The sequence below is a fragment of the Geotrypetes seraphini genome, chromosome 14 (genome assembly GCF_902459505.1).
Source record: "Geotrypetes seraphini chromosome 14, aGeoSer1.1, whole genome shotgun sequence".
NCBI classification, from domain to species: domain Eukaryota; kingdom Metazoa; phylum Chordata; class Amphibia; order Gymnophiona; family Dermophiidae; genus Geotrypetes; species Geotrypetes seraphini.
The window spans coordinates 62116593-62250079 of NC_047097.1; the positions used below are offsets into that span (position 1 = coordinate 62116593).

Below are 133487 nucleotides of genomic sequence, written 5' to 3' on the forward strand. Positions count from 1 at the left end.
GGTTATGATTTTTTTGGAGTCTCTGCAGAAGAGACAACTCACGATCTCCAGGGCTGGAGGGATCTCAGTACAGCTTGGAGAAAGGAGGGTTATATAAAGGCTAAAGGGAGTAGCTCTGCCTTCAGTGAGTTGGAGAATTTAAAAGAGGTAGTTAGTGCTGAGCAAGCAGGTTTTTTTCCTTTTTCTTTTTGGAGGTCAGAGAAGGCTGCAGTGCAAGTAATAAATTCTGGAGTGGAATGCACAGGAACACTGGCTGGAAGGGGTCAGAGCAATGCTACAGAAGGTGTTTGAGTCTGTTATGCAAGCCACCCTGGGACACACTTACGCAGCAGGTGTCCTCACCTTCAAAGCCAGTCTCCAACTGCCAAATAGATTTTCACGCTCAGAGCTCATTCAGCTCTCTAGTCCATACATGGAATCCTGACTCACACATGCTCAACTCACACACTCAAGCAGCAACCCTACTTGTTCGCCTCAGCTGGTCTCCAACAGCAAACTGTCCTTGGGCTATTTTAAAGCCCAGGGGACTTGAAAAATTCAGCCACAGCTGTGATTTCCTCCTGCACTTTCTCCTCTCATGCTTCTGAGCAGAAGAGCTGCTGCAACACCCTTAGTATGCACTGTGCAGGTGCTGGTTATTTTGGCTCCGTTAAAGTTCTCCCCTTTCCCACTCTCCCCCGTTCCTTCTGCTCCCTCTCCTCCCCCCCCTCCACACTTGGTCTCACTCTCGTTATCGCTTACCAACCCTACCTTCTGTCTTACCATTACCACTGCTAAATCTCAGTTATAGAGTTCCCCTCGCCCCCCTCTTCATTACCTGTAATTTTTGTTAAAATTCTGTAATTTTGTAATTTTGTTAAAATTTTGTAAATCCGTGTATCACCGCGGACCTTAATTAATGAATGTGAACCGCTTAGAACTTTTTGGGTATGGCGGTATACAAGAATAAAATTATTATTATTATTATTATTAAATAAGTTTGGTGCAATAATAGAAGGAGGCATAGCCCCTGATGAAACTGAGTGTGAAATGGTGGGGCAGCCGTCGGGCACAAAAGATAAGTGCTTTCCTTCCTCTAGCACCTTATGTACTAATGCACTTTATATTTATAGAAAATTGATATTATAAATATTTAAATAAATATTCACAGCACAGGTCACTTTACCAAGACCAATGATGAATTTACCACCCCAGTAAGGGCATGAAAAATCATTCAAATAATGCCTTGGTTATTTGAGGTCTGGTAACTCAATACAACTTGATATGAATTTGTTCTCTGGTTCATATTTTTTTGAACAAATTTTTTTTGAAAAAATTTTTTGAAAATTTTTTTTTATTTTTCTTCAATTCTAGTTGAGTTAAAAAGATAACCTTCCTAGATTTAAATAAGAGTCTGAAAGTAGAATTTGATAAACTAAGAGGGGTTTTGAATGATCTTTAAATTGGTGGAGTAGAGAAGTAGACTGATAGTTAAAACAGCAGCATGAGATTAAGGACCCCTAGTTCAAATCCCATTATAGCTCCAACTTAACCTTCCTTCCCCTCAGATACAAGCTTAGATGATATGCCCACCAAGGACAGGAAAATGCCTGTTGTACTTGAAAATAACTCCCTCTGAACTGCTTTTGAAAAAAGAAATGAGTTTAATCCACCCTTCCTTCCCTTCCCCTTTACAATGACTTTTCACTTACTCCAAACTTCTGCTCTCTCAGACACCCTTTCACCCCAACTCAGCCTCCTTAGAATATGATTAAACAATTGAATATATAGAGCCATTAATTCCACAGGTCTCACACTATACTGTCTACACAGGCAGCCCCTCAATTTATATACTTTAGCAAAATGAATAATAGTTATGTTCATTTCTAAATAAACATACTCATGTTTGCATTTTAGAGTATCTTAAGTTGTAATATATTCATCATACCATAATTTGATTTCCAAAGTTTCCATTCACTGTCCAGACTTTCCAAAGCTAGAGCATTATAGACTAGAACAGATGCCAGAATGAGCAGGAATTTCTCTGAACACATCCTAGAGACAAAACAAACAAAAAAAAAATAAGTCAGCTGAACAGAGGTAAGTAAATTGTAAACAATTAGGGGGAAATTCTCCACGACACATTGAAGGTTAGCCAGCGGTAGGGTATTGACTACTAACTTCATTCCTTTCCTCCTCGATGTTCCAAGTGGGCACCAGTTCTTCTGTCTACTCTGGGTGAGTGCCAAAGAGGTTGCTCTCTCTTCTCTGTTTCCTAAATGGCACCAGCTATGATCTCGCTCCTTCAGAAGATTTCTGCTATATTAAGAACATAAGAATTGCCGCTGCTGGGTCACACCAGTGGTCCATCGTGCCCAGCAGTCCGCTCACACGGTGGCCCTTAGGTCAAAGACCAGTGCCCTATTTAAGTTAGCCTTACCTGTGTATGTTCTGGTTCAGCAGGAACTTGTCTAACCTTGTCTTGAATCCCTGGAGGGTGTTTTCCCCTATAACAGCACCGAGTCTTTAAGGCTGACTGATTTAAGGGCAAACTATAAAGTCCTCCAAACCACTAGGTAACCTGCTACCATCATCTCTATCACCAGACACAAGAGCAAACTTCTAAAAAAATAATGATTGGCCTATAACCTATCAGGTACAAGAACTTTGAGGATTTCATCAAGTTAAGGGACATCCCTTCCTTTCCTTAAAAAAAATGTCTTCCAAAACACAAACTACAAAAGGAGAGAACCACGTCCGCTCCTTGGAAACCGACTTGCGGAGTCCCGCAGGGATCTCCCCTATCCCCTATTCTCTTCAACATCTACATGTCTTCCCTGAAACTCCTCCATCTATCTTCCCTTGAAACAATCTATACATATGCTGATGACATCCTTGTCCTTCTCGAGACAGACTCGAACCTTACCAACCTCTCTGTGAACATAACAGCCTGCATAACGAAACTCCAATCCTGGTCCCTCTCAGTTCAAATGAAACTGAACGAGGCCAAAATGAAATTTCTCTGGCTCGGTCCAAAATTAGAACAGCTCCCACCCTCTTCACACTGCCCTCTGGCACCACACTGCAGCTTGAGTTCTCAAGCAAAGTTCTAGGCATCATCATTGACTCTTCTCTTTCCTTGAACAACCACCTCAACTCCCTGGTAAAATCATGCTTTTCCAGCTTCCACATGCTGAGGAAAGTGAGATCCTGCTTCCGCCAACAACATTTTGCCATCCTTGTTCAATCCATCAACCTTTCCAGACTAGATTATTGCAATTCCATCTACCTAAGTCTAACTAAAAAAAGTCTTCAAAGACTTCAACTAATTCAAAACACTGCAGCCAAGTTGATCTTCGCAAAACGCAAATTTGACCATGTGTCCCCACTTTTGTCCAAACTCCACTGGCTCCCAATAATTTCCAGGGTTCATTTTAAATGCGCCTGCCTAGCTTTTAAAATCCTACACGGCATCCTCCCTCCCCTAATCCCACTATCTTGGAACTCCTTGAGTCCTGATAACACCAGGCCCACCCAAAAACTTAAACTATCCTTCCCCTCACTAAAAGGTATCCTCTATGCGGGAAAATTGGGAAAATCTCTCTTCTTCAGAATCACAGGGCTTTGGAATAATCTTACTACCCCACTACGGAATCAGGTCTCCTTCCAACTATTCCATAAGCACCTGAAAACTGGGCTTTTCACAAAAATGTAATGCTCTCCTCCCCCCTGTACTCAACCACCAAACCCAATGTGTTTTACCTTCTTTTATTAAGCTCTTGTAAACCGTGCCGAGCTCTATAATCATGGAAAGGATGTGGTATATAAACTTAAGGTTTAGTTTAGTTTAGTTTAGAGAGAACAACTCTGGAACTCCGAGTAACGTGTTATTGGTTGCTGTCATATTCTGAACTTGATAGTCCGCTGGCCTGACCCTGGTCTTAAAGATGTAATAGTCCAAAACCAGGACCTGGATCATAGGAACACTACATATGAAGATATCTACAAGGCTGATTTCCTTATTTCATTTGTTTGTATAATTAATCCATATTTGCTAAAAAATAAATCCTACCTGAATATTTTGCAGTCTGTAACAATTTGGTGTGTCTCTGGATCAGTCTATCTCCGTGGAAGCAGAAATTCTTGTTTAAATAGGCAGTTTTGAAATAGAGCATAAGGGCAGAACTGGTCCTATGACCATGACATATTAGATTTCTGTTAGCTGGGGCTTGATTTCTGACATCCTGTTTATCAATTAAGATAAGCTTGTCTATCATGGTGTCTAAAAAGACAGTTATAAAATAATCAGCTAACATTTTGATCATGAGTTACTGGAACCATGTAGAATCCATCAAGGGGTCAGGGATAGTAATTACAAAAATGAGCATGTGTTAATTACAAAGCTTTTTCGCTGTTCAGAGTCCCAGCATGTACTCACATAGGCCAGGATTCTCAAAAAAACACGTTAAAAAGCGACAATCTGTTAATGTGAGACATTCTCAAAAAAAGCGAGACATTCTCAAAAAATCACGTATGCTAATGAGGTCAGTGGACAGCAGCAAAGATTCGCTAAATTTGCATGTGCCCATCGCTGGTGAAGGGGCCTAAGGCTCTGACTGGCCTGGACACCTAAGTATCCGGGCCAATCGAAGCCTTAGGCCTCTTCACGGTGTATCCGGGGAGGGGCCTGAGGCTCTGATTGGCCCAGGTTGTATAAGGCAGGCCAGCTGGGAGGAGGGTCCACCCTCCATGCATCTATGTGGAAGTAAGGGGGAGGGAGCGTCGGAGGCATGGGAGGGGGCATCACAGGTGGGGGAGATCACTTGGCAGCTGAGAGAGTGGGCATCTTTCCTGCTGTGGGGAGGGGGCTGTCACCGCCATTCCAGGGGGGTGTTCTCTGCCGCTGCAGGAGAGGGGTGTTATGATGCAGCGGGAGAGAGAATGGGCATCTCTCCCATTGCATCACAACACAGGCTCTCTATCTATCTCTGACACTGACCGGCACCCCTGGACCAGTCGCTTCTTTTTGTCGCAAAAAGCCGATGCTGCTTTTAGAAAATGGCTCAGCATTTTTTTAAGCATCCAACGGAGGCCTCATTTCAATGATGAAGAACCCATTTGCAGAGGGAAGCTTGTCGGAGATTACTAGAAAGCTCGCTATTGACAGAGATAATCTGTTTTGATAATCCACTGCTAAAATGTGAATAGGCTAAAGCTTCGGTAAACAGTTTAGTGACAGCGTTAAAGTTTTGAGTTTCAAGTTTTTATTCGAATTTAATGAATCGCTTATTTCATTTACTAATCGATGTACAATATAATAAAAATATATATATATACAAATAAATATTTGGTGCTGACATACAAAGTGACATTGACAGTATAGGGTAAAACTAACGTGAGTCGTGAGGGAAAAAGGGGGGAAAAGTTACAATGCTGATCAAGTAAGAAAAAAAAACATTAATGGAATGAACAAAAGGGAGGGTAAATTTGGTGCCAAATTGGCTTCATATATTATTAGATGGAAAAAAAAAGATTATTGAATGGAAAGTAAAAGTTCAAATGCATCATTAAAAAGGTAAGTTTTTAAGGTTTTTTTAAACGATGCTAAGTCTTTTAGTTCTCTAATATATTGAGGTAAAAGGTTCCATAGTTGAGGGGCCATAACCGAAAACATGTCGTGCCTTCTGGTGCCTATGATTTTCAGAGAGGGAATTGAAAGAAGATTATGGGAAGTCGAACGGAGAGATCGTGGGGAATTATATGGTATTAACATCCTGGTTACGAATTGAGAATCTTCCCCTGAGTCTTTCTGCTAGACAGTTGTCCTTTCCTGGAATACATATTGCTGTGAAGTTGGATTGAAGGTCAATAACCAATGACCATATCTTTACCGCTTCCTTGTATAAGATGATGGATCCTGTCCCTCCTTGTTTGTTCAGATAAAACATAGTGACTTGAATATCTGTTCTGATTTGAATGATTTGGTGTTAGAGCTTGTGTCGGAAAACTCAAAGTGCTAAGAAGACCACTCAAATTTCTAGAAAATGTATACTTTTGTGCCAGAGGAGAGACTTCCAGATGCCTTGAGTGAAATGCTGATCTAAGTGGGCACCCCAACCTACTTTGGATGCATCTGTTGTTAGTATTAGAGATGGGGGTAACTGGATGAAAGGGTATTCACTGTAAAAGATTGGTTGGCTGTTATTTAATTTAATTTAATTCTTATATACAGCTAATAACCGTGAAGTTTTTAAGCGGTTTACAAAAATGATGCATTAAAGATACAATAAATAAAAACTAAATAAATAAGATAGGTACTTGGAAATTCCCTAACTGTCCCAAAGGCTCACAATCTAACTAAAGTACCTGAAGAAACAGTATGAAAAATAAAAATAAAAAGACAGAGGTAGAGATAGAGATAGAAATGAAATATTCCAACAAGTAATGAAAAAATAATTTAAAGATAGAATTAAAATAATAATTAAAGTAAACAAAATAGAGATAAAAATAAGCATAGAGAGAAACAGAAACACACTCCAAAAAAGCATCAAGATATTTGACTTGTAATTATTATGATCATTTAACACCAGATCTTAAATGCCTTTCCGGAATACATCATATCCCTATCCCTCTCCATACCCATCTCCATCTCCACCCCAATTCACTTCAACCACCATTCCCATTCTGGTCTTTAACTGCCTTCAACCCCAGTTCCGAAGGCTATCATCTGGGTCCCGAGTTTCCTCCAAGAACGGGCGACATCTCTGGCAAGGTAATCTCCACCGCTGCCGCACATGATGCAAGATCCTCAGAGGTAGACCCTTCGGAATGGGGGAGGAGTGAAGATGGTGTCGGGTACCCTGCTGGAACGGGCTCCCGAACCGACCGTTGGTCTGAGCGTCGGACTGCAGCTCTACTCTGTCGGCTCTCCCCTGCTGGAATGGGGGAGGGGTATAGATGATGCTAGGTGCCCTGCTGGAAAGGGCTCCCGATCTGGCCACTAGTGAAACCGGCAGTTATCACCACCACACCATCCGTATTATCTGAGATTTCAACTGAACTAGCATAGATAGGGGCTGAGTGTATTAATTCCATCTGGCCTTCAGGAACCATTGAAGGGCTCTCAAATGCAATCATGCATATCAAACTACATGAACTGCAGCCGCCATATGGCCTAAGAGGTGCAAAAAAGTTCTTGCCGGTATTCTTTGATAAGGATGGAGTTGCAAAATGATGAGCAAAATTGATGAATGCAGTGCTTGGGGAGGAATATCAATGAACTTCGAGTATCGAAAAGGGCCCCAATGAATTCTATTTGCTGAATAGGATGAAACTTGGACTTCTGTGGATGAATCAGGAATCCAAAGCTGTGAATAAGAGTTATTGTCTGCTGCAATGCTTGGAAGATTCTGTCTGGGCTTGAAGCGGAAATCAGTCAGTCATCTAGATATGGGAAGATGCTGATTCCCCGTTGTCTCAAGTGGGCTATTGCTATGATTAAACACTAGGTAAAAACCTTAGGTGCTGAGGAGAGACCAAAGGGTCATCTGAAAATTTAATTTGTAACCTCGAAGAATTATGCATAACACCCATGAATCTGATATTATGGACTTCCAAGTCTTGTAAAAGTGTTGTAACCTTCCTCCTACTGGCAAGTGTGGAGATGGGGGAGTGTCAAAAAGATAGAGTAGGTTTCTGCTGCTGCCCCTTGGATTGATGTTGATGTTTCTTGTCTCTAGGTGCTCATGTAGCAGATTGCTGTCTGTATGGTTGCGATGGTTTTTGAGAGGAATAATGTTTAGGATAATTATAAGTTTTCTTGCTGGTGTGGTAAAGCTTCTTGGTTGAGAAGTATGGAAGTTTCTTATATGTGAAACGTAATTGTTCAATGTCGTTGTTCTCTAGGGCGTCCATCACCTTATCATGAACATCATTACATAATACTGAAGTTTTAAGTCAGGCCATGTGTCTGGTGGAGATTATTATAGCCATCCCTCTTGCTGCTGTATCATAGGCGTCATACCCTGCCCTTATCATATTTTTTGAGAAATCTAAATTCCGTAGGAGCTGCTTGAATGACAGTGTGGACAGTGTAGGCAAGGAATCGATGTTCGACTTCAGACGTTCTAACAAAGTGTACACATATTGGGTGTAATTTATTTGGTGCAACACTATCCTGGATTGCAGCATCGCATTTTGATAATTATATTTCCCCAATATGTCCATGAATTGCATATCTTTTGGAAGTAGTGCAGATGAAAATTCCCATGAACTTTTGACTTTTCTCTAGCCGATTTTATGAATGTAGATTGATGTGGTAACCGGGGTCTTCAATGACCCATTATTACATCTTGCACTTGATTCTTAGCCTCTAGACTTTTCATGTTTGGATGGGATGTATATGGTGTGGACTAAATAGTTTTATGCTGGTCTAATAGCACTTCATGAATTGGTAAGGTAATGATCTCCTTTGGAAAGTCTAAATATTTAAGAACTTTGAGATTATCAGCCTTGGGGTCAGGCTTAGCTGTGATTGTTATACTGAGAGCCTGCGCCACGGTACCCAGGAATTTCAAATAAGAAATGTCTTTCGGTTAAGAAGAAAGCTGTGGTTCCAGTGGAGAGGGGTCTGAAGGCAGACCTGGAGTGTTTCTGGCAGATGTTGGTTCTCATATAAGTGAATGAAATGGGGTTGATTCTCGTGAAGAGAGTAGCGCTGCCTAAATGGAGGAAGTACACTTCTCCCTCCGTGTTCATGGTTTCAGCAATCACGGCTTTGATTATTCACGTTTTTTAGCTTGCTGGCTCCTCCCCCCAAATTACATCAGCTTGCATAGAGAAATCGCTGATTCCAAGCATTTACAGAGAAAATCACTGATTCCCAGCACTTTCTTCACCGTGTTTTGCCTCTCTTTCAGGAACAGGCCAGGTCTCCCACCATATTCACGATGGTTTTTAATAGAAAACAGCGAATAACATGAAAAAGTTATTCGCAGTTTTTCAGTATTTTTGGTTCTGTTAATCCCCTATCACAGCGAATATGGAGGGAGAAGTGTAATAGATATCGACCATAAACATCCTCTTGTGCACAGTATTGTAGAGATTGAATGAGGTGGAGAAGAAGGATGCTGTTATTGAAGTGGCATGCCCCTAGTCATAGTAGAAGCTTCTGGAAGAGATATTCCTGGTTATTGTAGAAAAAATTGTTTAAGGAGAGTCGGGAATGTCTTGAGAAGTCAATGTAATCAAGACCAGATTTTGCAGAGTTTGGCTGAGTGGCTCCTCTGATAATACTGGCAGGAGTAGAGAGTCTTGTGATGGTAAGGCAGCATAGTAGCCTGTATGTTTATGCCACTTGCTTGATGGAGGAGTAAGAGGCTTGAGCAGAAGAAGGCGCCTCAGAAGAATAGGAGTAGTGGAGATGATGTAGAACTGTGCTTTCTGCAATGCAAAGGAGTAGCAGTATGATAAACTTTATCCTGTTCCAAATGCTTTGGGGAGTGCTTAGATGAAGTTAGGTTCCACCCTGGGGAGCGATGGGAGACATCATCCTGGTGTCGATGTCGATTAGGCACCAGATCCTGTTGTAGAGGTTGTGTCAGCTCCGTTGCAGTGGGATCTTGGTGCGACGTTGCTGGGTGCATCGACATCGGCTGTCAATGTTGAAATGCCCAACATCGAGGGAAAAACCTGCTCCGCGTCTCTATACTTTTTAGCAGTAGAGGGTAGGGAGAGAGTTGAGTCAATATGAAGGGCCACCTTCTGATACAGCGGAAGAGCGTTTGAGAGAATGCTTTGGAGAGGAAGAAAAGTCTGCTTGATTGTGTCCAAGCTGATCTTGCTTTCTAAGGAAGTCCTTTAGTTTTTAAATGACAGTTCGGAGTGTGGGGCAACACAGGGGGAAGACACCGGACCAGCTGGAAGCAGCATCTCTTCAGAAGTAGTGGCACAAGCAAATCTCCAGGAGGTGGAGAAAGTGAGACATGCTGGGCTTCTTACCATTTAGCACACACTAATCATTAGCGCACTTTAGTTAAAGGAGTCCATAGATATCTGGTAATCAAGTTTCAAGTTTAATTACATTTGATGGATCGCTTATTACAATATCTAAGCGATGTACAAATTAAAAACCAACAGATTTTGGTAATACATTTAATATGGTGGGACAAGACACTAGACAGAGGATTTGGACATACATGAATGAGTAGGTAAGAGGGGAAAAAGTTACAATTATAATATTTGTTGAAATTACATAAAAGGGAAGCACATTAGGTAAAAATGGAATGGATATAGAAAAAATTTAGTTGATTATTATAAGAATGCAAGAAATTGGAATATGTTTATCATAAATCAAATGCATCTTGAAATAAATATGTTTTTAAAATTTTTTTAAAAGAAGTGATATCTTTTTCAAGTTTAATAAAATTTGGAAGGGCGTTCCACAAGGAAGGTGCCACCACTGAGAACATATCATTTTGTCTTGTGCCGATAACCCTCAAAGACGGGATTGAAAGCAGGTTCAATGAAGACGATCGTAGAGAACGAGAACAATTATATGGGACAATCATTTTTGATATGAATTGAGGCTCATTAAAGATTAATGTTTTATAAACCAAAAATATAACTTTAAAGGTGATTCGATGAGAGATAGGGAGCCAGTGTGATTTAATAAAAAATGGGGTTACATGATCATATTTTTTTGCTTTATGAATCAGTTTGATTGCGGTGTTTTGGATTATTTGAAGCCGTCTCTTTTCTTTTTGGGTTATGTTGATCAAAAGAGAATGAATGAAGTTAACATAACCTCTCACCCCCACCCCAATCTCACAATGCTATATCTCTATTATATATTGCAGGAGAACTCGTTTACAGCACCTGTTAACTTACAACAGAGTTTTTTCTTTAAGGGCCAAACTAGTGTTTTTAAACTGCCGTTGATAATCAGCGCTGAATCTAACTGGCTCTTACTTATCTATATAATGGTGGTCTGCAGAGAATTGGTGGGGGATATATTATCTCTCTTTCACTGAAATGCCTGCACCAAGAGATTTATGTACAGTGCAAATTTGAGGAAGCAATCTGATAAAGGGAGACAGTTATCAACAGGGCATCATAAAGGATAAGGTAGTCTTGCCGTTAGAAGAACTGATAAGCTAGCCAAATAACCTTCCATTGACCTATGTACCAAACACATTAAAACAAGACACAACTGTGTCTTAATTCACTGAGTCTAATAACTGTTCCCTCTAAGCTGAGCGGAAGTCTTCCAAGTGCATTGTTACCAGTAAGGGGGGGTGTTTCAATAATGTATTTTCAATTGTAGGGACGGGCACTGAATAATTTATATACAAATACGAGAAAGCGATATGATAAAGGGAGAAAAAGTTATCGACAGGGCATCTTAAATGATCAGGTAGTCTTTCTGTTAGAAGAGAAACATTTTATACTGAAAGGCAGCCAAATGACTAGTTATTACCTTACATTAACTGCCAATATTGGTTGTACAAGACTGAACTTTAAACAAGTGATTTGGAACCATATAGGTCTTTATTTAACAAGGAGATTTTTATGACCGATGATGGCGTCGAATAAGGAATTGGGCTAGAAGTCCTTCTGAACTCAGTATCCTGGAGCACTTGAGGTCTTCTCCTTCTCTTAATCTAGTAGGTGTGATTAACCAGTTCATTTGATGTGTTTATTATATTAAATACCTACATGGTGAAAATGTGCATGAGTCAAGTCTCATTTGAAAGGAAGATCTGGAATGAGAGGACATAGGATGAAGTTAAGAGGTGATTGCTCAGGAGTAATCTAAGGAAATACTTTTTTACAGAAAGGGCAGTAGATGGGTGGAACAGTCTCCCAGAAGAAGTAGTAGAGACTGTGTCTGAATTCAAGAAGGCGTGGGATAGGCACGTGGGATCTCTTAGAGGAAGAGATAATGGTTACTGTGGATGGGCAGACTAGATGGGCCATTTGGCCTTTATCTGCCATCGTGTTTCTATGTATTCAGGTTTTTGGCAGACAACGTACTTGTTTCTCACTGGCATAATTTGGGGATTAGCGTGCAAGAAGCAGAGGTTAGTTCTGATCTTAAAGGCATGACAAGTGTTTTTGGTATATTATTCTGCTTTTGTGTGTGGGTGTGGGTGTCTATTTCTTTTGAGGATTTGAGTAGACAGTATCATCTCAGACCCACTCATTATTATCAGGGGTTGCAGTTTTCAGCATTATTTGAGCGGTTCATGGATTCTTGACTTGGTGAGTAGAGAGGATACAGGTATTATCGGGCAGAATAAGAAGGCCTCAGCTGTATATAGGAAGGTTATGTTTAAGGAGAATGATGGGTGTACAACTCTGGAAAAGGTTTGGGATCATGATTTGGAGGAAGGTTTGGCAGGGGATGTATGGACAAGTTTCTGGACTAGAGTCCGAGGGCTCACTTTGTCTGCCTCTGTAACTCAAGTCTTTGTTATATGATGCGCATCGGTCTCTATGGACTCCTTACAAGGTGTCGATGTTGTCAAAAGATGGGTCCAGTATGTGATGGACTTGCAAATTGGAGGTGGGGGGCCTTTAAACACATGCTTAACACTGTTTGATGCTGCCAATTCTCATTCCAATAGCTGAGCACGTTGTCCCTTGGTAAAGTTTTCTCTCCACAGGACATTGAATGTCGATACAAATCCTCATCAAACCCTGAATTCCTCCAAATTATATAAGTTGGCAGGATAAGACAACATTGCATTGGCATTCGATTGACCTATGTCTGTAGGATTCACTGTGCGTACAGTACTAACTTTCAATTCTATGGCAAGAGGTAAGAGAAAGGGAATGGGACTTGGTATACCAGAGGACATAATTTGAGGTTGAGGGGTGGTAGATTCAGGGGCAATGTTAGGAAATTCTACTTTACGGAGAGGGTGGTGGATGCCTGGAATGCACCACCGAGAGAGGTGGTGGAGAGTAAAACTGTGACTGAGTTCAAAGAAGCGTGGGATGAACACAGAAGATTTAGAATCAGAAAATAATATTAAAGATTGAACTAGGCCAGTTACTGGGCAGACTTGTACGGTCTGTGTCTGTGTATGGCTGTTTGGAGGAGGATGGGCTGGGGAGGGCTTCAATGGCTGGGAGGGTGTAGATGGGCTGGAGTAAGTCTTAACAGAGATTTCGGCAGTTGGAACCCAAGCACAGTACCGGGTAAAGCTTTGGATTCTCGCCCAGAAATAGCTAAGAAGAAAAAAAAAAAAATTTAAATTGAATCAGGTTGGGCAGACTGGATGGACCATTCGGGTCTTTATCTGCCGTCATCTACTATGTTACTATGTTACCTTTCTGTGGTTGCAACGGAGGGTTAAGTGACTTGCCCAGAGTCACGAGGAGCTGAAGCGGGAATTGAACCCAATTCCCAGGCCACTACACTAACCACAAGGTCAGAGTTTTGTATTTATTGTAACACTATGCTCTGTTCAGATGTTATAGAAGGTAGGAGAATATGAGGACTGCGAAAAAGCTGGCAATCTCTCTGTCACAGAGCTTTGCTGTATCATTGACTGACCCATAGAAAAAGTGATCTGTGACTCAAATCTAAGCAATCTAAAGCTGTACAAGGCTATGAAATAATTAGTTGAACAATGAAAATTAGTAATACGCATCCCCTCCCCCTTTTACTAAACTGAGATAGCGGTTTTTAGCGCAGGGAGCCACACTGAATGCTCCGTGCTGCTCCTGACGCTCTTAGAGTTCCTAGAAGCGTCGGGAGCAGCGCACAGCATTCAGCGCAGCTCCCTGCGTTAAAAAACGTTATCGCAGTTTAGTAAAATGGGGGGGGGGATTAGTATTAATTAGAAGAGCAAAATACGGTATGCTAGAGAATGACATGGGGACAAAATTTTCCCCATCCCCGCAGAAACTCATTTTCTTTTAGTTTCCCTGCCCCATTCCTGCAAGCTCTGTCCTCATCTGAACAAACCTCAAACACTTTAAAATCATAAGTGTTCGAAGCTTCTGCAGTTAAGGCAGAGCTTACAGGAATGGAAGAGGGACAGCGACAAAACACATGGGGACGGGACGGGGAAGTTGAGTGGAAAAATTTATCCCATGTCATTCTCTACACCACCACTCTAGAAATCAAAATGTAGTAAAAATGAGCCAAGTAAAGAACAATCAAGCCATTTTGACATCACTGATGAGGTTGGCTCTTAGGCATTGGTAGAATGAGGCATTATGACATCATAATGCCAGCTCTGGTTATCATAGGCTTAAACTTTTCACATTATTTATTTACTCAATTTTCTATACTGTTCTCCCAAGTAGAGAATGACACGGGGACAAATTTTTCCTCATCCCCGCGGGAACTCATTTTGCCATCCCCATGAGTTCTTTTCCTGACCCTGCCCCATTCCTGCAAGCTCCGTCCTCCTCTGCATAAGCCTCAAACACGTTAAAATCCTACGTAGCAACATTCTAGAGCTCAGATTGTGATGTCATGTCTCATTCAACCAATACCTAAGCTCCGTCCTCCTTTTCACAAGCCTCAAACACGTTAAAATCCTACATAGCAACATTCTAGAGCTCAGATTGTGATGTCATAATGCCTCATTCCACCAATGCCTAAGCTCCGTCCTCATCTGCACAAGTCTCAAACACTTTAAAATCATAAGTGTCCGAGGCTTGTGTGGTTAAGGCAGAGCTTACAGGAATGGGGCAGGAACAGGGTCAAAACTCACGGAGAAGGGACGGGGAAATTGAGTTCCTGCGGGGACGAGGACAAGTTTGTCCCCGTGCCATTCTCTAAGGTATGCTAACAGATTTAGCATGTGCTAATAAATTAGTGTGCATTAAATGCCATGCCACCCATAAGTATACAATGGCATTTATCATGCATTAATCGTTAGCAACCCGTAAATGATTTATGTGTGTTGAAAAATAGAGTGGGATGCACTTTTTTTTTAAAAAATAAAAATGACTAAGTCGTATATTTTGCAGAACACCATACCTCTGCTAGCTCCTTTACTAGGTGAATCTCCACAGTGACTATCAGCTTGACAATTCTCCCAAAGAGAAGGCCACCACATTTGACATTATTGTTCAATGTGCATTGCCATGCAGGTCAAGTTCCTGTTTCTTCTGTTGACTAGCTGAGGATGCTATAAGTCCCTCCTTTCTGTCCCCTTCTCTTCGGCTGCCAACTCCATACTCTGTCCCTTCTGCCTTGCTGCGCCGTAGGCTTGGAACAGGCTGCCCGAATCCCTACTGCGGGCTCTGTCTCGGGCAGTGTTCAAGGCCCCTCGTAAAAGCCCACTTCTACGAGACTGCTTCAGCTCCTCTCACCTTGGGTTCTGCATCCCCTACCCTATATGTCATGTCTGTCTGTCCAAGTTAGATTGTAAGCTCTTCCGAGCAGGGACCTTCTATAAATGTCAAAATGTACAGCGCTGCGTATGCCTTTCTGCGCTATAAGTGATAACTAGTAGTAGTATGTTCACGGTCCCTGGGAGGGAATTGCAGCCATTTCACAATCGTGACACTGGAGGGCACTGCAGGCAATCAAGTTTACCCTGATGGAGGCTTCAATTGTCCTTGGCATTATCACCAACCACTGTGTCTGTGCCCACAAAGTAGATGCGTTTCCTGCTGCTTATGCCTGTATTTTGTTAACAAAATTACCTTCTTATGTTCTCGCCCTGATTATATAAGAAAGCATGCAATGAGTATGAAAACAGGTTAGAATTTTACCTACCTAGGGGGGATACTGCAGTTAAAATATAATTTTGAAAATTAAAGGAAAGCTTTAAGTTTAATACAGGTTTGGTTTATAAGGCAAATGAAGTACCTTGGTTTGCGAGCATAATTCGTTCCAGAAGCATGCTTGTAATCCAAAGCACTCGTATATCAAAGCAAATTTCCCCATAGGAAATAATGGAAACTCAGACGATTCGTTCCACAACCCAAAAACTGTAATACAAAATACTATACGTACTTGTATTGCAAGACCTCGCTCATTTAGAACAGTCACTACACTCCTGCAGCGTCAGAGAGAGAAGAACCATCGGCTCAGCTGTGATGCTGTGACACATGTACACTGAATGTACTCGTATTGCAAGACTTTGCTTGTTTAGAACAGTCACTACACTCCCGCAGCGTCAGAGAGAGAAGAACCATCGGCTCAGTTGTGATGTGTGTATACGGAATGTACTTGTATTGCAAGACATTGCTTGTATATCAAGTTAAAATTTAATCAAATGTTTTGCTTGTCTTGCAAAACACTTGCAAACCAAGTTACTTGCAATCCAAGGTTTTACTGTATTTAAAAGTTGCATGAGTGAAGTAAGAATGTTAGTGTGCATTAGAGGGAGAGGGAGAGTTAGGTACAGGAAGATACAGGACCCGTGTTACTTCTGTAGAGTTTAGAGAGGGTTCTTTTGATGAAAACTGCTTTTAAATTTAATAGATACAGTGACTATGAGAGTTAAGAATAAGAAGACACTTACAGCCTCTTTTATAAAACCGCACGGCAACAGCCCCGAAGCCCTTTAAATCTCTGTGGGCCGTTAGCGCAGGGAAGCCGCTAACGTGGCTTTGTAAAAGAGGCCCTTAGATGTTGTCAGGAGAAATTGTAAATCAATTGCTCTGTTTTAAAGAAGTGTTTTTGGATGATAGAAATCTTAAGGAGAGTTGGGGAAAAAAGGTAAACAAAGTAAATTTATATTGGAAAGCTATCCGGAGTAAATTTCAGTGGAAGTTTGAGCAGGTTTGGTAGAGTTTATTAAATATTTGTCTCTACTTTAAATATTTCTATTTGGTAAAGGAATAAGAGTATTAGAATAAGGGCAAAAGTGAGAAATAAAGAGTTCTAGTCATTTAACAGATAGAAAAGAATATTTATTGAATTTTAATTGAATTGAGATGGTGTTTTTAAAAGATATTGTTAGTTTAAAGCTAAGCAGCAAGCCTGGTTGGCCCGGAACTTCCTCTTCAATGTTAGAATTGACGTCGGGTGGGGAAGGCTGCTCGGCCCAGTGCTCCTGTGTCCTCTTTATGGTGTTGGGAAGCAGGGAGAGAAGAACTTGGCGGCAGTGGCTTGGGGGCCTGTACCTCGATGGCAGCGGCGGTGGCTTGGTGGAGGGCAGGGAGAAAGAAAGACAAAGAAAGAAAGGAGAGGGTAGTGAGACAGAAAGAAAGGGGGCATGGAGAGAGAAAGACAGAAAGAAAGGGGGCATGGAGAGAGAAAGACAGAAAGAAAGGGGGCATGGAGAGAGAAAGACAGAAAGAAAGGGGGCATGGAGAGAGAAAGACAGAAAGAAAGGGGGGGACAGAAAGAAAGGGGGCATCGAGAGAGAAAGACAGAAAGAAAGGGGGCATGGAGAAAGAAAGAAAGAAAGAAAGAAAGGGGAGAGCTGCCAAAGGGGCCTGCCTTCATTCTGAACTGCTCTGACTCTAACTCTGCCCAGTCCCACCCATAACTCCCACCAACTCCGCCCATACCTCTTTCCAGCCCCACCCACAACTCTGTCCAGCAGCAGCAGTAGCCTCTCCTTCCAGTGGCAGCAGGAGAGGCCTTTCTGAAATGTCATTTCTTGCTGCCACGGGACCAACGGCAGCAGGAGATGATGTTCTACAAAGGCCTCTCATGCAGTTTCAGAGGGGAAATTACGGACCGGATTTTATATATGTAAAATTCGGACCCCAAGGCCCATCCAGTTCTACGCCCACACCATGCCCTAGCCTCACCCCTAGTCCCGCCCCCTCAGCCTGCTCATCTCAGTCAGGAAGGCATCCGTGCATGTGCGGATGTGACATGATGATGGCGTACGTGCGTGCACATGACATCACCGTGTTGTATGCGCAGATGTCCCTCCTGACACGATTTGCTTTTCAAAACCCAAAGTGCCTAATTTTGAAAAGACATCCGGATGCCCGGACATGCCCTCTAAAATGAAGACATGTCCAGATAAATCCGGATGTCTGGTAACCCTCTATAAATGGCACTTCGGGATGAGCTCTCTTTATAGACTAGTGTTGGATGCCAAATTCCACACCAAACTCTGAGCTTGAGGACTTACGCCAAATGAAACCAGGCGTCAATCCTGGCATGCGAGTTATGCGCAGACAAATCATGGGCTGTATCCGTAGAAGTTTTGTCAGCCGTAAGCCCAAGGTCATAATGCCGTTGTACAGATCCATGGTGAGACCCCCATCTGGAATACTGTGTACAATTTTGGAGGCTGCATTATCAAAAAGATGTGCGGAGAGTTGAGTCGGTTCAGCGAATGGCCACCAGGATGGTCTCAGGACTCAAGAATCTCCCGTATGAGGAATGACTGGGTAAGTTGCAGCAGTACTCACTCGAGGAACGTAGAGAGAGGGGAGACATGATCGAGATGTTCAAATATGTCACGGGCCGTATCGAGGTGGAAGAGGATCTCTTTATCCTTAAAGGACCCACGGCAACAAGAGGGCATCCGTTGAAAATCAGAAATTTCATGGCGACACCAGAAAATATTTCTTCACCGAAGGGGTGGTTGATCGCTGGAATAATCTTCCACAACAGGTAATTGAGGCCAGCAGCATGCCAGATTTTAAGAAAAGATGGGATTGGCATGTGGGATCTCTTCATGGAGGTAGTTAGGGGGTGGGCCATTAGGGTGGACAGACTGGATGGGCCGTGGCCCTTTTCTGCCGTCATGTTCTATGTTTCTATTTGGCATGTGGGATCTCTTCATGGAGGTAGTTAGGGGGTGGGCCATTAGGGTGGGCAGACTGGATGGGCCGTGGCCCTTTTCTGCCGTCACGTTCTATGTTTCTATTTGGCATGTGGGATCTCTTCATGGAGGTAGTTAGGGGGTGGGCCATTAGGGTGGGCAGACTGGATGAGCCGTGGCCCTTTTCTGCCGTCATGTTCTATGTTTCTATGTTTAGATCCACGATATTCTACAGGGAAAGGGATTGGGACTTGTAGACTGCCTTTTTGTAGTTTTACAACCACACCCAAAGCAGTATAGTAGGGTTTTGGTGGCCTCGCACTTTCTACCACAAGCCCACCCACCAGATATCTGGGTGCAGCTCTGCTAGGTTTTCCCATATCAGATTCTGCTATTCTAGAGACAGGCATGTGCTGTTTCATTCAGATCTTTGTGGGGTGGGAGGGGGTTCGGCACCACTGGGGAGTGTGGTGGGGTCATAACCTAATCCCTCCAGTGGTCATCTGGTCAGTTTGTGCACCTATTTGGCACTTAGATGTCTAGCCCAGAACGTTTAAGTTCCAACCAGGATAACCAGGTAGGGTTACCAGATTTTTCATCTGGTAAAAGAGGACGCTTGGCCCCACCCTGTTACGCCCCCGGGCCTGCCCCGTTATGCCCACAGCTCTGCCCTGCACCACTCCACCCCATCCCGCCCCCCCCCCAAACCCAGCCCCACACAAACCTTGTCTCTTCAGGCCGGGGCTGGAGTGCATCTGCTCAGCTTTTCAAACCCAGACAAAGTGCCGTGTTTTGAAAAGCTGTCCAGCCTTTATAATTCATTGAGGCAGAAATGACCGTACCTCTTATTAATGAAGAAAATGCAAAATGGCCTCCTGTCACTGGTAAGCTTACTTCCTAGAGTGTTGTGTACCCCAAGAGAGTCCAGTTAGCATAGCATTGCTTAAGACAATAAAAAGAATTCATGTTCAACGGTAAAGAAAGGGGTGCCCTTAGCCACTGTGTATGCTGTTCTGGATGGAAGAAAACAAACTATGCCCTTCACTTTGCTAAAAACCTGAAAGCTTGGCTTGAGCAGTGATTCAGCAATATTGTGTTTTCTGTAACGCTTATCTTATCAAGTAAAGCAATTAATCCACTCATAGGAACTCTATGAGCATTGGGAGCAGCGCAGGCCATTCAGAGCTACAAACTGCTAGTGTCGTTTCGTAGAAGAGGGGGCAAGTTTGAAAAACCACAGTTTGCCTATTAAATTTTGCATTGTCTTCAAGGTCGTGGTTCTGATTTTTAAAGTTATTCACGATAACATACTACTATAACGCGACACAATTGATGAAGCTTTACCAGCCTCCTAGATCAGTGGTTCTCAACCCTGTCCTGGAGGGCCAGTCGGGTTTTTGGGCTAGCCCTAATGAATATGCATGAGAGAGATTTGCATATAATGCTATCCCTGAAATCCGACTGGCCTGGTGGTCCTCCAGGACAGGGTTGGGAATCACTGCCCTAGATCATTAAGATTAGAGGGAATGTTTTGATTATCAACAGATGAATTAGCAAAAATGCATTATGCTAATATGAGAGCAACTATAATATCAGTTGCAGGTACATTATTATGGAGTAAGTTCACAGGACAGTCGAGGCTGCTTTCTGATATTCCAAAATTTAAGAAACTGCTGAAAACAACTTTGTGAGGGCATTCTCGTGATTGATTTATGATTCTGATTGTAAATCTGTGGTTACCTATTTACCTCTGTGTTAGCAGGGGTAAGGAACTCTAGTCCTCGAGAGCCGTATTCCAGTCGGGTTTTCAGGATTTCCCCAATGAATATGCATTGAAAGCAGTGCATGCAAATAGATCTCATGCATATTCACTGGGGAAATCCTGAAAACCCGACTGGAATACAGCTCTCGAGGACCGGAGTTCCCTACCCCTGTGTTAGGGAATCAACACCACTCTGATTCACCAAATGCAACTCATCCAAAACACCGCTGTCAGACTAATCTTCAACCTGAGAAAATATGGCTTGATTACAGACTTCATCAGGCAACTGCATTGGCTACCTATCCCATCACAAACAACTTTCAAAACTGCATGCATCATTCACCGTATACTTTACGGAAACTCCGCGGCTCTTCTCATCCACCTCTTCTCCAAGGCATGGTCTACTTCCCGCAGAACCCTCAACAGAATACTTCTAAATCTCCCTTCCACAAAAAAAATCTGCAATACAAACGTTTTTTCCACTCAATGCTCATCTTTCTAGGCGTAAAAACTTGGAATGACCTTACTGAAATGACCAGGACAGAACCTAACTACACCAGATTCCGGAAGAAACTGGAAACTCATCTATTTGACACTTAATCACTTGTATCCTCTCCTCCCCCCTCCACCCTTCTCCCTCCCCTCCTCTCCTCTTCTCCCACCTCTCCTCCCCCTTCTCTTTCCTCACCCCCCTTTTTAAGTCGCCTTAATCCTACCTAGGTATGAGCGATGCAAAAATAGAAGATTAGATTAGATTAGTGTGTAATTACATGCTGATTTGTTTTTATGTAAACGCGTTAGATTTTATGTTTATATTTATTTTTTCTATAATCATTATATAAATACAGATTACAGTCTCAGACTTAATCCTTTTATATTTAAATGGTATACTTAAATTATATATATATATATTTTTTTCTTAAAGCACATTTTTTTTCATCTGGCTTTCTCAAATTGAATAATTAAGAGGTCCTTTTATCAAGCTGCGCTAGCGGGGTTAGCGCGTCGGACATTCCCTCACACGCTAACCCCCGCGGCTGGCTAAAAAACTAATGCCTGCTCAATGCAGGCATTACCGGCTAGCGCAGCAGGCGGTTTAATGCGCGGTATTATGCGCATTAAACCCCTACCGCAGCTTGATAAAAGGACCCCTTAATTATTCAATTTGAGAAAGCCAAATGAAAAAAAAAAAGTGCTTTTAGAAAAAAAAAATATATATATCTATATAATTTAAGCGGGTTAGAAATTTTTTAAAGAAATATTAGGGATTCTTAATTTTCACATATTCTCCACAGCTCTCCATATGTGTCCCATTCCCCCCTATATGGATCTGCTCCAGTTGTTCAGTTTGTTCTCCACACCAAATAATTTTGACGCCCTGTTTTCTTTTTTCCCCTCTTACATCTAGTTACGGTAACTTTCACCTGATTTTGTTTGCGTTCTTCCCAACACCCCTCCCCCACATATATTCTTTTGTCCTTGTTTTCTGTAAGCTCACCATTTCCTGAAATTCTCTCTTTGCCTTTCAAAATCTGAGTGCGGCTGTGTCCTTGCCATTCTCTGTTCTTACATTCCTGTTTTCATTTGATAATCTGTTAGATAAGATTGATAACCCTGGTATTTGAGTTTGCCTTTGTCTTTTTTTATTTTTTTTTTTTGCTTGACCTTCATCATGAACGCACCATTCTCAAAAACTCCACCATGCAGAGTTCACTACCAGCAGATAGAATCTGAATCCAAAGCTGATGAGGGTTGGTCCCAGGCTCAAAGCATTCGAAGCGGGTGTCAGGTCAAAAGTGCGCCGGGACAAAGGCACGAGCAGACAATTGAGCGCAGTGCGGAGGCGCGCGCTGAAGAAAATGACTGTTTTTAGGGCTCCAAAGGGGGTGTGTGTGGGGGGGAATCCCCCCCACTTTACTTAATACACATCGCGCCGCGTTGTGGGGGCGTTGTGGGGGGTTTGGGGGGTTGTAACCCCCCCCCCCCAATTTTACTGAAAACTTCACTTTTTCCCTGTTTTTAGGGAAAAAGTTAAGTTTACAGTAAAATGTGGGGGGTTACAACCCCCCAAACCCCCCACAACGCCGGCACGATTTGTATTAAGTAAACTGGGGGTGCTCCCCAACAAAACCCCCTGTCGGAGACCCTAAAAACAGTAATTTTCTTCGGCGCGCGCCTCCGTCTTGCGCTCAGTTGTCGGCGCGCGCCTTTGTCTTCCGCGTTGTTGTCTATGAACCTTCGAAGCGCCTGGCCTAGACAACCATTTTGCAGAGACCAGGGATATTGAGGGTGAGATAGAGAGGTAAACCAGCATGAAAACCTCAGTGACTATATATATAGGTCTTTGCTGCTCCATTTTCATATCCCCACCATAAATGGACAATGGTAGGATTACGGTGGATTCCATTTAAATGTGGGAGGTAAAAAGACTTCTGCTGCAGAACATAAAAATAACCATACCGGGTCAGAACAATGGCCCGTCTAGCCCAGTATCCCATCTTCACTTTGGCCAAACCAAATCACAAGTACCTGACAAAAACCCAAATGGCAGCAACATTCCCTGCTGCCAATCCAGGGCAAGCAGTGGCTTCCCCCATGTCTGTCTCAATAACAGACTATAGATTTTTCCTCCAGGAAATTGTCCAAACCTTTCTTCAAACCAGCTGTGTTAACCATTCTTACCACATCCTTTGGCAAAGCGTTCCAGAGCTTAATTATTCTCTGAGTGAAAAAATATTTCCTCCTATTGGTTTTAAAAATATTTCCCTGTATCTTCATCAAGTGTCCCACTCAGGATTTTATAGGCTTCAATCATATCTCCCCTCAGCTATCTCTTTTCCAAGCTGAAGAGCCCAAGCCTCTTTAGTCTTTCCTCATACAAAAGGAGTTCCATCCCCTTTATCTTGGTCATTTTTCTTTGAATCTTTTCTAGTTTTGCAAATCTTTTTTGAGATAAGGTGACCAGAATTGAACACAGTACTCAAGGTGAGATCATGCCATGGGGTGATACAGAGGCATTATAACATTCTTAGTCATGTTTAGCATCCTTTTTTTTAATAATTCCTTGCATGTTTGTTATTTCTGTAATGTATACCATCTGGAGCATGTGATTTATTACTCTTTAACTTGTCAGTTTGGCTTTGTACTTCTTCCAGGTTCACCATGATTTTTTTCAGTTCCTCCATTTCATCACCCTTGAAAACCATTTCCAGTTCAGGTATATCTCTTACAACTTCTTCCATAAAGACAGAAGCAAAGAATTTGTTCAATCTCTCCGCTATGGCCTTATCCACCCTGAGTGCCCCTTTTGCTCCTTGATCATCCAGTGGTCCCACAGATTCCCTCACAGGATTTCTTCTACTGATGTACCTACAAAAAATTGTTACTATGAGTTTTTGCCTCTGTGGCGCTGTGGTTGGAGCTACAGCCTCAGCACCCTAGGGTTGTGGGTTCAAACCCCGCACTACTCATTATGACCCTGAGCAAGTCACTCGGTCCTCCATAGCCCCAGGTACATTAGATAGATTGTGAGCCCACCGGGACAGATAGGGAAAATACTTAAGTACCTGGTTGTAAAAGTTTCAAGTTTATTAAAATTTTGATATAAACGCAATGTCAAATATTTTAAATGCGTATGACAATAAAAGTTTTTGGGGGACAAAATAAAACAATTTATACAAATAAACATACAATTGATGCACATAATTAATTAGTGATACATAGGGAAAGAGGGGTGAACTACAATTTTTAAAGAAAGTAGAAGAACATTTAAGGAAAAAACAACATCGGGAGGGTAATTGAAAAGTTTTACAAGTAAGGCTAGGCCTAAAAAGTGAAAGGGAGAGGTTGTGGCCTATATAGAAACATAGAAGATGACGGCAGAAAATGGCTACAGCCCATCAAGTCTGCCCACTCTGCTTACCCACCCCCTGTCTATGCCCTAATGACCCAATTTTCTTATCTTGACCCTCGTAGGGATCCCACTGGGTATCCCATTTATTCTTAAAGTCTGGCACGCTGTCTGCCTCGATCACCTGCACTGGAAGCTTGTTCCAATGATCAACCACTCTCTCTGTGAAGAAATACTTTCTGGTGTCGCCATGAAATTTTCCGCCCCTGAGTTTGAGTGGGTGCCCTCTTGTGGCTGAGGGTCCCTTGAGAAAGAAAATATCATCTTCCACTTCGACACGTCCCGTGAGGTACTTAAATGTTTCGATCATGTCTTCCCCTCTCCCTACGTTCCTCGAGAGTGTAGAGCTGCAATTTGTTCAGTCTCTCTTCATACGAGAGACCCTTAAGCCCCGAGATCATCCCGGTGGCCGTCCGCTGAACCGATTCAATTCTGCGCACATCTTTACTGTAATGTGGCCTCAAGAATTGCACACAGTACTCCAGATGAGGTCTCACCATGGCCCTGTACAACGGCATTATGACTTCAGGCTTTCAGCTGACGAAACTTCTATTGATACAATCCAATATCTGCCTTGCCTTAGATGAAGCCTTCTCCACTTGATTGGCAGTTTTCATGTCTGCACTGATGATTACTCCTAAATCTCGTTCTGCTGAAGTCCTAGTTAAAGTTTCTCCGTTCAAGAAGTACGTCCTGCATGGATTTCCGCTTCCAAGGTGCATGACCTTACATTTCTTAGCATTGAAGCCTAGCTGCCAGGTTGAGGACCAACTTTCCAATGTAAGCAGGTCCTGCGCCATATAATTCTGTAAACTGCATTCACTTACTATATTACATAGTTTGGCGTCATCGGCGAATAGTGTTATTTTACCTTGAAGCCCTTGAGTCAGATCCCCTATGAATATGTTGAAAAGGAGTGGACCCAGGACCGAGCCCTGCGGCACTCCACTGGTCACCTCCGATGTTTTAGAGAGGGTACCATTAACCACCACCCTCTGAAGTCTGCCACTCAGCCAATCATTGACCCATGCAGTTAGTGTATCTCCTAACCCCATCAATTCCATCTTGCTTAGCAGCCTGCGGTGTGGGACACTGTCAAAAGCTTTCCTGAAGTCCAGGTACACGACGTCCAAAGACTCTCCCAAGTCCAACTTTCTTGTTACCCAGTCAAAGAAGCTGATGAGATTGGATTGGCAGGACCTACCCTTGGTGAATCCATGCTGACTGGGATCCCGAAGATTCCCTTAAGAACATAAGATCGTGTCCAATTTGCTTTTAATTAGTGTTTCCATGAGTTTGCACACTATATAACCTTGATAGGTGGTATATAAAAACCAAATAAACTTAAACTTTATCGATGCTTTGTATCTAACTTGCCAGTGCATATTATCTTCTTATTTTCTTCATTTGGATCTTTAACGTTTGAACTTTGTGAAGAAATGCTTTTATGCATTGAGACAATCCCATGCTGTCCATTCCTTCCTTGATAACTCATCCCAGATTACTCTCCTTGAGAATCATATTTCTCAGCTAGACTACTGTAATGTTGTCAATGCTGGCATCTCTCAGGCCCTTCTACATAGTTTACAAACAATTCAAAATATGGCTATCAAGGACCTATTAATATCTTGCGTTTCAAAATCTATTAGTAGGAGGTATATATCAAACCAATACTAGGAGCTGGTCTCCCTTTGCCACCTCTCAATTATCTCCTATTAAATGTTAATCTTCAGACCCTCAGAAATGCCACCAGATGTTCAACATCCTTTCATAACACCTGGCTTTATGCATGCATTCTTCACCGGGTCACTTATAAACTTTTAACGTTGTTTACATACTTAGATTTAAATAGAATGTGTTTAAACTTTCAACCTTCAACCTTCAATTTTACAAATTGATATGCTGTGACTACAATGTTCATACTCATGTTTCACCCTTAGAGGGTTTCCTCAGGGCTACAATCCCTAAAACAAAAAGACCAATCTTAATGAGAGTAAAACATACTCCTATTGAAAGTCCAACCAATTCTAATTCATATGTATTCTTACCTTAACTAGAGTTTATTTTACGCGACGGCCACCCAGTAACTGTTATCAAGATGGCCGTGGCGTTCTACTACTCACACTAAATACTCCCCAAACCAGACGTCAGTGACGCCGCAGGGTGGAGCTTGCAACTGCAGGCAGCGTCATCAGCAGATGACGTCACGAAACCGGCACTGACCGCCAGCCAGGAGTATTAACCGCTGAACTTCAAAGAATAAATGATGAGTGGTTTATCACTCCCATATTTTTTTAAACGGAAACGGGGAAGTTTTCCCCAGGGAGACATCACAGGAGAGACAACCACTCCAATTCCAGGTTGAGCCCAAAAGGAATAATTGTGTTTAGGCGGTAAATCCACCTCTGCTCTAAATAATTTAGTCTAGCCTCCATATTCCCCTCCGCCCACTGTATTTTCAGGCTATCAATAACCCTCCACTTGATCTGGTCTAATGTATGATTTTTGGAAATCCAATGTTGTATAAGTGGGGCTGACAAGGTTTCTGTGGATTTGTGTTCATTCAGTCTTAACTGGACTGGACATTTTGTACGACCTACAAGGGGACAGGAGCAAACTATGATATAGATTACCCAATCTGTTTTACAGTTGGTGTCATTCCAAGTCTGGATAATTCACCCAGTTTGGGAGTCTGACCAAGATCCTCCTTCAATGGTTTTATCACACCATTGACAGTGTGAACGTTTAATATGAACACCCTGTTTTTGGATGGAAACCCCTCGTTGGTTCAGCATCTGGCCTATCGTCTTCCCTTTAGTATAAGCTGTCATAGGGAACGCATCTAACCCTCTCAGGGTCCTTAAAATTGGCTAATGTTGCCTAATATACCCTACCATAGCCTTTGCTGCCTCTGAGTAAGGTAGGACACACACTAATCTGTCTTCCCCCTCACCCGGGTGATCATCTCTACGATTGTCTTGTATTAATAGGTCCTGACTTCTTTCCCAGGTTCAAAGCTGGACCTAAGACGCACCTGTTTTCCGTAGCTTATAAAATGCAGCGGTCAGCATCGACAGCTAGATTAGCCCAGGATATTCAGTGCTGGACCACGTCAGGGCACCGGCACTGAATATTAGGTGCTGAGATCCAACCACTGCGTCACACACTCCTCCTCGGAAGCCATGGTGAGGGCACAATTTGCAAATAGCCTCAGCTGTAGTGCTAAGGGGCCTCCAGCTCACTCAGAAATGAATGCGCCCATTCTCTGTTCTAAAGACAGAGATTCTATTGATCACCCTAAAGGCAGACCCTGCCATCAGAGACACTGCATTAATGCTTCAAAACTGGAAAACAGTATAGGGCCCCTAGTTTTGCATGGCCCTCTGAGTAGAGAATGACACGACAAATTTTTCCCCGTCCCCACAGGAACTCAATTTCTCCATCCCGTCCCACGAATTTTGTGGCTGTCCCTGTCCAAGCCCCCCTCCTGAAAGCTCTGCCTTAATATTACATTAGTGATTTCTATTCCGCCATTACCTTACGGTTCAAGGCGGATTACAAAAGGAATTATCTGGCCATTTCCAGAGGAATTGAAGAGTAGAGCGAGTTGCTTCAGAGAATTGGGATGAGTCTTATGGTGTTAGTTTGTTTTCAAGTCTGGGGTCGTTATCAGTAAATTGGAGAGTTGGTAGTCTAGTTTTGCTGCTTGTGTGGCTAGAAGACCATCGTACAGTTTTTTTTTCGTTTGACGTCTCTGATTGGGGGATGCGTGAACGGTTTGTGGGTTCTCCTATGTCTGGTTGAGGTAGTTTGGATTAGGCGATTGTTTAGGTAGGCTGGGCTGTCTCCGTTTATGGTTTTAAATAGTAGGCAGTAGAATTTGAATTGTACTCTTGCTTGTATTGGGAGCCAGTGTGATTCGAGGTATGCCGCCGTGATATGGTCGTGTTTCCTCAGTGAAGTCTTAGCGCTGTGTTTTGAACTGTTTGTAGTTGTTTTATCATGGTTGCGAGGCAGGGGAGATAGAGTATGTTGCAGTAGTCTAGAAGACCTAGGACCAGGGACTGGACTGAGAGCTGGAATTGTGTTCTGTCAAAGAATTTTCGAACTTCAAGTTTCAAGTTTCAAGTTTATTAACTTTTTAATATACCGACCATCACAAAGTATCTGGCCGGTTTACAATAAGATTTATAAAAATTTTAAATATAAAATGTAGTGAGTGAACATTAAAGACATAGTTTGACTAACATGAACGTGCGGATAGGAGGGAAAGGGAGGGGGAAAGTTACATATTTTAGAGAAGAAAGGGAGAAGTGGGGATGGGAAAAAACATATTGGGTAGGATCGCTTTTTTAAAGCGGTTGGTTGCATGAATTGGAATCAGAAGAGTTTAAGAATAAAGAAAATGGGAAGAAAATGGGAAGAAAAGAGAAGAAAAAAAAAAAAATAAAAAACTAAGAAGAGCCAAATGCATCTTGCCTTAAGTTTCTCATGACCGCGAATGATTTTTGTATTGTTTTGTTGATTTGTGGTTGCATGGTACAGCATCTGTCTATCGTCATTCCTAGAAGTTTTAGAATGGGTTGTATGGAGTATGTGATTGAGTTTATTACTAGATTTGTTATGGTTGGGGTTTTATTATTTTCGAGGAGAATGAATTTTGTCTTGTCTGGGTTCAGTTTCAGTTTGTGATTTTTCATCCATGTTGCTACTGTTTCTAGTATCCTGTGTAGTGTGTCTGTCATGGAGGACGTTGGTTGGTCAAAAATTAGGAGAATGGTGATGTCGTCTGCATAGGAGATTAAGCCTAATTTGTCCAGGCAGGTGCCAAGGGATGCAATGTAAGGATTGAAGAGAGTTGGGGATAGTGGAGATCCTTGGGTACGCCGCAGGGGTTGAACCATGGTTCTGATTTTTCTTTGTTCAACTTTACTCTGTATGTTCTGGATTGTAGGAATCCTTGAAACCACACAAGCCTCAAACAATCCTTGAAACCACATAAGCCTCAAACACTTATGATTTTAAAGTGTTTGAGACTTGTGCAGATGAGGACAGAGCTTTCAGGAATGGGGCATGGACAGGAAAAGAACTCACCGGGACGGGAAAATGAGCTCCCACGGGGATGGGGGAAAATTTATCCTCGTGTCATTCTCTACCACTGAGTCATTGAAAAGTCTTTCATTGCATTATTGCTAAATATTCTACACTGCATCAAATATTGACATCAGTGTTGTAATTGGTGCTCAGACTCTTGTGAAATCAGTACTTTGGGAAGTTGCCAGGAGATTGTAAGAGCAGGAGAAAGAAAATGTTTACAATGGTTAAACAAGTAATTGCTGTGAGGTGTATAAAAAGCTGAACTGGCAGGGATGAGGAACAGATCTACAACGCAAAAAAGACCAAGAGTAAGTCAGTATGAAGACCACCATCTTTCTGCTTATTCTGGGGTGTTTCCTTCTCTCTGGTGAGTAAAACATGCATCAATAATAATAATAACTTCTGAATCTTTCACACAGTGTCATTGGTCTTGATGTTTGCAATATTTTGCTTTCCATCATGTAATGGTGTTCCACTTCTCTCTTAAATAGACAATTTTAATAAACCATTCTAAGAAGTTTAGATCCACATAATTTTAAATTTTTAAATAATTCAGTTAACTCAAATGAAAATATTAACATATCAAAGACATGCAGCAGGCCAATATTAGCAAGCTCAGATCTATAGAATGACACGGGGACAAATTTTTCCCAACCTCTCGGGAACTCATTTTCCTGTCCCATCCCCGCAAATTTTTTTTTTTGTCCTGTCTCTGCCCCATTCCTGCAAGCCCCATCTTCATCTGCACAAGCCTCAAACACTTTAAAATCATAAGTGTTCGAGGCTTGCGCGGTTAAGGCAGAACTTACTGGAATGGGACAGGGATAGCAACAGCGACAAAACTCACGGGGTCAGGGAAAAATTTGTCCCCGTGTCATTCTCTACTCAGATCGCTCCTGACATAAGGTTATGTTTTACTAGCTACATCAGGAAAGCTCATTCTGTAAAGAAGATAAATTATAATAAACATCTAAAAATACAAGTAGAATTTTCAAACAGTAATCAGATGGTCCATTATTCACAAAAGAATGGAAAATGCATGTCACAGAGATCTTCACGTGCATCTTAGTACCTTTTATATTATTTTATGTTATTTACTATTTTAATATCATGTTTATTCATACATTGTAATTCGCTTAGAAATAATTTTAATTAAGCGATTAATCAAATATTAATAAAACTTAAACTTAAACTTTCAAAATGGCACTGGCGTCTGATATCACCAGACTATAAATGAAACAGAACCAATCAGGGGCTGCTAAATAAGAGATACCCAATCCAGCTCTTCTTCCAGCCCCTGTGGTGAAACTATCTAATTCAAATATCCAGTGTTGTTCCTTATAATTAAGAATCCATTGGTACATTATTGGACTCAGTTTAATCATCTGATTTTGGATATATGCTGGTGTATAATTGACTGTATTAATGCAGATGGGAGGGTGGCATTCCTGAACGAATTCTTAAGTAAAAGGAACATGGCTATGTAAACCGTATAGGTAATATAAGGTATATAAATTTGTATATAAATTATGAGTGACTCTAATAATACTTACATATCTGATGGTCCTTAGAAAAACTTACCTGCCCGCCCTAGCAATTCAAAAGGCAAGGGCATAGAGAAAGTGGAGAGGGACAGATTCTTCAGACTTTCGAAGACTATAAGAACGAGAGGGCATTTGGAAAAATTAAAAGGGGACAGATTCAAAACCAATGCTAGGAAGTTCTTCTTCACCCAGTGGGTGATGGACACCTGGAAGATGGACACCTGGATAGGACACCTGTCCTATCACGCGCTTCAAGAGGGCGTGATAGGACAGAGTACGGTATTAGGGTTCAAGAAGGGATTGGACAATTTTCTGAAGGAAAAGGGGATAGAAGGATATAGATAGAGGATTACTATACAGGTCCTGGACCTGATGGGCCGCCGCATGAGTGGACTGCTGGGCATGATGGACCTCTGGTCTGACCCAGCAGAGGCATTACTTATGTTCTTATCAAGTTTCAAGTTTAATAAATTCTTTGATTAGATCGCAAAATCTCATTTCAATTACATCAGATAAAAATCAAATAAAATAATAAAATCCACATTTATCACATATACTGATAATTGACATTAAAACATTAGGGAAAAGGGCAGCTTAAATTACAATATTAAAAAAATAAAACCAAAAATAAAATCGGGTATAGGTTTAGTACACACAGGATGGGAGAAAAATACCCACATATTTCAGTGAACCTCCTCGTCCTACCGTAAAGTATATTAAGGCTGATCTATTAAAAAGCGTCTTTAAAAAACCAGCTCTTTAGAAGACTTTTAAATTTGTTCAATAGTTTATCTTCTCTTAGATTAAGTGGAAGTAAATTCCAGATTTGGGGGGCCGAAACAGAAAAAATCATGTCTCTCCTAGAGTATATAACTTTTAAAGAAGGGACCGCTAATAGGGCTTTGTCTTCTGATCTTAAAGATTTTAGTGGGGAGTATGGTATTAAATATCTTTCCAGAAATGTCGGGGCTTTATTTATGAGTATTTTATGTTCTTAACTATTTTGATATTTGATATTATTGGTTATTCTATTTAGACTCAGCACTCCCAAGATGCCTGCAAATATACCACTGTTATATAAGGCAGTTCTTTACGCTGGCACACACCAAGTTTATAGAATAGCGTAGTGCCTCTGTGTGATTGGTGCCTATAATTGGCAGTTAAGTGGGTAGGTGCCAGGCACTATTTTATAAACAGTGCATCTAAATTGCTTAGTGCACAACTGTTGGGGGGGGGGGAAGTTACATGTGGGCAGAGCACAGGTATCAAGTGACACACGCAATGCACAGATTGGCTATTGGCTACGTGCATTGTATTGTGCCCTTAAGTGTGCCCACGTACACCTGTTGCAATCTTTGGCATGTCAATGTGGCTTTGTGCTAATATTCTATAATGGCTTGTACCAGGGGATCCTCCAATCCAGTCCTCGAGCTCCACAACCCAGCCTGGCTTTCAGGTTTTCTACAATGAATATGTATGAAATTTAATTGCATGCAATAGAAGCCGTGAAGGCAAATAGATCTCATACCTATTCACTGTGGAAATCCTGAAAACTGGGCTGGGTTGTGGGCCTAGAGCACTGGATTGGATGATCCCTGGCTTAGGGGCATTCTTAAGCCAATTTAGAACTGGCACCTAAAATAACACCAGTTTATGAAATTGCCGCCTTACTAAATTGTAGGATACATCCCTCTAATGCATTCTCTCTTCTTTCTAATGCATTCTCTCTTCTTTCCAGTGGAAGGTCTGGTATGCTATCATAAAAGCTGCAGCGGAAATACTTGTTCCACTCAGCAAATCACCTGTCCAATATCAAAAAACCAGTGCTACCGTGACAATGTTTATAGCCGTAAGTATCCATAAGTAGCCTTACAATAAGTAAGGTGTTATTGGTAACTGGGTAAAAAAGAGAGTAGGACCAAGGGTCCAGTGATGTAGTGAATGGGGTTAAACATAGTAGATGATGGCAGCTAAAAACCCGAATGGTCCATCCAGTCTGCCCAACCTGATTCCATTTAAATTTTTTTTTTCTTCTTAGCTATTTCTGGGCAAGAATCCAAAGCTCTGCCCAGTTCTGTGCTTAGGTTCCAACTACTGAAGTCTCCGTCAAAGCTCACTCCAGTCCATCTACACCAGGGGTCTCAAAGTCCCTCCTTGAGGGCTGCAATCCAGTCGGGTTTTCAGGATTTCCCCAATGAAGATGCATGAGATCTATGTGCATGCACTGCTTTCAATTCATATTCATTGGGGAAATCCTGAAAACCCGATTGGATTGCGGCCCTCAAGGAGGGACTTTGAGATCCCTGATCTACACCCTCTCAGCCATTGATGCCCTCCCCAGCCCATCCTCCACCAAACGGCCATATACAGACACAGACCGTGCAGGTCTGCCCAGTACTGGCCTTAGTTCTTCAATATTTACTATTATTTTCTGATTCTAGATCCTCTTTGTTCATCCCACGCTTTTTTGAACTCTGTCACCATTTTCCTCTCCACCACTTTCCTCGGGAACACATTCCAGGCATCCACCACCCTCTCCCTAAAGAAGAATTTCCTTACCTTACTTCTGAGTCTCCCACCCCTCAACCTCATATTATGCCTTCTGGTTTTACCATTTTCCTTTCCTTGGAAAAGATTTTGTTCTGCGTTAATACCTTTCAAGTACTTGGATGGTGCTTGGAGCGGTGAACCAGGAAGTGATGTCAGAAGGGAGCCGGGGCCAGCGTGAGCAGCAGGTGAAAGCAGCTGCTTGCACGGTGAACATTTAAAGAGGTGCGCAGGGAGGCGGAGAGGTGCCGGCACCCTCTCCAAGACGGCGCCCAGGGCAGTCGGTTCCCTACTGCCCCACCTTACTACACCACAGAAAGGATCTCTTTTTCTAAAGTGTGCTAAGTAGTTAACATGTGAATGAACTGTATTATAAATTTAAAAAAAGGGAAGGAGGAGAAAAAAGACTTTGTTAGTAAGAGGCATAGTGGCAGAATTCAACATTTACGTTTCTGTTGTAATAACATTGATTGAAACCAGAAATGCACATTAAGCAAGTCAACTAACTTCCAATTGGATAAGATAAGTCTCGGAGCAATGACGAGAAGTAATGTAATGTAATTTATTTCTTATATACCGCTACATCCGTTAAGTTCTAAGTGGTTTACAGAAAATATACATTAAAATTAAAAAAATATGAAAATAATAAAGGTACTTAAAAAAATTCCCTTTCTGTCCCGAAGGCTCACAATCTAACTAAAGTACCTGGAGATTAATAGATTAATTAAAATAAAGATAGAAGAGGAAATAGAAATAAACATTTTAACAAGACAGCATTGAATTAAATTTTTTGGTAGATAGAAGAGAGAAGATCAAAGAGTAAATGCATAAGGGGAAACCGTTAAACAATAGAATTCTGGCGAGATTTAAAATGACAGAAATGTTATAAAACGAAGAAAAAAGGCATAACAATAAGTAAGATTAAAGGTAATTCATAAACAAGTAGGGAAAGAAAATAAAATAACACTGTCTTTTAAAAAAGAGCTTCTTCATGTATATCTTCTTCAAGTGTATCAAATAATGTATTTTGAGATGCAGGAATATTAATAGAGGGAGCCTCTGATTTCAACACGATTACACTATGGGATAAGTCGGACTGAAACTTAAAAATTAGTTGGATAAATAGACCAAACATCTGTCCCCCCCCCCCCCCCAATTTTTCTGAATTAATTGGCAAATTCCAAGCCCTTTCAAATAAAAAAAAACAAAACAAAACTGAGAGGTAGCTGTAGTGTGCTTTGACTCATTAACTCTCCTTTATTTTTTGCAGCTACAAACCCTCAAGGATGTATCGATGCTTCCAACTGCCGGATGTTACAGATGTTGGCACCCAACACCATATGCTGTTCCTATAACCTCTGCAACTAGATCTGCAATGCACAGAAACCAGCAAGACTGATACGGGGTATTCTTCTGTTTGTGCAACTGAAGGATTCATTAAAAAAAACCCTAATAACACAAAGCTAACTTAAATGTCAGCAATTCATTGTGCAATATAATACAACTGGGTAATTGAATATTGTTCCAAAGGAAATGTAGCACAAACAGCAAAAAAGGAACAATAATAGTTATTAATACAGTTTCAAAAATGGCGTTTAGAATCCAAAAGCAGAGTAAAATAACTCAGCATAGGGAAAAACCCCTTTTATAAACTTTCATAGAATCAATCATTGCACCATCTTGTTAGAATAAATGATTTTTAAATAACTTCATAGATTCATAAGTAATTCTTAAATCTCCATAATGTGAAAATAAAGTCCAAAGTTTTGTGAAAAGCTCATATAAGTAAACAGACTTATATGTCTCTGCAGCGGTGACCCAGCGGGGTTCTGACGCGTTTCGCCGTCCTGGCTTCCTCAGAGAACCCGCTAATGCTGTGTGTGACAGACTTGTCAGTTGGGTACACACTTCATAAGTACAGGGTGCTCAGCAGAGCATTCATGTCATAGAACAGGAGGAAGTTTCTTTTCCCTTTTGAATTAAGTACCCAACTGACAAGTCTGTGAGTGTTTGGTTAAAAGTTCTCACTGTCCGCCTAAACTCATTGACGCCATGTTTGTAACAGCTCTTATGCATATTCTTAAAAACTGGAAATCACCCTCACTACTCGACTACACCTTTTGGTGGAATTCTCTGAGCATGTATCACAAATTTGAATCTTATGCATAGGAGAAAAACATGATCTCTCGACTCTCCACGAACATGGTGCGGAAAAAATCACCTTGGTCATTCTTAGATTCATATGTTCATTCTACTCCATAATATAAACGACTGGGGAGATATAAGAAGGAAGTTCCTAAAGGTCAATGATATCCTGACACTGGTAAAGGAACCAATTAAGCTACTTTAAATGCTTTTAACCTAGAGTAGTGCTCAGACTCCAAAGATGGATTGTTAAGAACTCAATATGGGGACAAGCCCCTGTAGAGATTCTTATGGTATCTATCATTGCACCATTTTGTGGTTAAAGGTAGTTTAAAGTATTGTTAAAGCCTTGTTCATGATTGAATTAGTCCATAAAGAAGCGTAATGTCCAATAGTAAATAAACTTCAAATTGATAATCTCAAAAATAGACTTAGCTTGAAAAATATCAACAGCAAGTGTTCAGCTGGGTCCTGACGCGTTTCGCCGCTATGGCTTCCTCAGAGAACCCGCTAAATAGCTGGAAAAGTTCAATGCTGTGAATATCCTAAACATACAAAACACAGTGCATGAGGTTATAAAGCTGAAAATCCAAGTAAATAATCAATACCTATAAAACACTCACAGCACTACCGGCTGAGTACCTGATTCAAAAAGTAGTCTACTCCATAGACACTTCTGCCTCTCTTTCTACTTATCTATCTCTTGCTTTCTCTTTGTCCCTCCCTCTATCTCCCTTTCTCTTTTTCACTCTCCTCGCTTTTCTGCTTTTCATATATCTTCTACTAGCAGTTGCACATATCTTGAATTTTTTTTATTAATCCGGTTATATGTTACTGACTATAGACATGGTCAGATTTTGTGTGTTTACACTGCTTTCTGTATATTTCTTGAAATATTCAATAAAAATCATTGAACAAAAGAACAAAAAAAAAAAAAAAAAGTTCTCTTTGTAAAATGTTACTATGTATCTTTCTTGTTGTTTCTTATTAAAGGAGGATTTATTTTTTAAGGTCACACACAGCATTAGTGGGTTCTCTGAGGAAGCCAGGACGGCGAAACGCGTCAGAACCCCGCTGGGTCACCGCTACAGAGACATTGAAACTAAGTCTGTTTACTTATATGAGCTTTTCACAAAACTTTGGACTTTGGACTTTATTTTCACATTATGGAGATTTAAGAATTACTTATGAATCTATGAAGTTATTTAAAAATCATTTATTCTAACAAGATGATGCAATGATTGATTCTATGAAAGTTTATAAAAGGGGTTTTTCCCTATGCTGAGTTATTTTACTCTGCTTTTGGATTCTAAACGCCATTTTTGAAACTGTATTAATAACTATTATTGTTCCTTTTTTGCTGTTTGTGCAGCAATTCATTGTGACCATCGCACATCTTTGGAATTGAACATAGATTGGTCAGTAACAACTTTCATACCCAGAGCTGTTCTTTAACTATTCACAGCCTCAATATCACATTTCAATGCACAAAACACTGTTTTTGATTTATAACAATTTTTATTGAAAGAATCAAATAATCAATACAATAAGATAATACAAAAATACATTCAATACAATAAGAATCACAATAATAATATTTCATACAAATTTATATCATTCCTTCAAATTAAATTTTCACATGAACTAATCCAATCTTATCTACACCCCCCCTTTAATTCCATCCCCGGTTCATAGACAACGGCGCGAAAGACAAAGGCGCGCAACAGACAATTGAGCGCAGCGCGGAGGCGCGCGCTTCTCAAAATTACTGTTTTTAGGGGCTCCGACGGGGGGTTTTGTTGGGGAACCCCCCGCTTTACTTAATAGACATCGCGCCGGCGTTATGGGGGGGTTTGGGGGGTTGTAACCCTCCACATTTTACTGTAAACTTAACTTTTTCCCTAAAAACAGGGAAAAAGTGAAGTTTTCAGTAAAATGTGGGGGGTTACAACCCTCCAAACCCCCCACAATGCCCCCACAATGCGGCGCGATGTCTATTAAGTAAAGTGGAGGGTTCCCCCCCACGCCCCCCCCCCCCGTCAGAGCCCTAAAAACAATAATTTTGAGTGGCGCGCGCCTCCGCGCTGCGCTCAATTGTCTGGGCACGCCTTTGTCCCGGCGCGCTTTTGACCTGACACCCCATCCCCTACCCCCCTACCTTCCCCTCAAATGAAATCCCTCACCCCGGATGAAAGTTGACAAAAATAAAGAAATAAAATAAATAACTGGAATGTAATTTAAAAACCTAATTTTCATTGTAAATCATTAAGAACCAAACTTCTTATTCTTGGTGAAAGATTCTGAATATAAGACGAGTTTTTCTAGGCGAACGTCTAACCTCCCAACTCTCAAATAAAAATAAATGATCCAATTGATTCCTCCAATGCCAGAAACTTGAAGATTCTTTCTGTAGCCAAAATTGCATAATATATTTATGCCCAATCATACATGCTTTCTGAAATAAAAGACATTTCCTTTGGCCCAAAACCCCACAATATGCTTAAGGCATTAGTAAAATTCCATCCTAAATGATTTGTGCAGCTCAGAGCACAATGAGAATCTGGAATACAGAGTTTAGGAAAGGATCATGGACTGAAGCTGAGGGGCACCAGGCCCAGGACAAATATCAGGAAATTCTGCTTCACACAACGAGTGGTGGACCCTTAGAATGCACTCCCGGAGGAGGTTGTGATGGAGACCACCATTCCGGGATTCAAGGGCAAGTTGGATGCACACCTTCTCGCAAATCGCATTGAGGGATACGAGTAAACAAGGTTTCTCAACAGGGAACACCTGGCTTGGCCTCCGCGAGTGCGGGTCGCCGGACTGGATGGACCTAGGGTCTGATCCGGCGAAGCCATTTCTTAAGTTCTTATATTTTGCTTACAGATTAGCCTCGGAAACTAAATATCAGAACAAAAGGTTATGCAAATTGTGGGCTAGATTCTAAAAATGGTGCCCAAGCGCCTACATCAGTGTATCACAAACTGTGTGCCACGGCACAGTAGTGTGCCACAAAGAGATTCCAGGTGTGCCACCAGGGATTCAAAAATAGATGACGTGTATGTGAGTCTGTCACTGCCGGCTCCTCTCCGGCCCCCGGCATACCTCTGTAAATGTTCACCAGCACGAGAGCTCAGGGCAGCGTCTGGAGGGCCTCCGAGCATGTGCAGACGTGATGATGTCACACGCGCGTGTGATGTCATTGCGTTGACATCCACAGCATGCTCTTAGGCGCTCTAGACGTGTCCCCGAGCTCAGGGAAGAAGAGATGAAGTTTGTGTGGGGCAGGGCTAGGGGTGGAACACGGGGCTTGGGAAGAAGGGGGCGGGGCCTTTTTTGTGCCACGAAAAACATTTGATCCATTAGTGTGCCGGAGCTAAATAAAAAAGTGATGCACACACTTGACTACATCATATAGTAGTGATGCCAACAGCACAGTGCAGCATCTCAACAATATATGTTTTACCAAGTTGGGCAATCGATTTCCCTATAATAATGTTATCAAATGTATACATAGGAACATAAGAATAGCCTTACTGGGTTAGACCAATGGTCAATCAAGCCCAGTAGCCTGTTCTCACAGTGGCCAATCCACCTGCCTGTTTTACTGGGGGAATAAGGAAGGAAACTATTGCAACGATCCATCTCAAAGAATGAGATTTTCCACCACAATGAATGAGTTGATAGGCCAATTAATGAGGTTTTTCTTGTGAGCCCCAGCAATATATGATACCAGCTCTGGCAGATGTACCTTCAAAACAGTGTTACATTCTAATCTATAAATACAATTCTTTTTTTCTAACTTTGATGTTTGGTTGCTTTATTTTTCTCATTGTGTTGGTCCAGTCTTTGGTTTCTCCTCTCTGTCTTTTATTATTTTATTTATTAATTAAAAAAATTATATACCGCATACAACTATGCGATTTCTATATCACATACATAAAATCTTGTTTCCCTACGATTATCACATATAACATAGACATGTCTATACAACATCATTAATCGTCCTTATTATGAACTTATCTTATGAGGATTTTCTTGTCCATTTGGCATCTCTTCACTCTCCATGTCCAGTCCTTTTCTTTCAAATCCATCTCCCCTCTGTGCACCTATCCATCTTGCCTCTATCCTCCTACCATCTTGAACATCTCCCCTCTCGGTGTTTCTATTCTTGCCCTGTTCAGCACCTCCCCTCTTTGTCTAATCTGTATACAGCATCACCCAACTATGTCCCTATTCTCATCAGCCCTGTGTTCTTATCCCTTCATCTCAGCTTCTTCCCTCACTCTTTCCTTCCTCCTGCAAACTTCCCTGCACTCCTACCCCCAGGGCAGCATCTCCAAATCTCTCTTCCTTCCTACCTATTCCTGTACCCCAGAGCTAGCATCTCGCTATCTGTCTTCCTGCTTCCCAAGAGTCTAGCTTATGTCCCCTCTCTTCCCTCCTCCCCTTCCCCGGTGAGTCCAACATCTCTACCTCTTCCTCTCTTGCTTGCAGGTCCTGGCGTCTCTTCCCTTCCCCTTTAGTTGCACCTTCCCTACACCCTAGGGTGGCACTAAATATACATATTCTTAAAACATTGTGGCCAAATGATTCATCACCGCTATAGACCATGTGTATTGTATTTCATCTAGCAACTTCTCTATCCTTATCGGTTCTTTAAAAAGCGCATTTTAATCCTTTCCTGGAAGTACACTTACCCCCTCTTTAACAAAGGCATGCTAAGCGTTTTAGCGTGGATTTAGCACTGAATCAATGCGTGCACTAACCGCTAACGCGTCCATAGGATAACATGCATGCGTTAGCGTTTAGAGCGTACTAAAAAGCTTAGCGCACCTTTGTAAAAGGCAATTGGGTTTTCAGGATTACGACAATGAATATACACCAAATGAATTTGCATACTATATGCAGATCTATCGCATGGATATTCATTGTGGTAAGCCTGAAAGCCTGACTGGCTAGGTATGCCTACAGGAGAAGACTAAGATGCTCTGTCTTGAGCTCTAATGCAGGAAAACTCTCCCAGAAAAATTGTGAAGCATTCAGTTCAAGTACTGTAATCCTTATCAAAGGGCATTAGCCATGTGTGTGGCGCAGTTTCCTTCCCTGAGGTTGTGGGTTCAAATCCCACACTGTTCCTTGTGATCCTGGGCAAGTCACTTAATCCCCCCATTAACCCAGATTGTGAGCCCACTGGGACAGACAGGGAAAAATGCTTGAGTACCTGAATTTAAACCACTTAGGCTATAAGTGATACATAAATGTACATTTTTTCAGTTTTATAAGTACTTTTTTTGAATATATCATCCACATTAGAGCCCACATGTGTCCTAGCTCCCTTTGGCCCTGCCTTTTGGGAAGGCATGTGATGGTTTTTTTTTTAATTAAACTGGTGGAAATAACTTTAGAGTAACTGAACATGAGACAGATATGATTATCTGTCCTGGATGGAAAGCACTATCAGAGGAAAACATTCAGTAACAACAGCCTCTTATCTAAAGATAGAGATTATGATGACAGAAAAGGATCTCGGAAAAGATCATTACAATCTCAAAATGACTCACTTGTGTATGGGGGGTTTCGTTCATGGATCCTAAAAAGCCTTCAAATTACTTAACATAACATCGTGCTTCTTTTTTTTTTTTTTTTAGTTCAATAAATTTTTATTCAGTATTTTAAAAAATACAAGGAGCAATTCAAATACATAAAAGTAGTATAACATTTTGTATTAATATACAGTTATTTATAAAGGCCCATATTATTAAGAAAAGCTCAGAGTATTGGATTTGTTTGTGGTGATGTATGACAATAGAAAGTGAAATAGGACAAAGTAAAAATTGAAAGAGAGAGGAAAAAAGAAGAGAAAGAAAAAAAAAATAATAATAAATTTTAAAGAGAGGAGAAGACAGGAGTGTCTACATCGTGCTTCTTAACCGCGTAGCCATAAGTTCAACGTGGTTTACAAAAGATTATAAACAATATCTTGAAGAACAGGAAAAGTTGTTTGACCAAGTAGTTATTGTTTTTCTTTCATATCATTTAATTAACTTATTCTTGTTTTTCTTTGATATTGTTCTATAAAAGTGGTACATTCCCCACAATGCTTGTACTATCACCAATTTGATTTTGATTTAAAAAAAATATAACAAAACACTTGTCTCATATAAAGCAGATAAAAATTCATCACCTTGTTGCCAGTGTACCAGTTTTTACCATAACTGTTCAAACGTAAAGCATTCTATGCCAAAATGAATTCACTTATCTTATGTAGAGCACAAAGATGCTTCTTCTTATGCTGCCAGCACATTGGCAGCTGAACCATTCACCCGACCTGGCTCCCTCAGATTATTTCCTGTTCCAAGTTTTGAAGAAATCTCTCCATGGACAGCGGTTTTCAAGTGATGAAGACATCAAGGAAGCTGTGGCTTCCTGGTTTGAAGGACAAACAGAAGACTTATTTTCCAAGGGGTTAAAGTCATTGCAGGAAAAGTAGATGAAGCGTGTGGAGCTATCAGGGGACTAGATTGAAAAATAAAACTAACATTTTTTTTTTTTAACTCTTTTCTTTCCTACTAAGGTAGATAAATTTTTGGTTCATAGACAACCCCGCGAAAGACAAAGGCGCGCGCCGACAACTGAGCGCAAGACAGAGGCGCGCGCCGAAGAAAATTACAGTTTTTAGGGGCTCCGATGGGGGGGTTTTGTTGGGGAGCCCCCCCAGTTAACTTAATAGAGATCGCGCCGGCGTTGTGGGGGGTTGGGGGGGTTGTAACCCTCCACATTTTACTGTAAACTTAACTTTTTCCCTAAAAACAGGGAAAAAGTGAAGTTTTCAGTAAAATGTGGGGGGTTACAACCCCCCACACCCCCCACAACGCCCCCACAACGCGGCGCGATCTCTATTAAGTAAAATGGGGGGATCCCCCCACGCCCCCCCCCGTCAGAGCCGTAAAAACAGTACTTTTCTGCGGTGTTCGCCTCCGCGCTGCGCTCAATTGTCTGCGCGCGCCTTTGTCCCGGCACGCTTTTGACCTGCTAAGAAATTTTTGGATACCCCTCATACCCTTACAGAATTGATTTTCAAACCAGACTCAAATTCCAGGACCACCTTCTGAGTGAGCAGAAATCTTCCCCTGACCGTATTTATATGCGATGACATTAGATGTTTCTAATAAGGTAACAATTGACCTTCCCTCTCTCAAGTGATAAGTTTGCTAGTTCAACAGCACTTTCATGCCAAAAGGAGGCATCTGAGTTTTAAAGGTATCTCAGAGTGAACAATCCAATAAACTTAGCTGCCCCAAAATCATGGCAACTAAGGCCCCCTTTTATTAAACAGCCCTAGGAGTTTTTAGCGCCGGGAGCTGCGCTGAATGCCTCGCGCTGCTCCTGCCGCTCATAGGAACTTATGAGCGTCGGGAGCAGCCCAGCACCTGGTGCTAAAAATTGCTAGAGAAGTTTAATAAAAGGGGGTATAAGACTATTTTGCCTCAGAACTGCCTACATATCTGTACAATTATTCAGACTTTCCAGCCGCTGATTATTGGAACGATCAAATTAGCTGCAAACCACGATAGACACATTTGTCATCTTATCATGAGCATATGATAATCCTTTATCAATCTGGTAAGGCAATGGAACAGGAAACCAGATTGTATTTAGCTCTGCCTATATAACCGACAACACTGCCCATCGAGTAAACTGCAAAAGAGATCATCGAAAAGATCAGGTAAGAATATACTAGAAGTCTTTGTACAGTCATAGGCAAATCTCACTTGAATTGTTGTACTAGAAACTGCCAGTTTTATGAATTTTACCACATGTATCGTCACGTTATTTTGAAAAATATCTATCGTATGGTGAGACTAAATAAATCTAGAATCCTTTCATTAAAATTTCAAGGAAGGAGTTTTCTATGTGCTCCAAAAATCTGCTTACAGGTAGTTGAATTTCAGCCAGGGATGAAAGTGGGATGTGGACAATCTCCGGTATTGTTGAGTGTGGGCCTGAGCCAGGGACTGAGCCCAGAAAACGTCTTTTATTGCTAAACTATGGCTGTGAGCTCTGGATTTAACTGATTCCGACCTCTAATAAACAAATTCTACTCTCAGTAGCCATTGAAACAGCCTCTGAGCCTCTAAGGTTTCAGTAGCTAAGACCAGCTAGGTAATAGTTAGTAGAGAATGACACGGTGACAAAATTCATCACCGTTCCCGTCCCCGCGGATAACCGCGGGAAATAATCCCATGTCATTTTCTAGTGTCTATTTCAACCTCGGTCCTTCTACACCAGCTTTCTTCAAAGCAAAGCTTGCTGGTCAGTGGTTGTGGCCATTCATACTCTGATTCTTATGGGAGCCAAGGATAATGAAGCCATTGTGACATCACTGATGTGATTGGCTCTTAGGCACTGGTGGAATGAGGCATTATGACATCACAATATCTGCTCTGGAATGTTGCTCCTCAATCTCAGCATTCTTCAAAGCAAAGCTTGAGGGTCAGTGGTTGTGGCCATTCATACTCTGATTCTTCCCTCTCTCTCCTTAAAGAATGACATGAAGATGGTTTCCCGCGGTTATCCGCGGGGACGGGAACGGTGATGTATTTTGTCACCGTGTCATTCTCTAATAGTTAGTGACTGGATGCAGAAAGTGATGGAGTCTCAGTTGGGTCTTTCTGCTTTCTTACCCAGCTCTGTACTCAGCAGAGTAGGGAGCAAGTGTTACATTAGTACTGGAGTAATTCTCTACAGGAATAACTAATGCTGAAATAAATATGTCTGAAAGGATGTTCAGTGTTAACTTCATGATTAAGGGCTCCTTTTACGAAGTTTATCGCAAGCGCATTTTTAGCGTGCGCTAACCCCCCCCCGCCCCCCCCCCCCCGCTAGCTGAAAAACTACTGCCTGCTAGCGCGGCCGGCAAATTAGCGTGCGCTATTACGCGCGTTACACCGCTAACGCGGCTTGGTAAAAGGAGCCCTAAGTTTGAACAAGAACCATATTTATATTTTTCAAGCACATTGCAGACTACAGTATCAGGTCATTTAGCCCATCTGGTCAGTGACCCAAAGACCAGAAATCTACATTTAAATATGTCAGCAGTGGGAGGTTAAAAAAATAAGACAGCAAGCAGATGGCAGCGGTGGGATTGGACCCGTGGGTTTTATTATTCTATGTTAAGACTACAACCATAAAGAGGAGAATTCAGTAAACAGTGTTGAAACTTAGGGCTCCTTTTACTGAGCTGCGTTAGCGTTTTCAGCGCACACAGCATTTTAGCACGCGCTAAACCTGCGCTACGCGGCTAGAACTAACGCCAGCTCAATGCTGGCATTGGCGTTGAGCGCACGGGGCAATTTAGTGCACGCTATTCCGCGCATGAATGCCCTAACACGGCTTAGTAAAAGGAGCCCTTAGGCACGGAAAAAATTCAGTACTGAGCACAGCTCTATAAAGGGTGCATGCCTTGATGTGCCCTATTAATAATAAATAATAATAATAATAACAGCTTAAATACCGCAATACCGTGAAGTTCTATGCGGTTTACAAAGATTAAGCAAAGGTACAAATTGATTGACTTTAAGAGGGGAGGAAGAAAGAGGGTTAATAGGACAGGAAATCCATTTTTGAGGAGAGAGTGATCAATAGAACAAGTTAATCGCTATAGAGGGGAGAGAGAAGAGAGGATCAGTTGACTAGATACTTTAGGCATTGGTGGAATGAGGCATTATGACATCACAATCTGAGCTCTAGAATGTTGCTACCTATGATTTTAAAGTGTTTGAGGCTTGTGCAGATGAGGACGGAGCTTAGGCATTGGTGGAATGAGGCATTATGACATCACATTCTGAGCTCTAGAATGTGGCTACTTAGGATTGTAAAGTGTTTGAGGCTTGTGCAGATGAGGACAAAGCTTGCAGAATTGGGACAGTGACAGAACTCATGAGGATGGAGATAGTTTGAGGCTTGTGCAGATGAGGACAGAGCTTAGGCATTGGTGGAATGAGGCATTATGACATCACAATCTGAGCTCTAGAATGTTGCTACCTATGATTTTAAAGTGTTTGAGGCTTGTGCAGATGAGGACGGAGCTTAGGCATTGGTGGAATGAGGCATTATGACATCACAATCTGAGCTCTAGAATGTTGCTACTTAGGATTTGAAAGTGTTTGAGGCTTGTGCAGATGAGGACGGAGCTTAGGCATTGGTGGAATGAGGCATTATGACATCACAGTCTAAGCTCTAGAATGTTGCTACTTATGATTTTAAAGGTTTGAGGCTTGTGCAGATAATAATAATAATAACAGCTTATATACCGCAATACCGTGAAGTTCTATGCGGTTTACAAAGATTAAGCAAAGGTACAAATTGATTGACTTTAAGAGGGGAGGAAGAAAGAGGGTTAATAGGACAGGAAATCCATTTTTGAGGAGAGAGTAATCAATAGAACAAGTTAATCGCTATAGAGGGGAGAGAGAAGAGAGGATCAGTTGTCTAGATACTTTAGGAACAGGTGTGTTTTCAGACGTTTCCTAAATTCCTCATAAGTAGCAACATTCTAGAGCTCAGCCTGTGATGTCATAATGCCTCATTCCACCAATGCCTAAGCTCCGTCCTCACCTGAACAAGCCTCAAACCCTTTAATATCATAATAATAATAATAATAACAGCTTATATACCGCAATACCGTGAAGTTCTATGCGGTTTACAAAGATTAAGCAAAGGTACAAATTGATTGACTTTAAGAGGGGAGGAAGAAAGAGGGTTAATAGGACAGGAAATCCATTTTTGAGGAGAGAGTGATCAATAGAACAAGTTAATCCCTATTGTGCTTGGGACTTTTGATTTGTTTGTTATGGACCTATATGCTACATTTCGCCCTCCGTGTTCGCGGTTTCAGCATTCACGGTTTTTAGCTGGCTGGCTCTTCCCCCCCAATTACATCAGCTTGCATAGAGAAATCGCTAATTCCAAGCATTTACAGAGAAAATCGCCGATTCCCGGCACTTTCTTCACCATGTTTTGCCTCTCCTTCAGGAGCAGGTTAGGTCTCTCACCATGTTATTCGCGGTTTCACCATATTCACGATGGTTTTTAATAGAAAACAACGAATAATATATTAAAAAGTTATTTCCTGTTTTTCTGTACTTGCGGTTCTGTTAATCCCCTATCACAGCGAATACGGAGGGAGAAGTGTGTATTTCTTTTTTGTTTTGTTTTATTATGTATGTATTATTGTTCTCTACCTTGGATAAGAGCATTCAGAATTCAATACAAAGCAATTATGATATGTCACCAAATTTTATGAGTCGATCCCAGAATTTTTTAAAGGTTTGACGTCTGAGTATCAACCATTAAGGTCATTGCGCTCTGAAAGTTCGGCATTGCTGAAAATGGATGCCATGACTTTTAGATGTACAGGGGTTAAGTTGTGGAATAGCCTGTTGGTCAAATTTGAAAATGTAGAGGTAAGAGCTCATTTAGAAAAATGCTGAAAACACAATTATTTATGGATGCATTTCTTTGAGAAATTGATTTTATGTAAGGATTGAATCTGTTTGTGTTGTTCTTATCATGTTCTGAATTTTATAATATTTTATGTATATAATTATTTGTAAACCATTTTTGAATAAAACGTTATATAAATTTTATAAATAAATAATCTAAATCTTAGATAGAATAGCATTTAACATATAACACCTTATTATTGAAAGCTGTACTGGCTCCCAGTAGAGAGACAAGTACTTTTAACATTTGGCTGTTATTTTTTTTATAAAGCTTTAAATTGCTTACTTCCAAACAGTGGCATAGTAATGGGGGGGAGCAGGGAGGAGGGCCGCCCTGGGCGCCATCTTCACAAGGGGGTTCTGGCGCCTCTCCTCCATTCTGCTTACCTCTTTATATGTTCACCGGCACGAGCAGCATCTTACACTTGCAACTCGCGCTAGCCTTGGCTCCCTTCTGACATCACTTCCTGTTCATGGGACCAGAATGTGGCAACATAAGGGAGCCGAGGACGGCGCAAGCACCAGGTGGAAGATGCTGCTCACGCCAGCGTACATTTCATGAGGTACCCCGGGGGGGCTGGGGGTACTCAAGTGGTAGGGAAGAGTGGGGGCGCACGGCAATGCCAGGCGCCAGCACCCTTGGCACCAACCTCCCTCGCTATGCCACTGCTTCCAAAATATTTAGTCGATGCATTTTTGTTTGCATCATTAAAACGTGCATGACAAAGTCCTTCTTACTTTGCTTTTCCTTCGGTGAAAGGTTGCTCACTTAAAAGATGTGTTAGCAGGCAACTTGCTTACCAAGCAGTTCTTTGAGGCCCTGAATTTCGCCCCCTGCTTGTTAATTCTACTTTTTATGTGCACTTTAGAAGGTTATTAAAAACGGAATTGTTTGTTAAAGGTGTTAATGATCGATTTGCTTTTATAATTTGAATACTATGTAATTTCGCTATTAATGGTCAGTTTTTTTTAATCTTTGTACATTGCCTTGAACTGAAAGGTACTTAAATTCATAAATAAATTTTTATATTTTGTTATGGATCCCGTGCCTAACCTTTTGGCACCAGACTTATGGCTACTAACACCTAATATAGGCCCCCTTTTATCAAGCTGCGTTAGGGTTTTCTATCGCCGGCCGCTACGGTAAAAGCTCCGACGCTCATAGGAATTCTATGAGCGTCAGAGCTTTTTCCGCAGTGGCCGGTGATTTTTTTTAAAAAAACTAACACGGCATGATAAAAGGGGTCCATAGTTTCTAGTTTATTATATCTATTCCGCCTTCTACCAAGGCAGATTACAGCAAACATACATAATAAAAAAACAAACACTTACACGCAATAGCTCACACAAAAATAACAATGCAGTTCCAAAAGACAAAATTCACATGAAGCTGTTTTCATTAAAAAAAACTAATGGCGCTTCAGCAATTTCTTAAGCATGTGCACATCTGAACATAAGAATAACCCCACTGGGTCAGACCTATGGTCCATCAAGCCCAGTAGCCCGTTCTCATGATGGCCAATTCAGGTCCCTAGTACCTGGCCAAAACCCAAGGAGTAGCAACATTCCAGCATCTCAAAGAATAGCAAGATTCCGGAACCCCAGTGAGAGCAACATTCCAGAGCTGAGATTGTGATGTCATAATGTCTCAGAGCCAACCTCATCAGTGATGTTACAATGGCTTAATGGTCTTATGCTTGGCTCATGTAAGAACATAAGAATAGCCTTACTGGGTCAGACCAATGGTCCATCAAGCCCAGTAGCCCATTCTCATGGTGGCCAATCCAGGTCACTAGTACCTGGCCAAAAGCCAAAGAGTAGCAATATTCCAGCATCTCAAAGAATAGCAAGATTCTGGAACCCCAAAGAATAGCAACATTCCAGCATCTCAAAGAATAGCAAGATTCCGGAACCCCAATGAGAGCAACATTCCAGAGCTGAGATTGTGATGTCATAATGCCTCAGAGCCAACCTCATCAGTGATGTTACAATGGCTTAATGGTCTTATGCTTGGCTCACGTAAGAACATAAGAATAGCCTTACTGGGTCAGACCAATGGTCCATCAAGCCCAGTAGCCCGTTCTCCTGGTGGCCAATCCAGGTCCCTAGTACCTGGCCAAAACCCAAGGAGTAGCCACATTCCATGCTACCGATCCAGGGCAAGCAGTGGCTTCCCCCGTGTCTTTCTCAAGAACAGACTATGGATTTTTCCTCCAGGAACTTGTCCAAACCTTTCTTAAAACCAGCTACGCTATCCACTCTTACCACAACCTCTGGCAAGGCTTGATATTTGAAAGCCAAAGGCAGTTTGTTGTATTCAGTAGGTCCAGCACATTGTCCTCAGTCAGGCAGTCGTCCGTAATTCTGCACACAACTTTTCAGAGCGCCCTTGACTCGTCCACGTCCATCCCCTATTTAGATAAGTGCCACAGTAATTAGGCACCGTGCCTTATAGAATAGCACACATTAACATCAATAACATCTGAGCTCACGATCCAATTTATGTACGCCAACTTTGGGCAGAATATACGAATCCGATGGGAAAATGTGATATGATGCAAAACGCATTTTCAGCGGTACGTACACATTTCTTTTTTCTAGGATGGACAGAGTGAAAGTCCTGCTCCTTCTGGGATGGATTGTAGCTTGCAGCGCCATGTCTTCGAGATTCCTGGATAATGAGTGGGATACCTGGAAGGCTAAATATGGTATGGAGAAACATGGTTAAAAATTGTATTTTAGTATTTTACAATAATCACTAATAATAAAACCCTAGGCGCGCACGCGCACTCCTACCTCCGTGATCTCTGCCTCTGTGATCTGTAGCTCCATGGCAAAGTAGATAGAGATATGGTAGTAGCGGCGTTTGCGCGGGTGACATTTTTCAGCACGGGTGGCAGTTTTCAGCACTTTCCTACAGCTGAGCCAGTGGCGGTTTCTGTGCGTCGGTTGCCCTTTGCAAAAGAAAAAGTACATGGGAGAAGGGCCATGATAAGAAGACAGGCAGGGGGCACAGAGATAGACAGATAGACAGAAATAAAGACACACACACTGAAAGACAGGTAGGTGGGAGAAGGGGCACGAGAAACAGACAGATAGCGGCCAAGGAGAGAGACAGAAAGAAAGAAAGACATACAGCAGTCAAGGAGAGAGAAAGAAAGAAAGACAGACAGACACATCTATTCTAGCATCCGTTAATGTAACGGGCTTAAATACTAGTAAGATATAAAAGGGCAACATATCAGATGGGCTAAAAAGTCCAAGACAAAGCTGAGCCAATCAGCGCTCGGGCACTGATCAGAAAGTAAGGCAATGACAGCTCAGACCTGTCGGCAAATTTTGGCCGCAAATGTGGGAACATACAAGTGGGGGAGAAGGAGGGAAAGGGAAAAGCGGGACAGGGCACTAGAGAAAGGGAGGGAAGAACAGATACCAGGCAATGTCCAACGGCTCATCCACGCAGTCAGTTCAAATAGATGAGCTTTAAGGGCATTCTTAAACTTACTTCAGCTGTACAAAGCCTGCGCTGTAAATGCAGGGGTTATTATTTTCTTTAGTTCAATATTTTCATAATACATTTCACAAGGAAACAATAAGAATAGATTAGATATTTTATTATTATCGTTTCTGTTTTTTTAAACAATAATTCTATCTAGCCCACATTATTGGTGGATTTACCAAACAAAATTAAATGTCTAGCATCTCCTCTGTATCTAGAGCACAATGCAGACACTTAGTATAGCATCCTATACTGAATCGGGCCTGCCCAAAATAACATGACAGGAGGGAGCCCAACCCCTCCTGCCCGAAGACTGGACCCGGGGGAAGGGAGTGAGCAAATGCAGCATAGAGGACAAAGAGGTGCCGGCACCCCCTCCCCCCCCCCCCAACCAAATAGATGAGAGCAATGATGGTGAGGATGACAGCTATGGAGTTGGAGGTGGCACAGTAATGTTTTCATCATTTCAACTAAAACTAACAGGAAAGAACTACACCACCCCGGAGCAAGAGAAAATTCGAAGAGGAAACTGGGAAGCCAGCAGGAAAAAAGTCCTGGAACACAACCAGTTGGCTGATCAAGGGAAGAAGACGTACCGGCTGGAAATGAATCATTTTGCAGACATGGTGAGACTGAAGCATTTATTATAGGCCTCAATTAAGCATCCATCATAAGGGAGGGTGGGGGGGGGGGCGGTTCACCCCAGGTGCGGTCTTGGTAAAGGCGCTGGCACTCATTCTCCTCTTGCCCCTTCCTCTGCTCCTTCTCGACCCACCCCTGCCACGTGTGTGCACCCCTTCTCTTCCCTCATACCTTATTTTTCCCTGCACGAGCAGCATGACAAACTTGCTGGCCACGTCGGTGTCGCCTCTCTCTGGGCCCCGCACCTAGGAAGTGACATCACAGGATAGCAGACACGATGCGGGCAGCAAGTTTGTGATGTTGCTCGCACTTAGAAATTAAAAAGGTATGCGGGAAGGGGTGGGGACACATGCACGGTGGGGGAGGGATGCGGGAAGGGAAGGGGGTGGAGAAGAGGGCGGGTGAGGGGCACCTCCCCCCCCCCCCCGGGTGCCACTCACTCTCGCTACGCCACTGCATCCAGTCAAGGACATGTGTAAGATGACTTACAATAGCCCAGTCTGTTACTCTTTGAAAACGATACACCTTGAAGTCAGGTTTTCAAAAAGACCAGCGGACCTAACTCAGGGCTCCTTTTACAAAGCCAAGGGAAAGGTTTCTCCTGTGGGCCTGTAAGGTAAATGCTCTGACACTCCAAGGAATTCCATGAGCATCGGAGCCTTTACCTCGCCGACCCGCGGTAGAAACCTCTAACCCAGCTTTGTAAAAGCCGGCGTTAGATTGAAAGATTTTCAGCCAAACATAGCTGCCTCAGTTGCAGCTGGTAATGAGCTTAAATCTGGTTGCCCACAATTTGGTCATCTAGATTTAATCTTGGATGACTAAATTTAACCAGCCTTTGCTGAAAATCAGTGCTAGTCAATTAAATCCTCTCACATAACCCCAAGTCAGCAATGTGCCTTATCACATCCAATATACTGTACATAAAACTTGAGGCTGGCTTGCTGCCGCAAGGCACCCCCTTCCCACTAAATCATAAGAACCAGCACCCCCCATCCGACTGCACCATATAAAAAAATAGCCTCTTGGATCACCAGCCCACAGGCTCCACCCTGCAAAGTTTGCCAAAAGTTTCCAGTGAAAAGCAAAGATTTGGATCACGTTTATCTGCAAGCTGCGGCTTTTGTTATGCATAGTAATCAAGACATTTGGGTGACTCCTGATGCAGGCCCAGTGGCCGAAACACAATGTGCTGAGTCACCTTGCGTTATCTTCTGATTGTGCAAAAAACTTATCCAGTTGAATGCCATTGACGGTTTTGGTTCTCTGTCTCTTCCGCTGTCTTGCTGTTTGATTCTGGACATGCAGTGGGTTTGTCTTCTGGGTTTTTTTTGTTGTTGTTGTTTCCTTCTACTGCACCACACAAAGAAATAATCCCCTGGATCACCAACCCATACGCTCCACCCTGTGAATCATGCCCAAAGCTGACAGAAAAACACTGGATAATAAGTTGGTAGGAGGTAACTCTGTGTTCTTCTGCTAGATCAGCCTTGGAACATAAGAACATAAGCAATGCCTCTGCTGGGTCAGACCTGGGGTCCATCGTGCCCAGCAGCCTGCTCACGCGGTAGCCCCAACAGGTCCAGGACCTGTGCAGTGATCCTCTAGTTATACCCTTCTATCCCCCTTTCCAGCAGGAAATTGTCCAATCCTTTCTTAAACCCCAATACCGTACTCTGCCCTATTACGTTCTCTGGAAGCGCATTCCAGGTGTCCACCACACGTTGGGTAAAGAAGAACTTCCTAGCATTTGTTTTGAATCTGTCCCCTTTCAGTTTTTCCGAATGCCCTCTTGGAATTGCTCTAGTTAGTGGCAGATGGAAATGGAGAGATTGTCTAGTTGCAAGGTGTTGTTGTTGGGGTTTTTTGGGTTTTTTTTACATTAGGCAGGAAGGAAGGAGTTGGATTACCAGTTCCAAGCATAAGAATAAAGTGGCTCTCACTACACCCCTGCACCTTGGTTTCCCAGTTAACTTAGCAACTAGTATGCTAGATAAGTGACAGGCACTTCATTGGCTTCACCTGAACCTAACCCTGCCCCCACGGGTCACCCATTTTTTGGTTGACTAAGGGGTCCTTTTATTAAGCCGCGCTAGCGGGGTTAGCGCGTTGAACATTTAATCACACGCTAACCCCCGCGGCAAGCCAAAAATCTAACGCCTTGTCAATGGAAGCGTTAGCGACTAGCGCGGCAGGTGGTTTAACGCGCGATATTCCGCGCGCTAAATCCCTACCGCGCCTTGATAAAAGGACCCCTATATGTAGGTTACTAGTGAAAGAGGCACCTATATTTAGGTACACGTAAAACCATTTTCTCTGTCGTTGCTCCCTCACTGTGGAACTCCCTTCCTATAAATCTGAGACAAAACACTGTCTAAATTCAAATCAGGCCTAAAAATCTTTCTGTTTCAAGACACTTTTAATATTTAAGGTCTGTTTTCAGCCCATGATTAACTCTGTCAGCAGGCCTCTTGCTGCACCCTCTGCCTCTTCTTGTTCCTTTCCTACCCTTTTGGTTTGTCCTTTCCCCTCCCCACATTTAAATGAGGTACCCTTTTTCCGTTCTTCCTTATGTATCCATCTTTACACTTTAGGATGTCCTTTTTATTTGTCTCCCTTTAGATTTTTATTATGTTATTACCTTTGAAGTATTTCCTCTCGTATAAGGAAAGACTAAAACGGTTAGGGCTCTTCAGCTTGGAAAAGAGACGGCTGAGGGGAGATAGGATTGAAGTCTACAAAATCCTGAGTGCAGAAGAACGAGTACAAGTGGATCGATTTTTCACTCCATCAAAAATTACAAAGACTACGGGACATTCGATGAAGTTACAGGGAAATACTTTTAAAACCAATAGGAGGAATTTTTTTTCCACTCGGAGAATAGTTAAGCTCTGGAACGCGTTGCCAGAGGATGTGGTAAGAGCGGATAGTGTAGCTGGTTTTAAGAAAGGTTTGGACAAGTTCCTGGAGGGAAAGTCCATAGTCTGTTATTGAGAAAGACATGGGGAAGCCACTACTTGCCCTGTATTGGTAGCATGGAATATTGCTACACCTTGGGTTTGGGCCTGGTACTATTGACCTGGATTGGCAACCATGAGAAGGGGCTACTGGGCTTGATGGACCATTGGTCTGACCCAATAAGGCTATTCTTATGTTCTTAAATATTTCCATTTTATGTAAACCGCCTAGGTACTTAGGTGGTATGTCAAATACAATAAATTTGAATTTGAATTGAAGAGAGTTCAGTACTCAGAGGGACCAATTTGGCCCACTACCTTCTATTGAGGACAATTTAAAAGTCATTTACCCAGGCAAAATAGCAGTTTACCTGAGTAAACTGTCTGCCTGAGGACCAGAGATGCCAGGTTAACCAAGTTTCAAGCTGGAGATTTGGGGGCAGTTTTTGAACTTACATCCCAAAACAGCGTGGAATTTGTAGTGCTTGATATTGCGCATTCAAACCGGTGCTGCAAATCCTGTAATGCATCAGGATGAGGTGGTCAGAAATGCAGGACGGTCCCCAAATCTCCAGCTTGGAACTGAGTAACTTGGCATCTCTGCTGAGAACCGCCCTCACGTCACCTGTCTAAAGTACATGCAAGGCTTCCACAGGAATTTCAAACAGATTGAGACAATCCCAAGGGTAAGATAGGGGGGAGAAGCTGGAAAGCTTTGCTGATAGACTGGACTTTCAAATCTATGTGTATGGTTTTCCATGAAAAATCTGCCCATAGAAAAAAAATGCTAGTTTTCATTTGAAAATTAATAGCTTGTACGTGCAAATATCCATGGACTTTTCACCTAGGTGACTTTGGAAAATAGTTACTTTATAGTTTAACTAGTGTTTAAGCCCGTTACAATAACAGGTGCTAGAATATATGTATGTCTGTCTTTCTTTCTGTCTGTGCTTCTCCCTGCCCCTGTCTCTTTCTTTCTTTCTATCTCTCTCCCTCCCACTGTCTGTCTTTCTTTCTTTCTGTCTGTCTCTCTCCCTCTGGCCCCCTGTTTGTCTGTCTTTCTTTCTTTCTGTTTCTCTCCCTGTCCGCTGTCTTTCTATCTCTCTGTGGCCCCTTGCCTGCCTGCCTTTCTTTGTCTTTCTCTATGGCCCCCTTCTTTATCCTCCCCAAAGCAATCCAAGATTGCTCCCTGGCCCCCCAGCACACCCCTCCCCCAAAGCAAAGCACGTGTGCTCCATGGCCCCCTTTGTCTCCCCCCTCACCCCCCCCCACTCCCTGTGCAGCAGCATCATGTCCTCCAACTCCACTTTCTTGTGAAGCAACATTTACCTATCCCCACCCCACTTCCCTGTGCAGCAGCATTCCCTCCCCCTTTATTAAGGTATAGGCACACTCCTGTTCAGCCTCAGCTCTCTATTCCCTCCGGGGCCGATTTTGTACATCGGACGCCATGGGAGGTGATCGTGGCTATCGTAGGTGGAGCGGCATGCAGGGCTACTTTCGGGATCGGCCGTTTTTGCAGCGTTGGATCCTTTGCTTTGGCTGGCCGACTTAGGCCTGTGTGCGTCGTTGGCCTGGAGGAGCCGGTCGAGGCAGTGCTCCCATGCGCAGTGGGTGATCGGCCGTTTTTCGAGCGTGGGTTCTGGGGAAGGACAGCAGCAGCGGTGGCAAACTTACAGGAAGGGAGGCTTTATCCTTCAGACAGCAAGAGCCGCCGTGGCCGACAGGCTTTGCGCCGCCGTGGCGCATGCACACTCCTACCTGTGGGTCCCTACAGCTCACGGAAAATGGGAGCACGCAGGTGGGAGTGCGCATGCGCGCTTAGGACTTTATTATATTAGATACATTGTCTAGGAAGGTGGTAACTAGATCACTCAGAAGAATTAGCTGGTAAAAGTCTATAGTTAACTGCATAAGTTTTTTTTTTAAATTACATGCCAATTAATGCATCACTTCTACATAAGCATCAAAATATACAGTCAAAAGTTAACTTTATGAAGTTAGGAGAGGCGGGGACATTCCAGGGGCAGAAGAGAAAAGATAACTACCCTTAACTGGATAGAGCTGCCAAATATGGGACACGGAGAAACATAGTTAAGTCACCCACTCATCTATATGCAGTGGTCCTGACTAAATACTGTCCTCAGTCCATCTATGCTTGTTGACCTGTGCTCTGACCCTGTAGCCAGATATTGATGCTCTTATTTCAAGAACAACCTTCTTTCTTTTTCCATTGCTCTTATGTTTGCTTTTTGGTTGGAATTCCTGCAGAGCTCTGAGGAGCGGAGATCAAGAAGCTGCCTCTTACCTACACAGCCCAAAGGACCAAAGCCTCCAGTGTACAGGGGCAAACCTTCTCTCAACATTCCCGAAGAAGTTGATTGGAGGAAAGAAAACTGTGTCAACCCAGTCAGAAACCAAGGCTCATACTGCGGCTCGTGCTGGGCATTCGCAACGGTAAAGACTTCTGTCTGTGACCATGTGTTCAATACAAGGACACACTTATTTCCCAGGCAATAGGAGATGTCAAGATTTTGAAAGCAATTTTACAGACTTTTTAAAATTTATACACGTTCTAAATTTCATCACATAACATTATGCACATTGGAATTAGGTGCCCTCTTTCTCTGCCCCTTTTATCCACCGTCCATCCTCTTTTTCTTCCCCTTCCATCCACTGTCTGTCCAGTCTCCTCCTTCCATATGGCATCTTCCCTCTTTCTATGCCCCTTCCATAAACTGTCTATTCCCCATCCCCCTACCTCTGCCCCTTACATCATCAATTATAAGGTGTGAAGGAAAATCAAATGGTAAGAGACCTAACAATGCCTAAGACTGAGTTCTAGACATGTTTAATTGAAGATGGTTTTCTTTCATTCACATAGTTCTTTGCATAGTTCATTCATGGTTTACATAGTTCATTCACATAGTTCTTTAAGAAAGAGTCAAGAAATCAATAGCATCATTTTCAGGTTTATCAATAGAGCCAAAATTTCAGCCATCATGCCGTGGCTTTCTTCAGGGTATGCTGTGAGATCTGCATTTTGTCTACTTGACAAGATGCAGCGGTACCCGGAAACCCACAACAAGCATGATGCCAGCTGCGTAAACCTTGAGAGAACAGCATAATATATATTCACCCAGGACAGCAAAGTAGATATTACCCCAATCTTGTGTAGTGATAATAAAGACATCCCAACTATCAAGCTTCTATATATCTTTTTCACCTTTCAGGTTGCTGCTATTGAGTCTCGCTACTGTATCAAATACAAGGAGCTTGTCAAGCTGAGTGAACAGCAGCTGGTGGACTGTGACCAAGGGGGCGATCAGGGGTGTTGTGGAGGGTTGCCCAAGTACGCCTTGCGCTACATCAGTGAACATGGCCTCATGTTGCGAAAAGACTATGAATACAAGGAAAGGGTAGGTATAAACTGATATAGCTACGTTTTCCAAACACGCCAGTACACACAAGTGAAAGACTCTTTTGTTTCTTTTCTCACTTTTCTCTGCTTCATTATCCTTCATTCTCACTCTCCATTTCACCTGTCAGCTTTTCCCATCTCCCTCTCATCTCCTCTCCAGCAATCCCATTGTCTCCTCTATCTATCTTTCTTTAAAGCAGGCCATGGGAATATAGGATAGAAAATCTCAGATGTGGTGAATGCCTATGGTCACCTTAATCTTGCCACCCCTGCGCGAACCGGCAGATATTTCCTGCGGACCGGCACCAGTCCGCGGACCGGCGGTAGAAGAACAGTGCTCTAAAGCAGGGGTGTCCAATCTTTTGGCTTCCCTGGGCCGCATTGGCCAAAAAAAAAGTTTTCTGGGGGTCGCACAAACACGCAAACGCTGCAGCAAGACAGAGGAGGGACTGGCAAGACGGTAAACACCCAGGGACAGCAGAGGGAAACACTGCATCGCCCTCAACTGGGGCCATACAAAATTCTTCACAGGGCTGCATGCAGCCCTCGGGCCACAGGTTGGACACCCCTGCTCTAAAGCATACTGTTTATCAACAGACACACCATTGAGCAATTTGTGTAATAACGTCTACATTGAGCAGTAAAGTACACAACTGATGACATCCCCTCCCTAAAAAAAAACCCCATGTAAAACCCAAATTAAGCAAAAAATCCATAAATGACACAGGAAACTAAACAATAAGGAACAGGCAGGCCTACCTATCATATTTAATATAAGTGAAACAATTTGAACTAGGTTTTTAAACATTGAAAACCAATGCTAGGAAGTTTTTCTTCACCCAGCGGGTGGTGGACACCTGGAATGAGCTTCCAGAGGGCGTGATAGGACAGAGGACGGTATTAGGGTTTAAGAAGGAATTGGATAATTTTCTGAAGGAAAAGGGGATAGAGGGGTATTGATAGAGGACTACTACACAGGTCCTGGACCTGTTGGGCCGCCGCGCGAGCGGACTGCTAGGCGCAATGGACCTCTGGTCTGACCCAGCAGAGGCACATCTTATCTTATGTTATGTTCTTATGTTAACACACATTTAGAAATGTTCTTCCTGTACAGAATTCCACATTAGTGTTATAAGGAAATAGCACTAGTAATCTCAGAATAACTTTAAAGATGACAATGAAATGTTTGAGCTACTCATAGACCTGGTCTGGGGGTGGAGGTGAGGGAGGCTGAGATGGAATATTTAGAGGGGCATTTTCGATGCGACATCCAACTCTGAACGTGGACATTTTGCGGAAGATGCACAAAAATCCAGTAGCGACCATTTTCAATACAGCAAAACGTCTTATCGTTTTCTTTCAAAAAAGGCCATTTCTTTGATGTGCTTGTCCTCAGTGCAACTGTCCTTTTGAACCGTTTGGGGGGAAAAAAACACGTCCCAAAGAAAAATGCATGAAACACGCCATTTGGATGTAGGAGGGGGGGGGGGCCAGTATTTTGACTCTGTGCAGTGCTGCGTGTGTCTGGTAGCGCTATAGAAATAATTAATAGTAGTGGTATTTTTAGTAGACTAGCCAGGCAGACATCCCAGCAGAGCAGTGGGGTGCCCCAGGGGGCACTGTAGTGAACTTCACAAAAAAAGGCCTAGGTACGCATCTCACCATAACCCCCTTAAATGGTATGATAAGCCCTCCAAATCCCACCCAAAACCTACTTGTCTCAATTGAGCACCATACCAATAGCCCTTATGTCTGCAGGTGTCAACTATATGTACCGTAGATACAGTATGATTTTGAAAGGCTTACATATTCCACCATAAGGGTAGTAGTTAGAGTGGGGTATGGGCCTGAGTCCCCATCTGTTTAGTTGACTACACTACCCATCACACTATTCAAGGAACCGGCTTGCTGCTTTAAGAACATAAGAATTGCTACTGCTGGGCCAGACCAGCGGTCCATCGTGACCAGCATTCCGCTCATGCGGCGGCGCTTAGGCCAATGACCAGTGCTCTAACTGAGTCTAGCCTTACCTGCATACGTTCTGGTTCACAAACTCTCACAGCAACAGATTCAGTCCATATACCATAGCCAAAATTTCATTTATACAGGCTGAAAGGTTTAAAAGAGGACCTAAGGGATATCAGACAGCCCTCCAAACAACATAGTTTGGATGGGTAAATTCCTCATTTGTCCCAAGGTACCTCCACCACCACTTTATATATATCTTTTTCTTATGCTTAGCTTCTTATGTATATATTTTTCTTATTTTTAATCTTATAACTTGTTTTTCTTAAGCATATTAGATGTACTTAGCTTTTTTTGCTAGCATTCTGCTGCAAACTATTTCCCCGAACGCCAACGCGTTTCGAGATCTTTGTCAAGGCGACAAGGGGAACTTAAAGTTAACAAAGAACAGCATACCGTCTACCCATATCCAAAACAGCATACCGTACCCGTATCTTTTGGATACGGGTAGACGGTATGCTGTTCTTTGTTAACTTTAAGTTCCCCTTGTCGCCTTGACAAAGATCTCGAAACGCGTTGGCGTTCGGGGAAATAGTTTGCAGCAGAATGCTAGCAAAAAAAGCTAAGTACATCTAATATGCTTAAGAAAAACAAGTTATAAGATTAAAAATAAGAAAAATATATACATAAGAAGCTAAGCATAAGAAAAAGATATATATAAAGTGGTGGTGGAGGTACCTTGGGACAAATGAGGAATTTACCCATCCAAACTATGTTGTTTGGAGGGCTGTCTGATATCCCTTAGGTCCTCTTTTAAACCTTTCAGCCTGTATAAATGAAATTTTGGCTATGGTATATGGACTGAATCTGTTGCTGTGAGAGTTTGCTTTATGGTTTGAAATAAGGAAGTTTACTGTAAGATGGTACATTCTGGTTCAGCAGGAAATTATCCAACCTTTTCTTGAATCCCTGAAGGGTGCTTTCCCCTATAACAGCCTCTGGAAGAGCGTTCCAGATTTCTACCACTCTCTGGGTAAGGAAGAAGTTCCTTACGTTTGTACAGAATCTATCCACTTAACTTTAGCGAGTGGTCTCTCGTTCTCTTCACCTTGGAGAGGATGAACAATCTCTCTTTCTCTACTAAGCCTATTCCTTTCATTACTAAGACTGGCCATGACATCTGAAGCTATCATAGAAATCCATCTACAAAATACGTTTCGAAAATAGCGAATTGGAAGGGTTTGGCGAGAAAAACACCTATCTCCCTCATTATGCCACATTTTGGACTTTTTTTCTTTTTGGAAAATGAACCCCTTAGTGAAGCATACCCAATATGTTTATTGGTGAAAGGAAATGTTGAGTTAGGAATATGATAAACGTTGTAGAGCTGAACTAGTTATCTTTGATAGTTCTTAACATCAAGTATTAATGTAAAACTTAGCTGAATTAGTTGACAGTAGTGTATAATTGTTTTGGTTGTTTTTTTGGTGATGGGACTTTAACACGCCACACAATCGCGCGCCGATAAACCCGCTAAGACAAATGCACGTAGGACATCAGCGTGCTGGATTAAAAAGTAAGTTTAAAGCGCTCTGAAGGGGTGTGGGGGGAACCCCCCACTTTACTTAGAACAGTTGCTGCTGTTGGGGGGGGTTGGGGGGGAATCCCCCCATTACAGAGGAAATTGTAATTTTTCACTAACACACTGGGAAAAATTACACTTTCCTCTGTAATGGGGGCCCCCCCCCCAACGGCAGCGGCAACTGTTATAAATAAACTAGGCGGGTTCCCCCCCAGCCCCCCCTCAGAGTGCTTTAAACTTACCTTTTAATCCGGCACGCTGACGTCCTGTGCGCATTTGTCTTAGCGGGTTTGTCCGCGCGCTTTCATCTATGAACCCCGATTTTTTTTTTTATAAAACCATATTATCTTGAAAGTACTAGAACGACACCAAAGGCACTTGAGGACTTACTTATCTGTGCAACAACATCTAAGCACTAAATAAGAACATAAGAACATAAGCAATTGCCTCCACTGGGTCAGACCCGAGGTCCATCGTGCCCAGCAGTCCGCTCACGCGGCGGCCCAACAGATCCAGGACCTGCGCAGTAGCTCCCTATCTATACCCCTCTATCCCTTTTTCCAGCAGGAAATCGTCCAATCCTTTCTTGAAATCCAGTACCGTACTCTGTCCTATTACGTCCTCTGGAAGTGCATTCCAAGTGTCCACCACACGCTGGGTAAAGAAAAACTTCCTAGCATACTGTATCTCACCAGCCTATACTGTAAATTTCTGCAAACTGACAGGAAGTAGTGTAGTAAGGGGGAAGGGGCGGTCTGTCCCGGACGCCATCATAGTGAGGGGCGCCAGCCAACCCTCCTCCTCTTCACCACCCGCCTCTTCCCACTCCTTCCCTCACCGAATGCGTGCCCCCTCTTCCCTTACCCCTATCTCTCGTTGTTCACCGCCGTGACTAACAACTTCAACGCGCTCCTCGCGACCGTGTCGGCTCCTGCCGACACCGTGTCCGGGTGCCATGCGTAGGACATGATGTCAGAGGGATGACGCGGTGGCAGAGAACACGTTGAAGTTGCGGCACCCCTCCTCCTCTCCACCCCCTGCCTCTTTCCACTCCTACCCCCCCCCACCATGCGCGCCCCCTGCCCTTCCCCCGCACCTCTAGTTGCTCACTGCCAAGAGCAACAATATCAATGTGCTCCTCATGATCACGTTGGCTCCCCAGAGGTACTGGGGAAGGGAAGGGGGCAAGCGCCCACAGCAGGGGGGGTCGGGGAGGGAGCAGAGGAGGGGTGGAGATGAGGGCAGGGGAGGGATGCTACCGTCCCGGGCACTTCTCGTCCTCGCTATGCCACTGCTGACAGGTGATTTATTGTGGTAAAGTCCTTTCATGAATATGGATACCAAGGGATGAACAGAGAGAGATTTATTTCCAAGGGAGCGTAAAACACACTGAGATGTACTCAAACCAAGTTGGTTTTCAGACTAGAGTTAGAGAGATGAAGAAGGTAGTCCAGAATGGATGGGAATGGACACAAGACAGGCTCTGGTCTAGAGAATAATGTACACATCGAGTAGAGAATCTAGTCCATTTGACATGACAACCCGTTGTTGAGTGGAAGGTTTTCTGAAGGTAGAGTTACCAGATTTTCACCTTGTTCCACCCCCCTAGCCCTGCCCTGTTCTGCCTCCATTCCTGCCTCATTAAGCCCCTGGCCTTGCCCCACAAAGCCTCATCTTATCCGACCTCCGGGCTGCATCTGGAAGGCCTGTAACGTCATCCGCGCAAGCTCAGAGGCCCTCCAAACATAAAAACATAAGAACTGCCATCTCCGGATCAAACCCATGGTCTATCGAGTCCGGCGATCCGCACACGCGGAGGCCCAGTCAGGTATACACCTGATGTAGTTTTAGTCACCCATATCCCTCTATGCCTCTCGTAAGGAGATGTGCATCTAATTTGCCTTTGAATCCTAGCACAGTGGATTCCTTAATAACCTCCTTTGGGAAAGCATTCCAGGTGTCTACCACTCGCTGCGTGAAGCAGAACTTCCTGATATTTGTCCTGGACTTGTCCCCCCTTAGCTTCAAACCATGTCCTCTTGTCCGTGTCATGTTAGACAATGTAAATAATTTATTTTCCTGCTCTATTTTATCGATGCCTTTCAGTATTTTGAACGTCTCGATCATGTCCCCTCTTCTCAAGGGAAAACAGTCCCAGTTTCTTGAGTCATTCCTCATATTCCAAGTTCTCCATACCTCTTATTAGCTTCGTTGCTCATCTCTGCACCCTCTCCAGCAGTTTTATATCCTTCTTTAGGTTGGGAGACCAATGTTGGACACAGTATTCCAAGTGTGGTCTGACCATTGCTCTATAAAGCGGCATTATGACTTTCTTCGATCTACTCGTGATTCCTTTCTTTATCATGGCTTTTCAAAACCCGGACAAGTTACCGGGTTTTGGAAAATCCATCCAGGCATCCAGACGGTCCTCTGAAAAGAGGGCTTGTTTGGGTTTTCCCAGATGTCTGGTAGCCCTATCTGATGGGGTTTTGTAGAATGAACTATTTAGGTAACAAGAGGCTGTTTCCATATTTTTGAACTTTAACGTGTAATTTTTTTTTTTTTTTCTTTTTTCATTTTCAGAACAATGAATGTCGCTATGAATCAGGAGAAATCCTGAAGATGAACATGTCAAAATACTATGTCTTACCAGATGAACAGAACATGGCAGTGGCGGTAGCTTTGGAAGGGCCAGTCACAGTTGGAATTGCTTCTCATGAAGATTTCCAAATGTTTGATGGAAAAGGTAACAGTTGCACATTGATTAGCCCATTAAACTTCCAAGTCTGGACCCAGGTAACAGTTGTACAGTATATTGTGAGAATTCAACCTCTGCTATGATTTCTTCTGAAAGTCGCTGAATTCTTAGGGGTAAACCATTTGCTACTATGCAGGAAGAACAGTTCTATAGTCAGATGACGTACCGTATATGGAACTAATTCTTACCATAGGAAATGTAGGGTTAAGCACTTGCAGAAGTCTACAAGAACCAGAGGCAATGTGAAAACTGCTCTCTGTAATCATGGAAAACTTTGGAAGTGAGTGCCCAAACCTTGCAGAAAGTGAATAACATGAACAAATGTGCACGAATACAGGATGTCCGGAGCTATACTCGGAGAGACTCCCCCCCCAGGAAAGAGATTTAAGAATATAAGAATTGCCGCTGCTGGGTCAGACCAGGTCCATCATGCCCAGCAGTCCGCTCATGCGATGGCCCCCCAGGTCAAAGACCAGTGCTCTAAATGAGTCTAGCCTCACCTGCGTACGTTCCAGTTCAGCAGGAATTTGTCCAACTCTGTCTTGAATCCCTGGCGGCGGCAGCAAAGAGGGCAAACAGAATGCTAGGCATGATTAAGAAAGGGATCACAAACGGATCTGAGAAGGTTATCATGCCGCTGTACTGGGCCATGGTACGCCCCCACCTGGAATACTGCATCAAACACTGGTCACTGTACATGAAAAAGGACATAATACTACTCAGAAGGGTCCAGAGAAGAGCGACAAAAATAGTTAAGGGGCTGGAGGAGTTGCCGTACAATGAGAGGCTAGAGAAACTGAGCCTCTTCTCCCCTGAAAAGAGGAGACTGAGAGGGGACATGATCGAAACATTCAAGATATTGAATGGAATTGACTTAGTAGAGAAAGAGAGATTGTTCACCCTCTCCAAGGTGAAGAGAACGAGAGGGCACTCGCTAAAGTTAAAAAGGGATAGATTCCGTACAAACGTAAGGAAGTTCTTTTTTACCCAGAGAGTGGTAGAAATCTGGAACACTCTTCCAGAGGCTGCTATAGGGGAAAGCACCATTCAGGGATTCAAGAAAAGGTTAGATAAGTTTCTGCTGGACCAGAACATACGCAGATAAGGCTAGACTCAAATAGGGCACTGGTCTTTGACCTAAGGGCCATCACGTGAGTGGACTGCTGGGCACGATGGACTACTGATCTGATCCAGCAGCGGCAAATCTTATGTTCTTATTGAATCCCAGCACATTGGCACAAACTCAAACCTTGATGTTTGGCCCAAAATTAAAAGATTATTTAACTAAAAAGTCAAAATTCAGCACTTCCATTGTCTGGGTAAAACATTTATTGTATAGTAACATACACATTGGCTGAAGGATTGGTTTCAATTAACCCACATCTCTATGCCTGCAAGCTGCATCCATAGATTGGCTGGATCATTTTATTCAAATATTCTTCAGAGATTACATGAGTTTGAGAACCTGAATATTTAGGGTCTGAATATTCTCTGAATATTTAGGGTCTGAATATTCTCTGAATATTTAGGGTCTGATATTGAGCTGGTGACATTCAGTCTTGTACTCATCAGCACCAGGATCATGCCTGGAACTATGATGCCAGCCCATGGCCGGGCTTCGCACTGAATTTCCAGGTATGTGAAGCTGGCTAAAACATAGCCGGCTACGGGGTCCTTTTATTAAGTTGCAGTAAGCACTAATGCATACTTATCACAACTTAAAATGTCTTACTATGTAGCATGCTCAGGTATTACATTGCAAATTTGGCATTAGTGCATGCTTCCCGACCACTAGTTTCAAGTTTTATTTAAAATTTGATACAATCACTTATCTGGACTTCTAAGCGAGTTACAAGAAAAAAAAAAAAAGGGGGGGGGACTAAAATAAACATCAATTAAAATACAAACTAAGGGCCTTTTCTATCAAACTGCGCTAGCAGTTTTTAGCGCAGAGAGCCGCGCTGAATGGCCCGCACTGCTCCCGACGCTCATAGGAACTCTCGGGAGCAGTGCGGGCCATTCAGCACGGCTCACTGTGCTACAAAACGCTAGCGCAGTTTGATAGAAGAGACCCTAAATTTAACAAAAAAAATTTCAAAACAGTATTAAACAAATATAACTTAACTAATATGAGACGAACAAAACTTAACTAACATGAGATGAAAGGTAAATGGGTAGGAAATACAATTGATATACCCTATTTCCCCGAAAATAAGACCTATCCCAAAAGGAAGCCATAGCATGATTTTTAAAGATGCTCCTAATATAAGCCCTACCCCAAAAATAAGCCCTAGTTAAGATAGATGCAGAGGGAAGGCCCCGAAGTAGCCCTTTCAGAGTGCTGCCGCCGCTGCTATTTTTGGAGGCCTCGGAGTGGAGGTATGTCAGTCTCACGATGGGAGGGTTCTGCTGCACAGGGGGATGGGAGGGAGGGGAGGAAAGATGCTGCACATGGGGGGGGGGGGCAGGAGAAAGGAAAGGAGAAGAATTGGGGTGGAGCGTTTTGAATTTTTTTTTAGGCAGCTGATTTCTTTCTGTGTAATTCCAGTAAGTAAACTGTTGCAATAGTCTAATTGTGAGATGATTAAAGAGTGGATCAGAATATTTAATAACTTGGGTTCTAGAAATTTAGAGATTGAACGGATCATACGGAGTTTGAAGAAACAGGATTTAACCACGTTACTGATGATCGGCTTCACTGCCTAATGTGCATTACCAGAAGTAGGCAAGGTCGTACAAATCATTATCTTTCTGCCTCCTCACTGAGGGCAGGGAGGTAAGTGGGTGTCCTGCCTGCCCTATAAGCTCCATGAGTAATCTTTAGGGAATGGTAAAGAGCCTAAGCCCGTCCTTCCCACAGCTCTTGGGGATCTCTCTCAGATCATGAGATCTTCAGGGATCCTCTCCAACTTGCAAGTGGACCAGAATCTTAAGGGGGCTCCATATCAGCTCTGAAATCCAGTGACGACATAAACTGTGCATTAGCAAGTTATTTAGCAAGGCGGAAGGGTGGCCTAGTGGCTAGGGCTGCAGCCTCAGCACCTTGAGGCAGTAGGTTCAAGCCTAGCACTGCTTCTTTTGACCTTGGGCAAGTCACTTAACACTTCATTGCCCAGGTACATTAGGTAGATTGTGAGCCCACTGGGACAGAAAGGGAGAAACACTTTAATACTTGAATGTAAACCACTTAGGCTATAAGTGGTCTAGAAATGCTAAAATCCAAACTCATAGACCCACCCCATAGGCCTGCTCAGTTCCATCCATCCCTGCACTTTCCAGAGGACGAAATAGGACAGAGTACGGTACTGGAGTTCAAGAAAGGATTGGACAATTTCCTGCTGGAAAAAGGGATAGAGGGGTATAGATAGGGAGCTACTAAGCAGGTCCTGGACCTGTTGGGCCGCCGTGTGAGCAGACTGCTGGGCATGATGGACCTCAGGTCTGACCCAACGGAGGCATTGCTTATGTTCTTATGCCCTGTTATGCAACCCTAGCCCTGCCCCCCCTCAGCTTGCCCGTCTCGAACGGGAGGGCATCCGCGCATGCACAGGTGCCCCTCCCAACGCAATCTGCTTTTCAAAACTCGGACAAAGTACCGGGTTTTGCAAAGCTGTCCGGACGCCCGGACATGCCCTCTAAAAAGAGGGCATGCCCAGGTAAATCTGGACGTCTGGTAGCCCTATTCATGAAAGTGAAACACCCATAAAGAAAGACATGAAAGAACTGTTGTCATTTTTAGGGCTGTGCACCGGAAATTTTTCCGTTTTGGTTATGTTTTCTTTTTCTTTTGTTTCATTTCTTTCTATTTACCTAAAAATAAGAAGGAACAAAGAATAAAGATGCATATGATTAATGTATCTGATTCAATTTTGATGTATTGTATACAATCTTAATTCACCTTTATTTTCTTATCAATTTTAAAATTCTTCCCTATCCTTTCCCTTTGTTTCTTCCCTCTGTTTTTAATTTTAAAAAAAAATTGTAATTTTCTTCTACACCTCCCTTTTATTTTATTCCTCCTTCCCTCCTTAGTATGTCAGTCCTTGTATTGTCTGTCCTTGTATTATCTTTGCCCATTATTTATTTCAGATTTTAATTGAACAACGCTTTGAAATATATTGTAAAGCGTTTTATCAAATTTTAAATAAACTATAAACAAAAAATTCACAAAAGGCATATAATAAACCACAACAAGGAAAGCTCTCTCCCCAGAGCTCTTCCCTCCCATCTGTAAAGTGAAAAAGCGCACAGGAATGATCTCTGTTACTCCCTTCCTTCTGGCATCAGCTGACCCAAGGCCATTTCCCATTACAGTACTCCCGCGAAATTCACGGGGGGTTTCTTCCAGGAACCCCCACGAATTTCGAAAAACCGCACCAACCAGCCCATATATTTTAGGTAGATCCGCACTTTGAGTTCCTACGTGCAGTGAGTCAAAACCAGGACTAGCTCAGCCTAGATCCATGTGGCAACAGCCTGCCAACAGCTGCATCTTCTTCCACTCAACTTCCTCCAGATGTTTGGCAGTCTATTTGTGAAACTTCCTTGCATTTACTCAGATCTTTCTCATGTCTTCTACAGGAGTGTATGATGGACAATGTGAGGAATCGACAAACCATGCAATAGTCATTGTTGGTTATGGAACAGAAGATGGCCAAGATTATTGGATAATAAGGAATAGGTGGGTTGGTGATTTTGATATGAAGATACAGTGTGTGTAAAATACCTGGAATAGTCTTATCATCTGATGAAATAATATATGTGAGGAGGGGGGATACCTCTACTACTACTACTATTATTAATTATTTCTATGGTGCTACCAGGCGCACACAGCGCTGCACAGAGTTACAAAGAGCTTATAATTTAAACAGGCAAGACAGAGAAACAGGATGTCATGGATACAGTTAAGGGGAAGGGTTAATCAGCTGGCTGGATTGGAGGGCAGAGGGAAGTACAGGGCAATCAAAGCATTGTGACATCACTGATGAGGTGGGCTCTTATTGGTGGAATGAGGCATTATGACATCACAATCTCAGCTCTGCTTCCCAAAGACAAACAGGATGTCATTGATACAGTTAAGGGGGTCGGTTAATCTGCTGGCTGGGTTGGAGGGCAGAGGAGTAGGGTTAAGGGCTGAAGGCTATATCAACAAGGTGGGTTTTCAGTCTTCTTGTAAACAAGGGAAGGGGCTTGATGGACAAACTCGGGTAATTTATTCCAGGCATAGAGGGCATCTAGATGAAAGGAGCGAAGTCTGGAATTGGCAGTGGAGGAGAAGGGTACAGCTAAGAGCAGCTTATCTGAGGAACAGAGGTGTGTAAGGAGAGAGAAGCGAGGAGAGATATTGAGGGGCAGCAGAATGAACACACTTGTAGGTCAGCAATAGGAGCATGAACTATATGCAAAGGTGTATAGGGAGCCAGTGAAGTGACTTAAGGAGAGGGGTGACATGAGCTTTGCGAGGTTGATATTAGATGAGTCACACAGCAGAGTTTTGCACAGATTGCAAGGGGGACCGGTTAGGAGTAGATTGCAGTCATCTAAGCGTGAGGTTACGAGAGCTAGGACAAGGGGGTTTCAAGGAGCAGGGAGCTGCTTTGCCTCTGATGTCATGTCAACAGGGAAGCTGTCATTCACACTGTGGACTCCTCCTACTGCCAACAGCAGAGAGCTACTATTGGCTCTTCTGAGAGGAGGGAGGGGGGTATTCCTCTGTTCACTGAATCTTTCAAAGGTTTCAAGGAGCTGCTTTGCCTCTGTTGTCATGGCAACAGGGGTCAGGCGCACTGCGTGGACTCCTCCCACTTCCAAGAGCAGAGAGCTGCTATTGGCTGAGAGAGCCAGAGTCATAGTTTTTTTTCAAACCAGAGACCAGTGCAGACGCAGACAGTTGGAGTGAGAAAGGGGAAGGGGGCAGTTGGAAGGGAGAGAAACAGCCTGTCTGAGCCACTCACAAATGGAAGATTAGATTAGAATAATAGTTTAGATTAGAATTTCTTTAAGCAGCTGGGCTGCCTCTATACATATAGGATCAGTGTCCTAGAACCCTGAATGTACTGGTAAAAGGGAAATTTCTATGGTCCTATTTACCCTCTTTTTACCTGATAGTGTTCTTCTGACCTGCCTCTGTGCACATAACCAGCCATAGGAGGCCAGGAGTTACATATATAACCAGTGCTAACATCAGGAAGAATAGAGGTTAAAAAAAAAGGGAGACCTAAGTGATGGATTAGTCAGAAATCTATATGCTCAAGCACTTATGTAACCCTATATAACTGGGGTGGGCTACTTTTAGTAATATTTCAGTTTTGCAGGAAGGTCGGGGCTGGGAACCGTTTACACGGGTACAGAAAATCTACTCATTCCTCACATTTCTTTCATCTAGTAAGTCAGTCCAGACCAGACGTTTTTATGCTGAATCAAAGGGTTTATTTAAACTTAGATTCTGTACACAAAATGTGGAACAATGCTCCGCATCAACTATAAAGCTACAAAGAGTCCACCTGGACAAGAAGCTTTCCAAAAATCCGGTCCTTATTATGTTTATGTTTATTTAAGATTTGATATACCACTGTGTATTTTGGACTGAAATAAACATTGTGGAAAGCTTCTTATCCAGTCCCACTGTTTTCTGTGTCTCAGCATCAACTATATACAGGTGGAAGTAGGAGAAACCAGTTTCAACACTTACAGTCTCTAGTAGGTTTCCTCTGGAATAGAGCGTGACGTGGGAATGGTTACCGCGGTAATTACTGCAGTAATGGGGAGCACTTTGGAAAATCCCCCAGGAACACCATGGTACTGCTGTGAGAATGGGGACTATCATCACGGCTTTCCCATGGTAATGGGGAAGCCCTCCCCGAGTCCCCATGCTTACCAGTTCCGTTCCTGCGGCTCTGTGCCTCTCTTCAAGCTGAATGGCAACCCGGCAATTCCCAGCTGCCTGCTGTTGACCCAGAAGCTTCCCCTCTGCCACAAACTGCTTGTTTTGCAGTGGATGAGAAAGTTTCCAGGTCAGCGGCAGGCAGCATGTGGGGATCACTGCCATCACCAGCATGAATAAAGACACAGGACCACGGGAGGCAAGCTAGAGCTTTCTCTCTGCAATGTCCTGAGAGAGAGAGTTGGGGGGAGAAGAGAGAAATGCTGCACCTGATTGGAGGTAGGGAGGGGTAAAGGATGATAACTGGGAAGTATCCTCGGATAAAGCAGAATAAATGGGAAGACTGAGTCAAACAGTCCTTATCTGCCAAGCTGTTATTTTGTTCTTGCTATTCTGTTGTAAATGGTCTCATTTTTTCGCTCTCTCTTTCTGTAGTTGGGGAGAAGAGTGGGCAGATGGTGGCTATGCAAAATTTCTACGTAATGAGAATCATTGCTTCATCGGAGAAGAAGTTTCCACAGCAGATATTCTGGGACCGAAGGAAATTCCACAGTGGTAGCTCCAGGGGTTTAGATTGAATCCTTATGGATACACCAAGATTTTACTTCCCGCTCAATGCTTATTTACTTGTAGCTCTGTTTGCTTCGGCCAGCATTCTGAGAATAGCTGCAAAAATCAGTTCAATAAAATCCCGCTGTAGCCATATAGAAAATATTGAATGAAAAAGCTGTAACATGGTACTTGCTGTTCTGTCACCTTCACTTTAAAAGCACACAATTTAAAAATCCTTGAAGAATAGGTCAGTGGAATTTACAACAGAGTATATCATATCCATTGCAAGATTTCTCCTACTGTAGGCATAGGAACACGTGAGGATATGCTCTTTTCTTGCATAATGAGACAATAAGAAAGAAGGAATGGGGACACCTGGGGGTTTCCATTTACCTCCTCCTTTACAAAGCCACACTAGCGTTTTTAGCGCTGGCTGCGGCAGTAAGAACTCCGACGCTCATAGAATTTGTAAAGGAGGGCCTTAACGAATTACGTGCATTTCTTGCTCAAACAGTATCTTGTTCTCACCACCATTAAATTTTAGAAACTCTTTCACGCACTGTCTTGTTATGACTGTCTACGACAGGGGTCTCAAAGTCCCTCCTTGAGGGCCGCAATCCAGTCGGGTTTTCAGGATTTCCTCCATGAATATGCATGAGATCTATGTGCATGCGCTGCTTTCAATGCATATTCATGGGGGAAATCCTGAAAACCCGACTGGATTGCGGCCCTCAAGGAGGGACTTTGAGATCCCTGGTCTACGAGATGATTCTAGTACAGGGGGTGGGCAACTCCGGTCCTCGAGGGCCAGAATCCAGTCAGGTTTTCAGGATTTCCCCAATAAATAGGCATTGAAAGCAGTGCTTGCACATAGATCTCATGCATATTCATTGGGGAAATCCTGAAAATCCAACTGGATTCTGGCCCTCAAGGACCGGAGTTGCCCACCCCTGTTCTTGTATGTGGTGAGACTTTATTCCTCCACTTATTACATGCATGGCTAAAAAAAAAAGTGATGCAGCCATGGAAAAAATGAACAGTTCTTATAAATGATACTTACAATAAAAACATTTCTTGTTTGAGGCGCTTTAATATGTATATAGGGAACTATGTATCAGCAACTGAAGCAGCCAGCTGTAAGGTGCTTTGCCCTAGTATAGCATTTTTCTGGTTTTCTTTTTATCCTGAAGTGCAGTTTTACTGCTTCTCTTTGTAGGTATTTGCTCTCTTTTGTGGCCTGTTACAGACACTTATTAGACTGTTCTTTTAAGATTCCTCTTTGCCTCTGATTTTTACATCATGCAGAAACTTTGTCAGCTCTTTGGGAACGGAAAAGGAATGAAACTGATTCTGTGTCCTATCATTGAACTCCTTAGATTTTCTAGTCAGTATGCTCTCTGTGAGCTCTGTTGCATTACCTGTATTTTGATATAAAATTTTCAAATTACAATAAAATGGCAAATTTGCAAGAAAAGCCTGGTGATATCTTTGTTGCCTCTGCTGTGATATATTGCGATAAAATATTATAGCAGATCAATGGGCATAACCATTCTGCTCACTGTCGTTCTTGGAAGGAGAGAAGGTGGCTTGGGAAAGAAGAGAAGGTGGCATGGGGAGTGGCAAAGGCCATAGACACTGGGAAAGGGGAGAAAGAGGAAAGAAGGCAGATACTGAGGGCAAGTGTGGGACAGAAGAGTTAGACAGGTGAAGATTCTAGGATGGGAGAAAAACAGACTCTAAGACTGACTTGGTATAGGGCAATGGTGAGTAGGTGATGGGATGAAGTGAAACTGAGTGCAGAAAGATGGGAGGAGAGAGTCTGAAGAACATGCAGGGTTCCAGAGGCAGTTTTAAAGGATCAGAAGGATATGGAGAGGCTGTGAAACAAAAGAAAGGGACGGGTCTTTGAAGAACCTGAGAGAGGGTAAAATTAGAGGAAATAAGAAGGCAAAATGGGAGTAGGAAAGAGATTAGCCAGAGGATGCTTCACAGGGAAGAAGCTGGTAAGGGAGTAAAAGGCAGAAGGTAGACGGGTACAAAGGGTAGAAAAGGGGGGTCTAGAAAATAGGTAAAGAATGTGGGGGAATAGGAGGCCTAAGGAAGTTAAGAGTAGGAAATGACAAAGCTGGTGAAAAGGTGAAAAAGCAGAAAACAAAGACTTGAGGGGAGAGAAAAAAAGGAAGCTTGCTTTTTAGTAAATGAAAAAAATGGGGAAATAAGGTAAAACTAAAGGATAAACATCAGAGACAGACCTAGGGGAGCCTGAAAAAAAATTAATGGAAATAAAAAGACCATGGGCAACTCTCTCCCCCCCCTGCTTTTACAAAAACTGTAGTGTTTTTTAGCTCTATGAGAATCAGAGCTGTTGCCATCCTGAGGGCGGTGCTAAAAACCACACTATAGTTTAGTAAAAAAAAAAAAGAAAAAAAAAAGGGGGGGTTAATTAGAAAAATAAAATGATCAAATAAAAAGGTATAACGAATTGTCAGTTTTAAAATTTCTTTGTATGTTGTTCAATACAGGAGGAAATCATTTCTTTTTGTCTTTTTTCAGCTCACAGAATTTTTTTTTTTTTTAAATGTATTTTCCACAAACATCTCGATTAGGGGTGGGCAGAAGGCCACAACCCAGTTGGCATTCAGCAGCACTGGAACAAATCCTGTGGTTAATGGCTACTATAAAATGATTTGCCTAGCAAATGGCCACCAAGCTTCAGATCTGCTGGCCCCTAGTTTATTGCGGACTTACCAAACATGTTTGGAATATGATTTGCTAATACATAGAGCAGCAGTCTGGGAACCAGGAAATCCCACTGCCATGCCTTGAGATCTTGGACAAGTCACTTATAAGAATAAAATTATTATTATTATTAAGGCTCCATTGCCTCAGATTCAAACAGACTGTAAGCCTTCCAGGGACAGAAAATACCTATTATACCTGAATGGAACTTGTATTGAGCTACAAATGAAAAAAGCAAGAGCAAAATCCAGTACCAGGTAAACAATTTGTGAAGTAATATAAAATCCTACAAAAATCACTCAGAACCCATATAGGAATCCTTTTATACCAAAACCGTACTAACTTCCAGGAGGAAAGAAGCAAAACTTGTTAAAAGTGCATTTAGTCCAATAAAAGATATCATTTTCCATTTTTTTTCTAACCTTTAAAGTAGGCTAACACAGATACCACATTATTTCATCCTAAATTAAAAATAAAATTATTTTTCAACCTTTCTTGTCTGGTCACTTAGGGCTCCTTTTACAAAGCTAGAGTGGCGGCTGCAGCTGTGGTTATCGTTCTGATGCCCATAGGGATTTAATGGGCGTCAGAGCGTTTGCAGAGCGGCAGCCGCTACCACGGCTTTGTAAAAGGGAGGAGGGTTAATTTTTCTAATTGTGTTGATCCTGGTCTCTAGTTACTGATTTCTACTTTCTTTTAATTCCCTTTCCAAATGATTCCTGTCCATGACGGGTGGGGGGTCCTCTCCTCTCCTCCTTCACTGCATCCAGCTCATGCACCGATCTGTTCCTTCATAGGGTTTTCATATGGCTCCAGAAAAAGGAGGATGGATTAAGACATCCAGGTTTTACTTCCATTGCTTTCAATGGAAGTAAAACCTGGATGTCTCAATCTGTTGTGATGTCAGAGGGAACGCTTCCAGATCAGCCGCAGGAGGTGCATGGGAACCGCTGCCCACGGCTTTGAGCGAACAATGCAAGACGGAGGAGGGAGCAGGCAAGAAGGTAAACACCCACGGCATAGAAGGGAAGGAGAAGGGCGTGTTGGGACTTGAGAGGGAGGGAGAACAAACTTAGGAAAAATGATGGAAGGAAGGAGGGAGGGGCATGAACTTAGGACACAGAATGAAAGGAAAGAGGAAGAGGAGCATGAGCCATAAGATGGAAGAATGGAGGGAGTGAGGGAAATAGATGCTGAGGTGAGGGAGATAATAGAATGGGAGAATCGGGTGTCTGAGAGAGGGAAAGAGATGGTGCAATTGGAGAGATAAAGAAAGAGGAGAACTGTTGGGCAGAGAGAGGTGGGACGGAGACAGAGAGAGAATTATTGGACATGGTGGTGGGAGAGGAGTGAGGTAGAGATGCATGGGCGCAGAGAGAAGGGGAGAACATGCTGGGCCGAGGAAGCCTCCTGGATGTTGTTTTTTTGGGTGGGGGAGGGTAATAAAAGAAGTGCCAGATTGGGCCTGGGGGGAGAGCTTATGGGGCCAGAAACAGAGGACAGAGAGAGAGAGATGGTCGGCAATGGTTTGAAGGGAGAGAAGTTGGATCTGGGGTGGTGTGGAGGAAGAGGGAAAGAGATACTTGAAGGGAGAACTGTTGGCAAGAGAAAGGAAGAAATAGTGGACCTGGGGAAGGGATGCAGGCAGGCAGGGAGAAAGATGGGATGGGGGGCAGTTGGGAAGAGAAAGGGAGAGAAGTTGGATCTAGGGATGGGAGGGAGAAATGTTAGGCCTGTGGATGGAAGGCAGACAGATGCAGCATCTCTCTTTTTTTTCTCCATTTCATTGTTCAGCATCAAGGGGGGAGAGAAGAAGAAAAACAGAAAAGAGAGGGAGCAAAATGTTGGACCATGGAGATAGAGGAGGAGAAATGGAACCATGGGAGGGCAGGAGGGAAGAGAGCTGGAATAAGATGATGCTAGGGGATAGAAAGAAAGGGACAGGGAATTATAGCCTGACCAGTGGAGAGAGGGAGGGGGATTCTGAAAGTGGTGAGCCATGTGGATGAGGTCAAAAGGGAGATGACAAGATGAGTGAGAGAGCAGTGAGTACAGTGGTAGAAATGTGGTAATGGGGAGTAGATAGAAGGGAATAGGAGGCTGGGAAAGGAGTGAGATGGGAAATGGGAGAGCTAGGGACTGAGAGAAGATGGATAACTGAGAGGTAGCTGAACATTTAAAAAGAAGAAGGGTGAGAAAGAAGGCAAGATTTGAGTGGACCGAGGCAGAAAAGAAAAAGTTAAGAAAGCTGAAAGGGAAACATCAATACGTTGGAGATAGGCATAAGAAGGAAATAGAATGACAGAAGAGGAGAAAAAAATGGACAGCAGACACTGGAAAGAGAATTAGTTGAAGATAGACAAAAAGCAGAAAGAGAAACTGGGACTAAAATGATGGAAAAACAAAACATCCTTACAACAAGGTAGAAAAAATTGTTTTATTTTTAATTTATTAACTGGAATATGTTAGCTTTGGGATATGTGCATCACAATTATTTTTGTATTCAGTGGTGTAGTCATATACAGCTGATTTGGGGGAGGGACTGGAGCCCAAAATTAGTGGATGGGCACCAAAGTTTCTCCCCGCCTGAGTGCAATTTATAAATACTTGAGCTAGGGATTCCCAAACCCTGCCAACTGAAGACATCTTCCTCCAGTCTGGCAACTCAAAATCTCCAAGCTTTGCAGCCAATGGCAATATCCTCAAGCTGCCACTGCTTTCATGCATGCATGAAAGCCGAGGGGGTAGGGAGGAGGGAAGGCAGCAGCTCTGCAATATTGCTGCCAGCTGGAGAACTTGGGAAGTTGGAGGGGGAGGAGGTGGCCATCAGTTGGTGAGGCTAGGGGATCCCTACTAGCTACAGCGGGAGAGATGTTCATTTTGAGGGAGCCTAAGCTCAACGTGGGAGGCTCAAAAAAGCAGTAATATTTACCCACATTTAAACGATCCTCCACGTGCGCTGCTGACAACTGATTTGGCATCCCCGCTCTGAAGAGGCTCACCATAGCTGTAATAGAAGTGAACGGGGGAACCAGGAGCGCACATCCCTGTGGCTTCTCCCACTGTCAGCGGTGCACAGGAAGGGATCACTCAGTCAGGGTTAGTATTACTGCTTTTTTGGGTTCCTCTCTACAGTGTCCCTTTAATGAAGGTTTATTAGATATGTACATCTTCTATATTAGTGATTGCAGATTTGGGACCTGCTGAACCTTTTTTTTGCTCATCGGCTAGTGTTAGTGTTTGTGCGGCCCCAGAAAAAAATTTTTCGGCCAATGCGGCCCAGGGAAGCCAAAAGGTTGGACACCCCGGGTTTAGAAGATTGTTTTTCCACTAATTTTTAGAAACCTCAAAACATGATGGCAGATAAAGGCCAAATGGCCCTTCTAGTCTGCCCACCCGCGGGTTGCCAGAAGGTTGGTACAGAGCAAGAAATAGCTTTATCTTCCTATTGTTTATTTTGTAACATTTAAAACATTTTTAGGTAGAAAATATTGAATGCAATAATTTTCTGTTATTGACTTTTGTGATCGTTGTTACATATTGATTTCTTGTTATCTGCCTTGAGCCTTTATTTGGGAGTGGTCAGAATGTAAATATTATATCATATCACATACGTATATAAATGAATATACTTTAACGCTTAAATATCTGACCCTGATAACTGGAGAACACAGTTATCAGTTGTACAGTAAAGTGAGTAAGGATTTGAGGACGTCCAGACATGGGCATAATAGCTGTCATTAGCATTCACACGTACCACCTCTTTTAGCCCATTTAGTGCGCGCTATATGCTAATGCGTCCATAGAATATAATGGACGCGTTCGCATTTAGCGCGCCTTAGTAAAAAGACCCCTAAAACAAATATTTCAGCTGAACAGTTGTACAGTGTAGTCAGGTTGGCTAAACCAATCAACATTCACTTTCTCCGCCGTCTGTCCTAACTTGTAGATTTTAAGATCGCTATCAGCCAATGCAGCAAATGTAAAATTGTGTTTCTCGAGGTTACTTTGTTGTTTGTTTTTTTTTCTTTTTAAATAGCATTTAGATAAAGGAGACCATTGGGAACATAAAGACAATAAAATCCCAGAATCTGGATCCGAAGAAAACCGCAGTTACCAGTACAGCAGGGCCAGCTGTGACAAGACAACGGAAACGTCTATTGTTCCTCAATCGGAGGCTGTAAGTAGGTTCATAGACAACGGCGCGAAAGACAAAGGCGCGCCCGGACAATTGAGCGCAGCGCGGAAGCGCGCGCCACTCAAAAGTACTGTTTTTAGGGGCTCCGACTGGGGGTTTTGTTGGGGAACCCCCCCCCACTTTACTTAATAGACATCACGCCGGCGTTATGGGGAGTTTGGGGGGTTGTAACCCTCCACATTTTACTGTAAACTTAACTTTTTCCCTAAAAAGAGGGAAAAAGTGAAGTTTTCAGTAAAATGTGGGGGGGTTACAACCCCCCACAACACCCCCACAACGCGGCGCGATGTCTATTAAGTAAAGTGGGGGGGTTCCCCCCCCGCGCCCACCCGTCGGAGCCCTAAAAACAGTAATTTTGAGCGGCGCGCACCTCCGCACTGCGCTCAATTGTCTGGGCGCGCCTTTGTCCCGGCGTGCTTTTGACCTGACACCCTGTAAGTAAAGTTGCTTTTGTAGAAGTCTGGCAGTGTTGCTTACGGTCATGACACTGAAACCCAGGGGTCCTTTCACTAAGGTGCGTTAGCCTTTTTGAGCGCCCGCTAAACGCTAACACGTCCATAGAGTTAAAATGGGCGCGTTAGCGTTTAGCGCAAGCGTATATTTAGCGTGCGCTAAAACACACAGCACACCTTCGTAAAAGGAGCCCATAAGAAATATATTTATTTATTGGAAAAGCTTTTTTATACCGCCTAAAAACCCAGGCGGTTTACAAAACAATAGATGATGGCCGATAAAGAACTGCATCATGGTCCATCCTGTCTTCTCAACATATGCAAACTTGAGCTCTCCTTCCCATTTTCGTTGCGCAGACCAGTGCATCGCAAACTGTGTGCCTCCTGAGATTTCAAGTGTGCCACGACACACTGGCGAGGAGGAGAGTTGTCCACGCCGGCTGGCTGCCTACAGGATATGCCTAAGTTCTTCTCTGAGCCTAAACATGCCTACCTTGGAGTTAGGAACCTATCTTTTTTTATTTTTTTCCAGTCATGAGCTTATTAATATACTAATTAAGTTAAGTTAATATACTAATTAAGTTAATACACTAATTAAGATAGGCGCCTTTTATAGAATTTCCCTCTATGTGCCTAAGGGCTCCTTTTATCAAGGTGTGGTAGGGGTTTAACGCGTGGAATACCGCGCATTAAACCGCCTGCTGCGCTAGTCGCTAACGCCTCCATTGACGAGGCGTTAGTTTTTTGGCTTGCCGCGTGATAAAAATGTCCAACGCGCTAACCCCGCTAGCGCACCTTGATAAAAGGAGCCCTGTCTTGTAGCTCTGAGGTCTTTTCCTCCTTTCATAAGTAAAATCTGTGATTTTTTTTTTTTTTCAGTTCATTTTCCCCACCTTTAACAAACGCGCGGAAGAGGTTTTTAGCGCCGGCTGGTGCCATGTCAGTCCCTATGGCTGAACTCCAAGATTCAAATTGGCGGGTTTAAGGTCATATGGAAGCATTGGATGAAGGCAGGTATACACACTTTCGATGATGTAGTATCAGATGGTAAGCTGCTTGATTTTTCACGATTGCAACACAAATTTGGTCTTAATAAATCATAAAATTATAAATGGTTGCAGTTGAAGCAGGCCATTCAGGAGAGGTTCCCTGAGTGGAAAAAACCTTAAAAATCAATATAGCTTGCTGGTCTTATGTTTTCAGGCGGACTTCCTGGGACACCAGGCCGCTCAGTGGTATAAATTAATATCTGGATTTTTGAATAAGAAACCAAAAACTGGTCTTCGGGTCATTTGGAGCATTGAGATAAAGCATCAGATTACTGCATCTCAATGGCCACAAATATGGACGGTGGATGAAATGTATGGTGTCTGCATCTATGAGACAAACTTGTTTTTTTTTGTACATTGAGCAGTTTGGACCCCAGTTCGGTTACAGAAATTAGATAGTTTCAAGTCAAATAGGTGTTGGCACTATCATCTCGAAGCTGGGACATTAGATCATCTATTATACTATTGTCCCTTGATACTTAAATTTTGGAGGTCTATCTGGGATCAAGTAAACAATATATTGGAGAATCCAGTGGCATTATCGTATGATACCATTTTATTTGGTACATTAATGAGAGCTAAAAGTCAATTATCTGTGAGAAATAATAAACTTATTTTTATAATGACAGGGGTTGCCATACAACTTATTTTTAAAGAATTGGAAGAATTGGGATAGATTAAATTACACTTTCTGGTGGGAATCCCTTTGTTATACCTTCAAAATGGAACGTGTGATGGCTATACAGCAAGGACGTTACAGGAAATTTATGGATGTTTGGAACCATTGGCTAACTTTTGTAGGGAAGATAACTGATTTTATTGATTTATAAACATACACATCCAGGGTGGGAGAGAGGGGGAGGGTTTGGGATGGAATTTTTTCAGGGATTTTGTGGATAGTTTCTTGCAGGTTTTTGTGTTAGTTGGATATTAAGGGGGAGGGTGGGGAAAATAATTGTACATTACTATCTGTAAGTTTATGTGCTTTTCTTGTATTAGTATACAGTGGTACCTTGGATTACGAGCATAATCCGTTCCAGGAGCATGCTCGTAATCCAAAATGCTCATTTATCAAAGCGAGTTTCCCCATAGAAAATAATGGAAACTCGCTTTGATACGTTCCCACCCCCGATAACCGTCATCGCTCCCCCCCCCCCGCTCGCAAAGGCCCCCTCGCTCCAACCGGCACCCCCCTCCCCACTGCGCAAACCGGCCCCCCCGCACGAACAACTTAAACTTACCCACCTCCCCGTCTAGCACCGGCACCGGCACGCAGGCACAGATCGTGTGCCTAGAAGATCTTCCGGCTTCTTCCTGCTTGCCTTGAGCATGCATCTGCGCATGCTCAAGGACTTCTAATTCTCCCTCTCGCCGAGAATCGGGCGGGGGGGGGTGCCGGTTGGAGCGAGGGGGCCTTTGCGAGCAGAGGGGAGCGATGCTGGTTATCAGAGGGGGGGGGGGTGCTCGCAAATCGAGTCAACACTCGGTTTGCGAGCCAAAAGTTTGCTGAGTGTTTTGCTCGTCTTGCAAAACACTCGCAAACCGGGTTACTCGCAAACCGAGGTTTGACTGTATGTATAAGAATTACTGGTTTGCACAATGATAGTTTGGAAATTCAATAAAGATTTAAAAAAAAAGAAGAAAAGAATGCTCTGTGCTGCTCCGATGGTCATCGAGGTCCTCGGAGCGTCTGAGCAGCACAGAGCATTCAGTGAGCCAGCCGGCGCTAAAAAGCTCTTCCGTACTTTTGTAAAAAGGGGGGGAGGGGGTTATTGGTTACAAATTTGTATTATTTTCTTGTTTGGCCTAAGTCAGCTGATTCATTTCTTGTAAGTTATGTTTTAAAGGTTCCTGAACTAATGGAAGAGCCTGAAGGTAAGAACACTTTGACTTCTTTTCTATATAGGGAAGTGTGTTTAGTGGTGCTACTCACTGGACCCGATACTGTGGGAGGCAGCCTGGCTACCTCCCATAGTTGGCGGTGGTCCCAGATATTCAATGCCAATTTTCTTTGGCTGGCCGGCTAAGAATGACCAAAAATAGACCTGTTTTATAGGTGGGTCTATCGGTTCATAGACAAAATCGCGCGAGATAACGGCGTGCCGACAACTGAGCGCAAGGTTGACGGCGCGCCACAGAAAAGCACTATTTTAAAGGGTTCCGACGAGGGGTGTTGGTGGGAAACCTCCCTATTTTACTTAACAGACATCGCGCTGGCGTTGTGGGGGGTTTGGGGGGTTGTAACCCCCCTCATTATACTTGAAACCAAACTTTTTGCCTGTTTTTTTAGGGAAAAAGTTCAGTTTTAAGTATAATGTGGGGGGTTACAACCCCCCAACCCCCCCACAATGTCAGCGCAATGTCTGTTAAGTAAAGTGGGGGGGTTCCCCCCACCCACCCCCGTCGGAGCCCTTTCAAATAATGCTTTTCTTCGGCGCGCCGTCAACCTTGCGCTCAGTTGTCGGCGCGCCGTTGTCTCGCGCGATTTAGTCCCGTCACCGGATCTATCTGGTCACGCGTCTTGGCTGGCCGGCATTGACATTGCCCGTCTCCGGTCTAGTTGGTGAGCCAGATATTCAGCAGAAGATGGTCAGCTATCTCCAAATGAATAACAGCTGGCTAAGTCCTGCTGAATATCGGGGTTGGGGGGGGGGCGAGGGAATTATCTTTTTGATTGTGAGTCAGTTTTTGTTTATTTTGGTACACATCCAGGGAAGGGTGGGGTGTGTATTTCTGTCATAATTTGATTTTTAAATATTTACCCTTGGGATGGGTGGGAGGATGGAAGGATATGACTATTAGGGTAAGGTTATTGGGGAAATCTATGCTTCTGTGTTTTATTAAATTATTAGGTGGGTGGGAGAAAATGGTTGGTAATGTATATTTGAAAGTTGAATGTGCTTATATTGATTTATTATATATGATATATTTCTGTATTGCGCTATTGAGGATTGGAGATTTTTTTTAAAAAAAGTTTTTATAGCTTCCTTTACCGCTATTTACTATGCTACTATGTTATGTTACATGTGAGATATTTTACCTCTTAATAATGAAATAGTGATAGATTTTAGTCCAAAACTCTGTATGTTCTCATAACTGATGGCTTTTATACTGACTGCTTAGGGTAAAAATAGCAGGATCTTTAGTTAAAAACTGCAAAAAATTTCTCAGGGAGAACTACAATCTCACCTGGAAATAATAGCTCCCAAATGTTTCACAAAAAAAACCAACAGCTGGAACACTGAAATTATATGGAGAAAGAAGTTTCAATAACTTGCCCTTTTCCTCATGTTTTGAACCAGTTCCTAGTTAAGTTTGAACAATATTTAGATATATAGCCACTGTTTGTTGCCTAAGCTCATATTTATACCTAAATACATAAATTCTTATCTTGTCTTTCCAGAAGGAATCCAAAACAACAGGGGGAAAAACACCACAACAGCAATTAAAATACAAGTGGAGGTGGTGTGATCTGCAGTAAAACCAGACATGATTTGCGCTTTAAAAAGTATGTGGCACTGGCATCAAAGTTAACATCCAGGGTTTTTTTCTATAAAGAATTTGCTTACATTTACTTGATGATTGTGCAATTAAATAGCTTTAGTGCTGTTCCGTAAATATGAGTGTATCTTGCATAGTACGTATTTTATAGATGGGGGGTACACATAAGCCAAGAGTATTCGGGATTCAGTTTTAAGGGGCTAAGGGTAATGGATCTGATATACTGCCTTTCTGTGGTAATGACTTTCCTGGACAACTAAATTGATTATTATATTTATTATTTACAGGTTTCAAAGATTTCTGAAAAGGTTATGCTGCTGCTGTAATGAATAAATTCAAGGGGTAGGGGATATTATATTGTTCGTAGGGATGGAGGGTAGGGAATATTATATTGTTCGTAGGGATAGAGGTTAGGGGATATTATATTGTTCGTAGGGGTAGAGGGTAGGGAATATTATATTGTTTGTAGGGGTGCAGGGTAGGGAATATTATATTGTTCGTAGGGGTAGAGGTTAGGGGATATTATATTGTTCGTAGGGGTAGAGGGTAGGGAATATTATATTGTTTGTAGGGGTAGAGGGTAGGGGATGTTATATTGTTTCTAGGGGTGGAGAGTAGGGGATATTAGATTGTTCGTAGGGGTAGAGGGTAGGGGATATATTGTTCATAGGGGTAGGGGATATTATATTGTTCTCACTATGGGGCTCATAATAAAAAAAAAATATAAACATCCCAAAAGCACCTAAAATCCTCCATAAACATCCAGGGAAGCCAAAAACATCCAAGCACATACCGGTAATCAACAGGTTAGTTAAAAGACGTATAGGAGGACTCAGTGTCCAGGCAATGACATCTAAAGCTCTGCTTCTCTGCATCACCCATTTTTCACTCCATACTTCACTGTCCCCTGCCACACCACAACGGCACCCCTCCTACTTGTCCTTCTCTTCTTCTTCCACACACTCACCTTACGCTCTATAGCTGTTCTATCTCTTTCAGTCTTTCAGTTATCACGTTGATGTCTTTGCATGGGAGAAGCCACTGCTTAGTCTATTATTGAGAAAGACATGGGGGGAGCCATTGCTTAGTCTGTTATTGAGAAAGACATGGGGGAAGCCATTGCTTAGTCTGTTATTGAGAAAGACATGGGGGAAGCCATTGCTTAGTCTGTTATTGAGAAAGACATGGGGGAAGCCATTGCTTGCCCTGGATTGGTAGCATGGAATATTGCTACTTCTTGGGTTTTGACCAGGTACTAGTGACCTGGATTGACTGCCGTGAGAACAGGCTACTGGGCTTGATGAACCATTGGTCTGAACCAGTAAGGCTATTCTTTTGTTCTTATGTACTCCAGATGCAGCCCTGAGCTTGGGGAAGGAGACATGAGGATTGGGGGGAGGGGCGGAGTAAAGCCAGGTGTCCTCATTTTTTAAAAGAGGAAATCTGATAACCCTATGCTTGGGGGTTGCCTGAATAGGGAGGGGAGCACAACCCTTGGTAACAGAGATAGTGGGCTGCACAAGTGGTGGTGGGTCAAGGATAGTATTAGTGCACTGGTGGTGGCTGACATTCACTCCTGCTTCCTAGACCTCACAGACCAGCACTGTATAGATAGATACTGCTTTGTTAGGGTGGCTATACAGGATCTCTGTCAGCAGCTGAAACCCCTCCTGCAGACTCCCACATGCAGGAATAACTCCATAGCTGTCCACCTCAAGGCCACTGCTTTCCTTACCTTCCTAGGCACTAGAAGCTTCTAGTCTGTCCTAGCAGCCAACGTTGGACTCACCCCGCCTGCTATCTCTAAATGCCTCACCCAGTTCCTATAAGCCTTCCTCAACCACACCCATGACTACATCACCTTCAGAGTCCTACAGAGCGCAATGGGTGAGTTCTACACCATAACCCACTTCCCCTCGGTTATAGGTATCATAAACTGTACACACATTGCACTGAGACCCCCTTGGGTGATTGAGACCACCTACAGAAAGAGGAAAGCATTTCATTCACTGTACATACAAGTAGTGGGCAATCCTCAGGGAGAGATAGTGGATGTGTGTGCCAGATACCCTGGCTCTACCCACCATGCCTACAGCATTCTGAAATCTATAGGAGAGCAACCCAAGGGGAGTTCAGTGGTGGTTGACTGCTAGGTAAGCAACACAGGGACACACCAACCATATAACCCTAGCCTCTTGATCATCCCCCCAAACACTCCCTCCCTGCCAGCTCCCACCAATCTCCCCCTTCTACAGGTCAACCTCTTGGCTTCACCTCCAAAAGGTGACAGAGGCTATCCACAGCGAACCCAGCTAATGACCCCCTTTGTGTACCCACAAAATGCTGCAGAGGAGGATTACAATAGGTGACACAGGAGCACCAGAACCATTGTTGAGTGCACCTTTGGTCAGTTGAAGAACCGATTCAGATGTCTTGATCGTTCAGTGGGAGAGCACTAATGAATTGTACAAAGCACAAAACACTTTAAACAAAATCAAAGTCTGATGATGAATAAAAGCCTAAAAACAAGGTAAGCCTTCAAATAGTTTGGCTGGTGGTTGGCTGCAACTGAAGACTGTAGAACTAACAAATAATTTACTAACTAAAAAATTTCACTCATAAGTTATTTATTTTAAAGTTCACCAAATGCCGTTGTGGGGCTTATGGTGTATATCGTATTGACAGCGTCATAAACAATATTGGGCTATTGTAATACATCAGTAAAAAAAAAAAAAAAAACAGTGCCTAAATAGCCTCCACAGTGTCAATACTCACTGTTTTACACTACACAGTGCCTACTCCAAACCATAGCATTCAGCCAACACACTTAAAGGAAAATTCACACAAAATGTAAAAAACACCATGGCTACTAAAAGACATCTACAGGAAGAACAGTCACCTCAGCAGGTAGAGTTGAAGAGAAAAAAGGCCGAAAGAGAAAACCAAAGACAAACAACTACATCTGTTGAAGAACAGGAATATCAATGTAAAATAAATGCAGAACAAAAACGAATTAAAATAGCAACTCTGACTCCAGAAGAAAAACAATCACTGCCTCAGAAACACGCCAAAACAGAACAGCAAAGACGAGCAAGTATGTCTATTCAAGAAAAGGAAAATCAACGTCAAAAAAATTCAGAACGAAAAAGAAGTAAAATAGCAACTCTGACTCCAGAAGAAAAACAATCACTGTGTCAGAAACATGCCAAAACAGAACAGCAAAGAAGAGCAAGTATGTCTATTCAAAAAAAGGAAAATCAGCGTCAAAAAAATTCAAACCACCAAAGAACTAAAATAGCAACTGGGACTCCAGAAGAACAACAATCACAAACACAGCAACACGCCAACCTATACCAACCCATTATAACACATCTGTCACAGAAGAAAAAAATCCATACCCAACAGTCAAGGACCGGAATACAATCAATGGCAGTTCTGAATGAAATGCAAAATATTAATGAGGACAACATTAAAACACACATGTGGATATTTAGATCACATCTGCAACTTTTGTAATGCTAAACATTTTGAAGCAGAAAGACCTTCAGATTGTAAATTTTCACAATGTTGCTCAAAAGGAAAAGTATATCTTCCCCCAATTACTACAAATCCTTTCATCCAGCAACTCATGACCGGTCAACATCACTACAGCAAAAATTTATTCGATAATATACGATCCATAAATAGTGCCCTAGCATTTGCCTCCATGGGATCAAACATTGCTCCACCTCCTGGCCATGGGCCATATTGTTTCCGCATCCATGGATCAATTTGTCACAGAGTAGGCACACTGCACCCGCAACAGGGACAAAACAGACAGTATGCACAATTATATATTTTAGATCCCTCTGAAGCTGCAGAAGAAAGAATGCTCATTTCACCTAACTCAGGAATAAATCCAGAACTTATGCAAACACTAAGCACACTTATGGCGCAATACAATCCAGGTTGAAAAAGAATATGAAGACGATGCCATCAGAACAGGCAATGTTACTAAGGAGGTAACTATGACAATAGTGCAAGATCGTAAAAATGACCAAAGGCGCTATAATGCACCAACACATAATAAAGTTGCATTTATTTTTCAAAATAATGACAAAGAACCACCACTTGAACGAGATCTCCTTATACACTGCAAACCAAGTGCAGACAATCCAACACAAAGGATAACACAAAAAAATTAGTGTCCTTGATCCAAATCTGGAAGCCATGGTTTACCCATTGCTCTTCCCATATGGGGATCAAAGCTGGGGAATTGACATATCTTTGCAACACAGACCACAAGCCTTAGTAGGCTTAACAAATCAGTCACGAAATCCTAGAGTTAGGGTAACACAAATGCAATATTATGGGTACCGTCTTTAAGAACATAAGAACATAAGAAGTTGCCTCCGCTGAGGCAGACCAGAGGTCCATCTCGCCCAGCGGTCCGCTCCCGCGGCGGCCCATCAGGCCCATTGCCTGAGCAATGGTCCCAGACTATCCCTATAACCTACCGCTACTCTTATCTGTACCCTTCAATTCCTTTATCCTCTAGGAACCTATCCAAACCTTCTTTGAAGCCTTGTAACGTGCTCCGGCCTATCACAGACTCCGGGAGCGCGTTCCATGTGTCCACCACCCTCTGGGTGAAAAAGAACTTTCTGGCATTTGTTTTAAACCTGTCTCCTTTTAATTTTTCCGAGTGCCCCCTTGTACTTGTCTTTCCATCAGAGATTTATTTAATCCCTTCTTACATGCTGGCCGGCTTACACAACAATATATCATAGATGCATATGTCAAAACTGAAGCCAACAGACGCAAAAATCAGCCAAAATTAAGAGTAGAAAAATACTCAGGATTAATGGACTATTTAATTAATGAAGCCAACAATGCAGGCCTAATTCTTGGAAAAACTTATATTTTGCCTTCCTCATTACAGGTAGCCCTAGAAACATGCTACAAAATTATCAAGATGCAACGGCAATTGTCAGAAAATATGGCAAACCTGATCTTTTCATTACAATGACGTGCAACCCCAAATGGGAAGAGATTGTTAATAACCTACAACATGGTCAAACTGCCGATGCACGCCCAGATTTAGTTGCAAGAGTATTTAACATAAAACTAAAAGCTATGATCAATGATATCTGTAAAAAACATATTTTTGGACTAACAAAAGCCATTGTATACGTAATTGAATTTCAAAAGAGGGGTTTACCACATGCTCACAAACTACTCATTCTTAAAGATGATAATAACCCAAAAACAGAAGAAGTGATAGACAAAATTGTATCTGCAGAAATTCCAAATATAACCACCACTCCTCGCTTATATGCAATTGTAACAAAACATATGATTCATGGATCATGTGGAATGCACAATCTTAATTCTCCATGTATGACAAATGGCAAATGCACTAAGGATTACCCAAAGCCATTTCAACAACAAACCATTGCAAATATTAATGGTTATCCCAAATACAGACGGCGAAACACAGGCCAAATTTCAAATGTGAACAGCAAGACAATTGATAATACTTGGGTTGTACCATATAATCCATATCTAGCCCTCAAGTACAATTGCCACATTAATGTTGAAGTCTGTGCTTCTGTGAAAAGCGTCAAATACCTTTTTAAATATGTATACAAAGGTCATGATTGTGCAAATGTTGTAACTGAAGAACACGGTAGTTTAAATGATGATGAAATTAAAACTTTTATGAATTCAAGATATGTGAGCGCTCCAGAAGCAGCATGGCGTTTGAATGGATTTGAAATGCATTATCAATCACATACCATACACAGATTAGCAGTACATCTGCCTGACAAACAAACTATATTTTTCAACCCAAATAACATTTCCACAGCAGCACACATAGCTTCACAACGCAATACTCATTTGACAGCTTGGTTCAAACTAAATCAAGACCACGAAGGAAGCAAGGAGTATATTATACCCAGACATTCCTTAATACTATGTGTTTGACTCTGACCATTGTACTTGGAAATTACATCAACGGGGTGCTGAAAAAGTTATTGGACGCATGTATTCTGTGAACATACTATCTGATCCAGAACGCTATTCTCTGTGCCTATTATTGCTCAATGTTTCTGGTGTACAATCCTTTGAACATCTAAGAACTGGAAATGGAAATATCTACCCCACTTTCCAAGAGGCCGCCAAACAAAGAGGCCTCAGTAACGATGATAAAGTATGGGACAACACTCTGGAAGATGCTGTCCAATACAGCAGGTCTGAACAACTAAGGGAATTATTCGCATACATCTGCATATTTGCCTCCCTACAAAATATGAATGACCTTTTCCTAAAATATGAAGAATACCTTATTGAAGATTTAGTGCACACACATATCACTCACAATAACGAATGCACTCTATGTCGTAACATAGCACTCCAAGACATATCCAATGTTTTACTACTCCATGAAAAAAAGTGTGAAGATTTTGGATTACCATACAGACTACCAAATACTAACCTACTAACAAACACCTACGACCAAAACTTTGAAAAACAAACAGCTGAACAAATGATGACAACCTTAAACGTAGATGAAGAAACAGCTTTACAAGAAATATTGTCAGCAACCCAAAATAACAACCTCTCCCACCATTGTTTCTTCTTGGATGGCCCAGGAGGTAGTGGTAAGACCTACCTTTACACAACCCTTCCCAGCACATTTTGTGCACAAGGTAACATTGCACTCCCTGTAGTCTCCACAGGTATAACAGCAAATCTTCTTAAATGTGGGAGAACATACCACTCCCAATTCAAATTACCCATGCCTATACTTGAGAACTCAATATCAAATATGCGTCTAAATTCTACTGATGCTGACAATTTACGATCCGCTAAACTAATCATTTGGGATGAATGTACTATGTCCCCCCCTCTATAGCTCTTACAGTGGTTGACAAACTACTGCAAGAAATAATGAATAACAACAAACCCTTTGGAGGAAAAGTTTTCTTACTTGGTGGAGATTTCCATCAAACACTTCCCGTGGTGCCTCATGGTGACCGGACAAAAATTGTAGAGGCCCAAATTCAAAGTCCTCAACCTTAAAAACAATATTCGCTCAGCCGACACTGATTTCAGCATTTGGCTCATCAAAATGGTAATGACGGCTTGCCTGATCACATCATTGAAATCCTTTCCCAAATTTTAACCACGGACAATATCATCAAAGACTTTTTTGGAGAAAAATTACTATTGTAGATATTCTAAAAATTAACACAAAAATCTATACTTTGTCCAAAAAACTCTGATGTTAACACCATAACACCATAAATGAAGAGGTACTCAACAGTTTGGAAGGACAAACTAACATATCTCAGCTCCACCTCAATTGATGACTCAACTCAGGAAGACACATAAAACTATCCAATAGAGTTCCTCAAAGAACTAACTCCAACAGGTATGCCAAAACATAAACTCAACTTAAAAAAGGAGCAATCATTATGCTGCTTAGAAATCTAAATACTAAAAGAGGATTGTTCAATGGTACCCGCCTCATCATTAATGATTTAAGAACAACCTCATCACTGCTCAAGTAATAACCGGTTTAGGAGAATTAGTTTTTATTCCATGTATTGATTTGGCTCCAACATCCACTGATTTGCCTTTTACATTACGAAGGTGACAATTTCCAGACACATTAGCCTTCGCCATGACAATTAATAAAGCTCAGGGGCAAACTTTAGAAAAAGTGGGCATTTGCTTGCCAGAACCAGTATTCAGCCATGGCCATTTATATGTATTTTTTTATAGAGTTAGAAGTTTTTCTGACATTCTGATGACCTTCTTCTACTACTTCCACCAACTGAGAAGGATCAAGCTCTAAATCTTCACACCTGACCTGGCCCAACTCCTCTACGCCTATGTCCTCTCCAGAATGAATTACTGCAACTCCCTATTTAATGGAGTAGCCAAAAAAGATCTCAAGCGCCTCCAGCTTTAATGCGCAGAATAGCGCACGCGCTAGACGCTAACACCAGCATCTGCTATTTTTGAGATGATAATCAGAATTTAAATTTTTTTTGTGTGTGGTCATTTATGGTACATTGTTGTCACCTAAACCCCCTTTGGACAAATATAAAATCAGATTATTTGCCATCATGACTAGGATAGCCATGCAAATGGTTACTAAAAACTGGAAAAATTGGGATCGGCTTAATTTCTCCTTCTGGTGGGATTCTTTATGTTTATGCTACAAATATGAGGAAATGAATTCAGAAATTTTGGGTAATAATAAGTTATTTAAATTAACTTGGAGTCCATTGACAAATTTTGTTGAAGTCGATTAGCTGGATTATTCTCCTGTTTTCTTATTTGAGTAACACATCCAGGGAGGGTGGGTGGGTGGAGGGGTATTATATTTTGATGTCATCAAAACTAGGGACCTCCCTTCCCTTCAGAATCACCGAGCTCTGGAACAACCTTTCATCCCCTCTTCGGAACCTGAGTTCCCTCCAACTTTTCCGCAAACATCTGAAGACCTGGCTATTCTCAAAAATCTGATACTTTTTCCATCCATCTCTGGCATTCTAAGCCCTCAAAAAACTCTTCATACTTGGTCCTCTAACCCTTCACTGTAGTTCCTTTTTATCCCATCTCCTGTAAACCTCTACCTTTCATTGTAGTTCCTTTCTACCCCATCTTCTGTAAACCGTGCCAAGCTCTACGAATGTGGAGATGATGCGGTATACAAATCTAAGGTTTAGTTTAGTTTAGTTTAGATTATGATATTCACTGAAATAATGCATTGTGTTTTTATTCATATATTGAGGTGGGAGGAGTAAATGTTTTTGAAGTATTTTTATGATTGATGAAAATGCAATTTTGAAGTTAATATATCTATATGTACATTTTAATGCATTGTTTTTGAATGAAAAATTAATAAAGTAAAAAAATATATATTTGTGTGTGTGTGGTGAATTTTAAGGGGGATAATTCCATTGTTGGAGAATATGAAGGTTCGGGGTTTTTATTTATTTATCCGTCATATTTATATCCTGCATTTTTGGGTCACAGTAAAATCATTCACTACAATTTCAGCAAAATCAGCCTTCAAACTTTATACTGAAATTTTGTCCAATCATATAGAAAATCTCACGGTGGCCAATCCAGGTCACTAGTACCTGGCCAAAACCCAAGGAATAGCAGCATTCCATGCTACCAATCCAGGGCAAGCAGTGGCTTCCACCATGTCTTTCTTAATTGTCCAAACCTTTCTTAGAAGTGGGGGCATGAGGTATGTGATGTGGTGAAGGGTATGATGTGCGGAAATATGTCCATTTATTATTTTACTCAGCCTGTGCCAAATACCGTTCTGACCAGTATCCAATTAAAAGTAAGCTTTCTCAGTTAACAATTTAAACTATTAAATTTTTTTTTACTGTATCACAGGTATCCTTGTACTAACAGTATTTTATAGATAGATAAAGGATCCTGGTTTTGATCGTGGCATTCAGAGCTGTATGTCATGTCTGTCCGTCCAACTTAGATTGTAAGCTCTTCTGAGCAGGAACCGTTTATTAAATGTCAAAATGTATAGCGCTGCCTATGCCTTTCAGCACTATACAAGTGATAAATAGTAGTGGTAGTTGTAACCTTTGTAAACTTCAATCTTAAGACACTTCATCGCACAATTTAGAAAAACAAATTCTGGAATAATAATTGAATTGAAACGCACAAACAGATACAATTCACTGCTACATACAGTGTATTAATTTACTTTTAAGTTTGGCTGCTCAAAATATATTTAAGCCACACAATGTTATTGTTGGGAGAGGGGGGGGGGGGTGTAAATCACACACTATTCGCATTTGCTTTCACACAGGAGCCGCAATTGGATACCAGAGTGAAGCTTGGAATAGTTTGCAAAAGGAGTATCAGAACGAGGCTTGATTTCACTGCCTGGAGAAAATGCCAGAATGAGGCTTGAAAACACTGAGACTATGGGAGCACCACAATGAGGCTTTAAACACAAGGAGACCACCAACACGAGGCTTGGAATACAATAGGGTGAGACTATTGGAGCACCACAATGAGGCTTGGAACACAATGAGACCACGAGAACCAACATGCAGAGCTCTCCCTGTATACTTGTAGGATTGGGTTTTGTTTTGTTTTTTTTCTTAGTCAGTTAGAGACAACTTTGCTCTTTGTCAAAGGGACAGCCTTATCAGATGATAAAGCGGGAAGTGAACCCCTTACTGCAAACTGTAAGATCCTTGTTTCAAAGGGTAAATTTCAGCTCTTGCTTGGCTCCTCCTCCTCTTCCTGGTTCCATTTCCTCCTCTTTCATTTCTTCACCTTCCTTTCCTAGGCCTGTCTCACTTCCTTTTCTCTCCGCCTCCCTCCTCTTTCTCCTCCTGGACCCTCCAGTCCTTCCTTCCGCTGCTGTTTGCACTTTCCCCAAGCAAAACCCGGGCCGTCGACTGTAAAGCGGGAGCGCGCGGTGCACGTTTCTGTTAGCCTCTGCTTTAGAGCGCCCTGCCCCCCCCCTTTTTTTTTTTTTTTTACAGTCCTGAGGCTTTCTGACTGTTTGAATGAAAGGTACCGTATTATTTCCAGATGATTAACTGCCCAGCTTTGGTTTATATGCGAGCCTCTTCCTGGTCTTTATTAAATCACTGCTTCTGAGTTGAAGGGATCAGGATTTCAGCTCCCGGAAGGAAATTTGGGGCTCCTTTTACTAAGGTGCGCTAGGGCTTTAACGCGCGGAATAGCGCACGCTAGACCTTTTAACGCCAGCATTAGTTCTAGAAGCGTAGCGCGCAAGATAATTTCCTGCGTGCGCTGAAAACGCTAGCGCACCTTAGTAAAAGGAGCCCTTAGTCACCTGTCCTGGTTTTAAATTTTATAGTGCTTTCTAAACGCCTTCGCCCGTTTGTACATTTTACATTCTGCTGTTTTTAAAAACACAATTCAAACTACATGAACGTATGGTTTTGATCAGTGATACACACTTGTACAGTGCAAGAATAATTATACAAATGAAAAACTAAAACGTCTTCATGGCACGATTCTTTATACCATTTGTCCTATAAAATCCAAGTTAGCTCCTGTTGCATAAGTTGTCTTAAGGGGGTCCATAAGAGAAATACAACCCATCTGTAGTCAGTGTTGAGCAGCTTTAAATATTCTTGTCCCAAAAATTTGAGGTAAAGCAGAGATTTAAACATGAGGAATACGGAGTTGCCAAATGAACTTCGGGATAAAGTTATTGAAAGATACAAACTGGGGGAAGGTTATAAGAAAATTTCAATGCATTTGAATATTCCTTGGGGCACTGTTAGGTCTATCATTGTAAAGTGGAAACAATTTGGCACCACCAAGACTCTGCCTCGGTCAGGCCGCCCCTCTAAAGTAAGTAGTTGTGGGTTAAAGAAATTGCTGAAGACGGTCACCATGAAGCCTAAGATCACCTTAAAAGAGCTACAGAGGTCTCTGGCTGAGGCTGGGGAAAATGTTGACTGTTCAACAATTTCAAGATTAATCCACAAATATGATCCTTTGTGGGTAGGGGGCCAGAAGGAAGCCACTGCTGAAGATTTTGTACCACACAGAGTACAGCCAGGTACTTCGACCTCCCAGGATGAGGCAGGCCAGCAGGGAAGTACTAAAGAAAAGCCAGCTGATGTGCTGCATAGCATACAGCCAGACATTCAGCCCTCCAAGGAGGGGGCAGGTCAGGAGGAAACCACTGCTGAAGCAAAGCCAGATGATGTGCCATATAGTATGAAATTGGGCATTCCAGCTTCTCAGAAGGGAGCGAGCCTGGACTCCAACAGAGTCCAGGTACAGGAAATGGTCCCACAGGTTATTGTTTCTGGTAGATACAAATCGCTTCTTGTTCCAATTCCCAAAGCTGAGATTCCTTTAGATATAGAGGCAGTGGAGACGAGTGAGTGTGTGAGGAAACTGGGTCAGGAGCTTTCACAGAGCCATCTAGCCTCTCCAGTCTTGTCCTCCTTAATATGACCATTCTGAATATTGCTTAGAATAGAATGGCAACTAAGAGGCCCAGGGGGGGAAAGAAAAATAACTGGAGAAGCCATGTCAACCCTTTGCAACCCCCCCCCCTCTTTCTGTCCCCTCAAGACTATTAAAGGAATCACATAGGTGTGAAATGGCCCTTTAATGGAATGGCACTGACGCCCATACCCATAACTTTTCTTGTCAGAGAATGGTTCTGATGTTTTGCAAACTTAACATCGGTGGTTATGGAACAGGTCTCTGCAGAGTAGTGGATGCGCTCCATCCACTGGACATGGGGGTGGGTCTCGGGTCCTCTCTGTAGGATACCTGTACTGTTTTGAAGGCCAAGGCTTTCTTGGTCTCTTGTGAGGAGTGGTGCTCTTCTTTCATGCTTCTGATATGGTTAACAGAGCAGCCATTTGTTAGCATCATCACTGTGGTCTGTTTTGCTAGATGTTCGATTGGTTATGCCAGGCCAGATACTCCACTTCAGCTATGACATGCAAACTGAACTATGAATTTGATTGAGTGTGTATATGGGAGCATACATTTTAAGGTGTCAGCATTCCAGCCTGTACAGAGACCTTTGACCCCTGTAAAGAGGTGGCATTTAAAAGTGTTTTCAGCTGAACCCTTACCTGCTCTAGTAAAGAGACCCACTACATCAACCATCCTGGGCTAGCTGTGTTGTTCTCAGATTGACCATTGGTATTTCAGCCACTTAATGCTGTCTGAGCTCTCATGTAATGGCTGTAAGATTGGACCTCAGTACATCCCCCCTCCCCAGTTGATTACTGGGCCACACACTGGCATTTGAATAAGTCCCTCCTGGAAGAGAAGGGATTTGAAGTGGAATTTTGGGAATTCTGGGTGGACTGACACTTCCAAGAGCTGGACTTCTCCCATTGGGGAGGACTTCCCAGCTCCTGCCTCTAGTGGTATTAGGCAAACTAATGGAGCTGGCTTGGCATATATCGTAGTTATATCTTTGGCTAGATGACTTATTCAGCTGCTGCCCTGTTGGTCCACCTATCTCAGGCTCCCAATCCTCTGGTCCTGCACTTAGGGCCTGAGATAACATCAGATGACCCATATCCCTTATCAATTTGTACCTTGCTTAATCTATTGTAAACCGCATAGAACTTAATGGTATTGTGGTATATAAACTGTTGTTGTTATTATTATTATTATCTCATCTTTCCCTCTCATGTGGCATTAGTAGGCTATGGATAATACCCCTGCCAAGATATGGTCTCTTATCTGCTGATAGCACATACAGTCTAAAAAAAAGCCATATTTGATGAGAGGGGAGGCTCTCACTAGAAGTAATTTCACTCTAAGTTCATTCTCAGGTTTATTGACTACCTCAATCATAGGCTGGTGCATGGAGCTGAAATCACCTTTTAGGAGATTTTATGTGTTCTTCCACCAATTGTCCTTTGGTGGTGGAGGAGGGGACGGTTATTTTGTTTGGTTCTGAGTAATCCCCGGTTAACTATTTTTCCTTCTTGATCTGGTTATTTTTTTTCCTGTTTTGGTTTGGTCTCGATCGCATGTAGCACTGTCCTATTGCTGCCTCCTAGTTATCACTATAAATGTTGTCTGTTTAAATTAACTGGGAGGAACCTGTCAAGAGTTTGGAACATTTTTCAGTGCAATTGTGCATGCTCATATAAAATCACAGCACCACCATACATTCTCTACTGATAACCATGAAGCAACTTGCTGACTGGTCAGTAATGAGGGGGGGGGGCAGAGTTCCATCTTCTTCCTGTCTTCCCTTATGTTCTGGCTTTATATATTAAGTTGCTCCCACCTTTCTCTTTTTATGTATGTTTTTCTGTTATGGGCAGCAGGCAGGCCTATTAGGTCTGTACGGGGAAGTGAGGCATCCCCGCCCATTTAGGCTGTGAGCCTCGGGGTCACGCCTTGGGCAAGCGGGAGCAACCCCAAAGCCCCCCCTTGCCAGGGTAACGGCTCCCCTTTGTTACTACATGCAGACTGAATATTAGTGGGTATGGGGGACTGCTCCTCTCGCCTATAATAGATTTATATTTAGGTTCTTTGTTATTTTTAATGTTTTCTGGTTGGCTACACTAGGTTTCCAACCCTCAATTGCATCTAGGATTTGTGGCACTCAAAAGGTTTCTAGGTGGTACCGTCCTACAAAGAGGGGGGTATGGAAGATTCTAGCACTGTGAAGATCAAGGGGGTGGTGCTGACTTTGCCAGTCTGTGCCCTGAAGTTGAATGCAAAATGCTGCAGCCCAGAGGTGACTACCTGACAGCTTCTCGTGTTTCACAGCAGAAGTGTTGCAGAACTCTGCAGATGAAAGGTGCTGTATACATTTGTCTTCATTATTAGCTACCAAGGCTAATCTCTGTGAGGTGACAGTTAATATGAAATCACATCATGACAACATATGCTTTTTGTTTTGTGATTAGAAGGATGCAGAGCTTTCAAGTTATTTCCGAGAGGGAGACTTGGCTAGTCCTGGTTTTGAAATCCTAAAGCAGTGTGGAATTTGTGCTTCAGCTCCTATAATGTAACCAAATGAGTTTGTCAGAAATCCAGGATTAGCCTATAATCTCCCTCCTGGAACTGAGCTATTTGAGGGCTCCTGAAAATTTGATGTATCTGCAGTCTCTGATCACCCCAGAGTACAATAATGGGGTTCAAAAAGGGACTGGATGACTTCCTGGAAGCAAAGGGGATAACAGGGTATGGAAGTTATAGGTTAGGAGCACTTACAGGTCATGAACCTGGGGGGCCGCCGCGGGAGCGGACTGCCGGGCACGATGGACCCCCTAGTCTGACCCGGCAGGGGCAATGCTTATGTTCTTATGATGTACAGTGATCTATGTGGTCAGACAAGACACTGATATTTCTAGCTGTTAATAGGAATATGCTACAGTTTTAGAACAAAACATCAGTGAAACTGCTTGTGTGTCATTTCTTAATGAAAAGGACATAGAAAATTATGGCAGATAAAGATAATATGGCTTACCCAGTCTGGTCATCCATACCATCTGTTATCCCTTTCTCTCCCTTAGAGATCCTTTGTGCTTGCCTTGTACTGTTTTGACTTAAAATACAGATAGCATTTTGCTATTTTAAAAACAATGTACATTTTAAAACAAGTGGGTAAAGTATGCAGAGAATGGCACATGGAGTTCTTTCTCATCCCCTTATCTGTTTGTGCAGCTATGCTTTCTCTGGGGCTGATGTAATGATGTCTCATAAACTGTGTGCCACGGCACAGTGGTGTGCCCCGAAGAGATTCCGGGTGTGGCACGAGAGATTCCAGAATTTTCCTTTATTTTTTTAAAAATTCCCTTCATAAGTATAAATAGATATGTATGGTGCTATGCAAGAGTCTGTCAATGTTATGAGCGTCTTTGTGCGTTAAGGATACAACTGCCCAGACAAGCAGCATCCTTTGATGTGATTGGTCCTTGAAAACTAACGGCATGTCATTTTAGTTTTATTTTGTATGCGGAAGTTATCCTATTTTGAGCCACAAAGCAATCAAGGCCTTGGGCTCCTTTTACTAAGGTGCGCTAGCGTTTTTAGCGCACGCAGCAGATTGGCGCGCTCTAACCCTGCGCTACGGGGCTAGAATTAACGCCAGCTCAGTGCAGGCGTTAGCGTCTAGCGCGCGCTATTCCGCGCGTTAATGCCCTAACGCAGCTTAGTAAAAGGAGCCCTTTGTTACCGTTTGGATCTTATCTTTGTGAACTTGAATATTCAGCTCTGACAGAAATTAAATAAAAAAAAGAGAACGACTGCAGATGGTGGATGATGAAATGCATGTTTGCTTGTCAACTATCGAGCTGTTTTGAGTTCATTTGCACTCAAAAACAAGCACATCCATCACATTGATTAGCTATTCTGTTCTATCTACTTTCCATAACATAACATAATAGCAGATTTCTAGACCGCATAACCGTTACACTTCTCCCTCCGTATTCACTGTGAAAGGGGATTAAAAGAACCGCAAATACAGAAAAACATGAATAACTTTTTCATATGTTTTTCGCTGTTTTCTATTAAAAACCATCATGAATATAGTGAAACTGCGAATAACATGGTGAGAGACCTGGTCTATTCCTGAAGGAGAGGTAAAACACGGTGAAGAAAGTACCGGGAATCAGCGATTTCTCTATGCAAGCTGATGTAATTTGGGGGGAGGAGCCAGCAAGCTAAAAACCGTGAATAATTGAAACCGCGAATACGGAGGGAGAAGTGTAGTTCAATGCGGTTAACAAAAGATTATGCTATGGGAAAATACAGAAATAATGTGATGCAAAGAAATTTTGCTACCCCAAAATTTGGAGAAAAGTCTTCAAAGGTTTTCTGTATTGCTTATAAGATATATGGATCTAATCAACAATGGATGGAAATCTTTGTCATAAGAAGCAGCCTGATAAGAAAGACAATGCCCGTGAATGATGTCTCTTAGTGTTGCAGCCCTTTGCTGAAGGGAACGTAAATAAGGCATGAGATTTTGTACTCTCGTGTCATAATAACAAATCTATCAACGTTTCAGTATGTGCAGTTCTGAGATCTTACAGTATTACTCTTTATATAAACTGTAGTAGACACATTAAATAGTGACTATTTTGGTGCAAAAGGTACATCAGTCTTTGTCAATGGGTTATTTTCCTCTCTGTGAGTTGTATAGAAGACATCTATCTTTTCTGGCTTCGCCTCCTTACTCACTGGGCTATGCTGTAGCTCCCCAGTCTTTTTTCTTCTACACGCAAGTTGGAAGATGTCTTTTTGATCTGCTCGGAGTGTGCTTTATTATTTGGGTGGTTTTATCCAGATTTGGAGGCTTTGTGATACTCAAGAGGTCCCCAGCAGCCCTGGGGCAGCTCTGCCTGGGAGAAGACACGGTCTGTAGTTAACAGGGCAACCCTTTAACAGGGAACCTGTTTAGCCAGCCTGCATTAACGACTGTGGAGCTTGGGGACCGTTCCCCTAGAAGTGCGGCTTGTTCCTGGTTGAGTATAGGCTGTTTGCACCATTGCAGTCCGGTGGGCTTTAACAGGTGCCAGCTGTGTTTCCCTCCCACCGACGATGCATATAGAATTAAAAAAAAAAAAAAGAATTGTGAGGGTTCTGAAGTCTCAGTCCAGCTTCGGACTGACTGACAGCCCAAAGATTGCAGTTTTCGGACTTACACATGCTTTCTGAGGCAGGAGTCTTCTCCATAATCCAGCTGCAGTGTGATCTGAAGTAGGCACAGCACCACTACAGAACGGTGAGTACAGGCTGTTATAGCCTGTGGGTGGGGTTCTGAAAATTGTTATCTTGAATGCATATTTTGTTCTCCCAGGCTGGAGAATTTTTTTTGGCGCTAAAACGTTGCCGATGTGGCCATCTTAGATTTCACATTTTGCATTAAAAAGCCTCAATTTCACTTAAAATCGATTGAGATGGGCTCCTCAAGCTGTTTTACCTCTGATTTGTGCCAGATTGATGCTGGATGGCCAGCTGAGGAGTGTTTGTGTGCCACGGGGCACGTGAGAGGGAGGCGGGAGCAAAGGGCTTAGCCTCCTCTGGTCACCCCAGGGCTGGGGAGTCACAGATTTCTAGGATTCACTTTAAATGTACCTTCCTAACATTCAAGATCCTACATGGCATTCTTCCTCCCCTAATTCCACTATCCTGGAATTCTTCGACACCTGACACTACCAGATCCGCCCACAAACTCAAACTATCTTTCTCCTCGTTAAAAGGCGTCATATATGCAGATAAATTAGGGAAATCCCTTTTCTTCAAATTCACTGAGCTTTGGAATAACCTCCCTGCCCCGCTGCGGAACCTAGGCTCATTCGAATTATTCCAAAAGCATCTGAAAACCTAGCTTTTCTCCAAAATGTAAAGCTATCTATTGAAAATGTAAAGCTAGCTATCCTCTTCATAACCTCTAATTTCTTATAATGTCCTTCCCTCATTTATTGAATTACCTGTAAACCGTGCCGAGCTCTATCTTTATGGAGATGATGCGGTATACAAACTTAAGGTTTAGTTTAGTTTCTCCGTTGTCTCAAGGGGATGAATGATTTTTGTCAATCTTTCTGTCTTGTTTCCATAGTTGACTAGCTTTCACATCCATAATTGGCCACTGAGAAAATGAGTGCATGAGTAGATATGAAAATGAGTAGATATAGTAACATAGTAAATGATGGCAGATAAAATCCTGAACGGTCCATCTAGTCTGTCCAGCAGTTGCATGCATTATTAGACACCAATGAAAACAGAGTTAAGAGCATAGACAGAAGGAAGTAGAACAGAGACCGAGGCTAAATTAAGTAGAAAAATAAAATCACCTGACATCAAATATAGGAAACATTATACTTCAATGATGAAATTGAAAATAAAATATCAGTTTCGAGAGTTTACATCTACTATCTTTATAGCTTGTTTGGTATGGGAAGAAATGTGTTTCTTTTTATTTATCTGGTTGTTGGCACTGCAAGCAGAATCTGACAACTTAGGGTTTAGTACTTTTAGTTTGTGGTCACTCATCCTGTATTCGAAGAGGTGCTATGTGCTTCATGTGTAATGGAGGCCAGGTGTTTTACATTGGTTGGTGTCATGGGCCCTCATTGAAAGATCTGTCCACTCTCCTTCAGTCCCTTTGGATCTCAAGTGGCTCCAACTGAAAAAAATTGGTAAAGACCATTGGTCTGCTACATTACAATAATCTAATCTTGCAGTAGTCATAGCTTGCTTCAGTTTTCTTAAAACCTTATTGTGATAAATATACAGAGGGAGAAGGGTTTGTGGTGAGGAAAGCATGCAGGGTTATTGTGCAATGATTTTCAGATGTGCGAATGTGTGTCTGTATCTTTGTGTGTATGCGAGAGATGTAGATGTATCCGTATATGTCTGTCTCATATATACCAAATTCAATTTTGTTAAATTTTCAAAGTTTTTCAAAATTTTGTTTTCCCTCCCCTCAACCACTTATGAATAATTTATTTTGAATATTCCATTGGGTTGGAAAGAATAAAAATGAGATTGCGCTTCCTAAATCCAAAAGCTACATAATTGTTACTTCTAGAAAACATTGTAAAAGGAAGTCTGATCCTGATTGCACAAATAACCCAGGTCTCTTATTTCATCTTGTTTTCAGAGCACATGCCACCATCCCAAGAAGATCACGATGTTACAGCAGAACCGAGATGCAAGCGCCGGCGATCCATGGAGTCAGAGTCCTGTTCTTGGAACATCCTGCCAGTGCTTTCTGAGGAGGCATCACGGGAGATTGAGATGCTCCAGGCATATGCGGCGCCTGTCCTAAACAAGAAAGAAACATCTCGTCTGTTGAGAGAAGTATCGGCTCTACACCCATTGGAGGGCCTCCGGCATCTCAAAAGGGTTCGTGCACGTAGGAATAGAGAGAGTCCTCATCCCTTGGAAATGTTGCTATGTCTAACATTAGGCAAAGAGGAGGGACAGGTGCCTCCTCTTTCTGAGCTACTTCCTGAGGAGAAGGTGAATTGTTTTGGCCTGGGGCAACCCTTTCTAGTGTTGGTTCCATCCTGCCCTCCACTGACTAGGCTACAGTTTCAAGAAGCTAGTGCTTACTGGCCAACCTCCTTCCATGAGAACAAGCAAGTGACTGAGGCCCTTACCGGACAGCTGTTCTCCAAGGAGGAGAAGGCCAGAATGCAGAGGTACATGGAACAAGCCATTGAGGTCGCACACCAAGGAGCAGAGAAGGGAAATGAGGCAGTGGGAGCTGTCCTTGTGAATCCAGCTACTGAGGAAGTTTTAGCTGTGGGACATGACTGCAGAAGGATCAGTAATCCCTTGCTTCATGCCACCATGGTATGCATAGATCTTGTTGCTTGTGCACAGGGAGGAGGGGCGTACAACTTTGATTCCTGCCCTTTGTGTTCCTTTGCTGCTTCAGTAAAGGAGGCACCTGGAATAGGGGTAACAGATCGTTTTGATGATGCTGATAGCAGCAGTATCTTACCTTACATCTGCACGGGATATGACCTGTATATTACTAGAGAGCCATGCATTATGTGTGCTATGGCACTGGTGCATTCGAGGATTCAGCGTGTCTTCTATGGGGCACCATCACCAGATGGAGCTCTGGGGAGCAGGTATAAGATCCACACCCAGAAGGATTTGAACCATCATTTTCAGGTGTTTCGAGGGATCCTGGAGGAGCAGTGCCAACAGCTGAGGGAGAAATCTCAATGAGAACGTAATTCTCCAGAGGAAAGGCTGCCTGGAGAGCGAAGCCTCTGTTCTTTCTAAGTTTGATTTTTATGATATGAAAGGGGTATGTCTACTGATTAAGGACTCATTGGCTAACGTCCTATGAGGCTCTGTAACCATATAACTAGGTACTGATGAGAAGTGGGCAGGTTTGTTTGGTTTTGTTTGTTAGAATTTCTGCCATGCTGTTTAATGTAATTTGGTAATTTTGCAATACCAAACTAGAACACAAACATATGTTTAAAATATTTTAATAGTGTATTGTAATTGGCCTGTATGCACAATAATTGTATTTATCCATATTCCTATGCCTAGTAATGATGTCACTATCAGGGCTTTTTGTTTTTAGATACACTGCATCAGTAGAATTGTAATGTCATCAGGATTAGGGCATCATTTATGTTAGATACATTGATGGCCTAATAGCTGCAAAAATATATATATATATATATTGTTCCTGTCTTGGGACAGTCGTCATGCCACTAGTCTGCTGTTTGTATGACATCTTGAAATTGATTTTATGGGGCACAATACTTATGTGAAAATTAGTCTCTCCTACCTAGAATTGCTTTCTTCAAGCACAAAACATTAAAAAAATCAATTTGGCAGAGATTTTTGAGAGAAGGTTAAGAAAAAACACTGAGTAAATTTGGTCAAAGATGCTTCATAAAAAACGTTGATGAAGATGTCTAGCAGAATCATTGAGCTTAACAGATACCATGGCCAGAAATGGCATAAAGATGAGGAAAAAGCTAACGCCAATTTTGACCTTGCTAATTTTGAAAATCAGAAAAGGAATGTAATGCTTCAGACAAAATTAGTAGATGGCTTAATTATTATAAGCTCTGAGATTGAATATGGGGAACATTACATTACATTACATTAGTGATTTCTATTCCGCCTGTGCCTTGCGGTTCTAGGCGGATTACAAATTATAAGAGATCTGGACATTACCGAGAGAACATTACACATAAGTAAGTTGCATTCTATTGAAAGATTAATAATAATAAAAAAAAATAAACAACCCACCCCAAAACTACAGCAAAAAGCAGAAGACCAAAAAACTAGAAGCAGCAAAACTAATTTAAGAATTTTCAGCATCCTCAAAGGATTGGAGGGAGAGGCTACATTGTAGTATGTGCTCTGTATTTTCGCTGTTATCCTGATCTTGAGATCCAGAGGATGCAACTCACAAGACAGTGCCACTGTTGCAAGAGTCCTGCCACAAGGCTGAGCCATGAGTTCTGCTATCACCCTGGTATTAAACACCATTTGGCAGCATGCTGTCTAAGCCACCTCATTTTACCTAGTAACGTAGCCCCATGTTTCTCAAATCTTTCCTGAAGTATCCCTTAGCTAATCTAGGGTTAAGGATATCCACACTGAGTATGCACATGATAAATTGTATGTATTGTCTGTTATATGCATATCTACCCTGCATATTCATTGGTGTCCATTTTCAAAGAGGTTAGGCTCTTGAGTAGGCTTCTTTGAAAATTTACTAGAGCTGATTGTCTTAATTTAGGAGCCTAAAAGGATGGGTAGCAACAAGGGAGAATTTAGGGTGGAAAAAAAGGAGCCTAACACTGATTTGCTTTTTAGCATTAGGCATCTAAATTAGGCCAGAAATGTAGGCAGATGAATGCCAGGCCTAAACTTAGGAGCATAGCTTTTAAACTCCTAAAATCAGGTGAATTTTACATAGAAATAGGATGGCAGATAAAGGCCTAATGGCCCATCGAGTCTGCCTTTCCCCGCCATCCATTATCTTCTCTTCTCTCCCTACGAGATCCCACATGACTGTCCCATGCTGTCTTGAATTCAGATATTGAATTTTCAACTAAAATAAGGGACAAATGTAAGAAAATAACCTAGGTGCCTAAACTTAGGTGTTCTCCATGTCGGCTTCATGTTGGATAGTCTGAAAATCAGACTGGCTAGTGGATACTCTAGAACAGGCTTGAGAAAAACTAATACTGCCTCTCATTGCCAGCTGTCAACTGTTGGCACTGTTTTAGGTTACCTTGTACTCTTATTGTATTTGATTTTATGACTTTCCAATTCATTTTTAGCCTTGTTTCTAATTCATTATTATCCCCTATTTTACTTAATAAAATAGTGTATGGACACAAAATATCGTGTGTATTATCATTTGATGCAGTTCACAGGGTTAGTAAGAGTGTGCTTTTTTAATACATTTGGAAAAAATTTGATGACGGATAAGTTACTTTGTATTTCTCTCCAGACAAGCAGGGGAGATGTAGGCACACTAGGAGCAGACATGCCAGGGCTCTCCCCTAGCTTTTGAAACTTGAGCAGGTGAGGGCATATCCAGGAGTTCTATGCAAGGTCAGTTGGTTTTTTTTTCCTTTGGAGGCAAGCAGGGGAGATGCACATTTTCTGTTGACATCTCCTGGTGGATCTAGTGTGCCTTTTGCCTTACTGGACATGCATTGGTCTTTGAGGGGGGAGAGAGATGGAAGGTCTGGCCATGTTCATTGAAGGTATAGTGGGAGGGATGGATTTGCTGTATGAATGTGTAGGTAGGAGGGAACACAGAGGGACATATTGGCTGTAAGTATGTGTTTGGGGGAGAGAGAGATGGCAATGGTCCCAGCATAGACCCCTGGGGAGCCCCACTTTTTACCCTTCTACATTGACTATTTAAACCCACTTTCTGTTCTGTCTTTCAACCAATTCTTAATCCAAAAAGGACATTACCTCCTGTCTCTCTCTTTCACATTAGAATCTTTCCTAGGCCTCCCTTTCTGAAATAACCTTGTATGTTTTGAATGCTTATCATTTTGAATGTAGGTTTGAAATTTAATTCCTCACCTTTCCCAAGGCTGAGCTCAAAGTGAGCTATATGTAGAAACATAAGTTATTTTTTCCCCTTTCTGAGTGGACTTTCAGTGTATAATGGGCCTGAGTCAATGAAGGGTGAAATGAATTGCCTAAGGTCACAAAGAAGCAGGATTTGAAGCGCAGTTTTAACCACTAGGCTACTGTTCCATGCACCTGTATTATTTCTCTTTTGAAGATCATATTGGTGCTTTCTGTCCTCGGTGTTTGCATTAGTGATGGAACAGTTTGGCTTCCCAGATAAGTAAAATTTCCATTATTGAAGCAATCAAAGGCAAACATGAAGTTAAGTTAGCCGTATGCAAATAACATTTATATTTCTTGGAGGAATATACAGATAGAGTTCAAGGAATTTGTAAAGCTTCAGGTTTCACGGTGAACTGTAATAAAACATGAGTCCTTATTTTGACTTTGGGAAAGGTGGAAATTAAAAGGATTTGTGCAAGTTTCCTATTTAAATGGACATTGCTAAGCATTAAATATTTGGGAATACAAAATACCAGGAACAGTTCATTTCTTGACCAATCTTCTGGCTGTTTCTGACACCATTGAATACCATCTATCCTTTCACAAAATATTTTCAATTGGTTTCTTGTCTCCATTCTATACTGGTTTTCCTTTAATCTCATCCATCACACTTTTAATGGATCCTTCAATACTGCTATTTCTTTTGTTTAAAACTGGGACAGATCAAGTTCAGCATCCTCTCTCCAACAATGGTCACGAGTACCAGCAGGATCCCAAGGAATAGATCCATTTTTTTGTTGTTTCTTCTCAGAGATAAGCAGTGGCTCTCTCTAATTACCTTCTGTCAGCCTAGAGGCCTCTGGGAGATTATATCAATCTGACCCTGGCATGGGAAGGCAGATAGACCCTTAGTGCAGGGAAACTGTTTTAAGTAGCCCTTATTGAATCATGGCTAGCTAAAAGGTGTTAATGTCTGATTAAGAGGGTGCTTAGGACAATGGTGCACAGATCAAGCCAGAGACTTAATCCCATCACCATGCTTACAGGTATCTAACCCTCCTTAGCAATTAAATTAACCATTGTTTCAAACAGTTTACAAATTCTAAACAGAAAGATACTGGGGCATACAGGTTTCTATATTGAGTCAAGGTATAAAAGCCTGCTCTCTGCAACACACAGGGATCTCTCTCTCTTTTTCTATGGAGCTATCAGGAGAGGGGTCTTGGCCCTCTCTCTCTCTTTCTATCTAGCTATCTCTTGGCTCTTGGCTTGACATTTTGGCTCCCCCTCTCTCTGTCTATCCTTCCCTTTATCTATGGAACACGAAGCTTCCTAGAACTGCAAGCTTCTATGTCCCTCTCTGTCTTTGACCTCTGTAAGGCAGTGAGACTGCTTGCTCTCTGCTTAAGTGTAATGCTCTCTGCTTAATTGTAATGCTTATAAATATTACTTTTCTGTAAGACTATTTCTATAATATATTCTTTATATAATCACCCCTGGCTGTGCTTCTTATTTGATTCTATCCCTAATGAAACTTCTGTGAAGGAACTGAATCTGGGACCTGGCGTTTGTCAGTACGCCTTTCACTTAACCCCTACCACCTAATATAGTGGGGGCCACTTTCAAACTGACATTTTGGGGGCTTCCTTCCATAGCTTAATGTACCATCTTTAGGCTGAGGGTTCTCTGACCCTCCATCTCTTTGCACTAGAAATTTCACCAGATCTCAGCCTCTGTGTCCAACATCAATGCCTGGATGTCCTATTGCTACCAAAGATTATGTATGTTGAATTCTGTGCTGTTTTGTCTAAAAGTGGAATACAAATGTTTTAAATAAATATGGCCAAGGCAGAATATCTTGTCTTTCTTCCCTAACCATGGGCCCGATTCACTAAAGTCAGCAATCGTCGCTAAACCTGTTTTCACAGGTTTAGCGACAATCGCTGCTCTCCGACCAATTCAAAAAACTGCCCACCGCGTATTTTCCCCCTCAATCGCCCATTTCCCGATCCAGCCATACAAACCCCATGCAAAATAGCCAAGCGATTGATTCACTAACATTCGCTTGGCTATTTTGAATCAGGTTTTACTATCCTAAAATCCGACTGCTGTAGACCTGTCGGTAACTATGTTACTGACAGGTCTGCCTGGGGTTTGTTTGGTTTTTGGTTTTGTTTTTTTTTTTTTGTTTTTTGCAATGGCAGACATTTTGCGTGTATTACATGCGCAAAATATCTGGCCAATTAAAAAAACAAAAAAAGCCTCCGACAAAGCTCTCCCACCCTCCCCGAACCCCTAAAAATGGCAGGAGGGATCCCATTCCCTCCTGCCACAAGATGTTCTACCTGACGCTGCCCCCCCCCACATAAATATGACAGGAGGGATGCTCACTCCCTCCTGCCATCGGCCCCCTCCCGATGAACCCCCCCGAACTTAGATATGGCAGGAGGGATGCCCACTCCCTCCTGCTGTCAGGACCCTCCACTGCCATCGCCCCAGGCCTGGCCTGGTCCCACCCCCACCCCGTACCTTTATATCAGGAGCAGGGTTCCCCTCCTGCTCCAGCCAGCTCCTGCGCAATGTGGGCCTTAGGCTCCGCCCCAGTGCATCATATGATGCACAGGGAGGGCCTAAGGTCCTGATTGGCTCAGGCACCTTGGGCTTCTCCCAAGCTCTGATTTGGCCCACTGGTTACCTACCCATAACCAAACACTGCATTTTCAAGGGCCTAATGCTAGCATATAAATCTTTCCACAACTTGGTGCCCAGCTACTTCACACACAAACTTCCACCCTACATCCCCAAGAGACCTCTACACTCCCAAGAACAAATACGACTAGAAATACCCCAGGCCATGCCCTCCAGCTCAAAATTATCCGAAAAAGATCTTACTCCCACTTCCTACCAAACCTTTAGAATAATGTACGTCCCCATATCAGATCCCTACAGTGCCTTCTAAACTTCAGGAAAGCTATAAAAACCTACCCCTATGCCTAACAATTCTGATAGATTGTACGACATAGAAGCTAAGTGTATCAGTCACGTCTGTCATGTTTTCCAAACCCAGCTCAACTCCTATGGAACATTTGTGTTAGATTCATTGTACTACCAGACAGATTCCACACCCTGCAGCTTGATTGTAAAGTAATGACTGTGCACTGCTGAATGGTAACCTATGTACTATTACTGTAAACCTCTGAGTGTCACTGTAACCCTATGTGATATTGTAACACTTTGAATGTTAACTTGTAACCCATTCTGAGCTCTCTGGGGAGGACAAGATATAAATCTAAATAAACAATAAATTATCCAAACCTTTTTAAATCCTGCTAAGCTAACTGCTTCTACCAGATTCTCTGGCAACAAATTCCAAAGTTGAAAAGAGGAGACTGAGAGGAGACATGATCGAAACATTCAAAATACTGAAGGGAATAGACTTAGTAGATAAAGACAGACTGTTCACACTCTCCAAGGTAGGGAGAACGAGAGGGCACTCTCTAAAGTTGAAAGGGGATAGATTCCGTACGAACGTAAGGAAGTTCTTCTCCCAGAGAGTGGTGGAGAGCTGAACGCTCTTCTGGAGTCTGTTGTAGGGGAAAACACCCTCCAGGATTTCAAGACTAAGCTGGACAAGTTCCTGCTAAACTGGGATGTACGCAGGTGAGGCTGGACTCATTTAGAGCACTGGTATTTGACCTGGGGGCCGCCGCGTGAGCGGACTTCTGGGCACGATGGACCACTGGTCTGACCCAGCAGCGGCAATTCTTATGTTCTTATGTTAATTATCTACTGCGTGAAGAAATGTTTTCTCTGGTTTGCTTTAAATCTTTGCATGCACCCTAATTCTAGTATTTATGGAAGGAATAAACATATGATTCACATCTACCCATTCCACTCCACTCTGCATATTATAGACCTCTTTCATATAGGGTTACCATATTTTTAAGGGAAAAAAAAGAGGGCACATGTCCCTGCCCTGTTCTGTCCCAGCCCCACACAAACCTCATCTCTTCTTCTCAGAGCTCGGGGCTGCGTCAGAATGGTCTCCGAGCATGTGCAAATGTGAAGCGATGACTTCACACACGCGCATATGTGTGTGAAGTCAGTGTGTCACATTTGCACATGCTCAGAGGCTCTCCAGACATGTACAAAACCCATACAAAGTGCAGGGTTTGCAAAATTCATCCGGACAGTCCTCTAAAATGTCCGGGTAAATCCAGACATCTGGTAACCCTACTATCATATCTCCCCTGAGCTGTCTTTTCTCTAGGTTGGACAACCCTAGCTTTTCCTCATAGGGAAGTTGTCCCATCCCCTTTATCGTTACAGTCACCCTTCTTTGTACCTTTTCTAATTCCGCTATATCTTTGTTGAGATGTGGTGATCAGAATTGCACACAGTATTCAAGGTGCGGTCGTACCATGGAGCGATACAAGGGCATTATAACATTCTCATCTTTGTTTTCCATTCCATTCCTTTCCTGATAATTCCTAGCATTCTATTTGCTTTCTTAGCTGCACCTGCACATTGAGTTGAGGGTCTCAATGTTATCCTAAGTGATGACACTTAGATCCTTCTCCTGGCAGTGACTCCTAATGTGGAACCTTGCATCACATAGCTATAGTTGAGGTTCCTCTTTCCCACATGCCTCACTTTACACTTGCTCACATTAAACGTCATCGGCCAGTCTTGCAAGGTCATCTTCCAATGTTTCAAAATCCTCTTTCAGTACAGTTATACTGAAATACCGAGCCAGCCTCCTTGTGATTTTCTTTCACTTTGCAGAGCAGTGGCACAGTAAGGGGAGACAGGCTGCCCTGAGTACTGTCTTGGTGGGCGCGCCAGCACATCTCCGCCCGTGCCATGCTCGTGCCTTCCCCACCCCGTACCTCTTTAAATGTTAGCCAGCGTGAGCAATTACTTTGGCCTGTTGCTCACGCTGGCCTGGCTCCCTCTGAAATCACTTCTGGGTCATGAGGCCAGAAAGTGACATCAGAGGGAAAACCAAAGCCAGCTTGAGCAGCGGGCTGGAGAAGCTGCTGGTGCTGGCAAAGATTTGAAGGGAGTGTGCAAGTGTGGCATGGAAGTGCAGAAGGAGCTGGAGGATGGAAAGGAGTGCATGGGGGAGTCCTCCAAGTATGCCACTGTCCTGGGCACCTCCTACCCTCACCACATCACTGTTGCAGAGTTGTTCATTCTGGCAGCTAGGGCTTGGAGATAAAGTTCTTCCCTCACATTGTTCAAAGCAGCCAGTCAAATAATTAGATTGTGAGCCCACTGAGAACAGAGAAAGTACCTGCATATAATAAATGTAAACCACTTTGATTATAAGATGGATGGAGTGTCAGATACAACTCTAACTATATTGTTGGACAGAGTGGATGAATCAAACAGGTCTTCATCTGCTGCCTTTTATTGTGTCACTAAGTAAGACCTCTCAGTTGAATCACTGGTAATAATATGGGATCTATCTGTGTCTGGGAGTTTGTGTGTTTTTTTCTTGAAATTAGATTGTCAAATCTGTAATTTGAAGGTTCCTTGGTGTATGAAAAAGTATTTTAGGGGCTCCATCATAGTAAAAGGTTTGGGACTCACCGGTATAAAGTAGAGGGAGGTGACAGATGAGTAGCCCAATGACTAGAGCAACAGGCTGGAAACCAGAAGGACCGAGAAGACTCAAATCCCACAGCCAGCACCCTTTTACCACTTCTGCCCCAACCATTTCCCGCGAAAATATGAATGTGCGGACTCTTTTGGAACAAACCTCATATACTGTAGTAGCTCTAGTAGTAGTATCTAGTTCCTTGAATTGGTTAGATTTTTTTATTTATTCTCGTGAATGTATTATATTTGCATTATATTTTATTCTTGAGGATGCTCAGGCTTCTGAAATTGTGAGCCATGCTGAACTTGGTAGGTAGGTATGGGATGTAAGTGCCATGTAATGCAATGTAATCTAATTAGTCTATTTGGGTCTCAACATTTCATCTTGCTTTATTTATTTGGATAACTTGATTTGCCATATGGAATTGAAATGAGAGAAAAAAACCTTGAAAGCAGGACGGTAAGCAATATCATTATGGACTATTAAATAAAGTAATGGAGGTTTGTATTGCTTTTAAAGACCTCTTTATTAAACATTAATTAGCACTACAGCATGATCTGTGCTTCTGAAGGTTCCACATTCAACCGTCTGTGCAGCCCTGCTCGCTGAGGACTTCATGGTTACTATATACAACTCCCGATGACAAGGAACAACCAAAACAGGTTGGAAGAATCAATACTTAAAACATCTGGTTTAGGCAGCATGGGCCAGGCCAATTTGATTGTTTCCTCTATCAAAAACTACGTAGTACTCTCTGATGAAGACATCACCCAAAATCCAGAGCTCCCCAGCAGAGGTAGGCAGGTTCATGGACTGGAAACTGCTGATACAACCACCCTGGTTCTAGAAAGGACAAGATAAGACAGAACACTGAAAGGCAAGACCTGGGCTTGTGAGGTAATAAACAAAATGGCTGTCTCCACAATAAAAGCACGGCCTTGAACAGCGGAGCATAGCGTTAATTTGTTTTCATGGTTATTTTCTGAATTAGGACTTACCAAATATCTGTATTCGATTCAATTTGGCCCTAAATAGTGCCCCAAATGCATTGTTCTTATTTGGCTGAATAATGATTTAAAGTTGAATATGAATACTCTGTGACTCTAGTGTGCTAAACCCTACGGAAATAAATACTTGATCTCTGATTTTATGTTGCTTCTTTTATTATTTGTTCTGTTAAAGCTCAATACCTATTATTCATATTCAGTATTTGTATGTAGCTGAATAATATTTTTCATTATTTCTATTTGACTGAATAGTAAAATATTCTATTCGGTATAGCTGTAAAAGAATATAAGAATTGCCATACTGGGTCAAACCAATTGTTCATGAATTGTTCCAGTATTTTGTTTCCTTATAGCTGCTTATTCCAGGGATAACCAGTGGAATTACCCAATTCTACCTTTATAATGATTTATGGACTTTTCCTCCAGGAACTTGTCTAATCTATTTTTATACCCGGCTACACAACTGCTTTGTCTGGCAATGAATTCCAGAGCTTAATTTTGTACCATTGGCTTCTGATTCAGCTTCCTATTAAATTTAACATTCTTATTTTAACTTTTAAATCAATTCATCATAATAGTCTGTCTTATCTTTCTTTACTTATTCATCTTTATTGTCCAACGAGAGTTTTACATTTCCTGAATGAACAGTGTCTTCATATCCCTTCTGCTCATTCAGTTCATTATGAACTTACCAGAGAGAAAGCTTTTTTTTTTTTTTTGTCTTTCACCATCTCTCTGGAATTCCCTTCCATCTTGAATTTACATATTTAAGATTTAGAACTTTGTTAAAGACTTATCTTTTTGACCAGGCGTTTTCTATTCAGTTGGATGGTTCAGATATGATTCGTATTTACTAGTAATGCAGCCTGCAATTTTTATTGATTTAATTTTTTAATTTTTAATTTTTTTTTTTATTTTACTTGAGATGTAGCTAATTTTATTGCATGTTTTATTCATTATGTGAACTGCTCTGTTATTATATAAGAAAGGGCGGTATATTAAATAAAATAAACCATTAACCATACTTAGGGGGCCTTTTACAAAGGCGTGGTAGCAGTTTAACGCGCAGAATACCGCGCGTTAAACCGCCTGCCGCGCTAGTACCTAACGCCTCCGTTAGGATTTTAGGCTGCCACAGGGGTGATGAAATATCCAACGCGCTAACCCCCGTAGCGCGCCTTCATAAAAGGAGCCCTTAGTGATGTCCTTTACCTGCATGATGTAAGCGCTGGCCGGCAGGGGGTACTGGACACCATTGATGGTGAAGATGATATCGGGCATGCTGCTGATGGAACCACAGTTGATCACATACTGGTAGGATGAAATAAAAAAAAAGGGAAATTTCACTAGCGTTGTATTTTCCTCAGCGAATGAGCATTTGAACGACGTCACAAGAGGATGAAAGTAAATTTAGCGACAGATTATATATTAGTAATATTTTATACCTGTCCAGGACAGTAATAATAATAATTTTATTTCTTATATACCGCTGTACCGTGAGGTTCTAAGCGGTTTACAGTAGAAACAGAAGAAACGCAATAAGTAAGATTAATTAAGATGAAGAGAGAGTACTTAGAGTTCCCTGTCTGTCCCAAAGGCTCACATTCTTGCTAAAGTACTTGAGAAAAATAAATTAGTTAGGTTATAAACATAGAGTAGAAGAAGGTAGGAAAACAGTTCATAGGAAAATTAATTTTGAATACATTATACATTATATATTGTTCAAGGCGGAATACAAATTATAGGAGATTTGGACATTACCAAAAGAATTGTGTAATAAAGATTATCTAGATAAATTACATAACAGTGATTCATGTACATTACATGGTGTGGTAGAGGACTCAATTATGAAAATTACTTATCAGGGAATCAAGTGATAAGAGAATATAGTGGAGAATATCAGTATATACGGTTTACAGATTGGAAGTTGCCTAATAATGACATAAGAAGTTTATTGGATAGTGTGGAAAATGTTTATATAGGAATCAGAGTATGTATGATAGGAAAGGTTCTAAGAATTGATTAATGTGTTATTCTATAGAGGGAGAGCTTGTGCATAAAGGGAGGATATTAGTTGGTAATGACGTGTTTTTACTGTATTTTCAACAACTCTAATGCCAGTAATAGGGTAAAAGAGACGGCGGGTTTAAGTGTGTATAACAGTGCTCATGCCTGACCATTCTTGATTCACTTAGGTGGAGCTGGCACCTATGACTAGAGAGAAACAGAGAGAGTCCTAGATATAGCTAAAAAGAGAAATGTATTGGGGTGGCTCTATAAGACAGACGCTAACATTTACCCTAAATGTTACCTATGTAAATGTTCAGTTATCAGCACATATGTATGTACGAGGGATCTTCAAAAAGTTTCCACCCTTTTTTAAAACACTATTTATTAAATATCTCAAAAGCAAATTGCATCACTTTTCCACATAATCACCCTGTTTTTCGATACATTTTTTTCCCCCGTGTCCTACTAACTTCTTCATGCCATCAGAAAAGAATGCTTTCAGCTGAGCAGGAAAAAATGAAAGTGCGGACACATTTTGAAGAACCCTCGTATCAGCAGAGATGCGTGCATCTGTGCCAAAATTCCACCTAAGCCAGGGGTGTCAAAGTCCCTCTTCGAGTGCCGCAATCCAGTCAGGTTTTCGGGATTTTTCCCCAATGAATACGCATGAGATCTATTAGCATACAATGGAAGCAATGCTTGCAAATAGATCTCATGCATATTCATTGTGGAAATCCTGAAAACCCGACTGGATTGCGGCTCTCGAGGAGGGACTTTGACACTCCTGACCTAAGCTCTATTCTATAAACATGCCCATAAGTTTATTATTTATATACTGCCTATCAGTGGAGGTTGTCTAAGCAGTTTTTAAAAATTCAGGTACTCAAGCAATGACAAAGCGCATATTTGACCGGGGGTGGACTTGTGAGCAGAGTGGGTACTGCAAGGGCACGACACTATCTTTTCAAGTTTTCAGGATTTACACAATGACTAAGCATGAGATCTATTTGCAAACAGATTTCATCCCTATTCAGTATGAAAATCCTGAAAACTGAAAAGACTCTGAAGATGTGTGGTGGGAACCTGTTCTATCAGGCAAATGTGCTTAAATTTAGATACCAAGTTCTCGAATGAGAGGAGTAGGTTAAACCATACAGATTTACTGCAGACACTAATTTCTACCTGCGCAGAAATGCGCAACGTTATTTCTGCACTGACCAAGTGTAACCTTGTGCAGGAGTTTTCCGTAATTTATTTTATTAAAATGCACAGGCACATAAGTCTACCTGTGTTATAAAATATACCATATATACTCAACTATAAGCTAAGATTTTTGCTCCCCCCCAAAAAAAAAATTGAGGTTGGCTCATTGTCAAGTCAACACACCCTCTCACTTCAACTCCCATCAATACATGTGAACCTCCCCCTTCTCCTCTTATTGTACCACCAAACCTATTAACTTCAATGACCGGTATTTTCCTGTAAATAAAACATTACCTTCCTATTGTACACTCTTGTATACTCCCGTCAACTTCAATGACCTGTACATTCCTAAAATGTTAATTCCAATGATTTCATCATTTGTCATCTTAATTAATTGTTGTGAACCGCCTAAAACTCTCTGGGTATGGCGGTATACAAAATAAAGTTGTTATTATTATTTTTATTTCCCCCCTCTCTCTGCAGTGACCAGTATTTTGTGCTGCTCCCACTATTCAAGTTTCAAGTTTATTAAAAAATTTGATTAATCACCTAATCATGTATTCAAGGCAATGTACAATACTAAAATGATGTTACAACTTATAAGGGACATGACTTACAAGACTGACTGAACCACTAGGGAAGGCCGGGATAGAAATACATTAATTGATAGTAAATAGGACAATAAAAGAAAGGGGTTTAGGAAAAATCTGAAATTTAAAAATGGGCTAAACATTGGGGTTGTTTATTGGTTTTGTTTTTTTTAAAATAAAGTATGCGATGTTGACTAAGGGAACTAACAGTCAAAAGCATCTTTAAAAAGAAAGCATTTTAACTTGCCTTTGAATCTATGTACCGTATTTGCCGGCGTATAAGACGACTTTTTAGTACCTTAAAATCCTCCCCAAAGTCGGGGGTCGTCTTATACGCCGGGTACAGTTTACATGCCCTTACTTGCGGGGCTGGATGTACTCAGTCGCGCGGCTCTTCTTCTCCCTACCTTCTCTGCTTGCAGCACAGAGCCGAACGGAAGTCTTCCCGACGTCAGCGTTGACGTCGGAGGGGAGGGAGGGCTTAAACAAAGCCCTCCCTCCCTCCGACGTCAGCGCTGACGTCGGGAAGACTTCCGTTCGGCTCTGCTGCAGGCATGGCAGGTAAGGAGAGAGAGAGTACCAAGAGAGAGGGGCGGCCGCCCCGCCCCGGTTGCAGCACAGCCGGCCAGGTCCCTTTACTTTTGTGGCACTTCCCCGACCGACCGATAACAGCCCGGGTCCGACAATCCTCCCTGCCCTGTAGCCGCGAATCTAAATTACCTTCTTACAGCAGCTGTAAGAAGGTAATTTAGATTCGCGGTTAAGGGCAGGGAAGTTTGTCGGACCCGGGCTGTTGTCGGTCGGTCGGGGAAGTGCCACAAAAGTAAGGGGACCTGGCTGGCTGTGCTGCACCCGGGGCGGTAGAGAAGGGGGGGGGGGAAGGACTCTGAAAGCACTTGAAGACAGAGGAGGGAGAAGAACGCTGAAAGCACATGGGGGAATACAAAGGGGTGGAGAAGGAAGAAGGGGTCGTCTTATACGGCGAGTATAACACAAAACTCTATTTTTTAACTAAAAGTTGGGGGGTCGTCTTATACGCCCAGTCGTCCTATACGCCGGCAAATACGGTATATGTCTTTCTTCCCTTATATGAACTCCACATGGAAATGAAAGCAAGTTGGGCTGGCCCCTAACTCAACCCATGTGTGAGCCCACTTGCTCTATCAACAGGAAAAGGTACGGGCTTGATCTCTTGCACACTTTACCGATCTACAAGTTAAGCAGTTTTTCAGGAGCCTATTTACCTAGGCAAATAACTGCTTATCCTGGTAAATGGCTTTTTGAACATTACCATCTCTATGACAGATACCATAATGTTCGTTCTATACCTGGCCTAAATAGTAGTTTTGCTCAGAACAACTTGTACAATCCAATGGGAATTCTGATTCCACTTCCTCAAAACGAGTCAGCGGTGTTGGGATTCTTCATCATTCCCCATAACTGGAAAGTACTCAATATATATTTTTTAAAGAATTTTTCTTTATTTTTATAACTTCAATGTAGCTTAAATATAGCTTATAGCTTGTATATAGAAAAAGGTTTAAAAGTGCATCACTTATCTTAAATCCTTATCGGTTCCCCTTCCCGACGCGTTTCGGAACTCTTTTTCAAGGTCGGGGGAACAAGAGATAAGGTTAATCCTCAACCATAGTCTTACTGCCGCTTGCCCGACCTTGAAAAAGAGTTCCGAAACGCGTCGGGAAGGGGAACCGATAAGGATTTAATATAAGTGATGCACTTTTAAACCTTTTTCTATATACAAGCTATAAGCTATATTTAAGCTACATTGAAGTTATAAAAATAAAGAAAAATTCTTAAAAAATATATATATTGAGTACTTTCCAGTTATGGGGAATGATGAAGAATCCCAACACCGCTGACTCGTTTTGAGGAAGTGGAATCAGAATTCCCATTGGATTGTACAAGTTGTTCTGAGCAAAACTACTATTTAGGCCACTTATTGATAACCTAAAGTGAGTCATATTAGTTTGGCAGATCGTTCTATACCTGGCCATAAGAGTTCTCGCTGGCTCCAATGTAGTGCTGGATATTAGCAACGGGGTTGGGTGGACCAGAAAGCAGAGAAGTTCCAGTATCCACAATAGCCTGACAGCTGCTGCTGCAGGCAATGACTTCTCCGTTCATGGTGATACTGGGTGATGGAGAAAGACAGTGTTAGTGCTTCAGTGATTAAGCATAGTGAATTCTGTCATAGAAACCGCAGAGGAGATGTTCTTGATTCAGGCTTTTTAGTTAGTCTATTTTTTTGCAAATTCAGAAACGATCCACATATGCATATCAGAGCCCAGCTTTCACATGCTCTTGGTTTCATGTTTTATTTTATTTATAACCTGCCTTTCACAAGGCAGCTCACACATACACAATAAAATATACATAAAATACATATAGAAAATGCAAACAAATAAGCGGCCAGTGCTTACGCCATCACAAAAGCCTTACTGCCCATATTTCATGTTACAGAATAGGTGTCTTCAGTAACTTCTTAAAAACATCAAAAATTACTCTGCTTTCAAATGTACAAAGGTAACCAATTCCATTTCTGGGGGCCCCTGCAAGAAACCATACTTACACGTGAGATATTCAGTCTCAATTCCCTTCTTGATGGCACAAACAAGTCACCATGATGGACAGAACGTAACTTGGGTAGTGGAACATAAGCCTGAATAATACCCACTAACTTACAGGAGCCAAACCGTGCATACACAAACCATCAGGTCTTCCAACTTCAACCAGTATAACTTTACGTAATATTCTGTTACATGCTCAGTCCTTTCCTACCAAAAAAGAGTCCATACTGAATTTTCAGCAACCTGTAGTTCACTCAACAAAGTTGTTGGTAGGCCCAAGAGAACAAGATTACAATAATCAAGACACGATAGTACCATCGACTGCAAAATGATCTTAAATGTGCTAGAAGGCAAATACGGTCGAAGCCTATTGAAAAGCCATTGATTCTCAACATCCACATTTGCGTTATTTTCATTCAGTTACACGTGTTTGTCGAAACACGAACCGTGTTGGGTCGTTCCCCTATGCATATGTGGCTTGTTCCTAAATTTGCAAAAATAGACTGAATGAAAGCCTGCATCAAGAACATCTTCTCCACAGTTTCTTTTGCTTTTGGTTTCACCATTTACTGTGGAACTGTTGGGTTTCTCCTTTTGCTGCTTGAATTCTGTCATATACCAAAAATCAGATTCCCCTCCCTCAGAAGCCCAGAGCGGACTCTACAATCCTTATGTAGACACATGTGAACCCAGAACTGCATTAACTAGAACCTGACTTCCAAAGTTTGTGTCTCCAAGTTTAGTGAATACATTTTGTCACACATCATATCTAATTGATATTTCCACAATTCCAGTGCACACGCTACACAAACATAATTCTCTTTTTTCTCCGGTTTTTAGATTTGTCCCATGTTCTAATATTTGGCAAACATTATCATTTCTACAGGCAGAGAAAGCAGGAATATGTCCTCTGCAGAACCAACAAGGATGTGAAAACAGGTTAGGTGGTCTAAGGAGAAGGGACAAAAGAACAAATGTAATATTTTATTGACACAGGACCCAACATGGCCAAGTTTCACTGTAAGCCTTCATCAAGGGTCATTAAAATCTTCAATAGCACAGATCTGCTCACAAATGACCTGCGAAACACATTTGATTTTAATACTTGACCAAACCAAAGCAGTGTTAGAGAAGTTTACAATGTTAAAAAAAACACATCTCATCATACAATAACAATTGTCATTACAATAAATCAGTGGTTCCCAAACCCCCAGCCAGTCGGGTTTTCAAGATATCCCTAATGAATATGCATGAGAGAGATTTGCATATAATGGAAGCGACAGGTATGCAAATCTCTCTCATGCATATTCATTAGGGATATCTTGAAAACCCGACTGGCGGACAGGGTTTGGGAACCACTGCAATAAATGAACCCTCACATCAATACTAACACACCCCAAATACGAGAGGGTGCTGAAAAGTTCTCAGCTCAACCAACCAACTTCCTAAATTCTGAGCGTTATTTTGCCACTGTAGCCAATTTGCAGAAATGAAATTCTGTGCTTTTGACATTGTTTCAGATCATTGACTGAACCATATCCACATCATTCTCTTCTTGGTTAGGCTGAAAACTTTCCAGCACCGCCTCGTATACAATAATTAATAATCATTCAATTGCAACCTCATTGTCAAATTCTCTCATTAACAGTATAAAAATTTCAACAAAACTATGTTACCATACATTGACATTCCACATCCAGAAGTTATTGAAATTACAATTTAACTTTTTCTTAAACAGCAAGCATCTCAAGCCCACGATTAAAGAAAGACTTTAGCAGCATCAGTTACACTTACCTATCCACAGTAATCTGCCAGTACCCTTCATAAGAGAGAGGCACCCAGTTAAGGCTTCCCGTGTAGTATGATGAGTCAATTTCACCAAAGATCACCACACTGCCACTCTGTTCATTACTAAAAAGCATATAGATGATTGTAAGAATAAGAACACATCTCCAAATTCTATAAAAAAGCACTAAAAATTGCATGTGCAATTTTAATGGAATGACAAGCTAATTAGCGTCCAATAATTGATGCTAATTCCAAGTTACATGTGTAAATTTAGGCGTGGGAACTGTGTCAATTTTTATGCATCAGTCAAAAAAGGGTGTGTGGAAATGGGCGGGTCATGGTGGATTGAGACGTTACTTTGCATCAGTCAAAAAAGGGAGTGTGAAAATGGGCGGGTCATGGTGGATTGAGACGTTACTTTGCATCAGTCAAAAAAGGGAGTGTGAAAATGGGCGGGTCATGGTGGATTGAGACGTTACTTTGCATCAGTCAAAAAAGGGAGTGTGAAAATGGGCGGGCCATGGGTGGATTGAAATGTTACTTTGCATCAGTCAAAAAAGGGGGTGTGGAAATGGGCAGGTCATGGGTAGATTGAGATGTTATTTTCAGTCATGAGCATAATTATAGGATATGGGCATCTGCACCTAAATTTAGGAATAGGCATTTGCAACACGTTTTCCTTGGCACTAAAGGCCATGCCTAAATTTAGTCATGGCTCCCGGGCATAGGTTCTCCCCATGTTTCCCAGCAGAAAGTAAATAATGCATAAGAAGTACTGCGAGAGACCGAGAGTAAAAATGGGAACGTAGAAAACACCAAAATAAAAATTTTTCCTTTCAAATAACTGAGGTGTCTTATATCACAAGCAGAAACAATTCCTATATCTAATTCCTATTCATAATCAGTTTATCTTCTCTCCTCATCTACTCCCACACCACATTCCCAATTTTTCACTTGTATAACAAAAAAAAATTATATGAAATGGATCAGGTTAAAAAGCCAGGGGAAATTTCCACAAAAATAGATTCTTCTTGATCCATCCCTATGACTTACGAGCTCAAGTAGACGGAAAAGAGGTCCTGAGGTACAAGGCCCTGGTTCCACATGTTATCAAAGACAGGAGTGGCTCCGGAAGAAGCAATGTTGGGGTAAGCCAAACCCAGGATCCCATCAAAGGGAGAGTAATAGAGGAAATAACCAGGTTCCGTCTCACTGAGGCCAAAGATCTGGTTGGGGTCCTCGATGCCTCCAACCTACAAGGACAAGCATCAACCATTCTCTTCATTCATGGTTATTTTACTGCAAGGAATTGACTATTTTTAAAGAAAAATACTGCTTACTATTTAAAAAATAACTGAAGGAATATGTAGAAGAATATCACAGTCCAACATATATCTGCATTAAAAAAAAAAAAGCTGATTTTAATGTAGATCATCAGAGGTGAGATTCCTCAAAGCAATGTCAATAAGAGAATTGTTATCACTAGTCTCGTCATCGGTCCATTGTGCGCTCCCAAATATTAGTAATTATCAGTCTCTTCAGTTACATAATGTTCATAGTAACAATCCACTACTTAATTCTGGAAAAGCATCATTCACACTTATTACTTATCTTAAAGTCGCATCGGGGGAGTGCACAATGGACCGATGACGAGTCTGGTGATAACAGTCCTCGCATTGACATTGCTTTGAGGGATCTCACCCTCTAATGCTCTATATTAAAATCTTAGCTTCTTTTTTTGCAGATTTGGTATATGTTGGACTGTGATATTCTTTAAGGAAGGCATCACAGGCTTAGGGACTTTTCAAAGATTGGATTTTGGGTTTAAAGGAGGATTCTCAACCGAGTCCTCTGGACACATGTGGCCAGTCAGGTTTTCAGGATATTTACAAGGAATATGCATGAGATTAGCATAATGTGGATATCCTGAAAATCTGACTGGCTAGATGTGTCCAAAGGACTGGGTTGAGACCCCCTCCCCCTTCTCCCCCCCCCCCCCCCAATTTAAAGTGAAAGTAGGCAAACTGCACATATCCAGCAAAACAGCCCCCTTGTCTAATTTTAAATTTCAGGAGTCTCATGAAGAGAAAAAAATCCACAAAAATGCTACAAAATGGTGTTAAATGTACGATCTGGGTCAAAGTCCCTCAACACTTTATGTACACTTCTCCCTCCTTATTCGCTGTGATAGGGGATTAACAGAACCGCAAATACAGAAAAACTGCGAATAACTTTCATATGTTGTTCGCTGTTTTCTATTAAAAACCATCGTGAATATGGCAAAACCACGAATAACATGGTGGGAGACCTGGCCTGTTCCTGAAGGAGAGGCAAAACACGGTGAAGAAAGTGCTGAGAATCGGTGATTTTCTCTGTAAACGCTTGGAATCAGCGATTTTTCTATGCAAGCTGTCGTAATTTGGGGGAGGAACCAGCATGCTAAAAACTGTGAATAATTGAAACTGCGAATGCTGAAACCGTAAATACGGAGGGAGAAGTGTACTATTTTTCTCTGCAATTTAAGGGGCCCTTTTACTAAGCTATATATCTGTAAGTGGTCCCACAGTAATGGTTCACATGCTAATGAGGAAATTATCAAGTGGCCATTAAGGGCCCCTTTTTACAAAGCCACAGTATCGATTCCCCTGTGGCAAATGCACCAAAGTCCATTCAGTGCCTATGGGCTTCAGTGCATTTGCTGCACAAAATCGCTACCGTAGCTTTGTAAAAAGGGCCTTAACAGAGGAAAGGGAAAATGCAGCCATTTTACAACTAAAAGTGGCCTCAGCACACAGGAAAGCCCCCCGCTAGTGATAACGCTGTCCATGTTTTAGTGCAGCTCAGTAGAAGGTCCCCTAAATCAGCTCTAGCTTTCCATTTCTTTGTCTTTATTATGTTTCTGTACTTTTCTGCATTATCTCCTTTCTTCATGCTCCCCTTCTCTTCCCATTTAAGAAGGTGCTTCTCTGTTGTACTGACCTGTACAGTGTCATAGCCCAGAATTCCAGTCATGCTCCCGGTTCCATATGCAATAGAAACTGGTTGATTGGTTGACCGGAAAGTGGAAGAATGCTGAGGGTTGAACTTCCTGTGGTTTGCTGTGGAGAGAGAGTCTGAGGCCTGAATACCATGCATAGCTGGAGTACCTCTTGGAGATAATTCTATAAGGAGCTGCCTAGTTTCAGATGTCTAAAGAATTTGCATAAATGCTGATATTGCAATCATTTCTGTGTGCACTCGAATACATGTGAATGAAAGTGAGCGCTTTCTGGCGACGCAAAATTCTGTATGTCCTCCCCAGGGGAGTGTGGTACAGTGGTTAAAGCAACAGCCTCAACACCCTGAGGTTGTGGGTTCAAACCCACACCACTCCTTGTGACTGTGGGCAAGTCACTTAATCCCCCCCCTTGCCCCAGGTACATTAGATTGTGAGCCCACAGGGACAGACAGGGAAAAATGGTTGAATACCTGAATAAATTCATGTAAAACCATTCTGAGTTCCCCTGGGAAAACTGTATAGAAAATTGAATAAATAAATACTTTGCAAGCTGGCATTCACATGGATGGAGTGTGGAAGAGGGGCATACTTGTAGATGTTAAAATTTACCCAGTCTTTTGCGATCTATGTAGGCATCAGCACTTTTACCAGCTCTATGACTGGTATATTTGTTCATGCCTCAAATGTAGGCACATTTTCAGCTACTTCCCCTAATATTCCATAAAGAAACGTAGGCACCTACTTTTCTTTACAGAATAAACTTCAAACAGGCACTTTCCCAGCATTTATTAACGATTCCATCATTAAAAACAATAAATACTCGCCGTCAGTATATTTTCTCAGTAACGGCCCCCCAAACTTGGAATTCTCTTCCCATCTATTTACGTGAGGAACTTAATTTAGACAAATTTAAAATTAAACTGAAAACTTTTTTATTTAACGACGCATTTGTCATCTGATTTATAGTTTTCTTTTTAACATTATTCAATTTCATTTACTTCTATTTCTCTTGTCTTCATATATTCAACTATTTTTATCCCATCCTTTTCGTGTTTTCCTTAATTGGTTCCCCACCTTGCTTAATTACATTGTAACTTCTTTCCCGTCCTTCCTTTTGTTCCCAGTTCGTACAGTTATTGTCTAGTCTTGTCAGTTTTTAACTATTTTATTGTGTAATTTTATTAATATGTAAATCGCCTTGAATATTGAAAAGGCGATTAAACAAATAAATATTAAACTTGAAACTTGAAACTTGAAACTTGCCTAAATCTAGATACTGTTTTATAGAATTACCCTTCATCTTCCTCTCAAAATTCTTCATCCTCCTAACAAAATTAATCAGGGACCACTGTTCAGGCACTAGGCCTGATGGGCCGCCGCGGGAGCGGACCGCTGAGCAGGATGGACCTCTGGTCTGACTCAGCGGGGGCAACTTCTTATGTTCTTATGTTCTTCTCTCTGCGCCCACTACCCAAACCCTTGTCCACACTCTCGTAACCTCATCCTTAGATAACTGCAATCTACTTCTAACTGGTCTCCCACAGTGCCGCCTCTCCCCCCTGCAATTTATGCAAACTCTGCTGCACGACTCATCTTCTACCAACGTCGCTACACTGTCACCCATCTCCTTAAATCACTTCACTTCCGCCTTCGCATACAGTCTAAGCTCCTATTGCTGACCTACAAGTGTGTTCATTCTGCTACACCTCAATATCTCTCCTCTCTTCTCTTTTCTTCTACACCTCCCTCCCAGAGAACTCCGTTCCTCAGATAAGCTCAGACAAGGTTTACCCTTCTCCTCCACTGCCAATTCCAGATTTTGTTCCTTTCATCTAGCTGCCCCGTATGCCTGGAATAAACTACCTGAGTTTGTCTGCAAAGCCCCTTCCCTTGTTTAAAAACAGACTGAAAACCCACCTTTTTGATATAGCCTTCAATCCATAACTCTACTCCCTACTGCCCATCATTCTATATTTATGGGAACATTTCTGTTAATCTTACCCCTGGTTCATTCTCTTTGCTGCAAACATTTTTAGCTTCTCCAGTCTCCTCATATGTGAAAATATACAGGCTAGTATTAAAATATTAATTATGAGAACAGATGGTTTAAGTTTAGGGTTATCAGCTAGGTTCTGCTAGTCAGGCTGATTTAGTCCTGGTTTTATTCAATTACATACATAGGACCTATTGTCTTTTTGGGTTTTTTTTTAACCTACTGAGCCGAGCTCAGAACTATAATCCTATGATGCAGTGGGGCACAACGAAGCTTGGATGACTGACTAGCTGAAATGAAACCAGTTGGCAACTCATTTGAAGTTTAGAAATCTTGTGGTTAGCTTGCAAACAGGCTAGAGAGCTGAGATTACATACAGCAGGCTGGGCTGGAGCAGTAGACAGACGGGACCCAGAGGTTGGATGAGCCAGTATCAAAAATCACACTGAAAACCTGGGGCGGCGTTCCGACACCGATGGTTGCAAAGTATTCAGTCTGTTGAGGAAAGGAAATTAAACCTTTTTACATGTTGTAAAACATAGGAAGGTCTCCACACCATAATTGCATACTTCTCACATGCCACCTCCACTCAGTGGCGTAGTAAGAGGGGGGGGGGGGGTGGCGGTCCACCCTGGGCGACACCTTGGTGAGGGCACAGGCACCTGTCCTCTGCCACCCCCCCTCCCCCACTGCTGCGTATGCACACTGCTTCCCTTCCCCCATATCTCTGTAATATTCCTGGTACGAGCAGCAACCCACAACCTGCTGTCGCTCCGACGCCACTTCCTGGAACCGCGCCTGGCCGACACTGGCACAACAGCAGCTTGGGGGTTGCTACCCATACCAGAAACGTTGCAGAGGTACAGGGGAAGGGAAGCAGTGTGCACACAGCAGGAGGGGGCAGGGAAGGAGTGTGGAGGTGGGGGCGGGGAGGGGCACAACCACCCCAGGTGCCTCTCATCCTCGCTACGCCACTGCCTCCACTATCTAGTTTAATCACCTGGCATCATATATATATAATCTGAACTTTTCACTTAGAATATTTCTTCCTGCTACAGAAAGATTTTTATCCATTTAAATTAACTAACTAAATAAAACAGTACAAAAAAAATACATATTGAGCAGTGTCGGAGCATTTAGCACTCCGGGCCGTGGTAGAAACCTCTGGTGCAGCCTAGTGAAAGGGGGGTAAATTAATGCAGAAATAACAGAGATACCTTTGCAGTATATGGGAAAGTTATTTATCTAAACTTATGACAGTATTCTCAGCATTCAAACTCAAAAGCAAAATTGTGCTGAAAATCTGCATATGATTGTATAAGGATAAGTTATCTTATAGCTATATACCACTGCTGTCCTATGGAATATAAGCCATACAATATTTATGAATTATAGTACAACAAACAATATTTGGGGTTCATGAGATTTATTTCCCTGTTATACAGATATTTATTTCTCTGTTTTACAGATGAACGCAGAGGGGAGCATAGTCAAAACTTTAAAACGTCCAAAAACCAGCCTAAGTTGGCACTTGGATCTCCAAGCACTGATAATCAGAACCAATTTTCTGGATGTGCAGAAGCTGCTGTGCGTCCAGAGCTCAAAGGGGGAATCCCCTTCAGCTGAGGGGATCCCGAAAACAGGCTCAGCTGATGGGGATTTCTCTGCCGCAATCAAACAAGGTAGTTGGGTTTGTCTACAAAATTTGCTTTTGTGCATTTTTCACGTGGAAGTTTCTATTTTTGAAAATGGCCAAATAAGGTTAACATCCTAAGGACCAAAACGTATACCTAAGTCATTATCAAAAATAAAAGAGAGACGTCTGAAAATGAACATTTTTTTCTCTTGGGTTTGTGGATGTCCTGCCCAAAACGTCCATCCTTAGACTTCTACGTGCTATCAAAAATGCCCCTCAGAGTGTACCATGATGAAAAACGAGATGTTGAAGACCTTTCCTAAAATACTTAGCACAACTGATGACTACTTACATCCATGTAGTTCTCAAGAGGTTGGCTGGACACTTGGGCTAGGGTCGGGAAGTATTTGGTGGCAGGGTTATAAGGGTGCATCTTCAGGTAATCGGCCAACAGGCCATGTTCCTTCAGGTTCTGCCTCAGAGATTTTCCACGTTGAAGGGGAATCCTGAGAAATAGAGAGAGAAGAAATGGGGAGGGAGGAATATAGGAACAGAAAAAGGCAGAAAAAAGAAAAACAGAGCACAGCAGAGGCAATGAGAATAATAATGAAGAGGTCAGGTGTACATAAGAGCATAAAGAACATAAGAATTGCTGCTGCTGGGTCAGACCAGTGGTCCATCATGCCCAGCAGTCCGCTCCCGTGGCGGCCCTTAGGTCAAAGACCAGTGGCCTAAATGAGTCTAGCCTTACCTGCGTACATTCTGGTTTAGCAGGAATTTGTCTAACTTTGTCTTGAATCCCTGGAGGGTGTTTTTCCTTATAACAGCCTACGGAAGAGCATTCCAGTTTTCCACCACTCTCTGGGTGAAGAAGAACTTCCTTACGTTTGTACGGAATCTATCCCCTTTTAACTCTAGAGAGTGCCCTCTTGTTCTTTCTACCTTGGAGAGGGAGAACAACCTGTTTTTATCTACTAAGTCTATTCCCTTCATTATCTTTGAACGTTTCGATCATGTCTCCTCTCAGTCTCCTCTTTTCAAGGGAGAAGAGGCCCAGTTTCTCTAATCTCTCACTGTACGGCAACTCCTCCAGCCCCTTAACCATTTTAGTCACTCTTCTCTAGACCCTCTTGAGTAGTACCGTGTCCTTCTTCATGTACGACAACCAGTGCTGGATGCAATATTCCAGGTGGGGGCATACCATGGCCCAGTACAGCGGCATGATAACCTTCTCTGATCTGTTTGTGACCCCCTTCTTAATCATTCCTAGCATTCTGTTTGCCCTTTTTGCTGCCGCCATGCATTGCACAGACAGCTTCATTGACTTGTCGGCCAGTATTCCCAAGTAGAATCATTAATAATGAGATGAAACTCAACTGTTTGTGAAGGCTTTTTTGAGTTGAAATTTTATATTCAAACTGGATTTGAAGATTTCTGATGTTTATCAACCATTTTTAAGAGGGTTGTTTTTTAGCAACTGAACTATGAATGTTTGTTTAACATTACTATGGAAACCGTATAGGTAATATACGGTATATAAATTTTTAAATAAATAAATAAGAGGACATACCAGAGCAAAGAGAGTGAAAGATAGAAAAGGAGAAGGGTATGAGGGACAAAAAGAAAAATGTCAGACTCTTAGCTCTAATTATCCTTAAATATTAATTGTTTGGAAATGAAACCATGGGGTGAAACCAGAATCCATTGTTGGACCCTGCTTATACTGAATTCACTCCCTATTTTTCATATATATTTTTTCACCTATTCTCAAATGTACTGTTGTGAATGAGTTTGTATTTGTGGTGATGTTAAAAATGTGAATAATTGGATTCTGACCGTATAGTTTTGAAATAACAATCTATTGAGAGGGTTTTGTAGTTGGGGTTTAGTGCATATCCTCCCCAAAAGCTTTTTCTCAGGGTTTTCTTTGGCAATAGTTTTGATAATTACCATCCTTAGGCTAGATTTGTCTACCTGCAGACATCTAGAGCTACACCCTACAAAGAGTTTTCTCTGTCACTCACTATCCTAATGGTCCCAAAGCGTCACTGCTATCCTTCCAGTATCACATTAGGAAGACCAGCCTATATAATTCTTGGTGGACTGTCTAACCATCATAAGGAGAATGCTAACCTGACCCTCTAACACAGATCTCTATCCTTCATTAGAATTGAGGCTTTCAATCTATTAGGCTCTCTATAAAGTTCACTTTTATCCCATGCTCTTAGCGCTGTCAAGTGCAACAGACATACAGCTTTAGCTAAAAGAAGATAAAGTTAAATTAGATAAAAGTCTAGAACTTACTTCACCAGACACTCGGAGAGTGCCACTAATGCCAGAAGCACCAGCCACTTCATGGTTCTTCTGTCCGTCCCAATCACCCAAGAAAGAACTAAATACCTGGATCTCAAGTGTGAAGCATCCAGGGAGGAAGGCCCCTTATATGTAGCACAGTGCACTCATCAAACACCAGTTATCATTGCATTAATGTTCACGATAAGAAAAGTTAAATGTGACTGATAAAATGACGATAACTTACAATGCCCTTGTGGCAATGTTGCAACTTGATAGTCTTAAGACTTTATCAACATGTCTAAAAACAGCTTTATCTTATCCATAGCGATATATCTTTATCTTGAATCTTTCCAATCATGTGCCAAACAACCATGTAGGACCCGATATTCCAAAACAGTCAAGGCAAAGAGACTTTTCCAAAGGAAACTGGGTACCTGGCAATTTTGTCAGTTTTCAAACCTAGAGGTGATTTTTAAACCAAGAGTCGCCATGCTTTTCAAGAGAAGGCTACATAGAACATTTCAAATGTTTGAAAAGGCAGGGGGGGGGGGGGAACCTCATTGGAGTTTGCTGAGCTAGAATCCCCTCTTGGATTCTGGCCCTTTTGGTGATTTGAAATGCTGGGAATGGGGAAACATAGAAAGATGACGGCAGATAAGGGCTATAGTGGGAATTGGTAAGTGGCATCTTATCTTAATAGAAAGAATTGCACAAGAACTGATCCTTTATTTTCAAACAGAGAAAAATGTCTGGATAATGTTTTTTTAATGTGGACAAATGCAAAGTGATGCACATTGGGAAGAATAATCCAAATCATAGTTACCTGATGCTAGGGTTTATCTTAGGAGTCAGCAGCCAAGAAAAGGATCTGGGTGACATTTTAGACACTACGCTGAAATCTTCTGCCCAGGATGTGGTGAGAGCCATAAAAGCAACCAGGGTGTTAGGAATTATTAGGCAAGGGGTGCTAGATAAGACAAAGAATATTGTAATGCCTCTGTATCACTCCATGGTGTGACCTCACCTTGAATACTGCGTTCAGTTCTGGTCACCATATCTCAAAAAAGATATAGCAGAGTGACCAAAATGATAAAAGGGATAGAACTCCACTCATTATGAAGAAAGACTAAAGAGGTTGGGGCTCTACAGCTTGAAAAAGAGGCGACTAAGGGGGGATATGATTGAGGTCTACGAAATTCTGAGTTGTGTAGGACGGGTAAAAATGAATTGATTTCTTTCACTTTCAAAAAGTACAAAGACTAGAGGACACTCAATGAAGTTACATTTACCTTTAAACCAATAGGAGGAAATATTTTTTCACTCAATGAATAGTTAAACTCTGGAACTCATTTCCGGAGGCTGTGGTAACAGTGGTTAGTGTGTCTGGGTTCAAAAAAAAGGTTTGGACAAGTTGCTGGAGGAAAAGTCCATAGTCTGCTACTGAGATAGACATGGAGGAAACCACTGCTTGCCCTGGGATCAGTAGTATGGAACATTGCTATAATTTGGGTTTCTGCCAAGTACTTGTGACCTGGCTTGGCCACTGTTGGAAACAGGATACTAAGCTAGATGTTCCATTGGTCTGACCCAGTTTGGCTGTTCTTATGAAAATGCCAGGATAGCTGCCCACACATGTCCCAAAGCCTTTCAAATCAATATGACCACTGTATCAGATGTATATAGTGTTATCCATTTACCCCTCCCCTCAAATTTGGACATACTTCCGGATATACTTGGCTAATGAGTTGGTAATGGTAACCATCGATAATTGGATGCTAAGAACCTATTATTGCTGTTGGTTGGCACTAATTAGGACTTGCGCGTGGATCTGGCTGCGCACTGTTCTATAACGCTGAGCACCTAAGTCCCATAGCGCAGAACCTAAAAGGGGTGAACCTTGGTGAATTAACATTGGGAAGAGAAGCTGTAGGGTGAATGAGGAAGGGTGAATGTTGAGACTGGAGACTTGGCTTGAAGTGGTATTTATAGTATGTGGTAGAGGAATGGAGGACAGAGGGATGCTGATAATACTGTTGATTGTTGCAGTTGTCCAGGTCTTGCCGTATCTGAGTAGAACCAACATTTCAGCCCTTATGCTGTGTCTTTCTTTCTTCAGGGTGTGCTGTGAGGCCTGTAGTTTGTCTTTATGTATAGTGGGGTCCTCAAATCTGGCTGGGGCTTGAGTTGATTGAGGCAGGAAAGTCCATTGTTCCTTTTATTGATTTATGTTAATTTCATTCTGTTTGCGGTTATGACTTCTTTCCCAGTAAAAGGGACCTGTGTTGGATATTCTTGGTTTTAAAATTGTTGCTTTTTGGATTGCTCCCCTGCCTAGTGAATCTGTTTGTATTTCTTATTGTCCAAAATAAAAAGCCCAGCTACTGAAATCGGTCATGCTGATTCCTCTGTTTCATCACCAGCGCTCAGATGTGCTGGACAGTGGGAGTCCACACACACTAACATGTATTCGCTGTGAGATAAACAGGCAATCAGGGACACACAAAATGGTACAGTTACTCACTCACCAGAGACAGACTGGGAGGCAGACTCGATGGCAAGATGAGACATACTGTGAGCTTGAGAGGAGCCTGGCAGAGGGAGAAGGTAGACATAGGTAGTTTGATTGAGGAGGTTGTAAGGGTGATAAAGAGGGCTGGAAAAAGAGCAGGGAAATATAAGGTAACTGAAAAGGGTCTGGTCCCAATACTGCCTCACACTCAAAAACACACCCATGTAGACATAGATGACAATCAGACAATCAAACGGCTCTCAGATGTTACCAGCAATCACCAACACAATTACCAAGTCTAATAGACAAGTGAGGAATGAATCAAGAAATCATTTCCTAACTTGCTTTCTCCTTGCTGAATATGTTAAAACAGAACAGGTTTTTTACAGACCCATGAAGCACTCTACTGTGATCATTTTCCATTTTGGAAAACTGACCATTTAGCTCTATTCTCTGTCCTGTCTTTTAACTAGTAATCAATACGATAGGGCACTGCCTCCTCTCCCATGAATTTTTAAACTTCCTGAAGTCTCTTAAGACTTTGTCAAATGCTTTGTGTTATCATGACAGTTTTTTTAACCTAATCCTGTGTACGACAGGAGCGGGATTTGGGTGTGATTGTATGTGATGATCTTAAGGTGGTCAAACAGGTTGAAAAGGTGACGGCAAAAGCTAGAAGGATGCTAGGTTGCATAGGGAGAGGTATGGCCAGTAGGAAAAAGGAGATATTGATGCCCCTGTATAAGACTCTGGTGAGACCTCAATTAGAATATTGTGTACAATTCTGGAGGCCGCATCTTCCAAA

General features: G+C 42.2%; 5 protein-coding genes across 10 annotated transcripts in view; 3 read left to right on the forward strand and 2 right to left on the reverse strand.

Moving 5' to 3' along the window:
• Positions 1–4142, reverse strand: part of LOC117347998 (ervatamin-C-like) — a 19649-nt gene extending 15507 nt beyond the window's left edge. Inside the window, exons 1-2 of the mRNA XM_033919548.1 lie at positions 4052–4142; positions 1928–2034 (exon numbers count right to left, since the gene is read on the reverse strand). Coding sequence (XP_033775439.1) covers positions 1928–2033 — 106 coding nt within the window. The 5' untranslated portion in view covers position 2034; positions 4052–4142. The remainder of the gene's footprint in view (positions 1–1927; positions 2035–4051) is intronic.
• Positions 4143–11966: 7824 nt separating this feature from the next.
• LOC117348427 (cathepsin L1-like) lies at positions 11967–71827 on the forward strand. Of its 4 annotated transcripts, none has more exons than XM_033920578.1 (10): positions 11967–12059; positions 32738–32848; positions 34817–34951; positions 49803–49909; positions 51184–51326; positions 56571–56756; positions 57533–57718; positions 63851–64013; positions 68607–68706; positions 71344–71827. In XM_033920578.1, the coding sequence occupies exons 4-10, from the start codon at positions 49804–49806 to the stop codon at positions 71465–71467; spliced, it is 1008 nt and encodes a 335-aa protein (XP_033776469.1). In that variant the 5' UTR covers positions 11967–12059; positions 32738–32848; positions 34817–34951; position 49803; the 3' UTR covers positions 71468–71827. The 4 variants fall into 4 exon arrangements, with proteins under 4 accessions (XP_033776469.1, XP_033776471.1, XP_033776468.1 ...); XM_033920580.1 differs by lacking the exon at positions 11967–12059 and adding an exon at positions 13294–13414; XM_033920577.1 differs by lacking the exon at positions 11967–12059 and adding an exon at positions 29670–29822.
• Positions 71828–88110: 16283 nt separating this feature from the next.
• LOC117348124 lies at positions 88111–89366 on the forward strand. The gene is given in 2 exon segments (XM_033919827.1): positions 88111–88312; positions 88315–89366. Coding segments are annotated over 2 exon segments (1122 nt in total). The 5' UTR covers positions 88111–88242.
• Positions 89367–93450: 4084 nt separating this feature from the next.
• On the forward strand, positions 93451–105765 carry ADAT3 (adenosine deaminase tRNA specific 3). 3 transcript variants are annotated; one of them, XM_033920551.1, is made up of 3 exons: positions 93451–93625; positions 97485–97719; positions 102532–105765. In XM_033920551.1, exons 2-3 carry the CDS (start codon positions 97641–97643, stop codon positions 103611–103613), a joined length of 1161 nt encoding a protein of 386 aa, XP_033776442.1. In that variant the 5' UTR covers positions 93451–93625; positions 97485–97640; the 3' UTR covers positions 103614–105765. The 3 variants fall into 3 exon arrangements, with proteins under 3 accessions (XP_033776442.1, XP_033776444.1, XP_033776443.1); XM_033920553.1 differs by lacking the exon at positions 97485–97719; XM_033920552.1 differs by lacking the exons at positions 93451–93625; positions 97485–97719 and adding an exon at positions 93926–93959.
• A 6993-nt stretch (positions 105766–112758) lies between these two features.
• LOC117348392 (pepsin A-like) lies at positions 112759–130235 on the reverse strand. The gene is made up of 9 exons (XM_033920469.1): positions 130183–130235; positions 128231–128384; positions 126620–126737; positions 124231–124349; positions 122305–122504; positions 121258–121374; positions 118883–119027; positions 114285–114383; positions 112759–112908 (listed from the first exon to the last, which is right to left on the reverse strand). The coding sequence occupies exons 1-9, from the start codon at positions 130233–130235 to the stop codon at positions 112759–112761; spliced, it is 1155 nt and encodes a 384-aa protein (XP_033776360.1).
• Between the last annotated feature and the right edge of the window lie 3252 nt (positions 130236–133487).

Bases quoted from the DNA above. Each gene is read 5' to 3' on its own strand.
- LOC117348392 (XM_033920469.1), bottom strand. From the start codon at position 130,235: ATGAAGTGGCTGGTGCTTCTGGCATTAGTGGCACTCTCCGAGTGTCTG. The intron at 126,738-128,230 runs GTAAGTAGTCAT...TTTCCTCAACAG, and splicing joins CTCTTGAGAACTACATGGAT to ACTGAATACTTTGCAACCAT. The intron at 122,505-124,230 runs GTCAGTACAACA...TTGTCCTTGTAG, and splicing joins TGGGCTATGACACTGTACAG to GTTGGAGGCATCGAGGACCC.
- LOC117348427 (XM_033920578.1), top strand. From the start codon at position 49,804: ATGGACAGAGTGAAAGTCCTGCTCCTTCTGGGATGGATTGTAGCTTGC. The intron at 49,910-51,183 runs GTATGGAGAAAC...TAAAACTAACAG, and splicing joins TACCTGGAAGGCTAAATATG to GAAAGAACTACACCACCCCG. The intron at 57,719-63,850 runs GTAGGTATAAAC...TTTCATTTTCAG, and splicing joins ACTATGAATACAAGGAAAGG to AACAATGAATGTCGCTATGA.
- ADAT3 (XM_033920551.1), top strand. From the start codon at position 97,641: ATGCTGCAGCCCAGAGGTGACTACCTGACAGCTTCTCGTGTTTCACAG. The intron at 97,720-102,531 runs GTGCTGTATACA...TCTTGTTTTCAG, and splicing joins CAGAACTCTGCAGATGAAAG to AGCACATGCCACCATCCCAA.